Here is a 144,179-nt window from a genome sequence, read left to right as displayed (position 1 = left end):
TAGATCATTTTAATGAGAGAAATTAATATGGCATATGTGTAGCTTGGGATTGGCTTGAACAGCTGGTCTAGGTAACAGACAATGAAGAACCACAGCAACAGACTTCTGAATTTCATCTCCCCTCTTTGCCTACCCCAACTTCTATGTCTGATTCTCCATGAATTATGGCTGTTGATATCTCTAGTCTGGGACAGGCATGGCACAAAAAATGGCTCTTTTTTTTTGACAAAATACACAGTCCTTCCAGCTGCAGAACTGCTGTTCTTGTGGGAAATCTGAATGTGAAAAGATGGATAGGTTCTGCTATAAAATCTCAGGGCTAGAAACTCTTCATACTCTGGAAACAGAGACTAACTGTCTGTAAGATTGCCATGCCCATCTTCACTTTGAACTGGCAAGTTTTCAATCCATACCAGAATAACATATTTTTATAGGTACCAATATGAATTATAGCCTTCTGCATTCTTTGAGAATGATGACATATAAAAATGTCGGCTTAGAATGAACTGTAAAATAAACCAGTCATGTTTCTTGGATCCTCTCCAGGTGTCCGAGGTGCACATTCCTCTGCCCTGTCTGGAAACTCAGTTATTCAAATAAACAATGTTTCAAAATTGATGGTGGGCTTTTTGAAAAATATTTTTGTGAATGTTCTCTGAATTTATGCAAGTCAGTTATTAATTTTATTAATCTCACTGGTTTCACTACTTCTCCAAACTGCAAGTGCATACTCATGACAAGCACATACCCCTCATGTATTTCTTGTCACATGTGAAATGTGCCCTGCCTGGCCCTTGAAAGCTGCAGTCCTGCTTCTAGTTGACTCCCAACTGCAATGCTGTGCAGAGGGCTGCTGTGGCTATGGGTCCCTGTGCTAAAAGGAGATGGCCTCTAGGACAAGTAGTGTGGTATAGCTATACTGTTTTTTAGTAAACTATGCAAAGTGCCAACAGCTGATTTATTGATTGATTGATTGACTGATTGATTTTTAAATTTTGAGAGGTTTAATAGTACCTTTGAGACCTGTAGTATCAACATAACTCACAGTACTAGCCCTGAAAGTAAACAGATTTTTCATTCTGCTAAAGGCATCTGAGTTCCAAAGGGATTGAAGTACTAATAACTCCCTTTAAAAATCCTGAAGTTCTGTGATAGTATTTTATCTAGACTTATTTTTTGGTTGCTGAATTTAGCCATGGTTTAGGATGTTAAGAATAAGATCTGTTCATTTAGGAGCTGTGCAACATGAGATCTGCAGCACTCTTATCATTCCACGCAAGTACTCTTCTATGCTGCCTCTTGCATCTGCACTACTCAGGATCTCTGCTCTTACACTAGACTTGTATTTCTCTGCACTATGGCATTGTGGTAAAGTCATCAGCAACTCATTCTAATTTTTCCTGAACAGACTGACCAATTGAGTCTTATCTCACTATGACTTTTACAATTATTACCTATTTTGCATATCTGTTTCAAACTGTAAACCTGACAGGCAGGTCACTACCACAGTTTGACTGCTGGGCAGGAGGAGATTCTGCCTACCAGATTCACAAATAGGAGTGGGAGGCAGCCAGGCAGTTGCCACGTTTCACATCTGGCTTATTAACACCAGCTTCAGCTGTTGAGGCTTGAATTTGATAGTTAAGGAAACAGCTGTACACCTGTGCTACAGTTGTACAGGACCGGCAAGAAGATAAATAAGGAGTTACACCCCCAAATTGCTGGTGTCTGTCTGAAGGCATCTCTATTCCAAATCTGCCCCTACTTGAGCAAAGCAAGGTCTGAGAGAGCTGTCTTTGAGTTGCAGGATTGTATTTAGTTGTTGCTTTCCAGATTGCCTGAGTGACTCTCAATTATGTAAATACATAGAATCATAGAAATGCTTGGTTGGAAAAGACCGTTGAGATCATCGAATCCAACCAAACCTGTCCACTACTAAATCACATCCCTGAGCACTTCATCTATCTGTCTTTTAAATACCTCTAGGGACAGTGACTCAACCACTTCCCAGGGCAGCCTCTGCCAGTACCTGCTAACACTTTCCGCGAGAAGTTTTTCCTGTTGTCTAATCTGAACCTCCCCTGGTGCAACTTGAGGCTATTTCATTTTATCCTATTGCCTGTCACTTGGGAGAAGAGACCAACAACCACCTCTCTACAACCTCATTTTAGGTAGTTGTAGAGAGTTATAATGTCTGCCCTCAGGCTCCTTTTCTCTAGGCTAAACAACCACAGTTCCCTCAGCTGCTCCTCATAAGACTCATTCTCCAGCCCCTTCTCCAGCTCCCTTCACCTCATCTGGACATGCTCCAGGCCCTCAATGTCTTTCTTGTAGTGAGGGGCCCAAAACTGAACACTGTATTTGAGTTGAGGCCTCGCCAATGCCGAGTACAGGGACAGAATCACTTCCCTGGTCCTGCTGGTCACGCTGCTTCTGATACTGGCCAAGATGCCATTGGCCTTCTTGGCCACCTGGACATGCTGCTGGCTCATATTCAGCCAGCTGTCAACCAGCATCCCCAGGTTCTTCTCTGCCAGGCAGAGTCAGGCAGCTTTCCAGCCACTCTTCCCCAAGACTGTAGCACTGCATGGGGTTGTTGTGTCCCAAGTGCAGGACTTTGCACTTGGCCTTGTTAAACCTCATCCCATTGGCCTCAGCCTATTGGTGTAGCCTGTTCAGATCCCTTTGTAGAGCCTTCCTACACCCAACACTTCCTCCCAGCTCAGTGTCATCCACAAACTTACTAAGGGTTCATTCAATGCCATCATCCAAGTCATTGATAAAGATATTGAACAGGGCTGGACCCAGCACTAAACCCTGAGGAACACCACTTGTGACTGGCGTCCAGCTGGAGTTAACCCCATTTACGACAACTCTTTGGGCCCAGCCATCCAGCAATTTTCTTACCCAGCAGAAAGTGTGCTTGTCCAGGCCAGTGGCACCATAATTCTAGAAAGCACAAAAACAGGGTTGGTGCTTTCATCCTAAAGATATTGATAGGAGTTAGACACCTTGTCTATGCATACGCCTTTTAAAGAGAATGAATAAACACCAGAATTTCTGCATCCTCATTGTGGTTGGTCGTTTTCCTGGCCACCATGGGTTTTACAGCTTTGTCTGTGCTTGTCTGCCTGCTGTCTTTATGGATAGTGGTTGTGACCTGGGGAATTTTGTCAATGACATTATTCAAATCAGTGTTCTCTTGTATGTGAAAAGATAACTGACATGTTGGGAGATCTCAGTGTGATCTGGAATCCCAAGGAAGTTATTTGTAAGGGCTGCAGCACACACAGCAGGAACAAACTCTTAGGCAGAGGCTCTAAAACTGTTTTTAGAAACTATTAAAATTTAAACTTCTTCAGTCAGTTTTTATCAAGTGGTATTTCAAGAGGGTTATCTTTGTAGTTGCAATGTGTGTTGCTGAGATTAGCAGCAATCTTTATTTCCCGTATTCTGTATGATGTACTGGTACAATCTTCATAAAGTCTGTGTCACTGTAGGAACATCAAGTACTTAGAAATTATTTGAACACCATGATTAACCGAAGTATTTAATGGTAATCTATGCATTTGTTAGATTTACAAGTAAGGCAGCACAGTATAAGTTATTAATCTGGGGAGATAAAAATCAAAGTTTACCTTCCCTACTTACAAAAACATATTTTCCTTAGGAGAATGCAACTCTGTTGGTAAGAGGCACATCAGGTACTAAACCCACTTGTGAAGACAGTTCCTATTCCCCAGGTTCAGCTGGTAGACATTATTAATTTCGACTAGTTGCTCAAGTCTTCATTTTCTGATTCTTTAGTTTGCTCAAATCCTTTCTGCAAGACCTTAAATTTCAAGATAAAAGTACGTCAGCATAATCCTCTTCCTTTTTCTGTTTTTTTCACTGAGTCTGTCTGCAGCCCTTCAACAATGTAGTGACAAGAGCTGATTAGAGGGGGCAACTCTCCGCAAGCAGGTATGTTTACTCACAGCTCTTGTTTACTGGAGGAATTTAGCTCAAGGTATGAGGCAGTTTTCCCCATTTGCAAAGGAGATACTCTTGGGGTTCAAGTTCACAGTCTGGCTAACCTGTTTTAACACACTTTTTGTGTCGTTTGAAAATCAGTTGTCTAATGCAAATTAGACAAATGCTCTTGGCAGCTAATGGCAAGATTCTACTACCCTTTAGTTTAGGGAGACATAATTATTGAATCCTTAAAGTTTAGATAATGTTTTGATGTTGTAAGATACTCAAGACACTTCTACCTGTTATTTCAGGAGGGGGCATAATTATTAAATCATTAGAGCTTAAGGAAATAATATTGTGATATTTTAAGGGAAAGGTTATAGTTGCCCATGGAAAAAAGAAAATATGAAACGAAACCATAGCATATATGTGTGTCTGAATTTGAATGGAAAATCTAATTTAATTTCAGTTACCAACCACACTACCTTCTTGGTGCTAATTGTGTTTTGTCTGTATATAAACCTTATGGTTGCATATGCCATGGATACACAATTCTGAATACAGCACAGTCTGTTCAGAAAGTTTCTACTTTCGAGATGTTTGTTGTGTTCAAGTCATAGGAGAAAACTCAGTCCCTGCAATGACCAGTGAAATTACTATTACTATTATTACCATTATTATTATTAATGTTATTAGTGTTGTTAGTGTTGTTATTATCATCATCATCATCACCACCATCACACAGTAATTGAGTGAGGACTTTTGTTTCAACCAACAATTTCCATCAGTTCAATTCCTGAACACTTCACAGAAAAGTTTGTATCACAGCTCTGTCTGTAAACCTAGAAAACTGAAGCAAAACGCAGGGGAAGTGAATTGTGCAATGCCATTAAACTGGCAATTAACATGAGGATTCATATGAAAAATAACTTCATTGGATGAGTGTGATTGTTTTGAGTGCTGTTCTGAGGTACAAAGCTATTCAAGGTAGTGCTGAATAGCTGTGAATATCAGCTGTCATCCAATGTCTAGATAGCATGGTAATACACCCTATTGTCTCCTTTGTCTAGTAGCTCCTGAACCTTACAGTAGTGAAATTACAGAAAGGTATTTTAAAATGATGTTTATCAGTAAATTTGAGAGAATCAGCAAAAGACATCTGAAAAACACCTAGGGATTAAACTGCCTCTTCAGTTCAAGTCAAAGCACTACATAGTGCAACAAATGTTTGGGACTGTGAAAGCAGTGATATATGGCAGTTACTTTCCCTCTGAGAAGGACATTACTGTTTCACTGCCTCTGAAAACCGAGGGCAAATCATCCTGATTGCTCCTGGGGACATCGAACCCTACTTTCTGCCCACCCATCTGTGGGTAGAGGGAAGTGTATCGACAGACCCTACTTAACTGTGTGGGTTAGGACCAAGACTTATCTTAAAACCAAAACCTTCTCACTGTCTGTAGTGTAAACAGGGCAGCCACGCAGCTCCTGCCTTTCCTAGTGTCACGGTTTAGCCTCCTCCCATAGCCCAGCTGGCAGCTAAATGCGCATAGATATAGTCCCAACTCTCCATACAAAGAGAAAGGGCAAAAGGAAATGAGAGAGAGACTTGTCAGTTGGAAACTAAAACTAAAACGACTTTAATGAAACAATAATAATATCAATAAGGGGAAAAATAATATTATTAATAAAATAATAAAATATGTACAAATACACAAAATTGACCCCTCTGCTGATGACTAGACATCACCACAAACACTGCAGGGCAGATGTGGGAAAAGGTCCCAGGCAGGACTCAGTGGCAGGTGGGAACTAGTTTCATTAACTGGATTCAAGAATGCATGGATTGGGATCAGGGGTAGAAGAATGGATGAGGTCCTCTCTGGACACCGAGCATTGTAGAAGAAGGCTTGACCCTTGTGATCCCTGAGCTTTATACCGAATATGATGTATATGGAATGGAATACTCTGTTGGTCAGCTTTGAGTCATGTGTACTGTCTGCTCCTCTCTGCAGGTGGAACCATTTTTTGCCCTTCTGACTGATAGTGTTCCACCAACTCTAAAGTGACCTTGGTTTCTATAGGAATAGTATAACCAGTACCCCATTACTTTGGTGATAAATATAAATATTAAGTATTATCACTTCTAGAGACAGACATTATCTGAAAAAAATATTGTTAACTTTCAGAAGATGAAGTTATTTAGAAGAAGCTTAGCTGAAGAGTTATAGGATTGGTTCTTCTTTACCTCAAGCCAGAACAGCTCTCTTTACCCTACAGCCATTTCAAGGCAGTAGTGAAGACACAATTCCAAGAGTGATGTCCCTATACTTAGTTACTGCCTTATGCTTCACAAACAGGGAACAGGTATGCAATGTGTGTGTCTCAGCAGGAGTAGCAGTGTGTATCAGGGTTGGAATGTCTGGCTGGCCAGGGTGGCATTTTTGGCTCTTCCTCCTAATTGTTCATCTTTGCTCAACCTTGCTGCCTGCCCAGGTTCTCCCAGCCTGCGAGGGCCCTGTTAGTTCAGGAGTTACTTATCACAAAAATAACTGATGAGGTCTGTGAGAACATGAGAGTAGAATTTTTTTAATCATAAAACTATGCTTTCTAACCAAGGTTCAAGGTTCTTAATTAAGGAGTCTGTTTTTCAGGTGTGCCCCCTCCACATTATATTTAGATAATTCTTTAACAGGACAGAAAGAAGAATAGGTTTTCTATTTCTTCAAATTAAAATGTAAACTTTCATTTCTAATGTAGGTTTTTTAGTAGTCTTCCATGAACATTCACGCTTACTCTGATACTCACTGTCACTTCTGTGTGTTTGCATCTTCATGGTAAAGGTGATATGGCTCCATGGAAATGGATGGTACTTAACAACAGAGGGGACAGTCTCCCTTCAGCTCTTCCTCTTAGACCAATAATCTACAGTCATTTAAATGACAACGAGTCCATGCTTTTTAGCTGATCAAATGTGTGACATGGATGATGCTTCTGTGGAACTGGTGAAATAAGACTAGATAAAGCTCATCTGTTTGTAGTATCAGATAAGTAGAGGTGAGGAACAGTTTATATTCTGTTTTATATACCTTTATTAGAAATAAATATTGCACATACAGGAAATAGATATAAAACACATTGAACAAATTATTTGCTTCGTTATACTTATTATGTCATTAATGTGCTTTCTGGGACAAAGCTTTAGCTAGATCTCCTGTCCATCTTTATTTTAGTAAGTGAAAACCTGCAACCACCAATAATTACATCCCAAACATTTGCATTTGAAACACAGTCTTCATAAAACTGATGGATGCAACTAAAAACGGTCACTGGAGGCCATTTGCCTGCCATTAGTATGGAGATGGTAGCATTTTCAGGATGAAAAACTTTTACTGTGTAATGGTAACAGGCACATATTCTAGTCTTTATGCTGTACATTTATGATTGCTTTTCTTATTAACCTAGGTTTACACACAAAGGTTGTACAAAGGGAAAATGTCCTAATGCTCAGTGCAGTGGGCAGCTTGTTCACTCACAGCAGTGACTCAGTGACAAAAATGTAACATGCTATTTTTGAAACAAAGAAGTAGCAGAAGTAGCTGCAGGATGTTAATATTGAATAGGTAGATCATCAAATCCTTCCTAATAGGCACAGAATCCTTCCCAGTGAGAGGAGGCTTCAGGAAGATATAAGTGCAAACAGTCTCACTGAAGCTTAATCATTCAACAGGTCAAAGAAGATTAAAGCAGATGCTGAATATAAAAAGGAAAATAATCTCCCTTCCTCTGTGTAACTTCTGCTCCTTTTTTTTTTGCCAGAGGCACCTGCTCTGCTGCTTTCCACGGCTAATAAAATTAGCTAAATCAATTGAAAAAGACCACTGCTATTTTTTCAAATATATGTATTTCATAAAAGTAAAACTGTATGTGAGTGACATGCTGAGAATGAATTTCTGAGTACATATTTATCTGGAGGCTCAAATTTAAAAATTCCTTTATAAAACCTTGTTTGCAAATATGAATGAAGGGGTTCAGCAGAAAAGCAGGTAGATAAGAAGGAGAACAGATAATAAATAACATTTTCAAAGAAAAATGAGTGAAGCTCAGTGAATTAACCGTTTGTAGCGAGGAGTCTGTGATACAGTGGTGTTGCCTTTCCTTCAGTACAAGTACCTTTTTTCTCATTTTGTTCTTTGGACTGTATGCAGAAATTTGTTGTTATATATCTCTTCCAACACCAAAGCTGATTGAAATTGCCTATTTGAATTACCTATTACCTATTACCTCGCTGATTGAACTACCTGTTTATTATGAAAGACTGACCCAAGGCTCAGGAATATTTTTCTAAGAAAGTCAGTCTTTCCCTGGCTGGGAAGTCTGCACCAATTCCAGGTTACAAAACCCAGAGAGCATTTGTACATTCAAAATACCAAACATTTAGCACTTGTACAGTGTTTCTAAACTGGAGACCTATAAAGAAAGCTTTAGATGGGAGATTGATATGATTTTCCTTATTCATAGCACTGAAAGTAAAGGAAAATGAAGGAATAAATTGAACCACTACAACAGGGATTTCAGCCATGGAACACTGGGAAATGCTTTGAAATACACAACTCTGAATGCCGATCCCATGCATTTTTCTACAAAAAAATTTTTAGACATATCTATAGACATATACAACCCCCCTTAAATATAGAAAACGTAGATTGATTATTAATTGTATTATGTGGTTTTATTATGTAAATATATTAATTATTATATCAAAATTATATCTCTGCAGAAGCAAGAGACATGGGGCTAAAACTAAATGCTGTATTCAGTAGTAGGTGAAAGCAATAGAGTGACTAGTGAATTACTTCTGTTCTCTTTGAGAAGAAACCCTGAGAAAGAGAGAAAACATACTTTTGCAAACATCTGCCTCTTGAGAACTTACAGGCCAATATATTCAAAGGTAGTTCATCTAAAATTATCACTTCTGCTTTATCCACCAAAGTACTGGGTTAAAAAAGAAAATACACCAAATTAAACTGCTATGTGATAAGGGAAACAGACTCAAGATTTATCTCTGAGGTCTATTCCAGTTTTTGGATATCAGGACCTGCCAAGTGCTATTTAAGTCAGCAGATAGTTTTTAGCTGCTCAAAGAAAAGCCTTTCTTGTTCAACCTTTCTCCTGCACCTCTGGTTGGGCGGCCCATCACCTATTAGGAACAGCCATTTCTGAGCTTCCTCAGAAATGCTGGTTTTACACAGCACGAGGTAAATGAAACTGAGTGTCGCTTGTGGTTTAAAAAATATGGAACCCTGCTGGGAAACTTGTTAGTGAGCGCAAGAGCACCTCGCGTGATGATACCAAATCAAGGTGTGATGAGACTGATGCAGTCGCAGGGTCTGGATCACCTCCCCTCCTCCACTGCAGGAAAAGAAGGAATTGACCTGGTAACTGCAGTAGCCATCACGCTAACCACAGAAAAAGTACATACGGTGCCTTCAGCGCTATGGGGGCTGTTGGGCTGCAACTTATGCACATTGTTATTAGGTTGATCATCTGCTACAAAGTTATGAATTTTTGTTCTTCCTGAAATAATAGATGTCCTACAAAGGACAAATCATGATCATGATTCAGACAAGCTCCTCCTGTCCATATTCCTGAAGGGAGAAAAATAGCCCAGTTAGTACCTTTTCGATCTTGTGTACCCCTACCGGGAACAACAGAAAGGAATGATAAGGGTTTTGGTTCAACAGGAATGCCTAATACTGCTCTTGCCATAGATATAGCTAAAGACAAACCAATTGAAATGGTCACAATAGAAGCCATGAACGGAGAAAAAATTACTTTGAGAATGGTAGTTGATATCAGGACTAATGTGACTATCATACCACAGGAAAAATGGCCATGATCTTGGCCTCTTTTAATGCTGTCAGGTGGGGTTGTGGGTATAGGAGGTAACCAAAAGACATGTATGTGTCAACATCACGTTACCATCACTCTTTCTGATGGCAGTAGCCCTAGAGTCAAGCCATATGTAATGACAACCCTAATTGCATTGTTGGGGCGAGATGTACTTTCACAGATTGGGATTAGATTGGTCTCTAAGGATATTTACTAGTGGCCGTTGCAGGACAGCCAACCTATAGATTACAATGACTATCTGAAACTCCAGTTTGGGTTGAGCAATGGCAGCTGTCTGAAGAAAAGCTGTCCAAAATTCATGAATTGGTACAAGAACAATTACAAGTAAAACATATTGTACCATCTAGTAGTCCTTGGAATACCCATATATACACCATCCCCAAGAAAAGTGGAAAATGGCATCTGATACATGATTTACATGCAATTAACACTGTAATGAAGGTCATGGGAGCATTACAACCTGGTCTGCCCAGTCCAGCAATGATTCCTGAAGACTAAGACCTAATCGTAGTTGATTTGAAAGACTCCTTTTTCACCGTACTGTTACACCCAGAAGATTGTGAGAAATTTGCATTTACCGTACCCTGTGTAAATCGAGCAGAACCTGCAAAACAGTATCACTGGGTAGTGTTACCACAGGGCATGAAAAATTCACCAACTATTTGTCAAACGTATGTTGCTTGGGCTTTGCAACCAATTCGTATCAGTCTCAACCAATGTGTGATTTATCATTTCATGGATGACATTTTGGTAGCAGTAAAGTGTATGGAGTCGCAGGCAGTAGTTATGCTATAAACAGAAATGTTACAAAAATGTGGATTAATAATTGCTCCAGAAAAAATCCAAATTTCAACTCCTTGGAAATACTTAGGCTGGAAGCTAAGTAGACAAGAAGTATCCTCTTTAAAGCTTCAACTGACCACACAGCTCTCTAGCTTAGTAAAAGTACAAAAGTTTGTAGGGGATGTACAATGGGTCCAATCTATATGTGAAATCACTAACAAGGACCTATTGCCTCTAATGCCTTTGTTACAATAACGAGAAATCTTATTAGTGAAAGGAACACTGTCTGCAGAACAACAGGAAGCTGTTGACAAAATAGTTTCAAAGATTGTTCACACACACTCCTCTCGTTAGAATCCAGAGTTAACAATGTTATGTTTTGTGATCCATCCAAATTCTGACCCATATGCACTGATAAGCCAGTAGAATCAGAATAAGCCTGATCCTTTATGCATTTTGGAAAGTAAGGTTAAAGAATACTGTCACCATGTCATTAGAAGCCATTACATAAATTGTTGCAAAAAGCAAGACTAGAATAGTAGAGATAAGTAGATGAAAACCCGCTATAATTTATCTACCGATAACAAAGAATCTATTAGATTGGGCCATACAAAATAGCCTAGCATTTCAAGCAGCGTTAGCCGACTATCCAAGTATTACATAACTACATTATCCAGAACAAAAAATGTTCGTGTTTTGCTGACAAAACAGTATAATTGGACACTCTTTATGCTCTATGTCACCAGTAAATGAGCCTATCATATTTAGTGATGCGAGCAAACAGAGGCATAGAGCTGGATATGTTTGGCAACAAGAGAAGGAGTCGCAATCTTTTACAATCCCTGGAGATAGAGAGGATTCCCTACAGACCCTTGAATTATGAGCAGTGTTAGCAGTTTTTCAAAAATAGTCAACTAAACCAGTAAACATTATCAGCAATTCCTTGTATGTAGTAGGCATAGTACAGAGACTGGAACATGCTATATTGAAAAAGTTACAAACCAACGATTGTGGCAACTGTTACATCAGTTATTATCTTTATTAAATAGCAGAACGCATGAATATTTCATCATGCACATCCGTAGTCACTCTGGCTTACCCGGCTACCTTTCGGAAGGTAATGCTCGGGTTACTGCCATTTGGGTTGGACTGCCAGTCCAACCAGGACGCAACTACAAGCACAAGCCTCACGTGCATTATTCCATTAATCAGCAAAAGTACTAGCCTGTTAGTTTAATCTTACTCATACAGAAGTGCAAGATATAGTCCTATCTTGTCCTGATTGCCAAGGGCAAGCTGTAGGCTTAGACCTAGGAGTTAATCCTCGTGAGATGTTCCCATTAAAATTATGGCAAATGGATGTAACACATATAACTGAATTTGGCAGATTAAAATATGTGCATGTAACTATTGATGCATTCTCCTGTATGGTATGGGCAGCTCCTCTAGCAGGAGAAACAGCAAAACACATTATACACCATTTACATGGTTGTTTTGCAGTCCTCGGTGTACCTGTAAAAATCAAAATGGACAATGGACCTGCATATGTATCCAAAATGCTTAGATAATTTTTACAAATTTGGAGTATAAAACATGAGACAGGGATACCTCACTCCCCCCAGACAAGCAATAATTGAACATGTGCATCACACACTCAAATCACTGCTACACAAACAGAAAAATGGGGAGGAAGGGCTGTCACCACAGGCGGTTGTACAAAAGGCCGTATATGTTATGATTTTTTTGCGAATTGTGGGGGAAAATCAGGACCCTCTGGTGGTAATTCATGGTAAAGCTATGGACTCACATTTGACTCGCAAAAGTACAGGTATAAAAGTACAATACAAAGACCTGGCCACAGGAACTTGGAAGGGGCCTGCAGAGGTACAAATGACGGGGAGATGATATACATGTTTACTTACAGAGACTGGATCACGATGTATCCCAGCGAGACTTGTCCGACCATGGAGAGAAAGAAAAGAAGATACACCATCACAATCACCACTATGCTTGTGTTTTAACAGATTTCGAACCTGTATGGGCTCCAGCGAAATGGATCCAACCAGCATTATTGTCACCTTGACAGGATCCTGTCTGCTAGTCAGCTTGGTTTCACCCATCCCGAAATTCCTCCAGCTTGGCATGGTCAAAATGTTTGGGTTACACTTATGCATGAGTTAAATCAATTGAGCTTTTGTGCTTCGCTTGCACAACCATATTTACCTTTTCACACATGTTTAATAGAAGCACCTTTAAATGACAGCGAAGCTCATTTGATCACTTAAGAGAGAAAAGGAAAACAAAGAATACTGGTGTGTTAACAGCATGGAGGACTGTGTACAGAGTAGGAATATAGAGCAAAAAATTTATTGAAGCTCCAAGTTCAGGAGCTGAAGGGTTAGAAATATTTGGCTTAGTAGCTGCTAGGGCATGTTTCTTTTTTAGAGATGATTACAAGCAGCATGGGTAAGTCCTATTCAAAATACATCTGTATGGCCCACGAACAGAGTGTGGTTTAACTGAACTTTCTGGTGTCGGTTACCAGAAGAAGATCCTGAATATGATTGGACCACTTATCATTTTATGCACCCTAACCAAAAGCCCCTTAAACTTCCAAGTGGAATTTTCCTCATATATGGTGATAGGGCGTGGGCTGGAATTCCAGCTAATGCAGTAGGAGGACCTTGTACTTTCAGGTGGTTATCAGCAATTTTGCCCGCTCACAAGATGATAATGAATCACACACAGCTCCATCACACTCATCAAAAAAAGAGCTATAGCTAAATTAGATAACACCTATGATGATAACATAGCTTTAATGAACAAAGCAGAACACATTGCTCTGAGTCTCTTTTTACCCTGGGTATCTGCTTCTAGTGGACATGCAAAGATTAATCACTTAGCATGTTGGGTTGCAAAGAATGCCAATTTAACCTCTAAGGTAATATCACTGATGGCAGAAGATTTGAGTGCTGTAAGGCATGTGTCGCTACAAAATCGTGCTGCTATTGATTTTTTTCTCCTTGTCCATGGACACGGATGTGAAGATTTTGACGGGATATGCTGTGTGGATCTCAAAGACAACTCAGAATCCATACATGCCACCTTACAACTACTTAATGAACAAACCTGGAAAATTAGGCAAAGCATTGGTTTCTTTTGGTTTGGAAAATCTGTTAGGGCAATGGGGTATCATGGGGTGATTGTGGCATCTTGTGAAATTAAGATTTTTAATCATTGTCATTATACTTGTTGGCTGTTTGTTCTTATCATGTTTATTAAGTTTTTTAGAGAATGTGATGCAAAAGATGATTCACGGTGCTTTTCTTGTGCAACAAAAAGAAGGGGGACTTGTGGAGACCTTCTTGGTTGAGAATGCCTTGGAAAGAGGAAATTATGAAAGGTTCCTCCACTCATGAGCTGCAGAAGGTGGAAGGTTTGAGCAAGTTTGCGGTTTGTTGCTACAAGAGAAGGATTGCACAAGAAGCACCCACCTGGCAAAAAAAGGCTTGCCCGAGACGTACTGTCTTGTGATAAATATCACATACGCTCTTGCTTGACAGAGATAATAATAGCTCAAACTTCTGTAATTACTAACCAACCAGAAAAAAGAAAGGATGTTGCCTTATCGGTTAGTAACACTCAACCACAGATTATTGTGCTGTTTAAAACTAACCCACATGGGATAACCCATGTATCCTAGTGTGTGGACAGATTGTGCGAGAAGATGTAAACCAATCACATGATACCTAGTGTCTCATGCTCTACTCAGAATGGCATATAAGAAAAACACAAATCAATAAAGTTGGCTTTGCCTGATCATATTGATGAAAGACTCTGCCCTGCTCTTTGAGGCTGGCACACCACCTTCTAAAATATTCATAATGGATTATAAGTAACACACTATGCCTAAGAGCGAACATTTAATCTACATTGACAAAGACAGTGACTAGCAGTAGTGGAGACCTGTCTAACAGGGAATTTGTCCTTCCTCATCTTCTTGAAGCTGGTTTGAACAGTCACAACCCAAAAAACTACCCTGATACTCTAAGATCAGGCTGTTCAGGGAATGTTGGTTGAAAGCTGGAGCTCCTTAATGTTCTTATGTGGTCTGATCCTGTGAGAAACTCCATTCAGCCAAGAGCAGGCAGGATTGCTACAGTTGTGGGAGCCTGGCTTGCAGCATAGTTGCTTGCAGAGTGTCTGCCTTCCTACTACCCGCTATGCAGCTCATGAGACCATGCTACAAGCCCCACCCAGGGCATGAGGAAAACTTGTTTTCTGTGGGGAACTAACTGTCTCAATTCAGTTACAAACGGGAAATGCAGCATCGACTTTATCTAGCAAAAGGCAGAAAAATGTAACAGAAATACATACAAAAGAAATCGACACTGATACAAAGCCTAAGCATCAGTTTACATGACTCCAAGCTGAGGTGACACAGCTAAAGTGATACTTTGTTTATAAACCAATGCAACAGCGTCCAAACAATTTTGGTTGCCTGAAAATCCCTTTTCCATCAAGTGATGCATTACATGTGTTATGGGAGAGCTTTATATTCAAGACTTATGGAAGATTCTGGAATGATAATCTTAGACCTAGGACTCTGATAACTTTAAAGAAGGTGCAGGGAAAAAAAAGCCATTAAACTTCCCCTTTCTTTTTCTTCTTCTTCTTCTTTTTTTTTTTTTTTAATATGCGTATATACATCCAAAAACTTAGCTCAGAGCTGGAGCACATAGATCTTTCAGAAATATCTGACTAACAAAGTAAGAGTATGTTCACAACACATCTGCAGGGATAACAGTATGCAAAAGCCATTCAGATCAAAAGAATAACTCGATGCTACTTAACAGATTAGAGTTGCAGACAAAACACTCTAAAATCACATTCAAATTGAAAAAATGTAAATGGAGGTAGAAGAGAAGGCACAAACCTTGAAAAATATCATGCCAAAAATCCTCAGGGGTACAGTGGGCAGTAGATTAGCTATAAATGGTGATATTCTTAACCCTTTGTGAAAATTGCTTGTGGCACAACATACAGATACTGAGAAAAACCAGACAGGTTTCAACTGATCTGCAGGTAGAGGAAAATACTATCGAGGGATACAGCTGTTTTCACCACTTACCAGGTCTGGCAATACAGTATGTTTGACTGCCCAAACCAATATTTTTAGAAAATAGGAATGAAGAAAGGACCAATCTGCAAGTCCAAACCATCTTCAGTATTATGTAGTTAGCTAAATGGGTTCTTAAACTCTGTGGTGTTTTTATTTGAAGTAAAATTGGATGGGTTTTTCTGGAGGTAAAAATGCAAATGCCATCTGTGGTTTGACTGCTTATGTATGGCTTTATCTGTAATAGAGTCTGATGACTTCTGTTTTAATTTAGGCTGCAGCATGTTTTTGACTTTCAGTGAGTCTCAGATGCTTGTCATGGAAGCACAGATGTACAATCACTGATTGTGCAATCAGTGATCAGAGAGTTCACCTTCTGAACTTTACAGAGGCTTTCTCCTGGGTTTTCTCCTGGGGTGCCTGGGCAAAGAGGATTAACTTATATCTTCGTTCCAGGGATGCATCATTTCCAGGGACCATGAAAGTGTCTAGAAGTACTGTGCTCATTAATTTGACCCTTGGGATGTCCTGCGTTGGAGAGTAGGTTCTGTGGTAGGAAGCCTCTGTTGAGCATCAAGGAAAGCTATGGAGTATCTACAAGACCCAAATCCATTGGTTTCACTATTATATGTAGGTGTAAATAAGAGTGGTAGGCTGTTTCCCACCAAACGAAATAATGGATCCTGGATCTCAAAAGAGCTGCATATGGTGGGAATTGCATTGTTCAGGCTCCTTACATCAGAACAGGGAAATATACCAGAGAACTATCCTGCTTCAAGAACTGTGTTCTATGGGTGGACTACTGCTTGATTACTTTTGCAAACAAAGGGGCATTTGTTCAGAATGAATACAGTAAAAAGGAAAAAACTGAGTGTAAGAGTACTGAAATAAAGCAATACAAACATTCCCAAACTGGGAATTCTTATTTAACAGGAACCAACTCTAAGTGTAGGTGTGGATGTTCGTATCTCTACTTCAGTCCAGTATCCAGTTATGGATTTGGGCAGGATTTTTCTCTGCAGGTAAGGCTGACAGAGATATTTAAAGGGGGGTGCAGTTTGGGGACTGATAAGGTCATGGAACTATGTGTTTCTTTTAAAGGAAAGGACTGGACATTGACTGCAGTATGCTCCCTAGCTGTGGTAGGTTTTATTTTAAAGGACTAGAATATTTGGCGATACTTAGTAACCACTGACATACAGAAACTTTGATTATTCAAGTTATGTTTATAAAATCAATGAAAATTTATAGAATGTATAAAACCATGTATATGCACTATCACAGGAACACGCATACCATCTCTGTATAGCACTTCCAAAATGTAGTTTGAGTAGAAAACTAGCTACTGCTCTGCTGTGAAATCAGGAGGCATCCATGTGTTTCAATAATAATTGACTGAATCAGTCATTGACCTCTTTAACTAGTGATCTGGTGCTCCCTATGATGAATTCTTTTTGGTTAAGCATAGCTGTTATTCTTGTAGACCTGTTCTTGATTTGGTTTTCATACTTCATAGACAGCTGCAGATGCAACCATAGCTATTTTCATTTCCTCTTTCCTTTAATTTGCTGTGGCAATTTGGTCATTTAAAGCCTAAAAGACCAGCAGTAGAAACAGTCCAAGTATTCCACAGGGTTCAGCTTAATATCTCTTTCTGTTCTGTTTCTCAGTGGTGTTTTATGGTTGTTGATTCCCTTTACTGGTCTCCTATGGATTATTGGTCACTATTCTTTCTTATTTTGCCTGAATTTTTCAGAGCCAGGAATCCTAATATGGCCTGACACAATGTAAATAGTTTCATGTGAAAAAAGACTGTTTAATTTGATTTTTCTCTTGCTGTCATATCTGCAAAGCACAGTTAACCAGGCAATAGACCCCAGTTAGGAAAAATTCTTCCATCAGATTGGGAGAACTAAAGGCCCAGCACAGTCAGTAGAAGTGTGCTGATTTGTTGTTTGTCAGACAGGTATTTTTCTGGCACTGCTAAGCTCTACAAGTTGGTTGGATGGTTGGGCTCAGGGTGGTAGTTAACAAGTCATACTTTAATGGGAGGTTTGTGAGAAGCAGAGCACCCCAGGGGTCTATCCTTGGCCCTGTCCTGCTTTACATCCTTATCGGTAACCCGGAGGAAGTGACAATGCATACTCATAAGATGAGGAAATGACACCAAACTGAGGGAGCCAGTCAAGTGCTCAAAGGCAGGGCTGCCATCCAGAGGGACTTGGACAGGCTAGAGGAACAGGCTGACAGTAAACTCACGAAATTCAGTAAGGATAACTGCAAAGTCCTGCTCCTTGGAAGGAAAAAAGGCTAGCAGCAGTGCAGGATGGGGATGGACTGGTGAGGGAGCCATGGCAGATAGTGAGAGGCACACTAGCCCAGTGTGACCTGTCAGAACAAAAGCCACTGGCATCCTGGGCCATCAAACAACTGAAGCAAGTTCAGTACAAGGCTGTTGAGATGGTCAGAGACTGGAACACTTGGCCTGTGAGAAGAGGACGGGGAATGGGGTCTTGTTTAGCCTGGAGAAGAGACAACTTTAAGCAACCTAGCAGCAGGTACCTAGTATATGTGGGGAGGTCATTGAGAAGCTCATCACAACAGTGCATGGTGGGAGGAGAAGATACAACAGGCACGAAGTGAAACAAGAAAGATTCAGCATGCATACAAGGAAAAACTACTATTCTTCATATGGACAGTCAAATACTGACACAGACACAGTTGTACAATTCCCATTGTTGGGGTTTTTCAAGACCTGACTGTATGAAGCCCTGAGCAATCTGGGCTGACCTCATGGATCAACTTAATTTGAGCACGCTGTGGAATCTGTGAAGATCCTTCTAACCTGAATATTCTTGTGGTCGTCTGGAGAGCTGATGTCTGTCACAAAGTAATTTGCAATCTAAATTGAGACCAAAAAGGAGCACAGGGGAACATAAGAGACAAAACCACCCCTGTAAAGTACTCCTAATCTGGTGGGTAACAGTAGTTTCGGCATTCAGTGGTTTTACTGTTTTAAAAATTCAGACTAAATGTGAAGTGAGAGGAATGTCAAAAATTGTGGTAACTGTGACTGTGACACATAAAGATTATGCATAGCCTTTTCTTCACAAAACCCTTTCAAACTAGTCCTCCCTGAAGGAAGGTTGACTAGAAACACTGATGTCTCCAACATATTTGAATATAGGGATGACTTCCTATCTGGAAGAAATCAATGAGAAAAATGAGTCACAGCTATTTTCTTGGGGGCTTGCTGCTTCAAGTTTTTAATGAGAAAAAAAACCAAATTGGAAGATATATATTTTGCAGTTCATCTTTTACCTGAATTTTCTTTTTTTTTTTTAACACAGACCAAGCTGGGCTGCTTAGCATAATGATTAGAAATCTGCACTACTGTGTCTGGGTTTTCTAGTCCTATGGACTCTGATTTAAATGGTCTATTTAAAATTATGCTTCCTAGATTACAAATGACTACAGACAGCCTACAAAGTGAATCTGACTGCTTTAAGCCCTTTAGATAATGTTTTAAAGATCAAAAAAGGAAACTTATCTATTTGTATATGTAGTATTCATGTACACAAAATATTGACCCATCTCTTTAGTGAGAAAGGTTTTGTCCATTTAGGAGGATTAAAAATTACACTTTTTCTTTCTGTTACAACTCTCTTGGTCAACATTTCCCTTTAAAATTGCAATGTGCAGTATTTCACATTCTTATTATATCATTGCTTGTCATCTGCCTATCTCCAAACATATTTTGCACTTCCTCAAGCAGAAAGTGCAAAAGATATGCTCAAATTTGTTAGAAGAAAATGTACATGTATCTTTCACTTGTGTGAAATGTATTCACTGTCGTAAAGATCAATTGATATGTTTAATTCATACTGCAAGTTTTTAATCTTCTCATTTGACCTTTTTTATATACTGTCAATAACACTGATGCTTGAATAATGAATTTTATCTGTTCTAAGCACTGATTTATTGTCTTCACAGTAGGTTTTGAGAAGTGTCATGTCATTCAAGTGGTCCTAAAAGTGGATGATGCAGTGTTACGGAGCAAAATGGTAAATACTGCCTTTAGCAAATGTTGGAGCAAATACTTTGCAAGATTTATGAAGTATTTCTCTCCTTCATGTAAAGAGAATTCTTCACCTTTTTCTAAGGACTCAACACATTTTTATGAATCCTCAGTTTCTTTTCTCATAGTTTTTCATCTACTCACTGGAGTCCAAGGTGTCCTAAAGTTTTGATGTGTTCATGTCAATGCCTTATTGTAAACTCTGTATTCAAATAAAGTTGAAAAGATTAAAGAAAGCCTGTGAGATTCTGTTAGGTTTATGTGGCAAGGTTTTAGTCTGAAGGGAGGCTGCAGGAATGGCCTCTGTGAAAAGAGATCAGGAGCTGTCCCCGTATCAGACAGAGTGAGTTTCAGGTAGCTTCAACATGGACCCACTGTTGCCCAAAGCTGTGCCCATTGGCTGGAGGGCTGCCTCTGCAAAAGGTGTTCGAGAAAGCATAAGATATGTTGTGCAGCAGCTTTAAGAGAAGAGTGAGAAAATGCAAGACACATGGCACAAAAAAGATTTTAAAAATTAAATCAACTTTTATAACTGTAAATATGTGTATTTATGATCATAGCTATGTTTACACATAAAGACACACAAATAGTTTGTATTGTTTATTTTTTTGAAGTCATGTGATAGTCTCAGATTGAAAATACTTTATCAAAAATTTGTCCATTAAGAAATATGCTCTGTTTATAAATAACTTTTAAAAGAACATTTAAAAAAACATTTAAGCTACTTTAAAGTTTAGATAAGAATTAAGGATCTTTAAGACAAAACATTTTTTTAATTACAAATATGTACGGACTTTACAAGACACGCTTATATTCTACTATTATTTTTGGTGTTCTGTGACAAAAGTTTATTCCCACCCTTTTTCAAACTGAAATTGTTCTGTACGAAATACAAACTGGGATTTTTATCCTTTTTAAGGACAACTTAGACTTCAGTCTGGACATGATTTTTGGGTCCCAATGAGATTTTAAGAATAAAGCAAATCGCAGAAAATGGGTTGACTAGCTTTGGAAGCATTTGTGTAATGATAATAGCACTGATATTAATACATGCAGTCTTACTGGACTACTATCTTATCTGTATTATGGCAAAAAACTGTGATTGATAGGAATTCTGATTTTTAATGTAAACCAGCAGGTGACAGCTGGCACTATTAGTTGTAAGGTTTAAAATGATTAAAAAAAAAACCCTCTAAAAATGCTTGTACACACTCTCTGGTTTGTTTTTTTTTCCTTTGGAATGCCTGAGCAGCTTTACAACATTGGTGGTAGGTGTAACTTGGTCTTGTGGCACAGTGAGGTAAATGTAATGCTTCTGTCCCCTGGAGCAGCACAGAGCAAGGCAGCGCACAGTCCTGGGCTCTGTGGGCAGGCACCTTGCTGGCTACACTGAGGGAAAAGAATCAGTGCTCCTGCTGGCATTACAGACACAGTAAAGCGGTCAAGATTTTACAGCCCTTCTGTATCTAAACCATCCATCAAATTTTTCAGTGTAGGTGCAAAACATTTTCCGTCCAAGTTCTAGTGGACAACCAGCTGGATGCTAAAGAGCAGCATGAGGTTTCTTGTTGCTACAGACATCTTGTTTGCAAGGTTAAAAAGCATAGCTGGGATATATCAAATTAAAAACGTTTATATAGTATCATCAAAGGACACCCCCTTAATCTCTTGTAGTTGCTTAAAATTAATGCTGTTTGATTTCCTCGCACCCTTTCATTCCTAATAGACTGAGACAGTGGCAGAAGTGAAAGGCTGACAATTTTGTATAAAATCAGACTGGATTTAGTGAAGCCAGGATTTCAACCTCAGACCATCTGACAAGGATGAAAATATCTGTTAATTAAAACATTGTTTTTAAAGCATATTAAAAACTGCTTTTCCTTTGCCCTAGATAATGGCAGCTGTATGGAAACAAATAGCTGTTTACAGTTACCCATTTTATCTCCCTCAGAAATTCACTGTCTTAGAAAACCCAGGGACTACTAGCGTAAACCTTAATCAGTTGAAATCACTTTTTGATCATGTTTGAAAGTATGACTGCTCTTATTCAGAGCAAGCCACAGTGAGTGTCACACCCAAGAAATATCAGCCAGTATGACACATGCCCTCTGCTGAAGAAGATGATGAGCCAATGAATCGCACTGCACAAGGTGAGATAGCATTACGGCTGTCTCCAAAATCAAGCGATAAAGACACTGGAATTACTGAAATATAAGCAAGGGTAAGATTTGGTCTCCAGAATGTTCATCTGTGGTCAGAATGGAAGAAAAAGAACAAAAAGTCCTCCTAGTCTCCTAGTTTTTGTTGAGCTTCCGAGGCGCAGATGGTTTGAGAGCTGCCTTTTTATTTCTATATTGATATATACTGTATTGAGACACAGAAACCATGAAAAGCAATGATGCCACTCTTGCAGTACACTGTGAATAAGAGGGTACTCCAAGTAAAATGAAAGGAAGTAACTGTGGCGAAAAGTTTATCTCTTAGTAACAAACGTAGTTTTAATTACATTCAAGTGTAGATGGAAAAGTAAAATGTTAAGCAATTTCAAAGCAAATTTTGTATCTAAAGATGAATTTCCAGGGAAAATAAACAGAAAAAAGAAATAAAAGGTCTATGCAGTTAAATAACTATAATAAGAGTGGAATTTAACACAGTAATCACAGTCAGCTTTAGAAGGTCAGGACACTTTCCTTCATTGTCTCCAGACAGAATATAATCCAGCTAATGTGGGGAAAAAAAATAGCAGTCTGTGAAATTCCAATAATTTTTTGATATCCCTGTAGGGCTATAATCTCCTTAGAGCAGTGAAGATCTTCTGAACATTTTATATATAACATTAGAGTCTAATATGTACTGAATCAATGTGGATTTCTTAGGGGGGGCAGATTTCTGTTTTCAAGAATATTCCTTATGTATTTAAGAATAACTTTTATATCGTGCTGGAGAATAATGGTAGGAGAGTTTATAGGCATGAAGTGCTTGTCTAATCAAATGGCACAAATCATTTGAACTAGACTGTTAAAGCTGACAATTAACATTTTAAAGGAAGCAAAAAATAAAGCCTGTTTACAATAGCTTTGAGTTAATATATTCATTAAGACCTAATAACATCCCAAAACTTATGAAGCATTTTATAGACCTCCTAGAAGCGTGGTTAAGTCAAGGATTCTCTGGGGAACACTTCACTGTACTTTTGGGTTTAGCATCAATACTTTCTTTTAGAAGAGTTAATATCAGTTGTTCTGTTTGTAGATTCTGTGTGATTCAGGCTTTTCTTCAAACTGATTTAATACTTGGACAGAATTTCCCTCCAAAGCACACCTTCAAAGTGAATTACATTATATCATATACTCATAATTTATTATTTTAGATTTAAGAGAAATAATCTGTGAGCTCATAATCTCATGGCCATCCTCAGTACCAGGTCAATTAAGCCTCATTTGTGCTGATGATTCCTTTCTGCTGGCACCACATTCCCTTTCTCCATACTCTGATACATGACTGGGCTGCATCTGTGCACTTGAAAAATGGTCTTGAAAAATGGTTGTGAAAATTCTGTTGAAGAGAATACCTGCAGCTCTCTACGAAGTTGAGATAACATCTCTTCCACAGATAGCTCCTCTAGGGAAAAAACACAAAGAAAGATATCAGGTTTGAGAACAATAGACATGAAATGTTAACGATCTGCTGTTTATTAATGTGAGAAATGAGTAATTTGATATTCTTCCCTGACAGACAAGTTTATTTTTGGATGTGGGCACTCCACAACACACCTTAGACTGGTGTAGATACTACTTCTGCTTGTGTGACCTGGATCACTAAACCTGTAGAAGTTCTGTAATGTTGTTGTCAGGAGAAAGACAACAGAATTTGCTTTTCAGTGTTGACTTTTTATTTCACTAGAATTTTGCTTATTAGTGTTTAGCATTTATGCCCAACTCCAAAACTGAATGCAATGCCTACACCACTGTGAAGCCTAAGTAAATGATAAGCAAGAAATAGTTCTCCCTATTGTGCTACACAAGACTGTGTAAGCAATACCAGATATCGGACTGGCAAAAGATTGGGTATCTCTTTACTGCCTTGTGGAGTGTGAAGTACCTCTCCACTCCTACAGCAAGCAGCAGTGCTTTGGTGTAATCCTCAGAGAATCCAGCACAGGGGCACTCCACTTGAAATGCACCACAGACTATAAGGCAAAGGACCACATAAACCAAATCTCCAACTTCAACAGCTTGATTTTGCAATGCATAAATTTCTAATAGCATTCTTAAAGAAACAAAGCAGAACAAACACCAGGCCAATCCCCTCCTTATTCCCCCAATGACTCTTCCTCTATAGTACTAAGGAAAGGGAAAGGGCAGACAAGATGGGTAACACCTTGAAAAGACTCATTCTCATCTGGTAAAATCTGGAAAAAAATCATTCCCAGTTTTAATGTCTAAACTAGCCCATCATTTTTCTTAACATACTGCTGAGGGAACTAGAAAAAAAGAATTTTAAAGATCTGCAGAGATTTGTAGTCTTGGATTTATCTTAACTATCTTTAGAAACCTGTGAAGAGATTAATCTGACCAATATAGATGTTTACAACTGAATGAGTCATTTACATTCTCCTGCGGCTCAATAGAGAAAAATGTACAAGGTTCAGTTCATGCCATCCCAAGGTAGAAAGCACTAGTTGTTAGATAACATATTTTCTTGTCCTAAATTAGCCTGTTTCTCCCCAATGATTATAAGGATATTGATGTAAAAATTTGCTTCATACTCATCATACTAGGTGAACTTTGCACCCTATGATTTTACTGGATTTTGTAATCAGTGTCAGAAGATTAAAAGCAAACCTTCAGTAGATTTTCAGACTGTGAATAAAACAATGGAAATAGCCCTCTGCTCAAGAGGCTAAAAAGGGTATTTGCACTCAGCAAATTTACATGTGCTACGACAAGTACACTAGCAAATTAAGTGCATGCTTCAGTACCAGTCGTCATCACTCTCACCAAACGTAGAGGAAACTTGGAAGACTAACTTTGAGCAGACAGCAAATACTCAGTATGCTGAAGGGGAGCCACAACCCACAGGTTGTCTGCCTGATCTTTTTGGTGTGTAAGAAGTTTGCAGCAGACATAGCCTACGACTCTGTGTGGAGGAAGCACATTGTAAATGCTTTTAATCTGGAGTTGTGCTAAGCATGCTGCTAACAAGCACTGATGCTATGATGGATATTGAGCAGGAACCTGGTGATGTTCAAAATGCTCCTGTGAATGTGACTGGTCAAGCACTTTTTTAGTTCAGTGGTTGTCTTGGGTGTGGTTGCTGAAGCCAAGTTTGACCATGCATCGCTACCTGCCCTGAGTCTCTCCTGTAGCACTCCTGTCTTATAGTAGACATTTATATCTCATTTGGAAATAAAATTTGGGAACTATGCAATTTGTCTATGTTGGTCAGAGAGTAACTTAATGACTGTGACTTTGTGCCATACAGAAGTAGCATATGCTGAGAGGAGATAACAAGTCTCCTTGCTGTGTGTGTAATGGCAGCAATGTGGATTATTATGGATAGTAAATGCTTCTTACTGCATTTCTCGTTTAACTGAAAGTTTACAATATAGGAGACAGATTAGCACAAAGTAATTTTGGAAGTTCCTGGCATATAAATGTGAGAAGAGAGATCCAAAATATTAGAGGGAGAAAAGATCTATAAATATTAGAGAGACTTTGATAAAAAAAAGGAGTAGGGGAAAGCAATGTGATAAATTCATACTAGTTGGAAATAATACAGTAGGTAGATGTGTTAATATTGAATTGACTCTAACTCTTACTGCTAATAGCAGCAAAAGTAGTTTGTAGAGACATGTATTCTTCATTTTCCTCTGTTAGCTTTAGATCCATTAATTAGGCCAGGATGTAGCAGATGCCAAACAAGAAAGCATCTAAACATAAGGTCACTATAAGGTTTGTTCTACCGCATTTAGAGCAGCATTATTCCCCATGTCAGAAATACCTGCAGGCTTTGAGTACCTCGCTATAAACTCCCCCTGCCAGGCTCATGGGAGTGCCCCTTCAGCACCTTCTGAGCTCTGCTCTGACCACACGCATAAGCAAGCTGGCCGGACTTGGTGGTCACAGCAAAGGGCTGTCTCTGGGGTCTCCAGTTCTCTGGAAGCCTACAGTGACCACATCTAATAGAGTTATGAGAACTTTCCAGACCCTTCAGTCAAGCTACTCAAGAAACAATCTGCTTGCCTCAGGATTAGATATGCCTGTTTCAAGGATAAGAGGTGCCCCGACTTAGTTTTAGCAGGGTTTTTTTGAAGGAATTTGCTTTGCTTCACAGTTTATGCTAAGAACCATGATCTCGTGTTATAAGTTACTTTCCAGAATATTTTATAAAATATATTTTCCTGTTTTATTTTGCATATGTTACCCTGAACAAGAAAAACGCAGTGCAAGTCTGCCATCTTTCTTGAGGATTATTCCCTTTCCCCTATGATTTAAGAATGTCCTGAGATTTCTGCCTGCTTTTGAAATAAAACCTTCATAGAATCATAGAATCATGGAATCATAGAATAGTTAGGGTTGGAAAGGACCTTAAAGATCATCTAGTTCCAACCCCTCCCTTCAGTGTATAATTATTTCCATAACTAGAAAAATTCTGTAACTGATCTATTCTGTTTGTGATTACAGCTTTATCAATGCTAAAGAAAGGAGAAACATTAATCTACTTATGCCAAAATTATTTCTCCATTGCAAATCCTTGTTTGCTGTTTTCTACAGGTCTTGTGACAATTTTCCAGACAAAGCATTTCTTATTTTTTCTAGCATTAATTCTGCAAGTTTCTCAGGAGATTTAGTAAAAATAATGTACGGTAAATGTAACTAAATCAAAAAGTAGATTGTAAACTCATTCCAAGAGATACCAAACCTGCCAAATGTAGAAATATAAAGGTGGCAAAACTAAGTAGAAAAGAAAAAAAACATCAGTGTTGCCTCACCACTATCACCATAAAAAATTTCTTCCTTATTGTCCAGTCTAAAACTACCCTCTTTCAATTTAAAATTGTTGCCACTTGTCCTGTCACTACAGGCCCTAGTGAAAAGTCTGTCCCCATCTTTCATATAAGCTCCTTTTAAGCATGGAAAGGCCACAATAAGGTCTCCCTGAAGCCTTCTCTTCTCCAGCCCGAAATATCCCAATTCTGCCAGACTTTCCTGTTCCAACAGCTCTATGCCTTTCTTGTAAAAAACTCCCATTATGGATTTCTTGTCACATATAGTCATTTTTTGTTCCATTTTCTTCTCATAACTGAGTTAATCTTAAAAGCTTTTATTCATTTGGTGTTTTGTTTCTTTTTTTTTTCCTCAGTGACTCTCCTTTTCCATCTTCAGACATTTTCACATTTTGTGGCAGCTAATGTCACCTACCTTTTCTGGCAGGTGGAAGCAGTGCATCAGAACCCATTTTGCAATCTCTGTCATTATTTGTGCCTATCAAGAAAATAGATTGGACATTCATTGCTGGAAGATAGTTCTTTCCTTCTGCTGTTGCTACAATCCATAAGCAAAACTGCATATCACGTGTGTCTTTCTGTCTCTCCTAATGCCTTTTAAAGCCACTGGCCAATTTTAATGAGCTTGCCAAAAGAATAATCAAAAGGGTTTAATGCATGCAAGATGAGTTTAGTGAAAATGAATGGCTGGATGGAGAAGAGAGTTCACATTAGGAGCCCCTTATGAGGGAGAGCAAGAAGAAGGAGGTTTTAAACAGGACAGGAATTGTTCCAGTACTGCTAGAAAAATTTATTTTATTTTTAAAGCATTTATGAGTTCTTAAAGGTCTCCATGATGATCACCGGCCAGGTTTGACACAGATTAGTTATCTGGAGCAGTGTGCCCTATTTTATTGTTTGTATGAGGAAAGCTGAAATAGGCAGAAGTGATGTAGACCAAATTCCTTCCTTCCACTAAAAAATATAATATATGATGAAGTATTTAATAAATATGTGTTTTCAAATTGTCAGTTTGAGTATCATTTATATACTTGGACAGTGCATTTTCACCCATCCATTATTGCCTCTAAGTGTGTGATTGAGTGGTTCTCTGGGAATAGCATGTGGATTAATGTCAGTAACAACATGTTCTGCATCTTTCTTTAGACTGGAAGCACATGATCTCTGTGGAACATAGCTAAACTAGATAGACTATTATGTTGGTTTAAAGCTTTGCATTCTAGGTTAGCCATGATTTTGTTAGCCTCCCTGCAAAATAAATTTTTGTTATCTGTACATTTTTTCTAGTACTGAAAAATACCACTCAATATCCATTCTTAGTCCTCCTTTCAAATATTAAATGCTTTATTTAATCATACTCATAATCAAAGCAGACTTGAAAATAATAAAAAATGCTTTTATACTAAATGACTGTTATTTTTCTTAGACACTTTTGCATCGAGGTAAATTTATGTAAATTTAATTTGAAGCACTCAAATGCCAGCATAACTGCCTTTCCAAATTCAGATATTTTTGTTAACAACAAAGAAGCAATTCACCAAATTCTTGTGAAAACTTGCATGCAAAGTTTTCCATGTGAGAGCTAGGTGAAGAACTGTCTAAAGATTCTTCAAAAAGGCAGGATATGCAGTTAGGAAGAATTCAGTGTAGAAATGTCCATCTTTCATATACTAAAAATTCCTTTTTCTGCCTTTTTTAAACTCCACAAATACTGAAATTTAAAGGTACAGTCATGATGATGAAGCCGTCAATGTGTGTTTTTCTGTTGACTGGAAAATGGTCAGGATTTTCCCTCTATTTTTGCTCTAGCTTTTATAATCTTAGTTTTATTAGTTCTGTTGGCTACTGGAAGTGCTTAGCTGGTTTGTGAAGTAATGTCTGTCTTTTTCTCCAAATACACTCTAGAGTAGAGTTTTGAGGAGAGAAAACTGGAAGGGAAAGACAGAGGAAGGGGAAATAAGCCCCCAGCTCAGGCTAGATTTTCTGCTGTTTTGAGTAGATCTTTGTTTTGGTAATGCCAAAAAAGAAGTTAATTTCACAGTGGTGAGGCTGAAGGCATTCATGAGAAACAAATGTTTATTAGTCTGATGGTCTTGCCTGAGACAGTGTACTTGCATGGCTGTAGAAGGTTCATCATATCCAACTAAAGAAAAGCAGGTAACAAATAGTGGTCACAAATTTGGTAACAAAACGACCCCATCAGAAAACAAGAATAGTACTAGTTGCACTGCTGAGTACCTGCAGGCATCAGGCCAGTGAAATCACTGAGGAGCATAGGATTTGAGAAAATCCATTTTTTTCAAGCCTAACTTCAATTTATTTTGGTGACTTACTTCAAAAATCTTTTAAAATAAACTTATTAAATGTGATTGTAGAAGAGGTGAATTTTCTTATCCAGATTGCCATGAAGTGGAAAGTAAATAATCTTATGGTATTTCCTACATACTCTTGACCTGAAAAGGCAATATGGAGGAAAGAATGAACAGAATTACTGAATGTCTTTGTTTGGGAGTTGTCCTGATAGACATTGCTTGTAGAAGAATTCCCTGAACTAGTAGTTCCCTGTAGCCTGACTTGGAGAGCCTTCATATTTGGTTTTGCCCCAGAGTAGACAAACCAAAGGTTTTGAAAGTTGCTGCCCCATGGCTGGATTTTGGAAAAACTAGAGGAAATTCAAATCTTTGTATTTTCTTCTGGACTTATTTTATTCAATTGTTTGTGTGCTGACTGTATATGTTACAAAAGAAACGCTAAAGTGGAACAGGTAGAAAAAACTATTCAAGTGACCAGAACTATAATGTTTACTGTCACTGTTCACAAGCTAAAAAATAATCACAGCCTGTTTTCTTAGACTGCACACTCTCTACAGAGTTTATAACTAAAAATATTTTTGCCATGTACTTTCTACAGTTATTACGTCTTATAAGTAAAGGCAGCAGGCAAACAGCTATCTGCTTTTGTCTGCCTCTGCCTTTCTTTGTCCAGTCTTCTCAGTCTTATTCCTTTCTTTCCTTTCCCTCTGTATGTCTCTTTTTTTTTTTTTCCTCTTTGCTGCCTCAGCGCTGGGGCAGGACCCAATGAGCTGAGATTGTTATGTTCAGTTGGAGTCACTCTGCTTAGCGTGAGCAGATTCTATGAAGATGTCATCTTCCTATGGTCTGACAAGACTCCTTGAGGCACTTATTAAGCGAGATTTTTCAAAAGCTTTCAACACAGTGCCATTTGGGGCAATTTCCATACAAGCAGTGTTCTTGTAGCTCAAGGTGATTCTGTTCTGAAAAATACGAAGTCTTTCCACTAAGATGTGTCAGTACAAGAAGGCCTCTGCAAAAAAAACCAGGGTAAACACAAACCGCCTAACCTTGTTCTCTGAAGTGGTTGAATGCTTTTCTTTGACAATTTCTCTCAAAATCAATAAGCTAAAGGCTTAAAGTTAGCATAGATTAAACCAAACCCAAACCCACCCACCAGATCCAATATTAAAAGTTTATCTGAAACTTGAAAAAATGGAGTCTTGGAGAGGACAAGGGTTGAGTGTCGCTACCTGCTGCTGCAGTAACTTCTTAAAGGATGATTTTAAACTCTCTGGGAACAACCTCCCACTGGGAGCAAAGGGAAAAGGCAGAAGGTATCTTCCTTTGCTTGTTGTAGAGGGAATTCACTCATTTTTCTCCAAGGATTCCTACTGATGCCTTTCTGTTGGCTGCTATGGGGCAAGGTAGGTGGGCCCCAAACTTGATCTTATTTTGCTGAATTTTGTGATTCGGCAAAGTGGCTTAATCCTGCCAACTAAGTGTAGCCATCAAAGTTGTTGGAAACATTTTTCAATGGAAGCATGTTTGTCAATGTCTATTGTTCGAATTTTTGGTGAAAAATGTACTTAGGCCAGAGTAGATTAAATATTCTTCTAAAATATTATTCATTCTGGAAGTATTCTTGTTAGCCAAACATTACCTGTCTTTTGAAAGTCTGTTGCTTTCTAACTACTAACAATTTGACTTTACATGAAAAGGGGAATGATTGTGTTGGTGAAACTCTAAACTTGTAAGGTTAAACTCGTAAGGTTAGGACAAATTTGGTACTCTAGAAGATAAAAAAATCCAAATTTGAACCAGGGAAGCTATTACCCTATGTTATTTCATATTGTGTCTTTTACATATGTTTAAGTTGGCATCGCAAAAGTCAAATAGGTATCTAGTGGACATGAAGCCTGGATTTCATGGTGGAGATGGTAGCAGTTGTATGTTCAGAATTTCATTGCAGCAGCATTGATTGAAAAGGAAATATTTCTTTCCTACTGAGTATAAAATGAAGAAAGAGAAAAGAAAAGCTTTCTTAAAAATAAGAATGGGAATGGTTTAATGCCAATAAAGTCAGGGGAGATGATCATAGGAAGAAGGATATGTCCACACATAGTATTTTAAAAGCAAAAATATGTGCGTCATCTGTTGTAGAAGGGGAATTATGGAGCCAGCTATTTAACAGTGAATAATTTACATTGGGGGCATTTTCCAATTACTTTTTATTATTTGATAGAATTTTGAAGGCCCCAAATTTGAATTCTCTCCAAGAAGATACATTATAATTTGGCAGCTGTATTTCCTATATATGGTGGTTGTACTTCATAGATGTATCAGTGTCAGAATTTAATGTACAATCCTTTCTTATATACTTGTTTTTTGACTTCTTAGTTGCACTGAAAAGGTCATAAGCCTAACCACTTTACCACTTTGGAGTTTTGCTCTCACCACATACCAAAAGATCTTAGGATGATAATGTACTTGAAAGATGTACGAAGTCTTACCAAAATGTGGGTTTGGTAAGATCATGTACAATTCATTTACCTTCTGGGAAATAAGGAGAAAACTAAAAAGGCAAATGGCATATTTTGGTTTTTTACAATTGTAATTAATTGTTGCTTACATGTTTCAAAAGAAAGTAGCAATGCAAGTGCTAATTATCAATCATATCTTGGTTGAGTATACGTTCTTTTTGAGGAAATATTTTTTTAAGATTGGTGGCTGAGGCATTACTTAGCTGCTACTACTGCTGTGGTTCAGCGTCTGAGATAGTTCTCATGCATATTAACTGATAATTCTGTCACAAAGTTACAACACCAAAAGTATATGCAATTTATACCAGTAAATTCCTGTTGGTCTAGAGTTGAACAGCTCACATAATCTCTTTTCTTCTGCATAGTAAAGAACTATATTCGGACTAAAAAAGTGACTGATTTCCTGAAAATGCAGGTGGTGGCAAATACTAAGGATAGATGTTTCCACAGAGTGTGATATTAGACGTGCTTTTATTTTCTATCCTTCTTATTGATCTGGGGTCATAGAAAAATAATGCACTATTTACAAAGGCGTGTCTTGTAGGGCCCTACTAGAAGGTCTAATTGGACCAAGTCTTGCAACCTCTAGTGGATAGCTTTTGGTAGATGCATAATTAGCCAGTGATATTAACACAAAGAGAAAGCTTTAGGAAGGGGAATGACAAGAAAGCTTGCAGAAAGGCCAGACACACAATCTGGTAAAGGAGAGAATAAGTAGAGAGAAGAAAGAAGGGACTTTTGTGACTGCTTATAGACCTCTTAACGATTCCTGATTTCTGTCTGGAAGTACAGTACTATATGTGTTTTCCGTGTCTTAGAGAGGGTGAGCTTGTTTAGCGTATTTGCCTCATGGCAGTACAGCAATACTTAAGCAGTTTGTAAAACACTGTGTTAGAATTAATCAGAATGTACCATATGCAGAAAGCTCCTGTTAACAATGGCATTTCCCTTTTTCCTCTGTGCAGGGCTGGTTCAGACAATTTTGCTGGCATGATTTATTTAATCATGCCCTGTTATGCACAAAACAAGACCTACAGGGAAATAAAAGAAGAGTTGAGGGATTTAAAAATCCTCTACCTCCCTGGACACATAATTATGAAGAAAATTTTTTTAGTGGACTGTAGTCTCAAAATCCATTTAGTGCATTGCTACAAGGAAATGTGAGGCAATCACACAGGGAAAGAAGTACCTCTGTGGTAGAGGTCAAAAATGTGGAACCTGGATCCCTTCTCAGAAACACCCTCTCTCGAGGAGACATTATTAATTTGGAAATGTTAAAGCCTAATTTATCCTTCCAAGTGACAAAATCTGCAAAAGAACAATATCCGTGAACACAGTCTGCAAAATAATTTTCTGCAGAAATGGTGTCTGTAGGAAGCTCACATTATATAGATAAGATTACTATTTCACCTGATTATAACTAACCTGTTACCTTAGGTACGAAGAAATGGTTGAATTACAAGAGTTTGCATTAAATATGAATCGTATTTCTTTATTATTTTTTCCTTAATATGCAGTTGCTTGCTGTAACATACTAACCCTTAAGGATAAACTATCAAATATAGAGTAGGAATTACAGAGAGAATGAGTGACCAGGAAAACCAGCAGTCTGAACGGAGGGCTAACAATTCAAGGCAAATCACAGGCACACAGTGCTAGTGTCAGCTGAAGCACAGCACGGGTCTTCAGATTAATCACAAATGTGGGTCTTCAGATTAATCACAATTCCAAGGGACTGTAGGCTTTTTGAGCCAAACTGCCAGTGGGTAATTGCACAGTAAAGGCATATCAGTGCTGAGTTACTAAGGAGCTTCCATGGCAACATCCGTGAATGAGAACCTTCACCTAAACCTGGCATGCCTGTATTAAGCACTTCCAGGGTCGGCGGGACTGATCTTGCCTGCGGGGCTGGGCTAAACAGCAGGGATGACCATAAACTCTGAAGATCCCTGGTTACTTTGTTGCCATAGACACCAACAGAATGGAAAATCTAATTATAAAACTGCTTTTTTCCCCCCCAAGACACTTATGGAAACTCAGGAACACATCTTTTTCCAGCAGCCTTGAGCTCATTATGTATTTATTTCCAGAGGCAACGAAGGTACAATGGCAGAGGCCTCTGTTGAATTCTGTCTAATTTCAAATGGTTCATTCTTGTATTATCCAGACTATACACAAAATTTAGTGTCATCCCTCCCGTAGGGTAGATCTCTCTTCTTTCATCCTATTTGGTTCCTAAAAGCAGGACTTGTACTTTCGGTATTTCTAATAATGGAGGAAAACTTAATGACAAAAGGTGTCCTGCATTGTTCTGAAAAACAGATAACACCCCATTATGATATTTTGCACTCAGGAAACCTGTCTATAAAACCCAGACCCTCATTTCCTTTGAACCAGGATTCATCTCTGTGATCATCTAAGATGATTTCTGAAAATTGCCTTTGAGATGAAATGTGTATGTTGTGATTTCTGAGGCAATATTGTGTGGGTCACTGCCATGCGGCATTAGAAGGATGCAGATTTAGCAAAGCTCAATAAATATTTTAATCCTGTTACACTCATCTGTCTATTCCAGAATAGTAGGACATTACTTATCTTGAAGATTTTTTTTGTAACTTTTAGCCTCTTCCATATTGATTTTAACATCATAATTAATAAACTTATCTTGCTACGGGGCCAATAATTAGGTCTGAATTTATGGCTTAATGCTAACACAATAAATTTATTCTGAATAGTTTTTGAGACTTTCCTGACTCTTCATCAATTTAAGAGCTGGATGAAGCATTCTACAAGCATCCTGTGGCTATAAACCGCACAACAACCCATAAACACTTGGTAAAATTCCAGGTAAATATCACTCAAAATCTACAGTCGACCTTCAGATTTGAATGACTTGAAATAAGACACCCATTCACACTTAAAAATGTAGGGAGATTATTTTATTGTTTATGTTGAAACACGTTTTTATTACTAGAATTTGCAGGTCAAATTGCTATTAACTATTTAAATGTGAGTGTTCTGGATGAAACCGAATATACTACTTGTGTGACCCAGTAAAGGCATGCTTGCTTGGCCAGCATGTAGAAGTTTAAGACAGTTATTATATCTGTTTTGGAAGAAGGAGGTGAGCCTTGGTTTTCTACATGTCTAGCAAGAGTTTTGGCTACTAGACTAGAGAGCAACCTGTCTTTCTGTGAATGTTTCTTTATCTACAATGGACTGGCTGCAAAAGGAAAGGCTGAAGTCTAAAGATGTGTTGTTTCTGTTACCCTAACCACCAACCTATATGCTACCCTCAGCTGCTGGATGTGCCTCTCGCTCTCCCTGTATATAGAATAATAGAATCACTAGGTTGGAATAGACCTCTTAGATCATCGAGTCCAACCATTCTTATCTGCCTCTAAACTATGTCCCTGAGCACCTTGTCTAACTGTCTTTTAAATACCTCCAGGGATGGTGACTAAACCACATCCCTGGGCAGATTGTTCCAGTGCCTGATGACTCTTTCCGTAAAAAATTTTTCCTGATATCCAATCTGAACCTCCCCTGGTGCAGCTTGAAGCTGTTCCCCCTTGTCCTGTCACCTGACATTTGGGAGAAGAGGCCAGTGCCCTCCTCTCCAGAACCTCCTTTCAGGTAGTTGTAGAGAGCAATAACGTCTCCCCTCAGCCTCCTCTTCTCCAGGCTAAACAACCCCAGTTCCCTCAGCCACTCCTCATAAGACTTGTTCTCCAGCCCCTTCACCAGCTTTGTTGATCTTCTCTGGACAAGTTCCAGAGCCTCAACATCCTTCTTGTAGTGAGAGGCCCAAATATGCATGCATACATACATCCATCTTCCATCTTTGGAAGTAATTTAATAAGTGCGATTGAAATAAAGTAATTTAATAAGTGCGATTGAAATAGACAGTTTGTACACAAATCATGCTCAAGAATGGGTTGTTTGCAGAAATAGAGCTTTTCTGGCTTGAGGAAAACCTGCTATACAAGGCAGTGTCTTTGTCAGACGATCACAGGACACTCTCAGGGGATTTTTCTGTTGTGCAAAAGTGCTTAGAGCCATTGGATGGCACACCTATAAGAAGTGTTTACATTCTGATTATCTGTAAGTAAATTTTAGAAGTATCATTTGTTTTAGTTACAACGCAAATTTTCCTAGAAATTGCATATCTGCATAAGAAGTTGATTGCTGGATTCAGGCCCTCTAAGGGAAATAATTTTTAGAGAGTTTCAGTCTGTAGGAAACAAAAGAACCAAAGGGTTGCATGTTGTCAGGAATGTTACAGGCAGGATGCATGTCTTGTGTTTTCTAAATCTAATTAGTTATTTGTTTGTGTCGTATGAAATAAGCACTTCTATGCATGTTTAATGCTTTGTCCTTTAATAGTCTGTGTGGATAAAAATAGGCTTGTTCCTTCTTTACAGGCAGTTGTATAAAATGCCTGACTGGCCAACTCTCCCTACTGCTAGAAAGCAGCAGTTTCTGCCGCTTTGCATGACAGAACAAGTAAGAAGTCACAGGCAGTAAAGACACAATGGTGCCTTCACTTAAAGTATGATATTGAAATAATGGAAATAAAACCATTGGACACAAAAATACTTTCTATTCTTGATGTATCCAAAGAAGTCTGCAAAGCTAAAAAAAAAAGTCTTCAGTGCTTAGAGCAATTAGCAACCTAAAGCAATCAGTAATCTTCTTTTACCAGAATTGAAAAGTACTTTGGAAAATTAGCTGGTACGGGATTTTAATTTATTCAGATAAAAAGAACCTGCCTTGGTGCCATTCACTTTATGAATACGCTGATAATTTGCAATAATAGGCAGTAATATTAACAGTAAAAGTGGTGAAATCAGAGAAAAGGTGAAGACAACTCGGTCACGTGGAATATACTTCAGTGTAATGTCTAAGCCTTTGATGATTTTCTTTGTTCCCTTGCCAAAGTCTTAATTTACGCTGGATATTTCTTTTTGGTGCTACTTGCTCTCACTAATGACACCTACCCAACACTTCCTCCTTCTGTAGGTTTTATTCAGCTTGGTTTGCTTTTGCAGTTTTCTGTGTTGTACTTCTAGGGATAATTTTCTTTTCCTTCTCCTCCTCCTTGTCTTTTAGAAATAATTTTTTTACCCCAGTATTTCCACTCCATGAGCAGTATTACTGAATTTAGTGGCACTACACACAACAAGCTATGTCAATAAAACTGGACTTTGGTATTTTATGTGAGCCACTTAATACCACTCTAAGTGAAGCATGAGTTTTCCAATCTGGTACCCAGCTTGGTGGTAAGCAGTTGAAAAATCTGATCTCAGATACATTTTCTTCTTGCATCATATGTTTAAGCAAATGTCCCAAAAGGTTCACTTCCATATGCTGCAAAACATTGGCACAAGTTTTCGAATTCGTTTTCACATTTAGTACTATACAGTTCAGTAAAACCAAAAAAATACAGTGTAAAATGCTCAATCATCCTCTTTGTGACATTTTATGCATCATCTGAAATGCCTTTTTGTCTTTATACGCTAACAAATGTTGCTATTTCACACGCAGAAGCAAATGGCTGCAAAAGGCTTAATTTGCTTTTCTGTCACTTGATGCTGCTGAGTAAGTATCATAGAATCATAGAATCACACACACAGACACACACAGCATCACTAAGTTGGAAAAGAGCCACAGGATCATTGAGTCCAACCATTCTTATCAATCACTAAACCAAGCCCCTCAGCATCTTATCCACTCATCCTTCAAACACCTCCAGGGATGGTGACTCAACCACATCCCTGGGCAACCTGCTTCAGTGCCCAATGACACTTTCTCTAAAACATTTTTTCCTGATGTCAAGCCTGAACCTCCCCTGACAGAGCTTGAGGCCATTCCTTCTTGTCCTGTCACCTGCCACTTGGGAGAAGAGGCCAGCACCCTCCTCTCCACAACCTTGTTTCAGGTAGTTGTAAAGAGCAATGAGGTCTCCCCTCAGCTTCCTCTTCTCCAGACTAAACAACCCCAGCTCTCTCAGCCGTTCCTCATAACACTCGTTCTCCAGTCCCTTCACCAGCTTTATTGCTCTTCTCTGAACTCGCTCCAGAGCCTCAACATCCTTCTTGTGGTGAGGGGCCCAGAACTGAACACAGGATTCGAGGAGCGGTCTCACCAATGCCGAGTACAGAGGGAGAATAACCTCCCTGGACCTGCTGGTCACGCCGTTTCTGATACAAGCCAAGATGCCATTGGCCTTCTTGGCCACCTGGGCACACTGCTGGCTCATGTTCAGTCGGCTGTCAACCAACACACCCAGGTCCCTCTCCTCCAGGCAGCTTTCTAGACAGACTTCTCCTAGTCTGTAGCACTGCACAGGGTTGTTGTGCCCCAAGTGCAGGACCCAGTGTTTGGCCTTGTTAAACCTCATGCCATTGGACTCAGCCCAGCGGTCCAGCCTGTTCAGATCCCTTTGGAGACCCTCCCTACCCTCCAGCAGATCGACACTTCCACTCAGCTTAGTGTCGTCCGCAAACTTGCTAAGGGTGCACTCGATGCCTTCATCCAGGTCATTGATAAAGACATTGAACAGGGCTGGACCCAGCACTGAGCCCTGGGGTTTTGGTTAGAAGGGACCTTGAAGATCACCTAGTTCTACCTCCCCACTAGGTCAGGCTGTTGAAAGCCCCCTGCATCCTGGTCTTGAACACTTGCAGGGATGGGGCATCCACGACTTCTCTGGGCAACCTGTCCCAGCGCCTCACTGTCCACACAGGAAAAAGAGTCTTCCTAATATCTAATCTAAATCTGCCCTCTTTCAGCTTACCTCTTGTCCTATCACTGCACTCCCTGGAAAAAAAAAAAAAAAAGAAATACGGGCACACGATAGTGTCAGGGAGGGGACACGGGGAGCGGCGGCTGCGCCTGCTGGCACCGTGTCGGGGCACCCGCCCCCTCTGCTGTTTCTTCGGAAAACAGCGCTGGGAGCGGGTACCGGCTGCCCCCTCCCGTGGGTGCCCGTCTCCGACTCGTCCAGGGCTCCGGTTTTTCTGGGTGTGCTCTGCTAAATAGGCTGTCTGTGCCGTTCGACACATTTTGAGCTTCTTCCAGACCCTTGTGTTTGAGTAACTGCTTTCGAGTTCTTAACCCTTTGTTCTGCGTCCCTCAGAAAAATCCAAATAACCTCAAATAATTCATGTTTGTTTTTCAGGTTAACAGGTTCATATATATCTAAATGATCCCCCTTTCCCATCACTCCTGTTCCTGCCCTGAGAAAAGCTTTGTCCTCCTTGATACTCTTCACTCTCAGCATCCCTATTTACAGTTTGCTCCTACAGCTCAAGTAGGTTCTCTGTGGTATTGACTGAGCAACTAACAGGACTCTGTTAGCCTGGGAAAAGGAAAAAGGAAATGGGTAAGGGAGCTTTACCTTCCCCTCTCTATCCTGGAGTCAGCAGCTTAGTCAGCTGATGCAGGCTTTTTCTCCCTTTTCTGAGAATTAAATTCACCCCTCTTTCATCACAACACTATTGTGCTTAAGCAATTAATTATGTATGAATGAAGATGCCAAAATCAGGAGGCACAGGAGTGCAGAGAGGGGAGATTTAGGTCTTGTTTATGTAAAATTCACTTTTCTCTAGCTCCAGCTATACCATTGGTTTTCAGTCTCATTCTTACTTCTGCCAGGCATCAGAAAAAGCAAAAAAACCAATTCCAAGTCTGAAGCAAAGATGATTAGGATTTAGGTATCATTGGCATATAATCAACACAGTTCTTACCTCCTGAAAGTGAATCATCTTCCTTTTCTTGTCAAAAATGTAAAGAGAAAGTTCTGCAGGAGCTTGAGCTCTTTGGGGAGAAGTCCCACATAATCCACTGGGATCATCCCCAAAAGAAATGACCAGGCTAATTTTAAAGTGACTTTTATTTATTCCCATAAAACTCACCAATGGCATTAACAGCATCTCGTGCCTCAGAGCCAAAGCTGGGTGAATGTGAAGTTTGTGCTCACTGATCCCCATATCCTCCCTGGACCAGACTGCCAGCTACCAGCAGAACTGTGCTTCCACATGCCGGGATGTCAACTCACTGTGAAAGATGGTTAAGTATACAATGCCCCACAGAAGAACAGATTGTAAATAATAATTAGAGGGATTTTGTTTTGCTTTTTAGTTTTTTAAAAAACAGATCTGTGTTAGATAATCTGGTCTGTAGACCAGATATCTGTTTCTGTTCTATAGATGTCTAAGAAATAGTACAATTCTGTCATTTAAAGAGAGGCACTAAAAGTTGTTCTTCAGCCCATGTTTAGCTGCGCTCAGCATGCTTGCATCTCCTCTGGAGTTACAGTTGCAGCCTACTCCAGAAAAATGGGAAAATATAAAACTTCTTGCTGGGGCCTTGAAACGAAATGCAAGGAAGATGGTGAAGTAGTGACCTGCTTTGACAACCTTGACCCTGATACAAGGCACTGGTTTGTGTACCACAGTTGGCTGGGGAGAGGCAGGGTGACAGCAGAGCAGAGCAAATAGTCTCTTGTTATGACCTGCCCAACTCCTTCATCACAGTTACCCACCACCTTGCCACCAGTTATCTCCTGTTTGACACCCCTCCCTTTTTTTAAGTCCTGGGGTCAGAAACCTTTCAACACCTATCCAGTGCCTTGCTGCAGTTAGCAGTTTGAGATTGGCTGGTCTTGCCCTACCATCCCAAGGACATTCCTGTGCAACATGGGTTTGTCTCAAGACAGGCCACAGAGACTGTACTGATGCTCAGGGTTTCATTGGGGTGGTTTCTGAAGGCTACAGTGAAGATCTGTATTAGCAACATACTTTAAAAGGTAACATAAATTACTGCCATCTGTAAGTTCAAAAAAAGCACAAGTCCTGTGCTGAAAATTTTGACTGCTATGACCAAAATAGCTGTACAAAAACTGTTGAGGAAGCAGTATTACATGTACGTTCTTTCCTCTCTTTTTCTCCTTCTGCTCCCTTGCTGGTCTCCCAAGAGGATAACATACACCACTGCCTGAGACCTGTGTTCATACAGAGAGCTAATGATTCTGGATGCACAGAGGCAGGAGAACTGTTTCCCTGGCAACTAGAGCCACCAGATAGCATTTCCAGCATCTCCTACCCTTACCCAGGTTCGCTATTATTGTAGCCTTTGGTCAATAAGGTAGTAAAACCAGGTGTGGACTAAAAAAAGACCATCTCAATGGCCTGCTCTACTTAACTCATCTGGTTTCCTTCCCGACCTCCATAATAAGAAGAGAGCTCTGAAAATGGTCCCATATAAAAATAATAAGTATAACAATTAATGATTGAACTTCAAGCCTATCCTGCATATCTAACTTAAACCTAGAAAGTGTCATGGTCTTCTGGGAAACAATGTCAGCAACTAAGCAACTTCCACTCAAAACCTGCATGCACTGGAGAGATGGAGCTGTGTCTCTGCTGTGATATGGTGAGCAGGTGCTGCACAGAATCGTGCCAGTGATTCAATGTGGTTCATTCTTACACCTGAGTCAGGGCTGAATTAATGTCGTGGCACATTGTTAAGTTTTTGAAGCCATGTGCTGATGGAGGCAGCTCTTTACTTTAGCTCTTGGTAACAAAAAACTACAATGCTGAAGCCCTTCCCACCTGCTGTTTTTACATATCTCACTTCCCCCATGTTCTTTATTCATTCAAAGAATTTCAACAGAATTAGAAGAGAAAACACTTTGCCTCTCCTCTCCTCTCCTCTCCTCTCCTCTCCTCTCCTCTCCTCTCCTCTCCTCTCCTCTCCTCTCCTCTCCTCTCCTCTCCTCTCCTCTCCTCTCCTCTCCTCTCCTCTCCTCTCCTCTCCTCTCCTCTCCTCTCCTCTCCTCTCCTCTCCTCTCCTCTCCTCTCCTCTCCTCTCCTCTCCTCTCCTCTCCTCTCCTCTCCTCTCCTCTCCTCTCCTCTCCTCTCCTCTCCTCTCCTCTCCTCTCCTCTCCTCTCCTCTCCTCTCCTCTCCTCTCCTCTCCTCTCCTCTCCTCTCCTCTCCTCTCCTCTCCTCTCCTCTCCTCAATTAATTAATTAATTCCAAAATGTGGAGATGTCCAAGGAAAATGTTAGCAAGAAGTTTAAAACTGCCAAGGAAAAAAATACGTGAGAAGAAGTAGCAGTTGCAATTCCATTTGTGCATTTGCAAAAGTCCATGGATTGCAGAGGATAAAAGCAGGTTGGAGGATACATTTTTTTTGGTTAGGATCTCCTTTTATCTTCCAAGAAATTAATATTGTTCCAGATTTGTGTTCCATCCTTTAATGTGTTTGTGTTGAGGTTTTTTTTTTGTCATGTGTTAGCTGTTTTGCAATTTTTTACATCTTCATTAAAGGTAAAACTTTCAGACAGCTCTATACAAATGATAGTGAGCAGATGCTGATGTTTTGGAGAAAGCAGTGACTGGAGTCAGAGCCATCACCATCTTTGCACCAGTCTCTGCCTCTAAGAAAGGAGATATGTACCTTTTAAACCTTCTTCATGACTTTTGACTCTACAGCTCACATAATTTCTCAACTTGATAACAGGTTTAGAAAAAAAAGTAATTTAGAAATAGGAACTGCAGCCTCATCACAGACACTTAGTGAGAGTAGCACAAGCTAAAGTTTCAACGTTAGAAAAGAATGAAGGAAACCCGTAACCTGTTTCCCAGCCTTCTAAGCTTCACCAAATGCCCAGAGAGGCATGACTGTTTGCTATTGCCAGCAGAGACCTGCTTTACTCCTGCGCGCTTTGAGATGCAGCCAGCCCACCTCTTCCAAGGGAGTGGGAGCAACTCAGGGACTCACCTGACCTCTCTAATTTGCCATTTAGAGGGACTTCCGATGGAGATTTCAAGGTCTGTTTGCAAATTAAGGGATATTCTGGACACAGATTGCTGCATTCCCAACCCCCACTTGATGGAGTATATTAGGGATAAGTTCTGAGGGGTGTAATTTCTGAACACAACATCTCTCCATCCCTGGATGCAGCTGAAGCCTGGGAAAGCAGAGCTCTAACACTGCCACGGGGAATTGACTTTTGACATGGTGTGGAACAGCTTGAATAATCTAAGGACAGCAATTGGGGTGCCTCTGTCTGCTTTGGTAGCCAGCTTCTGACTTTTCTCTATGTTGCAGGCATAAAGGAACAGGGGTGCAGCCACCCAGTGAGAAGTGTTTTGGATGCATGATTGAGAATCTGAGCCATGAAACAGCTGATGAGCCAGGCAAGGCATTTAAACTGAAAATTCCTGTTTTGATTTAGGACCTACTATTCTGTAAAAGCATGTGAGATTTAATGGATCATTGTCTGAGGCCTGGGAGAGCAAGGCGAGTGAGGAAAGGCGACTTAGAAAAGTGTATTAAAAATAAACATTCATTCAATGCAGAACTTATTTTTTGCTTTTCTTTTAATTTATCTGGCTCTTGGTGTTTAGACAGGAGTCATGTGAGCTTCTGAGCTGCAGGGACAGAGACAGAGGAGAACGTGTGCACCAGTGCTGAGTGCTGCTGGAGACCTGGCAGAGCAAGAGGGAGGCAGAGGGAGCCTGAGAGGGAAAAGGCAAAGTGGTCGGAGCTGGAACAGCAGCAACCGCTGCTACCACGTCGCAGCTCAAGCCTGGGAATCAGCTGCACTGCCAACAACCCTCTCTGAAGGTGCAGGTGCCTCGTGTTCAAAAGTCCTAGAAGGTCGGTGGTACTTCCAGGAGCCAAGTGGAACTGTTCTATTTTTTTCTTTTGCTGCGAAGAACATCTGTTTGAAGACTCTGCTTCTTTCCCTGGACTGAAAGAGGTATTTTATGTCATTTATGTTTCTGTTCTTTGAAAGCAGGTATGGGATTGGGAAAAAAATAACCCAGGGCAGGACGTCAAAGTAGATGTGTAAAAGGGTGGTGGGTTTCTCTCCCTTCCTCCCTTTATAGCAGAGCTTAGGCAGCAAGGAGTCCTTGTTATTAGGATACTATTTGACTTAGAATATGGAGGATGGGAGAGACAGAGTTAAAAGTGTGGGGGTGGATCTGAGCTGTTTCCCATCTGATTTGTTTCTCTGTGCAGTCTCTGAAAGTGGAGGAAAACTTTCCTTTTGCATCTGGAGGAGCAGCACTTACCCATTAGACAGCAAGATGTGAAACTTGTAATTATTTAACATGAATGTAGTTTGCTCAGATCTCTGCTTGGCAAATTACGGTTCCCATTACAGCAGAGCTCCCCTTAGCATGTAAAAATTTCAGAGGTCTTAAAGTCTGGCTGTTACAGCACTTGTGTTTCCTTCCCTCTCGTCCCTCTTTCCAGTCTATTCGCCTCCTGCTGTTTGTACTCTCTATCTTCTTCCTGCCCGTGGGGGCTGTGCCCCTATGGATGCCCCCGTACAGATTTTCCGGGAGGAGCCGGACTCCACCTGCTCCCCAGGGCCTTGTCGTCCCCCCAGCACCAGCAGCAACTGGCTCCTAGGCTGGGCAGACTATGACAGCAATGCCACTGGGGCCTTCGAGGACACTCAGCACAACCATACCAGCATCTCCCCGGCAATCCCCATCATCATCACTGCAGTCTACTCAGTGGTCTTCGTTGTCGGCTTGGTGGGAAACTCTCTGGTCATGTTTGTCATCATAAGGTAAGAGACTTTGGGGTACCTGTTGGAAGGTATGACCATCCCTGAATTTGGTAGTGGAGGGAGGGGGAAGCTCCCATGTATGCTTACATGAGGAGCTGGAAGGAAGTAACTGGAATAATCCAAACCTTTTCAGTCCCAGTGGTTTGCCTGGATGCGTATTTAGAGACAGAAAGGAGAAGCTGTTCAAAAGTGATAAATCCAGCAGCCTAGGGGAAAGCTGCTTTGTGTCCCAGAGCCTACGTTCGTTGAGTGCCCTCTAGGGATGTGAGGCTGCTCGCATCCGGGGAAGGTTCAAGTGGAAGAAAGAAACTTCTGCAAGGCAGCTTTTTTCCCTTTTGAGGGGTCCCCGAAGGAGGGTTTATGTGTATAGTCATGTGGACGCTGATATGTTGCTGCCTCTTCACCCAGAGGCTTATTTAACAAGCTGGGGAAAAAAAGAAAAAAAAAAATTGTGGAAATGCTTAATGTGAAAATAGAGATGTTGTTTTTCTGTCTAGTGGTGTTTAACCCCAGTTTTTGGTGTTGGATTAAAGAAAGCAAAGCAGATGCTGAAATACCTTTCCTATTGTTTTTCAAGAAACAAGAGAAAGCTGTGTGTGCAATATTTAGTTCTTCATATTAAACCATTTAGTGAAATGCACCAATGCACTTGTATATTGGTGTGTATTTTAGCTTGCACTATGCTTTCTCTCTTTCTGTTAACTTCATTTGCAATTTACAAAAATGTTTGGACAGTGCAGAAAAACAGAGCAATAATGAGCAATCAAGGCAAATGAAATTACGCAACTTTCCTACAAAGAATTATGAAGAAAAAATGTGTGGAGTTCATTGTTTAAATGAAATCAGCTTGTACACAGGAAGAAAAATGGAGGTATTGGAAGGGATCTCGTTAGTAAAGCATGCATGATAAAGGTCAAGCAATTGCAGGGTGGTGAAATAACTCTAAGACTTGATATAAGGGGATGTTAACTAGAAGCAGTGCAGTTGCTGATGAGGTAATTTATGAAAGATGAGTAATAATGAGGTGAATACCCTTGAATAATGGAAAGAAATCCCCTTTAATAGCCAGTCTGATAAATAAAGATGCCTGTGGTCAGTTTGGAGAGACCAATTTTTACAACTTTATGATGCTGTAATTTTTATACACTTGCATGCCCTTTTGGCCATTATTCAGAGTAGAGATTTAATTTGTTTTTGTATTTCTCTTGCAAGAAAGGAGATTCCATGCATCCATTCTGTGTCACACATCCAGCTGCAAAAGCAGGTGTTTTCTAAGCCATCAGGCACTAATAATGATAACTGATTAACTGGCTGGGGCAGTGTAAATAAATTCAAGCTTATCTAGAGCCCTAAAAGTTAGTATGTATGGGTTATACTGGTGCACATGTACTTCCTTCTTTTTTTTTTTTTGGTCACATCCTGTTACCCTGCTAAAATTATTTTTGTGAAGGTGTAGCTAGTTGTGATTTGCTCTCCTACTAATTCCCATATAAGCCTTTTGCTTCAGTTTTAATCTTGATCTATCTCCTAATTACATGATTGAAAAATAAATAAGTATGACGAAACACCTGTTGTTTTTTTCTTCTTTTTATTTCAGTATCTCCCTCTCGTAGGTTTTCTATGTCACAAATGCTTTAACCACTGCTAGAATCATTAGCTGAAGTTCGTATATACACAAACCTAAAGTTTCAAACATTTCTTATGATTTTGAAAGATTCCAAATGTTTGCACAAGAGGTGTATTTTCTTCATTTTTGTCAACCTCCCATCTCCCTCTCTCCCTCACATCCAATCTGTATGACTGCATGTAAAGATGGATTTTTATGACCCATTGAAAAACATAGCCTGCAGTGATGACCTTTTGTGTGGAAAACCAAGGTCTGTGGGAAGCTTGTGAGAGAAGGTGGCAAGGGAGAGAGTGATCATGTGTCCCCTGGCCATCCCACATCACCTCTTCTCCAGCTGCCACAGTTCTAAAGGTGGATGGTGATAGACTGTGGCTTTTCTTTACTCTCCAGCTGAGCATAGGGTTTGTGTGAGTCCCATCCTTGCTGTTTCTCATCTCTCTGAATTCCAGATCTGCTCTCCTCTTCCAAACCCCCTCTGGACTGACAGGCAAGGCAGACGGAGCTCCTCCTCCCTTTGCTCTTTTAAACAACATCTAATATTTTTAGAATAGTTCAGTTGGAAGGGACCTACAGTGATCATCTAGTCCAACTGCCTTATGACATTGAGTCACCTTTTGGGCAACACAAACAAGATCCCTCATGTTCTGAAACTTTTGGTGCCAGTGCTATGGTAGGTTCAGGAGACTCCAAATAGGTTTGATATGTCTCAGAAACAAGCTTAATGCAGCCATAAAATGTGGTGTGGGCAGGCCTTGGCCAGTTCCTTGTTTTAGTACAACAAGGGTGGATTTTCTACTTATGTACAAGGGCTGCTAAAGAAGCTTCTGGAGACCAGTGAGTCAGCATCTCATCAGCCTGTGCATAGAGTGATGGGTGTCCAAAATGTCCTACAGGTGCGGTGGGATGCCTGCTCAGAGTTACCTCAGAAGGGAAAATAACAGGAGAAAGGCACTTCAATCACACGTACAAGCTCCTGAAAGAAAAGTAGTTGAGATCTGTTTTGAAAGCTGAGTGGGAATGGTACTTTTGTATGGTGGTGGCAGCATGTCCTGTTAAACCACGTCTCAGGAGACCTGGGGTTTTCTCTTGGATTTAATACCAAACCTCAACATTTTGTCCTGTCTCAACAAGGTCACTTCATGGCCCTGTGACTTGGTTTCCTCACAGGTAAAATGGACATGCTGGTACTCACTGTCTTTAAACACATAGTTACTGTTATAAGTTAAAGCCCAACCACTAAAAATCATAACAGAGCAGGACCAGGGCTATTGTAAGCACCCCAGACTCTTCAGGTACATTGAGAATGGTTATTTGTAATGTGCAGAAAGAGCTCTGTGTTGAGTATGCAGTGCAACCTGCACTCTTTGCATGCCTGATGCAGCTGGCTCTCACAGTGTGGGTGGTTTGCAGGAACTCTCCCCGTGTTCGAATCAGCTGTGAGGCATGTGTATCAGCTCCAGAGGGTCTGCTGTCAGTCCAACACCTGGCTAGGTGAGCTGAGAGTGCCTCACTCGTGCTGAGCTATGGTACATGGGATGGAACGCTCTCCTCTGGCTGCTGCTTTTCCTGGGGAGGAAGTAAGAGAGAAAGAGGGCATCACATTACCTCTTGCACTGGTGGGAAATGTAGATAACTCTGTGGGAAGCACAGTCCTCACCCTATGGAGGGTGGGATGAGGCAGGAAATGGGTTTGTAGAAACGAGGTGAAATTATCTGACCTCACCTGAGTAAAGTTACGTAGCCATATGTGTCTTTGCATGATCTGAATCTGTCTCAATCCACATTTCTTTTGAGATTAGCTTTACCTCTGAAGTTTTAGAAGATATTTCTGGAGGTGAACTATTTGGCTGAAGTTGATAAATAAAAGTATTTATGCTTGAGAGCAAAAAAATCTTTTTCCTCTCTTCCTCCTCCCTCCTGACTTTATTTCTCTAAAATTTAGTGCTGGCTTTGAAGAAAATGGTGCTTTCTTTTGACAGAAGGGGAGGGGAAGAAAAGAAAACCCTCCTGACTAAAGTTACAGCTTTTACTATAGATTTGCCCTTACCAAATCTGTAAACATTCTCTGGTAAAAACTCTGGAAGATGCTGTCGGGATTCACTTTTTCTGTGTGTGCTTTACCCTCCTTATTCCAGAAGTCATTTACTGAAGGCAGCTGCTATCATCAGGATCCTAAAGAGCCAATCCTGTATTTCTTTTAAAATTATCTTTCAAGCTTCCAGTGAACTGAATAATTTTCTGCATTCAAAAACAGTTTTAACAAGAGGCTGTGTGACAGATATGTAGATTGATTCCTAAGGGAAAGGCGAAAGCTTGTATTCTTCTTCTTAGTCTAATGTTAGAGAAAAATGATATGCAACCTGTTATATCTTATGCTACATCTTATGTAGCAGGAAGAGTTTATTTAGGAAATGCCATATAAAATAAATTATTTTTCAGGGTCTTTTAAAATATCTCCATCATTCATTCAACAAGAATGAAAATATTTTAAAAAACTATACAAAAATGAAATTGATTCAATATATTTCTTTAAAACAATAATAGCTTTTGATAACATCAAAATATGACTGATAATTTGCTTTAAATTATTGTTCTAATTTTATTAAATTATCTCTGGAAATAAAATTATTCTGAAATGAAAAAATGAAGAGTCAACTTAACTGAATTACCTGTTCCCTATTACTTGCAGTTGGTATAATTTCATTCTTTTATGAAATCAAAGGTTTGGCTGCTAAAAGTCGAGGCTGAACTGTACTATACTTTGTGAAGTTTATAGCTTTTAACCCTTTTTTACGCAATCAAGCATTTGACACCTTATTATTATCAATTCAAAGGTATCCAGTGGATCGATAGTAACACATCACAGGACGTCAAAAAGCATCTGACCTTCCCTCACTGAATGAAGTACTTTTTATAGATTCTGCAGGACTTGTCCAACCCTGGCATAATTTTCATCATAACTTTGAAGACTGATCATTACCAAGAGATTTTACAGCTGGCACAAACCCCAGAGTAACAGGAAACATGGAAAAGGACAAGCTTATAAAACAGTATCAGTAGTTTGATAAGCACAGCACATTGCCACATCATTTGCATGTTCCTAATACTTTTAATAACCTGCTAAACAATAGCTAAGAGGGACATAGTTTATAAGCTGACAAGAAACTCAACATGAGTTCCAAATGATGCTATGATACTGAGGAAAAGATGATACTGAAAAAGCGGAGAGAACAGAGGAGAGGCTTGGAAGGAATATTTACTACAGACACTATTGGAGAGAGGCTGTAGCTTATAAGGAGTAATTTGTTTGGCTTGTGGAAAGTAATTTGGTATTCATCCAGATACTTCCGCTGGGCTAGCAGCCAGGTAGTCATTTGTTTCAGAGAAAGGCGTAACTGGAGTCAAAGTCTGGAAGCAAGACAAATTACAGGGAGCCCTTTTGCACTGGCAGAAAGGGGAAGCTTAAAAGAACTTTCCAGTTTGGCTGCTGGCAAGGCAGAAAGCTTGAGATACCTTGTCTGTCCTCAGCCAGGAGAGTGATGGGGTGGCTCATGCTCCTGGACAGTATGTGGGGAAGGAGAGCAGGGGAGGGCAGGCTGGCTAAAGTCTTCTGGTGAAGGGGACAGAGCAAGGGAAGAGCAGGGACCCTTAATTTCATTTTTCCTGGGAGAGGATTTAGAATTTGCTGAAAAGGTGTTGTGGCAGGAAAGGGTCGTTGGGCATGGGAACAGGCTGCCCAGGGCGGTGGTTGAATCCCCTTCCCTGGAGGTGTTTAAGGCACGGGTGGACAAGGTGCTGAGGGGCATGGTTTAGTATTTGATAGGAATGGTTGGACTCGATGATCCGGTGGGTCTTTTCCAACCTAGTGATTCTATGATTCTATGATTCTGTGGAATTCTTACCTTGGTGATTTGGATGGCCTGGGTTGCACTAAGAGCAGTGGAGGAAAGCCTTCCTGTCTCGCCTACTCTCATTGCCTATTAAAACTGTGATTACGTTATCCTTCAGTTTAAATTGTCTAAAACAGATGAGTTCCCAATGGGAATTTTGGTTTCAGTTGTATATTGCTTTCTAAAGCAAAAGCATCCAGAAAACCTTTGATAAACTCTACTTCTAGGAAGTTTACTTCATGTTTCTGTTTTGGTCTTCCCATCTGTAAAAATCAGATAACTCTTGCACAAGGTGGACTCTGTCCTTTTCTCCTCAAAGAAGAATTTGTGCTTTATCTATTGTTATTCTATTTTTGTGGAGTTTGAGAGTCATGAGGAAAAGGCAATCTGAATGTCATTTTGTCCATAGACAGGCATGAGTGCACAAACTGAATTAGTTGTGGGTAAGGGGTGTGCACAGATGGAACAAGCATATTGGAAGAGGAGGGTCTGACCATCCTGGCATTCTGCAAAATGTAAAAAGTATATACATAAATAAAGAAGAAGTAAAGATGCACAACATTTTCATGGTCCTATTGGGAATTTTACATGCTAGCTTGTATATTATCTTTGAAATATTTATTTCTCCTGAAGCCAGAGGGTTCAGCTCTCATTAGATTCACCTTCTAATCCCTAGGGAAATGAAAATTAATTCTAGAGAGTTTACCGTTTTCAATTCTGAGACATTATTTACAATGAAACCTCTTTCTTATCTGTATGAGAGACTAACACAATTTTCTTTACTGCACAAGTTTCCAAGAAATATGCAGAACCTATCCGTTTTCTCCATTACTCATACCAATCCACATACGCAGCATATAGAGCTTTGCCTGGCTGCTCGTCTGTTCCAAAAGTCAGTGTCATTCATCAGCGCATTATGAGTCGATATCTAGGGTTCCCAACTTAGCTACACTGCACCTGGATTTTATATTGGCTGACTATGTAGCTAAATCCACTTCCCACTGCATGGCTGGTAGCCTAGGCACTGCGGATACCCTAGGGTGAATGGGAAAGATCTCCTTTTGTAATAACAGATGCGAACCTGCATGGTGGGACTATTTCAGACAAGCTTTACAATGTTCATTTAGTGTTCACACTCAGAAAATATTTTTACCGTACCGCTGGCTGAGGGATAATATTGGAACTTATTGTGTGACATGTCTTTCAGAATGATTGGTGTGTTAAAGTGTGCAGGAGAAGAATATTTTCACCACGGAAGCAAACAGCTGCGTCGTTCAGTTGACTGTGTATGAAGTTTCCTACATTTCACTTGAATAATCTCCTTTGGGATTGAGTGTGTTCATCTGGTCTGTGCTGTGTACTTCTCTGAGGCATGTGAGGAAAACATACAGGTGGACAGAGTCCAGAGAAAGCCCGCACAGATGCCTCATAAGAGGGACAGATGACTTTCACCTGAACTGAGTCACTATTGATATATACATTTATTGCCTTACCACATAACATAATTGTTATAGAGTGAGATCCTTTGCCTCTCATTCAAATTTATTACAGGAGTGTTGACCAGAGATTCAGGTCTCCACACATCCAAGTGTGTAGTTTTCCTATAAAAAACTCATGGCAATGGCAGTGGCAAAATGAAGACTATGTGCCTTGTTTTGAGAACAGGAGTGGTACTCACACCCCAAAATCCCTGCATGAGAGATTTCTGATGTTTCTACTTATTTCTCTCCTGCAGAAATATATAGGGGAAGGGAATGCCCAACAACATTTGGTTGTTTGCAACCAGCTTCTGCATACATAGATACCTATGGACACCAGAGGCTCTCCAAAGAATAAGAAGGAAAGTAAGACCCTGAAAAATCTTCTGCTAGAGCTCCTGTCCCTGTCTCCTTGAGCAGTGAGATTTGTTCTCTTTTCTAGGTAATCTCTGTCTTATTCATTTCCCTCTCCCACAATCACATAGCAAGCACTTTGCTAAGGGATCTCATGTTCTTCATGAAACAGAAGTCCTTCCAAGAGATAAGAACAGTGGGAAAGCTAGATGCTACCAGAGACAGAGACTCAGCACTTGCCAGTGCAACGTACCTGTGGCAAAGTAAGAAGGTTTAGGATGGGCTGTGTAATACCTTAGGAACTCCCCGTAACATTATTGGAAAATATCTGCAGCTGCATACAGTTTCTTTAAACACAGAGTCTGCTGCTTGACAGGGTCTAGATTCACCTAACTTAGCAACGGCGCTAAAATATCAAGTACATAGTCTAAGGTAATTATCTAGGCATACCATAATACTAGGCATACCGTTTTTGGATAAAGTACCAATTTTGTAATGTATTCTCACTATTTCAGTTTAAGTTACAATAAATCACAGCACCTTGAAATTTCTCTGAGTGATCCTACCAAAATCATGGAAGCAAAAATTTTGCAGTATGTTTTTTTTTTAAGTTTAAGTATATTTCTTCAAAAAAGACTCACGCTCACATAAAAATATTAAAAGCCCTTATCATATAAGGAGGAAAAATAATTCTTTTTTGTTAAGTAGTTTGTATTTTTCTTTGTTTTGACCGGGATATGAGTAGATTAGAACTTCAGTTCAGAAGCTGCTTCTTTACCTCCAGAAAGAAAGCTTCCACATCTAATCTAAATTTTCCAGATCTCGTTCAGGCTCAGTTTATGGCTAGTTCAAAGCAGTAAAAGTAGTGGTAAATTGTAAAGATTTTGATGATACCTTCTGACATTCAGGTAGATTATGCTCCCTGAGAATAAAAGACAAGATCATGCTTTTCTTCTTTAAGCTGCTTAAAAATAGGTACCTACAGATGCTCATTAATAAAGAGTATTCCACTTTAGGATACTATTTTGTAGGCAACATTTAGAATTTCTTGTAGATTCTTAACAATTTTGATGTTAAAGACAGGCGATTTCAAATGTGTGTACAGCAATATTTGCCTTTGTTTAAAGGGTTTTGTGTGGATCTGTCTACTGCTACATTTTGACTGGCATTCAAAATGTGATAACAACATATAACCTGATATGAACATAGAAACTGCAGCTTATTGATTTCTGTGGTCTTTTGTTTCATATTGGCATAAGCCTTTTATATTGAATTATGAAGAAAAAGATAGCTGAACCATCCTTTTGATGTGTTATGTGTTTAGAATAGATCTCCCTGGGTTCTTTTTTGTTTCTGTCTTTATTTTTATATTTATTTTTATTCCCCACCCTGTTCTGGCACAGCATAGTATTGAATGTGCCTTGATTATAGCCTTGAGATTTAGAGCTTTCCTGACTAAACTTTTCAGCTACTTGATCTCCAACTACTTTATTCAGAGGAACCTAGTGGAACAGAGCCTGCATCCTGCTGATAGGTGTTTTTGCAATTTGCTTTTAGATGTGCTTTAGCTTTCATTTTGATTCACTGACTCAGGTGTCTGCCAAAAATATGTGCTTGTTACATCTCGTTGTATTTCATGCTCTTGTACTTTCACTCTGCTATGGAAGAATGTTGTTGTAGTATATTTGTTAGTCTTGCTCCCCTTCCCATCCCTCATTTCATACCACAGAGAACAATTCAGCATATTACAGTTACATGAAAAAAATTTGACCAGAGACTCCTTCTCAGCTTTCGTTAGCTTTACTAAGGTTACAGTGTACTTTAGAGTCACACTCCTCTCCTCTGCTTGAGATAATAACTTTAAGGGGCTCTACTAGCAGATTTAGTAATTTTCATTTTTCCTCTGGAAGCACACAAACTCCTTAATGGCATACTGCCTTCTGCTGATGCTGTAATTGCATGGATAAACTCAGGCAGAAAGAGCGATTTCTTCCTATTTACTGCCTTAAAAAATTGTACAAATTAAATTCTACTCCAGAAGGAAAAGTAAAGCAACGGTGAGGATACTGAGAAATAGGGGAAATTTTCTAAGGGTCAGTCTGAAGTCAGTCTCAAAGAACTTTCCACCTTTGGAAAGTGAACTGAGCAGAAATTGTGATAATTTTGTAAATAATTATAACTTGGTCCTTAAATATTCTCATCATGTATCCATCAAAAAACCCCCCATTCAAATAAAACTTTTATTTTTCATCTTGACTGCTCAGAATTCATAGAAACATAGGATCATAGAATGCTTTGGGTTGGAAAGGATGTTAAAGATCATCTAGTTCCAGTACCCCTGACACAGGGAGGGACAACTACCACTAGACCAGGCTGCTCAAGGCCATATCCATCCTTGCTTTGAACGCTTCCAGGGAGGGGGCATTCATAACTTCCCTGGGCAGCCTGTTCTGGTGTCTCACCATCCTCATGGTGAAGGATTTCTTACTAATGTCTAGCCTAAATCTTCCCCTCTGCAATTTATAGCCATTCCCCCTCCACCTATCACTTCATGCCCTTGTAAAAAGTCCCTCCCGAGCTTTCTTGTAGACCCCCTTCAGGTACTGGAAGGTTGCTATAAGATCTCAGAGCCTTCTCTTCTCCAGACTTAACAACCCCAACTCTCTCAGCTTGTCCTCACAGGGAACGTGCTCTAGCCCTCTGATCATCTTTGTAGCCCTCCTCAGGACCTGTTCCAACTGTTCCATATCCTTCTTATGTTGAGGGTTCCAGAACTGGACACAATACTCCAGATGAGGTCTCAAGAGAGGAATAGAGGGGCAGAATGAACTCCCTCGACCTGCTGGCCACGCTTCTTTTGATGCAGCCCAGGATATGGTTGGCCTTCTGGGATGCCAGTGAACATTGCCGGCCCATGTTGATCTTCTCATCAATCAGCACCCCCAAGTTCTCCTCTAGAGGCATGCTCTCAATCACTTTATCCCCCCTTGCACTTGGCCTTGTTGAACATCATGAGGTGCTCACAGGTCTACTTCTCCAGCTTGTCCAGGTCCCCCCAGATGACATCCCATCCTTCCAGTGTGGCAACGGCACCACTCAGCCTGGTGTCACCTGCAAACTTGCTGAGGGTGCACTCTATATTACTCCATTTCGGCCTTCTCCTCATCTGTTGATATGAGGTCGCTGTTTTCACTCATCCATTGGGGGATGCTTTCTTTTACCTTCCTTTTCTGTGATGTACCTGTAGAAGCCCTTCTTGTTAGTCTTCACTTCCCTTGCCAAGTTCAGCTGCAACCATGCCTTGGCCTTCCTGACCCCATCCCTACTCAACCAGGTAGCGTCCCTATACTCTTCCCAGGTTCCCTCTCCCTGCTTGCACTGCCTATGCAGTTGCTTTTTGTTCTTCAGTTTAACCAGCAGGTCTCAACAAATTCACACTGGTCTCTTCCCTTCCCTGTCTGATTTCCAATATCTGGAGACTGCACGCTCTTGCACTTTATGGAAAGCATCCTTAAATATTTGCCAGTTACGTTCTTCTCCCTAGTCCCTGAGGGCCATATCACAGCGAGTCCTACTGAGTAACTCATGTGTGAGTCAAGACTCTATCAGGGTCCACTTCAAAGTATCTGACAGTTTGTTGGTTAGCTGGACTTCTATTAAACATGAAAGCCTATGTCTTCAGAGTCATGTAGGCAGTTAATACTTTTTAGATGTTTAATTAAAAACTTTGAAAGGAATTCAGGTGATTGACTCCAGATTTTCAAAGACATTTCTAAATTCTAAATTAATGTATAATTTAATCTATACTGTCTAAAAACTTTAAAGATCATCATCTCATTTACACTGATACCAATGCTTTCAAATGAAAGTATTCTAGCTCTTTACAGTACTAATATGAGATCAATGAGTTTTAAGGTTTTATCAGTAAACTTGCTCGGTCTTAACATTGCTGAGGTTAACCAGTGCACCCTTCATCCCTGAGTTAGGTATGCATGATCCCTCTGCAGTGCCTGGGAGAACTGGTTGCCTGAATGTAATAAAGTATTGGAGCAGTATTTATTGGTCTCTCACTTTCTTGTTCAAAATATGGCAGAGAAAGGGCTCAGATGCCTGTTCTGGCTCAAACTGAGTGGTGCAAGGAAGCATCCATGGTCTGTTAGCTGGAGTGGGTTTGGGGAGGACCAACTAGTCATGGGACTGCCAGGCTGGTGAGCTATGGAGAATCAGCAGATGCACTTCAGGTAAGGTTATCAAAGCTGGAATACTTATGTGCATATATGCCCCCAAAATGAGCCAAAACTTTCACCGAGTTTTATGGAAGGAATTGCACACTGTGGGTTTTTCTTTTCCCTATTATATTTGCATTCCCTTACACAACTTTGATTTGTTTATGCTGGAAATTGTCTAAGTGCTGATGCTGGGATTGACCTTTTATTTCCCACTACCTGTGAATGAAAAGACATTCTTCCTATTGTATCAGTACTAGTGAGGAAAATTAATTTTCTTATACATGCATATGTTGTGTAGTCAAAAAATCAAAATCGTTCACTTTATATGTATGACATGAGCAATATGTATACAGAATAAATGTTTTATGTCGCAGCTTCAAAACTTTGAATTTTGTAGTTGCCCAAAACACTGGTTCAATTTTACAGAGGGTCTTTCCTATTCTGTCACTGGAAAGTTAGGATGAGAAGGGAAAGGGGTACAGGAAAAATATGGTATATATGTTCATGGTGTCACACATGAAAAGGAAGTGAATTAAGGTTGCCTGGAAAGGGAAATTCCAGACATAATTACTTTCAGAAATTTGATTTCTCAAGGCTAACAAAACCCTCTTTGTTATTCTTCACTACTTTTCTGGTTTTTCTTTAAGGGAAAAAGGCCAAACATTCTATATGTGAAAGGAAACTTTCCCTAGCCAAAACTTTGGGGAAGTTTTTAAAGATCTACAGAAGTAATGATGCAGAACTATTAGTTACCTCACCTCTGCTTACCATAGGCCACTGCATTTAATTTAAATAGTTCTGTATTGAGCCTAGTACCTTGTATTTGACTGAAGCACATCCTTTGCAAAGCACCAGACATTGATTTGTAGACGTCAAAAGATGGAAAAATTACTCCTTTCTTGTGTAATTTTTTCCCAATAGTAATCACCTTAGCTGTTAGGAGAAATCCATCATTGTATCTAAGCTGAGTTTGTCTGGCTTTGACTTCTATGTATTTGTCCTTGTTATGCTTTTTTTTTGCAGTCTGAAAGAGCTCTTCAGTACCTGCTATTTTCTCCCCGTGATGGTCTTCAGAAACTGTAATCAAGTCACCTCTTGGTATTCTTTTTGATAAACTAAATGTGGTGAAGTCTTTTATTTACCCAAAGTAAGAATTTTCTCCAGTCCTTTCACTTATTTTTTTGGCACTTTTTATGCATCCTTTCCAAATTTTCAGTCTTTTTTTTTGCAATATGAGCAAGGTAACAATTCCAAATATCATCAGTGATATCCCTAGGAGTAAAATCACATTCCTACCACTCCTTTTCAGACATCTGATGGAAATTAGCCCATTTTAGCACAGATTTGCACAGCTTTTTTTTCAGTCTTACAGCCAAGATGCACTTGGAGCTGCTTTCCTAGTCTGTTAATGTGTCTTATATTAGTTTCTCCTAGCTATATACCCTCATACTTATGTTTGAACAGTGCATTACAGGTTATAATGTGACGTACAGGACAGACTGCCTCCTGTGCTGGAGAGTCTGTTGGGGAGATTGATCTGAGAGAAGGCAGGAGCTGAGCTCTGACTGGCATGTCATTACTCTGCTTTTGATCTTGGAGAAGCTTAGAACAGGCAGAGGGAGCCTGGACCATGAGGGACACACCATAAGTATAAAGGTTTTGCTGCTGCTTCCTTTTGCCTGTCTTTGCTCAGAGGTTTCCAATACCTCCCTGGCCACGGCTTTGTGAGCCTGGACATGGTGTCTAGGTGAGAAGAGTTTACTTTCATTTCACTTGCAGTTCTCTTTTCTATGCTTTAAACCAGCATTTGGTTTCAGTTTCTCACTAATTTGTAATTAGAATATATTAGAAAGATTTATGCTACTGTTAACAATTTGTGTTGGTCATAAAATGACATCTCTGCCCATATTTTAATTTATAACTAATTTTAATATTGGGCACATTTTGTCAACACCACTCAAAATGATTTTAAAATTATTTTTTATTTTACACAACAAAGTTTTAAAGGCAAATAGACACATTGTCCTACATGTTAATTAGCTGAACTGATCAAATCTTTTATTTCCACTGGGAATTACTAATGACATGCAGCAAAATCTTGCTAGGTGTATTTCTAAGTATGCTATATGTGCATATTTTAGTTTGAGCACACATTTAAAATCTGGAGCTGAAACAATTTTGAGAAGAAAATCTGTTATTGAATCTGATAATAAATTAATAGCAATAAGGAAGGTAACTAGTTGGGGGAAGCATTTAAGAAAGAATAGTTAAGTATATCCTTGTGTTAACAGACTGGCCTTCAACTTTTGTGTCAATAGCAGAGCTGGAAGCAGCCCTTCACATTTTGAGGCATAGGTGGTCCTCCTAAACTGTTATTGGGGCAGAACAAAGCAAGGTGCCATCTAAAAAAACTAGATCCTCTACTTTCGTGTAGGCTGAGGTTCTTGCCAGCTGGTTAAAACAAGTGGTTTATTTTGTTGAAGTTAAAGGATACAGAAAAAAAGTATTGCTCTGATAATTTTTTCTCCACTGTAGTATCCTGCTGAAACAATGGTCATCTTTTACATTAGAAGGCACAAAAGGGAGTACTGGGAAAAGCTGATGATAAGAAAGCAGGAGAAACTAGAAATGAAGGAGCAAAGAAGGGAAATGACTAAAACTTGTATAAGTTGGCATTGTTGTACTGAGTTAAAGAAAGAGATACTATCACATAAGAGGCAACTTGCCCTGACAAATATTAGTAGTAAAATGGGTTCTTACAGCAGAATGGGATAACTTTTTCTTCCACAAAACAAACCCCTAAAGCCTACAGTCACTGACATCTGTACAAAAAGGAAACACAAAACATTTTGATCACTTGCAAATGTAACAATGGTATTTTCTTGTAGAAGGATTTGAGAATACAGAATTGAAATCAACATTTGGATGATAAGATTTAACATGTTCGTATTCCTGGTTTTGCCTCTGGTGAATTGTTCCAATTGCTAGCGCTAAATGCTGATGCTGAGAGACTGAGTCATATGTGTTTACTGCTGTCCCAAGTTCGTGTTCACTTCTGTCAAAAATCAGAAATAAACCTAACTATGGCAAAGCTTGACTGGTAAACTGTTACATATCTGAATGTGCAGTATCTTATTTTGAAATAATAAAGCTTTACTTTTTTTGTTCTTCAGGTACACAAAGATGAAGACAGCAACCAACATCTACATTTTCAACCTGGCTATGGCAGATGCGCTGGTTACCACGACTATGCCCTTCCAAAGCACTGAATACCTGATGAACTCTTGGCCCTTTGGTGATGTGCTGTGTAAAATAGTTATTTCAATTGACTATTATAACATGTTTACCAGCATATTCACACTGACCATGATGAGTGTTGATCGATACATTGCTGTGTGTCACCCTGTGAAGGCTCTGGACTTCCGTACACCTCTCAAGGCAAAAATAATCAACATCTGTATCTGGCTACTGTCCTCATCTGTTGGTATATCTGCAATAGTTCTTGGAGGTACTAAAGACAGGGAAGGTAAGTGTGAGCATTCAAAATTCAGTCCTCTTGCTTCTTAAATGACATAAAATCTAGGTTTGAATATTAATCAAACTGGATTGATTCCTTCTTCAAAAAGTACATCTAAATTTCTGACATTTATAAACATATTGTGAAACATTACAGTATGACATATAAATCACTTAAGCTCAGATGCCCGTGCCAACTAAAAGAACAAAATGCACTTGGAAGCATTGTTTGTGCTAGAATAAGTCCATCAAAAACTGCCAGCAGAGAGCAGGGGAAAATAATCAAGGATTTTATAAGGTTTAAAGATGGAGGAGGATGTATACGGAAACTTGGAAAAGCTGAGAATAAGGATTGGCAGAGGAATTTGGAACAGAGACGACGGCAGAGAAGCAACTACAAGAACATGAAGTAAATGAGAACTGAACGCAGACCACCTGTAGGCTCTGTTTTAAATTTATAATCCATGGAAGACTGCAGATTTAGCCCCTGTAACTGGTAACTCATTACCAAAACTGTCCTGCTACTGGGTTCATCTTATTTTGAAACCCTTCTTGAGAGGGAGAGGGAAGAAGCATTCTCATACACACGTACCTAATAACCACAGGCTTGAATGTGGTGCAGGGGCACCTCAGTGTCTTCAAAAGGCTTGAGGCCTCTAATGATGTCTTTGGTTTGGGGCCATCTTGTTAATGGGTGGCTGGATAAAATACAAGACGTGCATATTTATTTGGTAGTTTTGTTTGAGATGTAAATTATCTTTTGAAAAATGATTAAAAATTTTATAAATTAAAAACCTTTTCTATTAGAAAGATATTACTCCTCTCAAGCGAAATAGTAAACTTTGCATAAGCACACTGTTTTATCCTGCACAGACAATAAATGGTGTATGTTAAAGGGTTTGGCATAGAGGAGTGCAAACAAAACATTTCATTAACAGATGCTTAAGGACTGATTGATTTTTCTGAAGATGCATAGATTTTATTCTTGCTGTTGGTCTGATGGGTAGGTGACAGGAGAGTCCTCTGGAAATTCTTCTGCCTTTTGAGGGATCAGGTGTCAAGGTCTGCCGTGCTGTAACTCTTATCTCCAGTGAAGCTTTGATGGGCTTTATCAACCCTGAATAGCTCAGGAAATATTAACTTCCAGGCATCTTCCTTTGAGAAAAACTCACTACTTACGAAATTTTTAAAGCTATGGGCTTTGTCAGGTGTTTTGTTGGTGTGCGCTTAGCTAGTAGAATATTCCTGTCATTCACTGTAAGGATCACAACTACATCAATGAGCTGCTTTGAGGCCCACAGTGAGTAAATGCCTTTTCCGTGCTACATAGCAGGCAACATTTTTTTACTTCGCAGAGATTAGTAATGCACAGCTCAGCTGGGCCAAATAACAGTGGAAATTATTGGCAAATGATTGTCAACCCCTACTGTTCAGTCTTGCTTGTCTGATCTAAGGCCCCTCTTTTGAGCATTTGCTGCTAATTATTTTGTCTGATGTGTTCATGAGTTGCACTGATGAAAGTTGAAGAGGAAAAGCAAGGATACTCCCTTTGCATGACAGCTGAAGCTCAGGACTGAAACTTTATGCTATTTTGATCATACCAGTTGTTTTTTTATATGCTACAGGGCCTCTGTTGGATTTAGATTGAAACAATAACTGAACATCAAATAGAAATTGATAGTATTTGAAGTTCCCATCCCATACTCAGTTAGGTCCTTCTGTTCTCACATTACAGGATTGTCCTTCTGGATACATTTTCCTTGCAGAATGAATTTTACATTTGTGTAAATATTCCCTTTCTGGCCTTAATGGAGCCTTTCTTGCTGAAGGATTGTTCATTTAAAAAATAAATATATTAGAGGCATTGTTAGTATTCCCAGTAGTTGTATGAAGGCTCCATCAGGGTACAGAGCAGTAGGGATGACTGAAGGTGACATAATTAATAACGTGTCTAGCACAAATATATTTCCTATGTCAAGATTACAATTTATCTTACATGGTAGCATATAAAATGAGTTTTTAAAATATATTTACACTGACATACCATCTAGCATGCAGTATTTTCTCTTAAATATGTCAAAGTATTTAGAATATTTGGCTTTCAGGTTGGAAAAGGTCGGTATGAAATCTTAAGTACTCTGTAACACTACTTAATTCTGCATCTTTTCAGTCAATAAGAATAAAATATAAATTAGATTGTTTTCTTCCAAAGTTCTTTAAATTATTATGGTATTGTGCATTATAACAAGGGTCTTTGTTGCTTGTTTGCCAGCTGTAAACTTGGAAGATGTAACTGGTTCCCCACAATTCATGGCGTTATATATATCAATCGAAACACAGGAATATTAATGAATTTAAAATAAGAATTTCCATAGAAAGTAAAATGTAATGAGATGCAGGACAATCATTAAATTTGTATTTGATAATTTGGAATTCTAAAATAACTTTGTCAACAACAAATTATATGCACATGTAGCAAGCATGATCTAATTATTTTGATAAATATATTAAATTGTTTCAGTAGATCTGAAGAGAGTTTCCTTTGGGAGGGGATTTCAGTGAGTAGCTGGACATGGTCTGGAGGGGTCATCCCTGATCAGAATTTGCTTTTATCAAGAACTGCATATCTCGATGTGGCTTTATTAGTTTAGAGATTATAGCTGCATCTTGATTTGTTGCTGCTGCTAGACCGTGATCTACTATGAATAACAGTAACAGTCAATGCAAAAACTTATTTGGAGATGAATGTTGACATTTCTAGAATAAAATTAAATAAAAACAACTACACTTAATGAAAACCTGGATCACAAAGGATTTAGGAAAGTTGGCTGAGGCTCAAGACTCTCTTAAGTCACTCCTGTGTGGACAGCTTAGCATCCTCCATAAGGCTCAAGAGATATGTCTTTTCTCTTTTCAGCTTTCACATTTATCTGTTAGTTATTTTATTTAAAATAAAGCCTCAAATTATTTAGCTTTGATTTCAACTTTTTTTATTTGAATGTTTTAGTATTCAATATCACCCAGTAACAGCTTTCTGATATCTAACTACAGAAATGTCTGTATGATGCCATAATGATAACTCCCTCCCTTAGGTTTTTTTCAAAACAAATTCTCCGCTATGTCATCTTAATTTCTGAAGCATTTCAATAGCATGGAAATACGGTTTGATGGAATATTTCTGACTAGCTCTGCTTTAGACAGATATGAAAAAGAGATGTGCAAGAGTATATTGAATCATTCCACCCTGAGATCTGATTGAATAAAAGTCAATGCATAATAATTTGTAGAGGAATGACAAATTCAGTAGGGAAAATGAAAAAAATTCCAAGAGTGATGCAGTGTTCAAGAGATAAAATCTAAGCTACAATTCAGACTGAAAAATACCCTGACTTCCTTTCAGTAGAGTTTAACTACTGACAGAAGTTGTAAATTTACTCCTTCTCTTGCCTTGTCATTTGTCTTGTTTCTTGGTTTTCCATATGGTTTATTTGCTGGAAGTCTCCAATGAGGTCAGCAAATGACACCTCAAATATTTCATTCCTTAGCAGACTCCAGTTAGATGGAATATTTCTAGGACATAAAATCAAGTAACAGCCTGTGACTCTGAATCCTGGCATAGGTAATCAGAAAGGAAGTGGGCTGATGTCAGTGGCCCAGATCCTGCAGTTTCTGTGTAGGCTGAATTTTCAATGACATGATCTGCCAAAAAAAAAAAACAAAAAACCAACCAGCTTCCATTTGAATCCACACACACATGTTTTATTTGTCTCTATTTAACTTAAAAGAAGATATTGCCAGGAAGTAATTTTTTCTGAACACAAGCACTTATGTGTATTCCATTTGCACTGAAGGAAAAGATTATTACACAATTATAATGTATTGGCAAAATCTTCCTATTATCAAAACCTCATTCGGCTCCCACCATTCATGATACCAAAAGTCTGTCTCTGATCACAGACAAAAACATATATGGTTTGATAATCTCTGTGAGATTTGTACTCCATTGAACAGCGTACTCATTCTGCCTTTAAATCTCAGTGAGACTCAAATGGAAACATCTTTAGAAATTTTCATTTCTGTGCCCTGAATTTTTAGATCCTCCCATGGGAAACAGATTTCATACAATGTTATGTATTTTAAAAAGCCCATATCTCTCTAAGTAATTTCTAGAGACAGCTGCATAAAACCAATGGTAATTGAAAGGTTTACTTGGAGTGGTTAAAGATAACTCCATTTATTATTATCACATTATCTGATAATGACTTTTCCTAGCTTATGCTATGATAATTACATTGTTTAGAATATCTAATAATAAAGCAATTTTCTTTTTCTTGCTTCTTTCATTCCTAGACACTGCTAGCACTGAATGCTCCTTGCAATTTCCAGACAGAGATTACGTGTGGTGGGACATCTTCATGAAAATCTGTGTCTTTGTCTTTGCATTTGTTATTCCAGTTCTCATTATAGTTGTTTGCTATACTCTAATGATCCTGCGCCTTAAAAGTGTGAGGCTTCTCTCAGGGTCTCGAGAAAAAGATCGAAATCTGCGCCGCATCACTAGGTTGGTTCTTGTGGTTGTGGCAGTTTTTATAATCTGTTGGACTCCTATTCACATTTTTGTGTTGGTTGAAGCACTAGGAGATGTGTCCCACAGCACTGCTGCTATATCCAGCTATTACTTCTGTATTGCTTTGGGTTATACCAACAGCAGCCTCAATCCAATCCTTTACGCTTTTTTGGATGAAAACTTCAAGAGGTGTTTCAAGGACTTCTGCTTCCCCTTTAAGACAAGGATGGACAGGCAGAGCACCAGCAGAGTCAGAAACACTGTACAAGATGCGGCTTATATGAGGGAAGCAGATGGGACAAACAAACCTGTATGACTAGTCGTGGAAATGTCATCTTACTGTCCTCAAGAGAGGGAAGAGTCCAATGACCTGGGACTGACGCAGATCACTACTGCAGTTTGAACTAGAATCACCCAGACAGACATTTCTGGAATATTTAAGAAATCCTAGTAGTTTGAACTAAAGAAAGTTCGTTGGTGATGAACAAGAACCTTGAAAAAATAAGCTCAAATGAAAGGATCTGGCTGAAGTCAGGTTTTGGCATTGTGTTTGCTGTATTTGAGCAGGTACTAATACACACTCTGGGGGAGGCAGGAGACAGTGTTCTAACAGCTGATTCTGAATAAGGAAAGCTCTGGCTTTTCTCTTTACCGTACGTAAAGTTACATTAGGCAACACTTGGTCTCAACACTGAGTTATGTCAGAAACTTGCACCAACAGTGATTGCTTCTGAACTATGTAGTTTGACAACTTGATTTGTTATACTCCTTTACAGTGAAGGGTGTTGTTTAGATTTCTGCAGAACAATTCCAGAGCTATAATCAATATCATACTTGACTACTATATCTGTAATATTTGTCTGTGCTGTGGAAATATAATTTAAGCATGATCCGCCTACATGCCAAAGTGATTTTATTGTGTCCGTGCATGGTAAAGAATTTTAGCATTTAAAAATACTGGAAGTTAAGCAGAACCATTAGTATATTTTTAGCGTGTGTTTAATCATCTATGTGTAATGTTTTCTATGTGTGAATTTCCAAGATGATTGTATATTTATTGATTGTGAATGATAGAGTATACATTTTCAGAGTGTATTTTGAAGAAAATGCTAGAAAACTTCAAATACTTCACTTGTGACAAAACTGATGAAAACCTGTGTCATATTCATTACATGGAGGGGAGTAATCACGTTCCATTTCAGTAAAGGGACAAATGGACATGCTTAAAAACAGTGCTGTACTTGTTTTTCTGGATAATTTGTAAGCAGACTAAAATAAATATTTGGCAAATTAGAAACTAGTGAATTAGCACATAGTTTAACTGGATTTATGCAAAGGATGTTAAGATTGAATAGGCTGGATATTTTAGTGGCACTTGACTGGAAAAATTCCCATTTTATTGATGATGACACATTTTCTCTATAAGGATGTTGAGGTGCTGGAGTGTGTCCAGAGAAGGGCAATGAAGATGGTGAAAGGGGCTGGAGAACAAACCTTATGAGAGGTGGCGGAGGGTACTGGGGTTGTTTAGCCTAGAGAAAAGGAGGCTGAGAAAAGACCTTATCTATCTACAACTACCTGAAAGGATGTTGTAGTGAGGTGGGTGATCTCGTAAATGACAGGCGATAAGATGAGAGAAAACGGCCTCAAGTTGCACCAGGTGAGATTCAGATTAGGCATCAGGAAAAATTTCTTCACCAAAAGGGTTATCAGGCATTGTAATATGCTGCCCAGGGAGGTTGTTGAGTCACCATCTCTGGAGGTAGATGAAGTACTCGGGGATATGGTTTAATAGTGGACAGGTATGGTTGGGCTTGATGATCTCAAAGGTCTTTTCCAACCAATCAATTCTATGGTTCTATGATTCTATGCTTTTCTTTGATAAAGTCCTATGATTTCAGTACATTTCTCTGTTTTCCTGTGAAGGTGAGCATTGCAAGGCACAGCTACACCTCATTGGCTTGCTGAAGGTAAGTTTATGGTAAAATTGAACTTTCAGTCTGTAATCTTTTGTCTTCCTAATGGTTATATATTTCTACCCCACTTCTGCTGTTGTTGGTTTGGAGGAATGCTCTTATTATCTTCACTGGGGACAGATCTGGTTAGCAGACAACTTCCTGGTAACTTTATACAAAATCATTAACAACTTTGATGCCTTTGTTGCACAGCAATTTTTTTTCAGAAATATGCTCCAGTTTGGTCCTACTGGACCAAAAAGCCCTTTAGGCACACCATAATAAATAATGAGTTTTGCTCCTATAGCTGTCACTACAGTTACTGTGGAAACACTGCAAAGATTTAGCTCTCTGCATAACTTCAGCATCCTTTATTGTTAATATAGTCAAATACATCAAATAATTTCGATATTAGGTTGATGAATGCAGTGCTCCAACATTTATCTTGCAATACCAAGCCAAATCTGGACAGTCAGAGGCATTCACAGCCTGTCACTGGTGCTGCTGTTTGGAGTAGAGCTGTGAAATTCAGGCAGTGGAGTCTGGTACTATAGAAATGGCTGCTCTAACATTATTATCTTTGTTAATGAAAATATATATGAAATCTCAGACTTCTGCAGTGTAGGGGTACCAGATTAACTAGAGTGTGAAGGGCTGTTTCAGTCTCATCTCTCTCTCCTCTGTAATTTTATCTTTAACATTTACATACTCTACAGCTGCTGCTAGACAACACCTGTATTTAATTTTGAGTACTTTTTAATGCAGAACGCAAAAAAAGAATTAGGTGTAAAATTTAACTAGACACCTTATTCAAATCTCCCTCTTCCTGGGGACTTACCACTGTCTACATGTCTGTGCATTAGAATTGCTCCACAAGGAATAATAGTGGTTTCATTTGTCTTTGAAGCTGGGGAAAAACTCCAATGAAACCCATGTGTGTCAGATGTTCTTCAGTTTTCTTAATGTTAGATGTCTTCTACACATCAAAAGTGTCTTTGTTCAAGCAAGAAAACTATTGCCTAGGTTTGACATTACCCTCTAAAAACCAAGTTGTCCACAAAGTGTTTCTTTTGTCTTCAGCCACAGTTCTGCAGTGCTTTATTTCTTACTGTCCAAGACAACATTATACCAGTTTTTCTTTTTTGTTTAATGAAAGTCATGGTTTCCTCCTAACCACATGAAAACAAATAAACTCTGTAAGAGAGATAACTTACGTAATTAATTTTATGGCAGAGGCAGTCTAGAAACAGAGAGAAAATACAATTAGTGTAATGCAAAAGCAGCACATCTCACCTATGGTCCTGAGAATATGAGGTTGTGGAAATACAGAAAACTGTCCAGTGCTTCATTGCTAGTACATTCAGAATGTATTAAACTGAAGAGGAAATCAATATTCAGTATAAATAAAATATTAAAAGAAGATTATACATCATTACTCAAATGTAAAAAATATCAGATATGTTCTACTGCTTGTGAATAGGGAGAACTAAATCTTCGTGTAGCTTCACCTAGTTTGAGGAGATTAATGATGAGAAATGCTATCTTGTTTTGGATTAGGCTTAAATATTTTTTGTTTAACATCTGATGGTGGCTAACAAGCTGTCACTTTAACTGTTTTAGATTGAACAAACAGACATGGAATTTTTAGAGTAGCATTCTGTGTTTTTTCTGTGCTGATATCAGACAAGGCCAAAAGACCAAGTTTCACACATTGCGAGAACAGTCAGATTTTGTATTGTTTCCAGCTAAGAGAAAATCTTGTGATCTGAAAAAAAAGAAAAAAGGAAAAGTAAGATACATTTAATCTTTCCTTACTATACTCTTTTTTTGAAAGATTGCAGAGAAGTTTTTTTTTTTTTTCTTGTCTCTCCCTCCAACCCATGATACCTGTGGCACATTGTCAAGAAAGGACAAATTAATGTGGATTATTGATTTCAAAGTGCTGCTTTGAAGGCTGATTAAGGTTGCTCCCTGATAAGTTCTGGTTACTAACTACGCACACTAATAAAAGAATAACAAGCTCAATGCACACCAAAATGACCACCATTTCTGTGTCCTACCTCCTCAGAGAAATGTGATGTATTTTAAATTCGGTTTGGTTTTTTTTTTTTTGTTCTTGAATAGAAAGAGCTCTAAAGTGAAAGCTCAAGGCTGTGTGATAATAAGATGGCACAGCACAAGTAGCAAGCTATTTGAAACGTATGAAATAGTGAGACAACCAGGTGACAGAGATAGAGATTCTGAGAAACTCCAAGCTAAGTGAATGAGCAATATCTCAACATGCCAAGAAATTTGGAGGAAAGGTTAGAGGGAAAATTTTGTCCAGTGAAATACAAAAGGAAAACTCTGACTGATATGAGCCAGCACTTCTTTTGAAGCTGGTAAATGACAGTCAGAATGATTGTAATGGCAATTTTTAAAAATCAGTCAATCAGTCAATTCCTAATCAAACATAATCTTTTTAATTTTGGCCATTTTTTTCCCAGTGGGGTATTTTCTTCAAAAAAATATGAATCCAGCAAAACAATTTTGGTTTGTGATAACACATCTAATCTGTCAAATAAATTCATTGTTCCTGGCTAATATCCATGTGCTTTATTTTTGACTGTGTCTTGCAGGTATGTATTAAAATATAGCAAGTACATCTATTGCCAGAGTGATAGATTGAAAGGTGAAATATTTCAGCTGGCTGAATTGAAGTATTTTGGCTTGTTTTGTTTCTTGAAAAATACTGGAAGTTTGCCTTCTTTTCTTGATTCAGAATAATCTTTTAATTACATCTATCTGTCAGGAAAAGGACTCAGCTGCCTTGTGTGTGACAGCAGCCACCAAGAACATGGTGGGAATATGATGAGACCTCCCTGAGTAGGTTGGCAACTGTCTAGCATAAATACAAGGCAACGGTGGCCATATGATGCTGCCCAAAAAACAGAGCCTACTGCAGCAGTCACAATTTTGTCAACCAAATAAATGTGCAGGTTAAGTCTTTGCACCATGTAAATATTTCAGTTTTAGTTTCCTTTAGCTGAATTCAGGTCACTATGGAAGGGAGATAGCAGGGTCATGCTGAAAATGGATATCTGAAAATGGATGAAAATTGACATTGAGAGGGGATGAAGATGACCTGTCACCACAGTAGAAAAATGAAGACATGCTTTGAAATTGAAAACAAGTTGAAAACTCGTAAGTAAAAGTACTTTTACAGCACGTATCACCAGCAAATGAAATCAAAGGCTGTGGCTCAATCATCACCCAAAAGATTTATGTAATCAAATCAGAGAGTTAGGAGAATGAAAACCCTTCCAGTGTTTAATTACCATTTCAGGCATTAAACCAAAACAAACCTAACAGGTATCCTAACACAAGGGAAATTAATGCCCAACTTTGTTCCAAGACCCTGTTCAGCACAGCAGGGCATGTTAATATTGCTCTGGGAAGGATACTTGGGAATTTTAAGGTTGACTTACAGTGTCTAATGGGAATAGAAACAAATTACAAGAAATAACTTTTCCTTAGGACTGAGAAGCTACAATTTTAAAATGGAGTCTAAAATGAGAGCTACTGCTTGTGAAAGGAGTAGCTGATGATATACTTTGCTGAATGTTCAAAGGAATTCCGTATAGTGACAGGCTAATCTAGGAAACTGAAAAAAGAAAAGATGGATATTTTCATAAAGTAGATTCTGGAGAATAACAGCAACCCAGCAATGTTTGACCAGCCAGCTAATTTTAACAGCTAATAAGATTTCCCTTTCACGTCTATATTCTGCGGTACATTTTGATCTATATACAACTTTTAAAAACCTTCTCACCATAATGTCAATGCTCTATTATGTGTGAAAACATCTATTTATGAAAAATAAAAGATATGAAAACCATGATTTCCCCTTCAGTATCAACAGCTCTTTGTGTATGTGACATGGGTGTAATTGACAAAATAATCTTGTTCTCAAAAGGTACTTTTTGTCCACATCTTCAAAATCAATACAAATTGTCACAAATTATTCATGCGAATGATCATAACATAACTGCGAAAATAAAGTTTCCTCACTCCTTCTGCATTCTTACCACATGCAAATGGCAAGGTGTGTTGCGAAACATTACTTGATACCATATTTGATGAAATTATCTCAAGAGGTGAAGCTTTTATATTGTGATTGCAAGTACAGTGCTAAGTCTGAATCTTTCTCAGCAAGCATGTACTTAAGGCTACCTCAAGGAGGTAAAAGATCGAGATTTTTTTTGTCTGTATGATTTATGGTGTTTTCTGCTCTAATTTGAAATTCTAAGGACCTTATTCACTTTGCCTTCTAAATGGCGATTCGATGTGTTTGAGCATGCCCTTGGTGTAGATCAGAACTGTGAGCCAACTGAAAAATAAAATTTAGCACCAGTTTCAGTCTCTTGTATTCATGTTAACATTTGATCACTGAGTTTCCTTGCTTTGTTAGACAGGAAGCACATATTTTCTTCTGAGGGAAGGGTAAAATTCTGAGCCAATATACAGAAGTTTTGGTAATTCAGAGGCATACTCGTGTCTTTCCTCATAGATGATTTGCTGTGGTAGCAATATTGTTTTGTAACTGTTCAGAAAACAACATGCTTTAGCTTCTTCTTCAGATATCTGAATAGCTGTCTGATGGACTGTGTGTGGCTCAGGAGTAGCTGTTGCAAAAAGTACTGATGTGCGAGGTGTTAGTGATATCTGACTGTGAATTTTGATAACTTAACCGAAAAACATTTTGACACACTGTTTGGCTAACGCAATACAGGTGATGTGCAAGAGCTGAGAACTTCTTGCTGGAGGGAAGTGGTTGATCCACCATGGCATGAGGTTTAACAAGGCCAAATGCTGAGTCCTGCACTTGGCGCACAACAACCCTATTTAGCTGGGGTTGTTTAGCCTGGAGAAGAGGAGGCTGAGGGGAGACCTCATTGCTCTCTATAACTACCTGAAAGGAGGTTGTAAAGAGGAGGGTGCTGGCCTCTTCTCCCAAGTGATGGGGGACAGGACAAGAGTGAATGGCCTCAAGCTCTGCCAGGGGAGATTTAGGCTGGACATTAGGAAAAAATTTTTCACAGAAAGGGTCATTGGGCACTGGAACAGGCTGCCCAGGGAGGTGTTTAAGGCACGGGTGGACGAGGTGCTAAGGGGCATGGTTTAGTGATTGATAGGAATGGTTGGACTCGATGATCCGGTGGGTCTCTTCCAACCTCTTCTAGGGTCTCTTCCAGGATAAGTCCTGGCCTGTGCTTGCTTACCTGTCACAAGCTGTGTGCAAGGACTCTTCAGCTTTAGGGTACACCACTTATGGAAGGTAATAATGGAAGTAACCGTCCCGTTCAGTATGCTTTCCTGCCAATGCTAATTTTAACTTGACAACAAGTGCAAGCTCTCTCATCCAGCTCCCAAGGTTGCTTATACTAACAGCAACATCCATATGGGTTTAGGGAGTTTCAGAAGGGAAATACACGTCTCCTTCGTAAGTAACCAAGTCCTGGAGCAGAATGATGCTGCTTCCCTGCTAAAAGGAATATTAGAAATATCTGCTGCCTTGTACTACACTGCAAAGTCCACCAAATCCTGTAACCTCTGGGAGCTGTTAATGTTTATTAATTATTTAGTGGTGTGAAAACTTGGTAGTGGGGTGGTGGTCGCACTGTATGAGAAAATTGTATTCACAGTGACAGAAGATTCTTAGGGAAAGAGTATATAAGCATATAAAAGAAATTGGGTATGTGAGTATGTGTACCTATGTGTGGAAGTACAAGATCACTTTTTGTTTTGAATAAAAAACTGTGTCTACTTTACTTGGATTATATCAAAGAAATAGCTGAGTATCATCTGTTTCTCCTCAGAATGGACATACTGCATAAGGCTCCAGAATTAAACGTGGATTTAATGTTGGTCTGGCTTAGAAATGAAGACTGCAGGAAAATGCAGATTTCACAAAGCATGAGGGTTGAGAAGTCTTATGTTTTTGTGGATTCCTCTCTGTAACTTCAAAAATACTTTTCTTCCTAATGTTTGTTATAAATATTTGATTTTAGATGCTTCTTCATTCACTGCAACACAATTACCTGATCTTCTGTCTGTTAAGTAGGACATTGATTTGGTAGTGGGAAGGCACAGAACCCTGATCTCACAGTTTTAGAAAGTTACAATAATGCATAAGTAAGTAGCTCTGGGTAAAAGTTATTTCTAGCATCATCACTGTGGAGCTGAAGCCCCAGGGAAACAAAAAAATGCCAAGTGAAGTTGCATCCTTTTGACTTTTACAGGTTGGCAGTATGCACAGAGATGGAGCTCCTGGGTGACTTTTGTGTGCAAAACCAGCAGTTAGAAGAGCTTGTGCTTGGTTTCCATATCCTTTCTAAGGCAAACTTCTGGTAAATAGGATGATTTTGTCTTAAAATAGTCAAGTGCTACAAAATACTGTTTTGCAAAAGGCTGATCCTGGAATATTAAGTTTTAAGATGACGTGTATGTATGGTGGGGAGGCTCTTAATGGTCATCAGCACACAGTAGGACTGAATGAAATATTTTATCCATGACTGAGCTAACATTTCAGTACCATAATGTATGTTTGCCATTCTGAGGTAATTTCTAATCTGCAAAAAGGAAAAAAGGGGTATAAATAGTGGAGAAAAACTGTTAGCAAAGGAAAATTTTCAATGTGGTCTTGAAGACTAATGGTAGATAAATGTTATTTATATTTCAGTTTTAAAGATTTTAACAGAAGAAGGCTTTTATATTTTGATCTGAAATGAGAATTGTTTAATTTACATTTTCTCTTATGGCATAACCAAAGAAAAATAACAACATTTCTATTCCAAACAAACTCACAATTTAGGAAAATTATATTTGAAAGTATTTATTTTTCTGAAAAAAATGAAAGAATTGTACGTATTTACTGAAAGATGGAAGTTTGAATTTCTTCCTATCTTTTCAACCTATCTCTCTTCAAATCACCTGAAATATGTTCTAAAAGACTTGAAAACACAATTTAGAGGGCCTCAGTGTATGAAGGAAAAGTAGGAAAGATGGGTACTGAAGTGCAAGGGAAAATAGGGAGTTTGGAAACCTCAGTGATACTGAAGAATTTCTTAGTAGAAGCCATTATGTCTTGGAAGAAGATATGTCTTCGAAGAAGACTACTTATTGCGGCTGATGTGTTTTATTCCAGACTATCTCCTGTCAAAAGCTAATGGCTTGCTGTCTCCAAGAGAGCCATGATGATTCTTAAAATATTTTGCTGTACAAGAAGGTTTTCAAAAAGCAACAGCAGGAAGCAATCATGAAGGCAGTCTGATGATAGTCCTGGGGCTAAATTCTGCTCTTTAGTTATTGCTTAATATGAGCAAGAAACCTTTTGACTCCATTTATTTACTACTTTGATAAATTTGAAATACAGGATTGCAATTCTACATATGTTGGACAATAGTTTGATCTGTGAAGTTGTAATGTACTTGGCAAAACTGCTGTTAATTAGCCTGGGAAATGGCAGGACACATTTCAGGGATAAAAATTTCCCCTCTGCCCTCCCTTTCTTCTTCCAAAAATGGTCTTGTTCAAAAATGTCTTTATTCAGCTCAAACCTAGCATACTGTCCTCTGTAGCTGGTAAGCTGCTATTTTTTTTCCTCAGTTTGGGGATGTTTTTAAGCCTAGTTTGTGTCACAGTGCAAGGAGCGTATGGGGCAGCATAGGGAAAAAGCACAGGACATTTGATGCTCAACAATGGGTCACAGCACCAGTTAAGGAAGGAAATGCTGCTGATGTTGCCACAGGTAGCACAACTTCAACACAGGGATTAGGTTTACCTAGTGTATCATGCTCTTCTCTTCTTGCCACTCCTGCTTCCACTCCTGTTTTCTTCTTGACTGAAAAAAAGAATGTAGAAATTTTATAGGTAGGCATAAAGCTGTTATTTGTACATCTATTTCTTTTCTTTGTTTTTTTTTTTTTTTTTTTTAAAGGCTGAGGTACATAAAGAGGTATTGCTGAAAGTGTCTTCCATCACAATAAATGCAGCTTGATTCTTGCATCTTCTTTCCCAAACAGCTTTGATTCCTATGCTCCTCCTCACTGAGAATGAATTTCTCTTTTCATCTTTTTTGTAGTTTCCTCCCCAAACAAGTAAAATATGGCAATACTTATGAAAAAAATGCATTGAAAAAAAAACTTTTTCACAAATTTATTCTCTAATTTCTCTCATTTTGTAATGACAGATTAAGAAGTGCTGCTTCTTAAGAGATTCTTAGCTCTTTCTGGAGCCAGACAAAGCACTGATATTGATGGGGGTATGCCCTGGGTTTCCGTGGCAAGGTAGAGGGGGTAGGGGGGCTACAGGGGTGGCTTCTGTGAGAAACTGCTGGAAACTTCCTCTATGTCCACTAGAGCAAATGTCAACTCACTCTGAAACAGACATGCTGCCGGTGAAGGCTGAGCCAGCCAGAAATAGTGGTAGCACCTAAGTGACAACGTACTCAAGAAAGGGGAAAAAGTAGCCCTGCACAACAGCAACTGCAACTAGAGAGAGGAGTGAGAATATGTGAGAGAAACAACTGTGCAGACACCAAAATCAGTAAAAAGAGGAGGAGGAGGTGCACCAGGTGATGGAGCAGAGATTCTTCTGCAGCCTGTGGTGAAGATCATGGTGGGGCAGGCTGAGCCCCTGCAGTCCATGGAGGTCCACGGTGGAGGAGCATGAACTGTGGACCCATGGAGAGAGGAATCCATGCTGGAACAGATTTGCTAGCAAGACTTATGACCCTGTGGAGGACCCACACTGGAGCAGGTTGTGAAGAACACAGGAAGGACTCATGTTGGAGAAGTTTGTGGAGGACTCAACTCAGCAGCCTGCTGGGGCTGGTGTGCCCGAACATCATCCACCTGCAAACTGCATGGTTGGGGGAACAAGAAATGGGGAGTGGCAGCAAGTTCCTGCCAGACGAAGGAAACCTGCTCCCCTCACCCAGACAGCAAAGCCCCAGATCCCCCTGGCGAACAAATATCAGGTTCTGCAGGTGGAATCTAACCCTGAGTATGATGATGGTTCCCACAGCCTAGAATCCTTCCCTAGGCTGCACCATCCTCAGAAAAAGATAAAAACATCCTCCATCAAGAAGAAGAGGAGGGTGATTGTTGTAGGGGACTCTCTCCTAAAAGGAACAGAGGGACCCATTTGCAGACCGGACCTGCTCCACAGAGAGGTCTGCTGCTTCCCGGGGGCATCAGTGAAGGAGGTAGCTAGAAAACTTCCTTCCCTGGTCCACGAGACGGACTACTATCCTCTGATAGTAGTCCAAACTGGTAACTATGGTTTAGCAAACGAAAAGGCCAAAACCATCAAGAATGACTTCAGGGCCATTGGGAAAGTGATGGAGGGCTCTGGGGCACAAGTAGTATTCTGCTCCATCCCATGGCTAAATAGAGAGGAGCGGGAAGCCAGGAAGAAGAATTCGATTAATGCCTGGCTCCGAGCCTGGTGTGAGGAGAGGGGCTTTGGCTTCTTTGATCATGGGATGGCTCACGCACCCCCAGGCTTTCTTGATAAGGACGGGACATGTGGGTCTCCTAGGGTAACTAAAGCCCTTGCGAGAAACCTAGCTAAGCTCATAAATCGAGCTTTAAACTAGATGTGAAGGGGGAGGGGGTTGAGCCCAGGCTAGACAGGAACAAGCCTGGACGTGGGGCACTGGTGATTGGGAGAGGGTGTGCTGGTGAGGACCACCAGTACCTCACCACACAGAAAGTGGGGGAGAACACACCTCGGGGTGCTAAGGGAGATACAGGCACTCGGGAGCTAGCTACTCCAGTTACCAGGCAATTGGGAATGAACTCTGTTCCCTCTAAGAGAGCTGAAGGCTCTGCAGCTCAGCTGAAGTGCATTTACACCAATGCATGCAGCATGGGGAATAAGAAGGAAGAGCTGGAAGCTGTCATAGGGCAAGGAGCCTATGATGTCGTTGCCATCACAGAAACGTGGTGGGACGACTCATATAATTGGAGTGTAGCTATGGTGGGGTACAAGCTCTTCAGGCGGGATAGGAAGGGTAGGAGAGGAGGCGGGGTAGCCCTCTTTGTAAGGGAGGACTTAGACACCGTTGAGATGGATTGTGGCGATCAGAAGGTTGAGTGCCTGTGGGTCAAAATCAGAGGAGCCCAGAAGAAGGTAGATTTTGTGATGGGAGTCTGTTACAGACCACCCAGCCAAGGAGAAGCAGCTGATGAGCTCTTCTATAAACAGCTGGGGTTAATCTCTAGATCAATGCCTCTCGTTCTTGTGGGAGACTTCAATCTGCCTGATATCTGCTGGGAGTACAATAGAGCAGAAAGGAAGCAGTCTAGGAGGTTCCTGGAGTGCATGGAAGACAACTTCCTTGCACAGTTGGTGAATGAACCAACAAGGGAGGGTGCCCTCCTGGACCTGCTGTTTGAGAACAGAGAAGGCCTTGTGGGGGATGTGGCAGTAGGTGGACGCCTAGGACTAAGCGACCATGAGATTATAAAATTTTCTGTTCTAGGTGAAGTGAAGAGGGTGGTTAGTAGGGCAGTAGCATTAAATTTCCAGAGGGCAGACTTTGATCTCTTCAGAAGGCTGGTTGGCGAAGTCTCATGGGAGACAGTACTCAAGGGCAAGGGAGCCCAGGAGGGCTGGGAGCTCTTCAAAAAGGAAATCCTAGCAGCTCAGGAGAAAGCCATCCCCATGTTCTGGAAAAAAAGCCAGCAGTGGAGAAAGCCAGCTTGGTTGAATAGAGAGATCTTGAGGGATATCAAGAGGAAGAGAAAAGTTTATGGGCTCTGGAAGAGGGGACAGGCCTCCTGGGAGGACTACAGGAGGGAAGTGGGATTGTGTAGGGGAAAAATCAGAAGGGCTAAGGCTCAGCTAGAAATCAGATTGGCAAAGTCTGTGAAAGATAACAAAAAATCTTTCTGCAAATATATAAATAGTAAAAGGAGGACTAGGGAGACCATACAGTCCCTATTGGATGCAGAAGGAACAATAGTGACAGGGGATGAGGAAAAGGCTGAGGTACTTAATGCCTTCTTTGCCTCAGTCTTTAATTGTAAAGAAAGTTGTTCCATCTGTGTACAAACCCAGGAGCTAGAGGAGCATAATGAGGCTCCTGTGATCCAAGAGGAGGTGGTCAGGGCCTTGCTAGCCCGACTAGACACTCACAAGTCTATGGGGCCGGATGGGATTCATCCAAGGGTATTGAAGGAGCTGGCAGATGTGCTGGCCAAACCCCTTTCCATCATCTTCCAACAGTCCTGAAAGATTGGGGAAGTCCCACTGGACTGGAGGCTGCCTGATGTTGTGCCCATCTACAAGAAGGGCCGCAGGGAGGACCCAGGAAACTACAGGCCTGTCAGTCTGACCTCAGTGCCAGGGAAAGTCATGGAGCAGGTGATCTTGAGTGCTATCATGAAGCACATGCAAGAGAACCGGGTGGTCAGGCCCAGTCAACATGGGTTCATGAAAGGCAGGTCTTGCCAAACTAACCTGATCGCCTTCTATGACAAAGTGAGTCGGCTGCTGGATGAGGGAAAGGCTGTGGATGTGGTCTTCCTGGACTTCAGTAAAGCCTTTGACAGAGTTTCTCACAGCATTCTGCTTGAGAAACTGTCAGCCTCTGGCCTGGACAGGCGCACACTCTCCTGGGTGGAAAACCGGTTGGATGGCCGGGCCCAGAGAGTGGTGGGAAATGGTGTGAAATCCAGCTGGAGGCCAGTGACAAGTGGGGTTCCCCAGGGCTCAGGGCTGGGTCCAGCCCTGTTCAATGTCTTCATCAATGACCTGGATGAAGGCATCGAGTGCACCCTTAGCAAGTTTGCAGACGACACTAAGCTGGGTGGAAGTGTCGATCTGCTGGAGGGTAGGCAGGGTCTCCAAAGGGATCTGAACAGGCTGGACCGCTGGGCTGAGTCCAGTGGCATGAGGTTTAACAAGGCCAAATGCCGGGTCCTGCACTTGGGGCACAACAACCCTGTGCAGTGCTACAGACTAGGAGAAGTCTGTCTAGAAAGCTGCCTGGAGGAGAGGGACCTGGGGGTGTTGGTTGACAGCCGACTGAACATGAGCCAGCAGTGTGCCCAGGTGGCCAAGAACTCCAATGGCATCTTGGCTTGTATCAGAAACGGCGTGACCAGCAGGTCCAGGGAGGTTATTCTCCCTCTGTACTTGGCACTGGTGAGACCGCTCCTTGAGTACTGCGTTCAGTTCTGGGCCCCTCACTACAAGAAGGATGTTGAGGCTCTGGAGCGAGTCCAGAGAAGAGCAACAAAGCTGGTGAGGGGGCTGGAGAACAGGCCTTATGAGGAGTGGCTGAGAGAGCTGGGGTTGTTTAGCCTGGAGAAGAGGAGGCTGAGGGGAGACCTCATTGCTCTCTACAACAACCTGAAAGGAGGTTGTAGAGAGGAGGGTGCTGGCCTCTTCTCCCAAGTGACAGGGGACAGGACAAGAGGGAATGGCCTCAAGCTCCACCAGGGGAGGTTTAGGCTGGACATTAGGAAAAAATTTTTCACAGAAAGGGTCATTGGGCACTGGAACAGGCTGCCCAGGGAGGTGGTTGATTCACCTTCCCTGTAGGTGTTTAAGGGACGGAAGGATGAGGTGCTAAGGGGCATGGTTTAGTGTTTGATAGGAATGGTTGGACTCGCTCATCCGGTGGGTCTCTTCCACCCTGGTTATTCTATGATTCTATGACCCTCTCCTGCGGGTGTGACCCCACACTGGAGCAGGTGAAGAGAGAGAGGAGTCTTCCTCCTGAGGAGGAAGAGGGGGCAGAAACAATACATTATGAACAGACTGCAAACTTCATTCCCTGTCCCCCTGTACCACTCCAGGAGAGGAGGTAGTGAAAATTGGAAGCAAAGAAAAGCCCAGGAAGAAGAAAAGGGTGGTGGAAAGGTGTTTTAAGGTTTATTTTTTATTTCTCATTACCCTACTTTGATTTGAATGGTAAGAAATTAAACTGATTTCCTTGAGCCAAGTCTGTTTTGCTCATGACGGTAATTGGTGAGTGATCTCTCCCTGTCCTTACCTCAACCCATGAGCCTTTCATTATGTTTTCTCCCCTGTCTGGCTGAAGAAAGGAGTCATAGAGTAGCTTTGGTGGATCAATCCACCACAAAGCATTTGGCTGTTTGCCAGCTATGGAACTGCATGGCTGGCAAAGATGCTATGGGAATCATTGGGTTGGGCCACAACATTCACACACCTTATCTGTTACTGCCTGTGCACTAAAAACTATTTGCTAAACACATATTTTCAGAATAAAATGCAAAATGTGTTCTATTTTAGCTCCACTAGCTACTTTTATGAACCTTAATGGTCTGGAATAAACTCAAGCAGTACTAGAGTCATATTTTTAAAGTGATTTCTTGGGGAAAGAGTTCTTCATGAGATGTACATTGTAGAATAATCTTTTTTAAAACTATCTTGCTGACTTGCAATACATAATCTCCAAATTCCCCACCTGGTATGCGTCTGAAATATGAGAGTCTCTCCATTTTTTGATCCTACCCTTCTGTAATTATCTGGCATCCCCTCTCTCTCATCTCAGAACAGGCATGTCTTGTCCTGTTCCTTGTTACAGCCCTGCCAGGAATAAAAGAAGAGTTGTATAGATCTGAAGAGGTCTTAGATTGCCTTCATCTGGATTGTTATTTTACAAATAACAAATTGCACATATTCCTAACATGTCCCATACTCTCAGCATGAAGACTCTTTATAGCTCTTTTCCTCAGTAAGATACTCTTGCTGTAATTATATATGTTAGAAAAATAATATCTAAAATCATGCCTCAAAATATTTATCAGTGATGTAAAAAGTCAATGAGAAATCTGGAGGTTAAATGCAAGTTTGATATGTAGTCATCCCATTAAATCTAGGTTCAGATGTGCTGCTTTTTTCCCTCTGTCAAGTTATTTGTCACTGCCTCTCTGGTAGAAGTACACTGACCTTGCTAGAACAAGAGTCCAATTTGACATGGTGAATCCTACAAACTTTTGTGGCTTTTCATTAAGTCTTTTCCAGTTGAGCATTCTTTGTTGTGCTCATTGGAGACTGAAACACTTTTGTAGCAAGTATAAGGTGAATTCCTTCAGTAGATATGCAAAAACGGGTAGATAAGGAAGGACTTCCACTGTGAGTCATATCCAGAAATACAAGATAAACTGGATGCTTTAGACCTTCCTGAAAACTCCTGTAATACCTTCCCCCTTGTCAGCTAGTGTTGTCTTTTCTTTATCTCTCAACAGATACCTGTTTCTGTTTGTTTCTACGCCACGTGGATCAGCTGCATGCAGTGAAAACAAGCCTTACATTAAGCATGCTTGAATGCTACACTTGTTTTTTTAGGTCTGATAAAGGTTGTCTTCCTGATTTTCAATTTTCTGGTTGACAACTTGCCAGAAATATTCTTCAGTGAACACTTTTTGCTAATTGTGACAACTGACAGAAAGGGTTCCTGCCTATGCTTTCATTTTCATAAACAGTGAACAAGGCTCCCATCAATTGATACATTGATGCACTAGGATGCAACCACGAGAGCTGTACTTATCACTAGGAATCATTGTTTGGTCAAAACTGAAATACTTTGTAGATGTATTTGCTCTGATAAAACTTTTCCAGGGGAGAATTCTCAGGGAGAAATGTAATTTTTAGTCAAAACGTACACAACAGCATCCAGAAGGACTCAGTACAGGTACTGCATGCTCATTGGGGATGCAGAACACCGAGTTTAGGAGGGCTGAAAAGAGATTCCTCAGGGGCTGTGGTGAGGATCTCCCATGTCCTAGGTAGTGGCTTCATCCATGGACTAAATGCAATATTTTGGCAGTCACTTTCCAGTTGCGCAGACCTCTCCTCTGGAGACATGTGGGGCCCAGGAATAGCTCATGCCATGGGAGAGATGACTTGCATAGGGGGCTTCAAAAAAGCTACATTATCACAAGGGACTGTAAGAACAGGGCACTCAGCCTTTTAGCTGACCTCCTTGGAAAGTTGGTCCTGCCTAGGCCATGTCAGGCCTGCTGTGTTAGACCCAGCTACTCAAGATCACGTCTGATGTGGAGCAGGAGAGAGGTCCTGTCACTGCTCTGCAAAGAACTGTGATACAGCTATGCTCGAGGAGGAGCACAAGACAGCTGCATGAGTGTCTTGCCAAGCGTAGGAGGCTTGTCAGATCTGTGTTTGAGGATTTTTCTCTCTCTCTCCCTGAACATTTTCAAGTGGTCTCAGTTTTGTTGCTACAAAATTGAATTCTTATTTTTTAGACAGCCTGAGCATCTGCTTTCAGTTGAAAAGAGAGTTATCCTCTTTTTACGGTTCTTTATTTCCTCCCTCTCTTTTTGTTAGTAAGAGCTCATGTAGGCAATGCTTTGATTGATCTGAGATTTCATCATGTAAGAATTAATGTTTTGGTGTATCATATGCCAAAGCACAGAGTGTTTGCCATAAGTGAATGCGCAGATGCTAGCTCCGTCCCACACTATATTGTTAATTTGTTTCCAACAATTGAAGCTAAATAATACCCATGGGAAACCTGTATTGGTTAAAACCGGCTGTAAATTCCAAATTTCCTTTCAACAGAAGCTATTCATATATTAGTGGCACTTAGAAAAAAAAAAAAAAGCTGGTAATGTTTTGTTCCTTACAAAGCTTGTAGTTTAGCTCTTCAATTAACATTTCCAGGAGTGGAAAGATCATCCTGCAGATATCCTGAACAAGTACTTGGCAAATTAGAGCTTGCTCCCAGACACTGTCACAGATACATGTTAGAAGATCAAGGAAATCAGATGAGCAAAATTTGCAAGGTAGTTTCAAGCAAGGTTAATTTGGAAATGCTAAGGCACCTGTGTTCCCTGAGGCATTGGGTGCCAGTATGTTTTAAAAATAATACTGGAGATGTATCGGCATTTTCAGATGCCTTTACAAAGATGGTGTATAGGATTTAAGAAATTTCACAGCTGTAATCTGTAACGGTACCACCTCTTGTTGGCTGAAGAAATGGTGGTCTTGCTATGGGTCTGAGTATGACGAGTAGTTTGGACCAAGAGCCCCTAACTGCGGTATGTGTTTGCAGACAGAAACGGTTTGAAGCACAAATCAAGACCTAGTATAAGAGACATGTGGCGACCATAGGGAAACCATGTTTCTATACATGAAAATCTTCCATGACTTAGGTACTGCAGTGATGGGGTAGGGATAAATGCGTTCCTTGAAAATACTTCTGATAATTTAGCATCTGACTTTTTAAGTAACCCAGTTAGCACAAGAAGTGAGTGTGAGGATAAATCTAGCATATGACATGATAAAAAATGTTGAGTGATGTGTTTGTGTAACTTTAATTCTGCCCAGAAAACTTACGAAACATGAATTCCCTTTGTAGGAAAAGTTTTGGTTCAAAAACATAACATTCTCTCCTGTAATTAATGCTTGGGACTGAAATGGTGCTTAAAAAATAACATAGCAGCAATTTATGCAATTTGGTAATTGTTTGAGATAAACAAATATAATTTTATTCCTTTTAAGAAATTACTGAAATAAAATGAAAATGTATTTAGCATGCAAGCTAATTATCTTGATCTTTGTTTAAAATGCAGTAAGGTACAAATTTTGTCATGGGCTCCTTCTGGTGTTTGTTGTCCCAAATACTGATGAGTTATTTAGTTTGCCATACTTCTTATTTTTAAAGAGCTTCAAAACTGCATAATTTTATTCAATTTTTTGGCTTCTTTGAAAGAGTTTCTGCCATATGTTGTGCGTGCATGCAACAGCTCATATGGGCTATATATGCAACTTTTGACCTTTCCAAGGACTGAGGTGACTGTAGATGTGTTTTGGGTAACCCTGAAGTCTTCTGTAGGCAAGCCATGACTGTTCACTCTTTACTTTTATATCGTATCACATGTTTGGTTTATCCTTCATCTGATATGTGAGGATTTTGAGATAAAAATCAGAAAGTAGCCATTTAAAATTGTTAACAGTATTCTAGAGAACTCTTCCTTAAGTCTGAGGGCTTTACAACATATCTTCTACTCCTTACCTCACCAATGCAAGTGTGGAGATAAATATATGGATAAGCTGATGAAAATTATGTCATTTAGACATATTGTAGAGAATTGAACATTGTAGAGACATTTATATTTGCAGCTGAACACCTAATTTTCATTAAAATATGTAGAGTCTGTAGACTCTACTGAACTTTGACATAAGAATACAGGAATTAATGCTTTTTAAAAATGGGAAATGCACTGTTTCAAAGCAGTTTCCAAGTATCTTATACAGAAGCTACTATTTTTGCCTTTTTTTTATTGATTATTTGATTTTAAATAATATCCTGACTTGGGAACCAAAGGATTGTCAAACAATGATTGGCAAAGTCTTGGGAGAACTTGTCAACTAAGCTGAGCAAAGACAATAGCTGCTAAGAAACACCTTGAACACAAACCTATGGTTTAGTAGCAGAACACAGATATTCAGAACTAGGATGATATTTCATTTTTTTTCTGTACCAACCTCTACCATTACGAGTCTCCAGTCATGAAGCTGAAGCTAAAGTAATATAAGACTTATTAAAAAGACCAATTCCAAACCACTTCAAACCCACTTGCCTATTTTTGTGCTGCTTTTTGTGGATTTCAGAGGTTTATTAGAGGCATATTAAAAGTGCCCTCCAGAAGATGATATTTAATGATAAAATAAATCCTTGTTTTTTTCAATTCACCACCCAGATTTTACATTTATTGATAACTTATCCAGAGCTCTAGGAAAAAAGCTATCTTGGTAATTTTTTTCCCAGTCTTTCAAACGGTATTTTATGCTGAATTATATATATATATCAGGACTGTAATGACATTGACTCATTTCTTTATCCAGCTCCTGTGTCAGAACTTTTTTTTCAGTTTTATCTATTATTATAATTTTTTTCTCCTGACAAACATTCTTTACTCAAATGTTTACTTATACTATGGTGCAGGAAGCTTTTTGCTAAAGTTTGGTGCTGTTGACTACAACCTTCCCTGTCTGTTCACTATTCCTACCTTTGGCACTCTTCCTTCCCTGATCTGCATCATCAATATTCTTAGAATACTAGTTTGAGGGAGGGAACAGGGAAGGAAAAGTTTCTGTTAACCTTTTTATGCTTTTTAGTTATAAAATTCCTGTTCTTCACAAGGACTAATGTAAAACTTCACCAAAGCCAAAATGAGGCAAAGGAAGTGGAATACGAGCAAACAATATAATTAACCTAAAAGAATATTACAGAATACAAAGTCACAGTTGTATCTCCAGGGATTTTTTATTTTGGAGCAGTAGAGCTTGTCATTGATGGTGTTTGTGATATTGTTTGTGGATTTTTATGCAGGATTGAAAAGTCACTTCTATTTCTATGTATTATTTGTCTGTTATTTAAAAGTCCTGGACTGAAAAAACCAACCCTCAGATTGGTGACAACACTGCCAACCTAATTCAGGCTCTAAAGTCTTTGCTTAAGATCTGAGAAGTCTGCTGACTTTTTTTCCAATAAAATATCGAATCTAATTGAATTTATTATCTCCTAAGATTAATTTAATTTTAATCCCTGTTCTCTAAGGTAGTTCATCTTAGATTGCTCTAATTCAGTACTGTAACTTGTTCATTTGACTTTATGTGGCATTTATCTTGACTGTGAGTGACGAATATTAATTTGATAATGTAAATTAAAAATGCAAATGTCAACACTTATAGCTGTGGTTTGTTTTGAGAGCAGAAAACAGCCACAGTACTTTTTATGGGGGGTGGGTTGTTTTTCTGTTTACCTTGCATTCCAGGCTTATCTTCTTGCTTTTGTTAAAAAGTGAATTTTTGCTCTTACTTTTGAATTGAACACTGTAGAATTCTAAAAGTAATTTATTTGGATTCTGTTTTTCTTCTGGAAGAATATCCTAACCAGGTAAATGTACTGCATTCCTGCTGAAAATAGTTATATCTGTGCAAACACAAAGGTAAGAGACTATGCAGATCAATGTCACACTCTGGGGACCAAGATGCTTCATGGTTAAAATGTATACATCAGAGTGTGGTAAATTAGCCAGCACTCAAATCTTCACCCACCTGACCACATAATTGTGGTCCTCAACTGGATTTGGCTCAGCTTGCTTGAGTAAATATTTGGGTTTGTCTCACTAATGATCATTATGTGGATATAATTTTACAGTAAAATTTAATCTTTTATCAAAGATGAGACAGAAAGAAATCAAGATGGTTTTATTCTGGTTATAAACAGAGCTAAAAAACAGAGGAGCGTTAGTTGTAAATTGAACTCATCAATATGGAAATGTATCAGTGACATGGAGTGGCACAGAACTGACTATGCTCCCAGTTTTCAGAATAAAGCCTGTGATTTAAATTCATTTGCCAGCGGTTGCCTGAGAATGGACTTTCGGAAAATGCTTAATCCGGCAAGGAAAGCTTTAAAATAACTCTCCCATATTTAACAAGGCGTTGGAGTGAGAGATAGGGATGATATGTTCACCATAATTTGCTTTAGTGGAGACAGGAATGTATCCACGAAGGCTACCTTTAGTTTGCTTGAGCTCACTGGCTCAGGTTTCCTAAGAGGCAACTCTCACTCATCCACAAGAGGAATGTATCTTCCTCCTTTGCCTGCAAGAGAAATATAAAGATTCTAACCTCATAAGGCTAGATTTAGCCTTGACTGGCTTTTGTCCACAGGCTGAAGGTGAGGGGCAGAGTTGCCCTCTCTAGAGTGAGCAATGTACTGTACAGATGCAAGGCTATCTGCGACTCACGCTCAAAGAGGAAAGGGACTAACAGCAATCTGTTAGAGCCAGGAGTCTCACTGGAGGACTTCTCATGTCTTAAGTAGTTATGCAGGTTGCCTAGGCAATTTTCAAGTATTATACATGTAAGAATAGCCGGCGCTTTGATGAAACAAGACATTTAGCTTTAAATTATCTGGTTCCTTTTATTAATAGTGAGAAACCTGGGGTGACAAAACACGCATTTGTTAAGGTCTCAGTAAAAGTTCTTTGAAAAAAAATGAACATGAGGAGAAAAAACCTGAACATACATTTTCCAGCCAAGTGGCTTAGCAATATGTTTTTGTGGGTTTTGTAATGAAGATCTCTCAAGAGGAGGGCATAGCAAGGCAAGGAATTCTTCTTGTCTTAAGTATAAGGTAGATCCAAGAACCAGTTAATTCTGCAAGCTTCCAGCTGGTTCAAATATTGTGGTTAAACTTGTAGGGCCAATACATGTTTCTGCATGTGTGTCAAGTGAGGGACATGATTAAAAGGCCTGTAATAGAAGCGTTAATTTTTTGATCCCTCTCAGACTAGCAGTGATGATATTGATGTTACTGTGATTGGACTGAAGTACTTCTTCACACATAGTAGAGTACAATACAATCCGGGAAATTTGAATTTCACAAAAATTAGAAATTGGTTTACCAAAACCAAGCATATCTGAATGCTGTAAATTTTGCTGGGAGGAAATATCAGTAGGTTTTTCAATTTACCAACTGCATATGTATCTTTTCTGCTATAATAGAAAAAGAAAAATTAATGCAACAGTATGGATATAAATAAGCTCATGCTTTGCTTGCAGTAAAAAATGTGAAATTTGCCGAACTTTTGAAATTTTATTCATACATAATTCAAATAGGAAGAGACTTTACATAAGAAAAAAACTTGTTCAGATTTTTTTCCAATCTCATGTACCAAAATTAGACAATTATATATGCGAATATTTCCTACATCTAAGTAGACATTATTAATGATATCTAGACTAGAATGTGTGAGCCAGGGTAGTCCAGAGAAATGAGTAGTCCAGGGAATATTCGTAGGCAGAAGTTCTACAAAATAAAATCGTTGAATAAATTTGTTTTTCTCACTTTAGAGAAAAAACACTGAGAAATGTAGAAGTCATGATTTGTGAGAAATCACTTCAAAGAGAAAATAAAGAATTGTATGAGAACTTCATTACTGTAAGGGACTTTTATAAACTGCATGGGATGTCTTGGGAGGACATGGATTCTTCGTCACTGGACTTCTTTAGGAACAGACTTTTGATAAGAGTGACCTACTTGCTCCTGTCTCAAAAGAAAGTCAAATAAAGTCCCTTGCAGCTTTTTATCAATGATTTCTACACATAAACCTGCTTTTTAATACATTGTGAAACATTACAGTTTTTAAACTTGTTAACTGCATATTGAGTTTACTGAAAAACTTGGAGTGCTTTTAGCTGCCAAAAATGTATGTACAATAGAGTTGTATTGAAATCCATGAGCAAATGACTTAATGAATTCTATTTAAAAATATGAAGTACTATTTATTATGATTATTCTGAATGGGAAATAGATTAAGCAGTGTGAAACTAGAATAAATTATGAATTTGCAATGTTTGGCAGTGATGCTGTCTGCTCTGTTCACTACCTGTTCTTGACTCTTGAAGTAAGTTTGACTGATGGTGAATTTATTTACATGCTGACTTTGAAAATTTCTTCTCCACTGCCATTTGAGAGACTCATTTGTAAGTATGCTTGCTGTTCATTTGAACCTTTGGACACAGAGCAACAGTATATTTTGTTTTACTTACAAGTCAGTCTGATTCAGATTTTACGTAAATTGCCATAAATAAGCATTTTAACTGTACACTAATGTTAGAGAAATAAAAACCAGTCTTCCTTAAAGAGGCCAATTGTATAGCTTTGTATATTGACTGGGTCTATTAAGGTAATCTTATCAAAAGGACAATGTAAATAAAAGGAAATTCTCTAGGGAAAGAAGTTAATTTGTTTTTTCCAATTAATTGCAAGAAAAAATGTGTAGCTGATATTAAAGTCAAAGAGTCACTGTTCAGAAAACATAATTACATAGAGCAAATTCAGATGAAGCACCAGTTTAGAGCATCTCATAACAGAAATGGTTGTGTCCCACCTGATTTTAACAACTAATGCACAACTACATATTTTCCAGGACTACTGTTTTCATGAACCTGAATCTTCTGTTTCTAGCTTTGTTATCCTGTGGAAAAGAAAGATCATAAGTTGAATATCCCTTATGATTTTTGTTATTAATTTTCTAGGAATTTGCCATGCATCAAAAATTCTAGATCTGACTTGAGATTTTTCATACATTATTAAAATTCTTTCTGGGTTAATACAGGCAAGTCCAGAGAATAAACTAGAAGATGACACTAAGAGAGTAACTTTTAAAGTTGACTGCTTAGATTACAGTCAACATCTTCAGGGTTTTTTTTTTCTTAGAACTAATACAGCCTTAATTTTGTTTTGCTTAATTTACCTTGAAAATTAATTATGCCATACCATATTGATATCGCTTTAATTTTTAATGAAACTGTCCACTCAGAGACTTGATTCTGTTTAATTAATGTATTTATGTTTGTAGCTAATTTATCTGATTCAAATTAAATTTCCTAAGTATCAATATGCAGTCTAGATCTCTTTTAAAACTGCCTGTGGAAAGTCTGCAGAAACTGCTAAATATAATATATATACACTTATTCTCTAGATGTCTTATGTCTAATATCTGCTGTGATATTTGCAAGTTGCAGTTCATTCTCTTTCATTCTTTTCCCTAGTATGAAGAAAACTAGCTTTGACAGGAATGTGAATTACCACTGTTTTATATTATTATGTAGTCTACAAAAGCCTTCTGCATAGTCCTTGACCTCCTTTGTGGTTGCAATGACTTGTAGGAAAATCAACATGCATTTGTTTCTAGAGTCTGTTAGTCTCCCAGAGTTCTGTGTACTTTTTTTTTTGCTGCCTTTATTCTTAGTTCCTGTAGACACTTTTTTCCTACTGTTTACTGTTTTACTTTGAACCATGCAAAGCAACATGCTCTCAGAACTCCACCTTTATTTTGCCCCCTTTATTGATGTCAGCTCCTGGTCCTTACATAGGCCTCATAAGTCAAAAATACCCTCTGCATAAACATGTCCCTAATTAAGATCAGTGTGGTGCCATCAACTTCCAGCTGAGTTATTTCTATTTACATCCATATTGATGTAAAGAGAACCCATCCTCCCTGGAACAACTGTGTCAAAATTGTCATTCAATCATGACTTCATCTTTGTTTATATTTCTAAATAACTGATAAATCTCAGTGCTTACAAGTGAGCTTATCCTAAATATTACCAGTTTTATTTCTGCCATGATCCCTAGAAGTCTTGTTTTAGTCTCCAGAAGTCTTCACTATTTTCAGTTCATTTTGGCATTTCTCTACAACTTGGCATTCAGCTCTCTCTGTCTACCCTGGATGGAGAGATCCAGGGCTGACTGCCCTGCTGACCTGGGCAGTGATGTTACCTACAGATTTGCGCTCAGCACTCCAAGGTGAAGGAAGGGGCTAGAGGAAGTGGATCTTTCAATTGCTCTCTGTCTCATTTCCCATCCTGTAAACTGGGAATATGAGGCTCAGTGATACTTCTTTAGCACTGCAGACTGAGTTAGTAAAATGTTTTATTATTTGTGACGTTCACTTTTCAACTTGTTAGTATGGATATTTAAAAAATAAAAATGTGGTAACTCAGCAAAATAAGTTTTTCATGAGGGAAACCATGATCTGTTGTTAGCATGCTAAAAGATTATGCCATATACTTTAAGCTATAATGTTAAGCTAGAGCCTAAAGGGGCTAAAAAAAGCTGTCTGCTGTAGTAAACCTATTAATTTCTCAGGTAACTTACATTTTTGCTAATGCTAGATTGGGCATGGCTATAAATTGCTTGATTAACTTAGAATTAAGTTTGAGATATTTATATACTAAAGCACATGGAGTTTGTTGCAAAATGCCAGTTAGTTTAGATAAATAATATTTATGGAAAAGGATTTTCCTCATTGATACTCATTCCTTTTTGAGCTATAAAATTGCTATCAAACATGATTTCAGATTTTTAATAACGAAGTTGTGAATCAAATTGCTTTTTGTTATGAAATGTAGGCCTTTGTTTACCTTTCCTTGCTATTTTTCTAATCTAAACTCTGCTTCTAAGCTTCTCCAGCAGCCAGTGGAGTAGGTCTTCAAGGGAGCAATCTATCCTTTCCTGAAACCAGTGGGATAAATAATCATCTCAAGCATGTGTTTTTGAAAGCAATGTGTCTTTTATATGATTAAAAATAAATGAGCTGAATCTCACTCACTATTTCTAACATATGAAGAAAAACCCTAAACCCTCCCACAGAAACATCCCCAACCAAACCCAAGATGAAGCATTTTGTTTAGGTAGTCTCAAATGTAAACAAAAACTGAGTGGAAATATTTTAAAGGCCTTAAATAGCATAGATGGTTTAATAAATGTTAATGATTTTGATAGAGTTTTCAGGGTCAGAGGATTTCTTTCAATAGGAGGCAAGAAATTCTTTCACATCTGGTTCTAGAGTTAGCTATGCCTGCATGCATTAGCAAACAGCATGGCATAGTATGAGCAGATTGATAGAGTAAAACAGCTGGTACTGGGAACTCAATGTTCATGACACACGTCTTTCAGCGGCATTTCCCTTTGTTTCGCCCAGGAGTGCTCTGTGCCTTTTAGCAGCTGGAACGTAGGGTAAATTTGTTTCTGGACCCATCTGGCAGAGTGGCTGACAGATGCATCTTCACAAGCCTGAGAGCTCTGTAATGACCCAGTGAGGTGAAGCAGAGGTGTGAGAACAGTGATACTAGCTCAGAAAGCCCACTCCTTTTAGGAGCTGAATTGCAGTGTAGTCTTATATGCAAAGCTTTCCTTACTGAGGTCTAGACAGCCTCTGTTTAGTTCTGGACACATCCCATGGTGTTGGTTATATGGGGAGCCTAAGACAACGTAGATATGTGCTTCAGTTAAACCTATTGGCTCTAGAAGTACGGATTGTTTTAGTCCATAAATTGTTGGTGAAAAGGCCTAAACCAGGAAATACCACAGGTCTGAGCAGCAGAGAAGGGTTGTGCCAGGCCTTTGGAAATCCTTCTGAAGATGCAAACACCATCAGAACACATCAAAACCTGTCTTTTTTTCTACATCTAAATCTCCAAAGTCAGCCAAAATGAAGTGCAGTTTAACAGAACTTCTTTTTCAAGAGTTAGGTCCATCTCACATTTTGACGGCAAAGGCAAGTCAGAAAATTATTATTTTTAAGAAACAAAAGGCTGGTGGATATTATTCTGGGATATAAAGCCCCATCCAATGAGTAGCAGAGAATGGATTCTGAAAAGCTATCAGATTTTTATTTTGAGAAAAGAGATTTGTTTTGATCTGCAGTTTGAAGTGAGAGGTTGAGGTAACTGTTAGATCCCATTTCTAACTCCAATAGTTAGCTCTGCTGTGCAATCTTGTTATCACCGAATCGGTGTTCACTGTTGACTGAATTCAAAGGGAGTTTCTCATGGCACAAGAAGCACTCCCAATCCGTCTGTTCCTCAGTTTCTCCATCTGCAGAACTGAAATAAAAACTCTTAGAGATTCTGGGGTTTGTTGTTTTAAAATATAGGAATGCTCTGAAATTGGCAACTTTCCTTCCTTCTTTGCTATGAATTTCTCAAATGCAGGACATGACATAAAATAATTCAGCAAATAAAGCCACCATGTTTTGAGAAAATTTGGAAAAAGCTTTGCTCCACATAAGAAGCAAGATGTCTGCATTTTTGCAATTCAGCCATCTGTCATTTGTCTTGGCTATCAAATTCTCAAAGATCTTGTTGATGTTCAGTTGATTTGTTGATTTCTCATGTCTCTCCATATTGTGTTATGACTATGGCAGGATTTGGGAGTGTGGGCTTCTTTTTGTAAAAAATTACTTCTGCTGATTTTTAGCAGTGTCCTTGCATTAATTAAATTTAATTCAATTTAATCCAGTTTCTACCTTAATTTGCCATAATTATTTGCTTCTTTTTAATTTTCATTATCAAAGAGATTTGTATTTGCAAGATTTTCTCTTTTCATCTTTCCTAGCCTTCCTCTTGCTGAGTATATTTTTTGAAGTTTTTTAATTGATTTATGCATTATAGCTCAATTTATATGATTGGATTTTAAGTTTCTGTAATAGTAAAATCATAATTTCCTCAGGAAATGCTTTAGCAACTGACTGAAAAATATATAATAGAGTTTATTTCAAAACACTCTAACATTAATGAGAGACTTCACATAGGTTTTTAGATTCCTTGTTGATCACACTTTTGAAGTGCACCTTTATTTTCGAAGCAAATCTCTGGTATAAAAATGTAAATATAGCAGCTATTTGGGCCTGCATTTATAGTCATATATGCACATTCTTCCAATATAATCTAAAATGCTCTATCATCAGTTGCAGAACTAGGCTTGATCCTTTCCCCCGTTGAAAATGGCTGTAAAACAGAAGTGCAGTCGTGTAGTGGAAGGACAAGATGGTAAAACAAGAAATGTTCCAGTGACTTTAAAAACAAACAGCACACAAGGCACCCAAGACCCTGTTGAACTGGAGCAACACAGAGCTCTTTCCTCTACATTACAGGAGAAACTATTGCAGGGCGACTTCATCAAGTGGAGAGAATGCAGGGATTGTGGAAGGGTTTCTGGATGAGTGTAGGCATACCACATACGCAAAATGGAGCAGAGGCATAAAAGAGCAATGTATCAAAACTATTAAAAGGCTTGCCAAAGACAGGAGCAAGCTAGTTAAGCAGGAACATGGCAAAAAACTTGATACAGGTAATTGGAAACTACTGTGAGTCTATATACAGATTCATGCCTTTTTATTGTCTTCACTCTGATTTTCCTTAGTATTAAGACAGTAACATTTCACTAAGAACTGCAGCTACTGTAATACTGGGTATGTATTAACATTAGTTGTTTGCAGTATAGTATGATTTCTTCTTGCTCAGTTGTTAAGTTGTCAAAAGACCATAGCCTATATATGATTTGTTGAAAACTGTGGATCTGCAATAAGAAATAGGAATCTCTTCACTGCTTTGTTTCTAAGGGAAACTTATCTTGAAAGTCCAAATGTAAAATCATTCTGTTTTTCTCTCCTGGGAAGCCTTTTTGAAAAGTGAAATGCATTTCTGCTTAAAGCTCTATGAAAGTCATTACTTGCTTCTGTGGGCTTTGAGCAGGGCAACTCAGACTCAGATGTTTTCAGGAGTTACATTCAGTCATGAAAACCCAGCTAGCAATGGCCCTGCAGAATCACCTCCAGGACAGACTGAGTGCCGTGCTGAGGAGGCTGCTGCTGACTGTTATCTAGGGTTGGGGACATTCTAGGTTTTTCTCCCATTCCCTGAAAACATGTGAATGGATTAGTGTATTGTCAGTGTTATGCAAACCCACTGAAAACATAAGAGATTTCAGAAAGGGGAGTATACCAATCTGCTTAACCCTTTATTTGAGAATATTGTAAGGATGAAAATATGTCAGCCAGCTGGCCAGGGTACAGTACACTGAGTAATCATGGAGGGGCAGTTAATATTTGTCCAGCTTGCTCTACATACCTTTTCAGTTAGATTCTTATCAGCACTCTCACAAAGACAATCAATCTTGTCTAGCTTGGTGAGTTTGAATCAGAGACTTCTTTTAAATCCCTCTTAACAGCTAGTAAGATTCCTAGACTTGTATATGTGCAAACAAGTGAATTTTATTAAGATTAATTTATTATAACAGCTTGTGAATAAATAAGGGTTCAGTGGTGGCTGGGGATAAGATACTCTGTGTAGATATATTGAAGATCAAGCACCCAAGCACAGATAGGAATGATATGCAGGTAAGAAATGTGTAGTTAAGGTCAAAGTAGAGAGATACACTAGTACTTAGCTTCGTGTTACTACATATATATTTGGAAAGCATAACACAAAGGTCTTACTCCAGGTGACATTCTAGTGGGGGCAGGGGAGATGAGGTCCAACCCACTGTCTGATCCCAAAGGTTTGAATGACATTTTCCTCTCACAACTTTTCCCTTTGTTTACACTTTTATAATAACTTGTACCTTTAGGGTAGGGCTTTAGGTGGAGCTTGAATGACTGAAGTCATTATGTCAAACCATGATGTCTGGTGAAGTAAGGAGTTGTTCTGGGAGCTGTTTGCCTCAGAGTGGGGGAGGTGGTGGGTAGCCTTGAATGTGAAGGTGTTTTACTAATATAATGATATAATGAGTACAGGTCAGCTGGAGAGCAGGATTGTGAGAGCAGCAGCTGTAATTCATCTTCTTGGAAAATAATTGGACTGTTGTATCAGGATTCTTGCTGATTCTTGCTGATAGCAGGGGCTGGCTATGCCTGTCCCCAGGTATGTGATCCCTCACCTCACAGGGTAGGAGGTGATTGTGCATGTTCTGTCTCCACTGACTTTGCTTTTAAAGAAAAAAATGCCTCCTTGTACTCACCCTATGGCAGGGGGGTGGCGTGGGTGGGTCAGGGGTGGGGGCAGGGAAGCAGCATTCAGTTCCATTTTTTCTTTGTTCCTGCACTAATCTTTATTCCTGCGTTTATCTTTATTCCCACTCCATAGAGTTTTGAAAAGTTACCAGAAGGCTTTCAACAGCAAGTGCTAATCTTAGCATAGGAAGCATTTGTAAACATGGAAGGTACTTTGCAGAAGTACCACATGACCATTAAATGCAGTTTTCTTCAGATTCAGAGTTTTTCTTACAAAAAAAGACAAAGAAAGAGATTTCTGCTGAATGTGCTTGAAGTCTTTTTTCTAGCTGAGGTATTAAGGAATTAGTTGTGCTAATTATGATGTTTAAGACCATCTGGGCTCCATGTAAAACAGGATGATTGGCAGCTAATGAAAGGGGGAAGACAGTAAGAAAAGAGTCTACAGTCTAAGAATAATGAAGGACTGAAATGAGCAATGTATGACAGTAATAAAAAGAACAATTTTCCTCTGCTAACACAGTCACAAAAGAGTATCTTCAGATCTGGCATAAAAGCCAAATTATTCCAGCTGCATTCTGAACTTGGCCTCCTATATTTTCTTGAAAAATATAAGAATAGATGTGATAGCAATGAGAAAGATTCCAGGCAAGAAGAAAGTAGTTGCTTGTACATTAATGAACAGACAAAATTATAATAAATAATTAAAAACATAAGCCTCTTGAATTTGTGATTGGATTTTGAATATTGGCTAGATGGACTATGAACAGTAAGAGAAAGAGAAAAAAAATCATATTTTAAATACTTAGTAACATGTATAAGGAAAATTCAGTATGCTTTTGTGATAAGCTTCTAAAACCAGACACAATTGTTTCACTCATGTTAACAGATTGGACCTCAAATAAATGAATTTTAGAAGTTGATGCTTTGCAGAATGCGATGATGGAAACAAAGGAGAGGAATTAAAATGTGAAATCTGACTTCTGCCGTTCATAGATGACATTGTGGGGTTGAATTCCTCAAAATGAGTTGATGGGAGAGCTGCAGAGGCTGTATCTGCTTTAAGAACATGGGCTTGTGCAGGCACCAACATAAGCATGTTCTACGTGCAGTGATGCGAATGAACGTAGCAGGTCCCTAGGAACATGTCCCAGCTTCTTTGAGCAGTAAAGGCATTAATAGGTTGGCTAAAGCTTTATGTACTAATGTATGTCTCTTACATTTTCACAAAAAAAAACCCCAAAACTTGCTTTATAGGCATATTTTTATTTTTTATCTGTTTCACACTATAATACCATCCTGAATGAAAGATAATACTCACATTAGGGTATTCTTGATAGTCTGCAAGCAACCACAACTGACTTTCTGTCTTTCTTAGAGAGGCTGTGAGGAGCAGATGATCAGGGTCACATCAGTTCCAGAAGATTGCTGAAAAGAGGAGAAGGGGCTGAAAGGCAGTGGAAGCCCAGAATTATCTTTGCAGCTCAGTGTTGATTCCACAGGTTTTGTCTCTGCCGCTTCTGTACTTCCAGTTGGAGCTGTTCAGGCCAACCCACACACTGCTGGGCACAATTAAATATATATGTCAGGCATCACAAATAGACAGGATTTATCATACTATGTGAGGAACAGATTTGTGTACTTTTTTCAAGTGACCAATGTACTGGAGGCATAATAAGCCCGTAGTCTGGTGTAAATAAATAAAGTGTCTCTTGCAGAGTAGTTCAGAAGAGGGCTAATTTTACATCAGCAAGTCTTGCAAGCTCTGATAAACTAGATCCTGGCATGTAGGGTTTCACAGATCAGGAGTGAAAGAATGAATTTCTGATGTGTTTCATAAAAATCATTACTGTCCAAGTTTTCAGTCTAAGGCCAGCCTCAAAATGCAGTTGGGTCTCTGATGAGCAAATGATGAGGTTGGAAATTGCAGGACTTTATCATGTTGAGAAGCAAGGCCTAGTTATATCAATCACAAAATCACACAGAAACACAGAATCACTAGGTTGGAAAAGACCTCCAGGATCATTGAGTCCAACCATTCCTATCAACCACTAAACCATGTCCCTGAGCACCTCATCCACCTGTCTCTTAAACACCTCCAGGGATGGTGGCTTAACCACCTCCCTGGGCAGCCTGTGTCAGTGCCCAACAACCCTTTCTGTGAAATTTTTTTTCTGATATCCAGCCTGGACCTCCCCTGGTGGAGCTTGAGGCCATTGCCCCTTGTCCCCTGTCAGCTGGTAGAAGAGGCCAGCTCCCTCCTCTCTACAACCTCCTTTCAGGTAGTTGTAGAGAGCAATAAGGTCTTGCCTCAGCGTCCTCAAGGTTAAACAACCCCAGCTCTCTCAGCCGCTCCTCATAAGACTTGTTCTCCAGCCCCTTCACCAGCTTGGTTGCTCTTCTCTGGACTCGCTCCACAGCCTCAACATTCTTCTTATAGTGAGGGGCCCAGAAATGAACACAGTATTCGAGGAGCAGTCTCACCAGTGCCGAGTACAGAGGGAGAATAACCTCCCTGGACCTGCTGGTCACACCGTTTCTGATACAAGCCAAGATGCCATTGGCCTTCTTGGCCACCTGGGCACACTGCTGGCTCATGTTCAGTCGCTGTCAACCAACACCCCCAGGTCCCTCTCCTCTGGGCAGCTTTTTAGCCAGTCTTCTCCTAGTCTGTAGCACTGCACAGGGTTGTTGTGCCCCAAGTGTAGGACCTGGCATTTGGCCTTGTTAAACCTCATGACACTGGCCTCAATCCAGTGGTTGAGTCTGTTCAGATCCCTTTGCAGAGCCTCCCTACCTTACAGCAGATCGACACTTCCACACAGCTTAGTGTCGTCCGCAAATTTGCTAAGGGTGCACTCGATGCCTTCATCCAGGTCATTGATAAAGACATTGAACAGGGCTGGACCCAGCACTGAGCCCTGGGGAACCCCACTTGTCACTGGCCTCCAGCTGGAGTTAACTCCATTTACCACCACTCTCTGGGCCCAGCCATCCAACCAGTTTTCCACCCAGGAGGGTGTGCACGCATCCAGGCCAGAGGCTGACAGTTTCCTAAGCAGGATGCTGTGAGAAACTGTGTCAAAGGCTTTACTGAAGTCCAAGAAGACTACATCCACATCCTTTCCCTCATCCAGTAGGCGGGACACTTTGTCATAGAAAGCCCTTAAATCAATGCCCTTAATGCCATCTTGGTGAAATCATGTTGTGAAAAGAAATATATGCTCCCTTATTCCATAAATCATATTGAATATAACAAAATAAACAGTCCAGAGAGGAGTTTTCTATAAATTCCCTGCTTTTGGAGTGAGATTTTTAAAGGAGGTTCTTAAACTCAGAAGGAACCATCGCTGTGAGATAAATGAATGGTTTAGGACCAGTCCCAAAAAATCTACTGTGTTTAGTTGTCTGAAGTGAACTGTTTAAACTGAACCAGAAACATTAAGCTCTTGGACCTTATTTATAGAACAAAACTGGAAGAATCTTGCCATGTAGCAGAAAAATGTCCCCAAGAACAAGTCCTGCCTGCAGCAAACTGATCTGCAGCAAGACGACACGGAGGATGAGAAGCTACTTCCTTTCATGGATTATTTATTCAATAACATGAATTAAAAAAAGTTAGAAATTAACTGAGTGAATTTTAGAAACGACATTTAAGAAAATGCTTATGTATGTATTTCTGTAATGAAAAACTATATAGCATTCACTTGGAAGGGTAAAATTTGCACAGTACATTGTCCTAGCAGTTTAAAGAGATGTAGTCGATACAGTATTCAAATAAATGCTTTAAATGAGACAAAAATATCTTTCTCACACATGTTCTATATTTTTCTTTTGGCAAAGAAATTCTTAACATTGCTTACCTTCTGTTTCCAGTGATTTAAAGAGGCTCTCTCAGAAATACTTTTTGCCGTGGATTATAATTGTCCTGATATTTCTGCAATCCAACAGCTAGCAGAACTCAATTTGAAGACTACAGCTCATTTAAAAGTTAAAGGTATCATGTTTCAAAGTAAGAACAGGAGAACAGGACAATCTTGCCAAAGGCAGTTGTGTTGTACCCATAAAACATCTTACGCTCTTTGAGGGCAAACACTGTGTCAGTTTTAGGGGTTTTTTTTTGTGATGATCATGCACCACATAATAAATTGTTGCAGTCTGATTGGAAAGTGGCTAAAACAAGAGTCACTCTGAGTAAACCTTGACTCAATGGGTGCAATGGTAGAAAATTATACTGATGTCCTGTCTTGTCATTTTTCTTGTTGTCCTTTAAGATGATGATGTTAATAAAGTGGGAAGGATCTGATGTTTTTTCTATACTGGTAACCTGATTTTATTTTCTTTCATTAGATCTCCATTCATGTGCTCATCTCATCCACAAAATAAGTAGGATCTCATATTTTTAGAATCTGAGGTATTACAAATGTACTGAAACCAAAACAGTGAATCTGCCTTGGCCTTTGGCAAAGTAAAATATTTTATTTCTCCCTTATTATTCAAGTGCTTTTCAAAACGGTGCAGGACTTTTCAAAAGGTTCCTGAAGATACCAGAAAGAGAAAAGAATTGAGTGAATTTCAGACTCTACATTTCTAAAATATAAAGTGCTCATAAGGAGAAGAGACACAATGGAGAAGGAAAGCGAAACAAAACAGAAGCAAAAGGAGGTGAAATGGTTGCCCTAAAAGCTGTGGGAAAAAAATAGCAAACCAAAACTAAAGCTTTTAAATAGCATTGTCATGAAAAGAAGTAATTTTCATGAGCAAAATAGGGATGTCTTGGTATGTTGTACAAATATAAAATTAAATGCCACTAAAGTGAAAAAAACTCAACCTAGCAAAACAACTGAAATAACATACGATGACCTTAAGATGCCTTTTTGTTGAAATATAAAAACATATTTCAAAGTGAATCACAGAAGGAAAAGACTTGGAAGAGAATTCTTAATTTTCTGCATGGGAAATGATTAAAGGATTTCTTCTGATAGTGAAGAGGGTACTCAATGGATCATAAAATTATCAGTGGAAAATTATTAAAAAAATCTAAAAGTTTATGTTTCATATCAGTTGAAAATCTTTTGTTTCTTCCTGCTTTTTATTCTGTTACTACCGAGAAATTATTAATTTTCTTGCATTCCAGTGTAAAGAGTGTTGTACATATCAAATTAAATTTGAATGAAAAAGACTCATCTGTAGAAATGTCTTTAATGTTTAGCTGTTTAGGAACAGTACTTTTTTGAACTGAGCACCTTATCTGCTAATAACTGGGATAGCATTAAATGACATGAAACTGATATGGCTTTCCATCTCAACATCTACAGTTTCCTGTGCCTGGAAGACATCGGAGGCCAACATGTTCTATCAAAGGTTCATCTTCTACAACTGTAGAAAAAAAGTTTTCCAAAAGATCTTGGAAGAATTACCGCTAGAGGCAGAGAAACCTTATGCTTTAGACTATCTTCCATTAATTCTCACTCATTTTTTTTTTTTTTTTTAGAAAACACTTCAACTCCTACTGTGATTTAAACCTGGCTGACTTGTTTCCCATTCAGTTCATCTTCCTTGCTCTCCTTCTCCTATCTTTCTCTCAAGCCTTTTTGACTTCCACTGGTTTCTGTCTTATGAGGCAGATGGTTTACTCGACATTTATAGCAAGGTCTACTCTTCCAAGAGGAATACCTCCTTCTTGACATCATCTTTCTCTCTTCTCTTCAGAACCACCATGTCTTAAGGGTATTTGGTAATTCTTTGTCTTCTAACTACTGCTCTCTATGTTTTGGGAAAGGAAGAGTTGCTTCTGATATGGGTGGTTAAAGATTGCCATTATCTAATCCCTTTCCATGTTGTAAACTCAGATCCTTAGCCCAGAAAGTCATTCACTGCAATGAAAACTTTTCATTCTTGTCTAAAACCTGCTGGGTAGGGAGGGAATGAATATAAGCATATTGGAGATCTGTTGAACAAACAAATCCTTTTACATTTGTTCAAATGTGAAGAGAACTTCCATGCCCATCTGTCATGGGTAGTCATTTTTAGGTGCAAATTCTTCTGATTTGGAATAGTACTTCAATTTTTTAAAAGCTTAAGATGTTCTTTGCTACATTTTTATTGCAAGGGCAGATGAGAAAGCCTGCAGCCAACACACATAATATAGATGACAGATTTACTTAATATTGCTGATTCCATTCAGCAATATCAGGATCACTGTTTATTAACCTTGCTCTCCACATGCTGAGATGGCACAGTCCAATATCCCATTCATTTTAAACAAAGTGTGTTAAACCCGTAATTTGCTGAAGAGTGGAGAGGTGCTGTTTGTCAGAGAAAAGGTAATTTTTTGTGACAATTGTTTATGATACTATCACTTAACAGGAGCTGAGAAATAATTATTTAAAACTACATTATTGGACCACATACACCTTTAGCATAATTTTGGTATAGCAGTGGAAGTATACCTGAAACACATTTGGCTATAATGTTCAATATTTCAATATAACTGCAGAAAAAAAAGACTAGTCTTACACAATTTTATAATAAATACATTTAAAGAAATATTTTGCTTAGTTTCTATGTAGTCTTTTAAATTAGATTATTAAGTTAGGAGCCTAGATTGTTTATAATGTTTACTGTCTGTAACAGTCTCCCTCTCAAGCTAAGAACAGAGAAAACAAACAAGCTTTTCTGCTCAAGATATTTACTTCAAGACAAAAGAATGACCAGGGCACAATAGTGTAAAAATAAGTTTAGTCTGACCTATTCATGTAAAAAAAGACACACTATTAAAAAGAAATAGGAAAAAAAAAAATCAACTAGCAAATACAAAAATAATTATGGCATTATTTTGGTCAGAAGATAATGTGAAAATAAAAATATGCGGTAAACACAAAGTGGCAATGAATACTCAATATTAAGTTTCACAGAAGAAAATTTACAGTTGGTTGGAAGTTCATATAGGTGGTATTGGTTAGAATCAGTAATACAGCATTATAGTATTTTATGCCTGAATCTGTGGGAGGTATTATGGACTTAATTTGCATTGAAACTCAGTTGGAGATGGATGTGTAATGTTCATGGTCTCTTTTTTGAAACACGTTTTTTCACTCCTGGTAACAAAGTGGTGGATTTTTCTTTTTTTCATCTTGTGTAAACTGGTGCTCAGGAAAAGAAGCACCTGTAATTATATTAGCATTTAGAAAGAGATTGTCAACAGGGACTTCTAGGGACTGTGGTAAATTATCCCAGCTATGGAAGCATCAAGTGATTCCTATCACTGTGCAAAACACGGCAATCCTAAATGACTGGAATTTCTAAAGATTCTGCTCTATTTTCTCCTTTAAGCTCTGTTCAGGAAATAGTTTAAAATTAGGCAAAATAGAACTTACAGAAAGGATAGTACATGAAATTCAATCAGGTAGATGTTCTTTAAGTGAGAATGAGATATTTTGTTATTATTAATATTAAGATGAGCAACTTCCATAGTTAATGTGAAAAAGTCTTTTCCAAGGGCAAAAAAAGGAGTACTGACACACAGGCTGAGGAGGGAATACTGAGATAAGCCTAGTCTCTAGGCTTAACAGACACATCTGTTAAGCCAATTGCAAGCTAGTACCCTGAAATAAAAAGCTAACATAATGATACGATCTCTCTGTGGTACTTGTATGGGCACATTTGGCTAATGAAGTAGCTGAGCTGAACTCTTACTAACAAGAACCTGCCTTGAGTTTCTGTGCTTGTGGGGGGTCTCCATTCCCAGTAGTGACTGCTGGCTGTGGGTAAGAAGCTTTACCATCCTGCCTGCCAGAAAGGTATCTGCTGTGCTGGTCTTACTTTCCCTCCTGGCAAAATTACCCATGTAATGATACATCTGTAGCTTGTGTTGCCAAAGTGGAAAGAAAGGAATTTTATTATTAATATATTATTTCTTATTACTGTATTGTATTTCTTATTACTGTTATGTGCATCTATTTACAATGAGGGACTTTGAAATATCAGCTGGAATGGCTGAATCAGTTGCTTCCAATTAGAAACTTATTTTTTACTGAATACATAATCCTTTGCAAAAGACCCAACCCTTTCCCTTGTTCTTCCCTTACTCTCTCTGCGAGCAAGCAACAGATAAATGGAAATGCTGCAGTGAGAAGAGAGGGCAGCAAAACATCCGGGCTGTATTTATGCAGGAGAATAATGATGACGGCAGAAGTCAGAGAACAGAAAACCCCACCCCAGAACATTGCTGCCTGACTCTGTTGTGCAGTTTAAAAGAGAAAAAAGACCCAAGGGCTCAATTTTGCAGTGGTACCTTATTCAATAATAGCAAGAGATGACTCCAACAGTTTTACTAATAGACTCCAGCAGTTTCCAGCCTCAAAAGACAAATAGACTGTAAGGATGGATTTACCTGGAGAGAAGAGAACAGCTAAAATAAAGGCCTTTAGCCTCCTCTGCCAGTTAACAGGAGTGGCTGTGCCTTGCTGCTAGCCCAAACTGCCCTTTCTCTTGCAGTCAGGTAAAAGCAGCATCTTCCTCTGAGAAGGGAGGTGGGATTTTGTAAAAGGAGAGAGCTACTGTCAGCTTAGTAGGCTAAAATAATTATTAAGTAGGTTAAAATAATTATTAAGCTTTTGTCTTCTGAACCCATCAATTTCTACAAAGTAAAAATGAAGTGGAAAAGGCACCATCACAAAGACAAGTTTGTCATTAAACCAGGGAATTGCTAGCAGTATTGTCAAAAACTGAATTCAGTCTGCAGTGAACTGTGAATTCCAGTTGTAATAATTTCAGTTGAATTATAGTTTCAACTCAAACTTAGTAATGAATTTATTTAGAAAATTGACAGAAAAGGGGGATTTTAATCCTTAGCAAGCTGACTTACCTGATGATTCCAGTGATTTTTACTTTTTTTATTAATTTACTTTTTATTTTCCCTCTGCTTGAGGGTAGGAGGGCTCTATAAAGGAATCTGAACAGGCTGGATCAATTGGTTAAGGGCAACGCACTGAAGTTTAACAAGACCAAGTGCAGAGTCCTGCACTTGAGACAAAACAGGCCCATGCAGCTCCACAGGCTGGGGGAAGAGTGGCTGGAGAGCTGCCTGCAGAGAAGGACCTGAGGTGTTGGTTGACACCCAGCTGAACATCAGCCAGCAGTGTGCCCAGGTGGCCAAAAAGGCCAATGGCATCTTGGCTTGTATCAGAAACAGTGTGGCCAGCAGGACCAGAGGAGTGATTGTGCTCCTGTACTCAGCACTGGCGAGGCCTCGCCTCAAATACTGTGTTCATTTCTGGGTCCCTCACTGCAAGAAAGACATTGAGGTCCTGGACCGTGTGCATAGAAGAGCAATGAAGCTGGTGAAGGGGCTGGAGAACAAGTCATATGAAGAGCAGCTGAGGGAACTGGGGCTGTTTAGCCCAGAGAAGAGGAGGCTGAGAGGAGACCTTATCATTGTCTACAACTACCTGAAAGGAGATTGTAGAGAGGTGGCTATTGCTCTCTTCTCCTAAGAGACAGGCAATAGGAGAGGAAATGACCTCAAGTTGCACTGGGGGAGGTTCAGATTAGACATCAGGAAAAATTTATTCAATGAAAGGGTTAATAGCTTTAGAACAGGCTTTGCAGGGAGGTGGCTGAGTCATCATCCCTGGTGGTATTTAAAAGAGGGATAGATGAAGTGCTCAGCGACATGGTTTAGTAGTGGACAGTTGGACTTGATTTCAAAGGTCTTTTTCAAGTGAGTGATTCTATGATCTTCTGTTTGGATAGACACCACCATTTAAAAAAAATGTGTTTATACTTAGGTTATCTTAAAAGAAAAAAAGCAGACTTTGGCAGTGCTAGGTTGGTGGTTGGACTCAATGACTTTAAAGTTCTTTTCCAGCCTCAATGATTCTATGATTCTCTACTGTTGATAGTATTTGTTCTTAGATACTTTTCCTCTCTTATCAGCTGAAATGGCTTAATTACGGCAGTGTGAATTTTCTATAATTTCTAGTCATTGTGAATATACATTGCTGGTGAATTTTTTTTCCTAGATATATTTTTGTACCTAGACACATTAAAAAAATATTAGGAGAAAACTGAAACTCTCTGTCACCAGAGGGTCTGAATATCCTCAGTAATATTGCAAAGTTAGTTTGAAAGAGATCTTTTCAGCTGCGAACGTAGGGTGGAAAGACCTAAAACCAGCTCTGTGCTTATGTGCCTGGTAGATTGAGTGAAACAAAGAAATCAATGGAGTTAGCCTGAGATGTGAATTTTATCAGTGCATTACAGACTCTTAATGTAAATACAGTGGAATATTGTATATCTTGGGCAAGCTATGCCCCCAAAGCATGGAAAAGATGAAGTGCACCTTGAAAAGCTCAACAGGAAAGCATGTGGGAGTACTGAGAGGGTTCAAGAAAAACGGTGTGCAACAGAGGGAAGGGATTGCAGATGGGTAAAACTGTCATTACACCTTCCTTCAGCCAGCAGTGCCTCTTCCCCGAGTCCCTCCTGTCTCATGACATAAGCAGCTATTGCTTAAAACCAGTAATTTCACATGTAGCAGGAGTTTCTAGGCATGGGAAAAGGAGCAGTATTCTTGCCCAAGAAATGGGAGTAGTGTCTTCTCTGCCAAAATATAAAGAGTGCTGGAATAAAGTTATGGCACATACAAAAGGAAGACATACATGTGTTACCATTGGCCAACACTTTTGACAGATGCTTTAGCTGCAGCCCAGAATATGTGAAAGATTGTATAGAAAGATGGGTTTCTGAGACATTTTTGCACTGAGGTGAGATTCAAAAACTGAGAAAATAAATAAAATTAGACAAAACTTGTTGGATTGTTATAAAGATGGGAACTTAAAACTCTGTCAGCACTGACCCAGTAAATACTGTGTGCTCAGGTTTATCCATTATAAATTATGAGTGCTTGTCTTAATGACTGTCAAATACCTGTACAGCAGATAAAGTATGGCTGAATTTTGTATGGAGAGATTATGGTGTCTTTATATAGATCAATAAGAATGATATTCTGCAAGGAGATAAAATGATTTCAATGGCATTTAATTTGAAGAGCAGGTAAAAATTGTATTTTCCTCCGTGCTAGTAGAGCTGGTTTATATCATGATGCTTTAAAACAATAATGTAATTGAAATACGGGTAAAATGGAAGTCCACTTTAATTTAAATTAAAACAATATTTGACATTTAATTAATCTGAATATTAGTATTCTTTGTAGGAAGTAAGCATAAAAGTTGGTGCTTGTGTCAATTCAACTACCTTCTTTCAAATTCACAGATTAGATTACATCTCTCGATAGTCTACCTTAAGTTAAGACAGAATAAATGGGAGACTTTTACTCCTGGTCTTTTGTCTAATCTTAGAGCTTGTTAATAGTTTCTGGGTTTTTTTAGTAATCTTACCTAATAGTTCACCAAATATCCTGCTAGCATGCTGGTAGGCATAAAATTAGCTCCAGTTCTATCCAGTTGCTTACAAAAAATCAAACAAAAGCCTTTTCTGCATGTTCTGTGAAGGTGATGAATTTGTTGTAAACAACTTATTACTTTCAAGAGATAACTGGAAATAACTGTTTCTTTGTCCAGCCTGGTGTGGCTTGGGCTACATTGTTGTAGCTGATGAAGAGCCTTTTCCTTCTGCCAAGGGCAATGTCCTGAGCACAGAGGCGTTTCTGGGCATAGACAGAGGCATTCGATTTTGACCACCATGTGCCTGAAGTTACCTGCTGCTGAATCCTGCAGGGATTTTTAGGACTGCAATTCTGCGCAGCAGCGCTTGAAGTGAGATTTAAAGGTGATAGTTATAACACGGTATTTGTGCAATGGCAGCCAGTGAGCACCTCATAGATTGAAATGGCACAGGCTGAAAAGAAGGCTGAGGGGAGACCTTATTGCTCTCTACAACTACCTGAAAAGAGGTTGTAGAGAGGAGGGAGCTGGCCTCTTCTCCTAAGTGACAGGGGACAGGACAAGAGGGAATGGCCTCAAGCTGCGCCAGGGGAGGTTCAGGCTTGACATCAGATAAAATTTTTCACAGAAAGGGTCATTGGCAACTGGCAGAGGCTGCCCAGGGAGGTGTTTGGGTCACCTTCCCTGGAGGTGTTTAAAAGACAGGTGTAAGAGGTGCTGAGGGGCATGGTTTAGTGATGGATAGGAATGGTTTGACTCAATGATCCTGTGGGTCTTTTCCAACCTAGTGATTCTGTGATTCAGTGATTGGCTTTGAGATATGAAAGACTGCAAACAGAGGTGATTACAGAAGAAGAAACAGCTGTTCAGCACAGGTCATACTTCACACAAGATGTTATCATTTTCAAAGAATGAACAGTGTGTGGGAAAACACCGTTTTAAAGAAAACATCCTATCAGAGGGACATTTTGTCTAACTTTCAAAGAACAAAATTACTTAGATGAAACTTCAATTTAGCTTAAATAAGAAATATTCCACTTTTTGTAATAACTACCTCTTGTATCAAAAAGGGTGGAGAACAAGTCTTATGAAGAGCAGCTAGGGGAACAGGGGTTGTTTAGCCTAGAGAAGAGGAGTCTGAGGGGAGACCTTATCACTGTCTACAACTACCTGAAAGGAGATTATAGAGAGGTGGCTGTTGGTCTCTTCTCCCAAGTGGCAGGTGATAGGAAGAGAGGAAATTACTTCAAGTTTCACTGGAAGGAGGTCCGAATTAGACATCAGGAAAAATTTCTTCAATTAAAAGGTTAGTGGCATTGGAACAGGCTGCCTGGGGAGTTGGTTGAGTCACCATGCCTGGAGGTATTTAAAAGTGGGGTAGATGAAGTGCTCAGGGACATGGTTTAGTAGTGGACAGGTGCAGTTGGGCTTGACGATCTCAAAGACCTTTTCCAATCAGGCATGAACTTCTGTGATTCTTCTGCGCTGCAATCTTGAAAAGTCTTTTTTTCTTCTTTACAATTTCATTTTACTGCCTTTAGCTAATCATTGCATTAAGTTAGTTAATGGCCAACTTAGTAATGATTTATCCTTAACTTAAAACTGTATGGGTGAGTCCCATTGCTTTAAACCAAAACAAACCCAAAAGCTTTGTCAGGAGCACCTTTTGGTCTCCAGATTGAGAGGCTTGCTCCAGGTGCTCACTGTTCCAGGTGCAAAGTTCTCATGTAATCTGCACGAATGCAGGTGCTCAATTGTAGTCACTGAGCTTCACCTTATGACAGGAGAAAATATCTCAAAGGCTTTTCATGTGCCTGACCACCCTCCGTGCAGGGAAAAGATCTCTTTGAAACAGATAAATGCTTGTTCCAAATCACTGTAAACATACAGCTCTGCAGTATGTTAAATATAGTGAGGTACAATGAAATTCTGGGGACTCAGCTTGCTATTGTTCTCTTTAAGAGGTTAGAAAAGATACATGTTTTGGAACAAAAATAAAAGAAGAAATCAAAATTGTTCATTGTGATTAATTAAATCTGTGAGCAGAGACAAGACCCTTCAGAAGCCAAATTGCCCTTCATAGGCCAAATTCTGCAAGCCACCAGCTGAAATGGGAAATATCATGGAATGATGAAGGTTTTCCTGAGAATTCTTAGGCAAAACACTTACTTGTTGAATACTGTGGGCTGTGCTGAAACTTGTCAAGATTTTATGATATGCCATAAACTGAATATACAGTAATGGATAGCTTTGTTATTTTAGTCACAGAAAATCTGCTGTTCATTGTCACAAACTTGCAAAAACTGCTGAAGCTGTAGAAAAGTTTCTTTAATGTTGGCTAGCTGACTAAAACTTGTAAGTCATCAGTGAGTCATTTGAGTCTGAATTTTCACTTCAGGTGACCCATAGAAGCACTGAAAAACATTTATTTTGAACTCTAAGTATATATAAGTTGTTTTGGGTTTTTTTTTATGTCATCCATGGTTTTCCACAGGAATGTAGCAAGTTCACTAAGTAATAAACTGTCACTTCCAATGTCTCATATTACTGCCAAACACTACTTGTGTGGAGAAGGCTTCATAATGATACATTTTTCCCTACTAAAGAAGCTGAGTTTATTTCACATGCACCCCCCCCCCCCCCATTTCTTCCCAATGCATATTGGTAGTTCATACTTGAAAACATAACAGTGAGTAGGAAAGACAGCTGTCTGTAAATTCTAACAAATTTGGTCTGTGATAATATTTAGTGGTCTCAACAAAACAAATGATTTCTATTGGGATTAGAGCAAAATTTTTATTGAAGTGCTAGCATAGAAAAATTTCAGATGTAGGGATTTGAAACACTGAATCTTTCCAACACCTAACATTGGGATGCTTGATTGGAACTGTAGAATACCAGGATGACTCTCACCTAAATCTCTCTTGAAGATCCCTCTTCTTGCTATGGGACTGATGAACTGCTGTGGCAAAATGCACTTCCTGGTCACTCTAATGTCAGGTTCATAGCACATGCATTATATACATGAATATACGTTATATACTTATATATACATTATCTACATAAATCCTCACTGCTTTCCACAGCAGACAGCCTGAGATAAACCTCATAGATTTCCTTGGTGGTGAACAGATGGGGAATGAAACTGACAGGACATAATTCTGAAGGTGTGGCACTGTCAGTCTGACACTTTGAAAAAGGGGTAAAATTAACACACCCTTGAAGCTGTACTGCGCTGCCTGCATGAACTTCAGTTGTGGACACGAAGCTCAGGTGTGGTTTTGTGGTTTAAAACCAGCTGGCAACTAAGGACTACAGAGCCACTTGCTCACTCTCCCCTCAGGCATGATGAGGAGGAAGAGAATTGGAAGTGTAAAAGTGGGAAAATTCATAGGTTGAGACAAGAACAGTCTAAAATTGAAGTAAAATATAATAATGATGATGATGATTATGACGATGGAAAAGAACATAACAAAGAGAGAGAAATATAACCTAAGAAAGACAACTGATGTGAGTGAAAACAATTTCTCACCACCAACCAAGTAATGGCCAGCCATCTCTAACAACGTGTTATCTGACCTTTGACCCCCTCCACCTGTCATGTAAGGGTTGTCTGCCACTTGTCTTCTTGTCCTTTCATCAGGGAAATGGCTTGACAAGGTAGATCATATATCTCATGGACACTTTGGAGATGATTGGTTTGGATGGAGATGATTGATTTGGATCTCTGCTTATCTGGGTCTTCCAGACTCTTTATGCTACTGCAGAGTAAGCAGGCTTGCTGATGAGGTCCTCTTGAATTTCCTATTTACACATCAAAGTGCAAAGCTGCCATGAATTTTTCTTAAAAAAAACCCCTAACTTGAGATATTGCCTGACATAGGAGTTCCTATTTCCCACAGATTTTTATGTTCCTTGGACTCCCAGTTTTCTGAGTAGTCCCAGACTACCTTTTGAGTAGTCCCAGGACCACCTAAAGGTTTGAATCTTCAGTCTTTGTTTTGTATCCATAAATTGAAGGGATGTAATAACAAAATGATTCAACACTTGTTTTTCCTTAAGGTCTGGATCCCAGAGGCATGTCTAAATGAGTCATTTGGTTCTCTAAAAAGTAATGATCTTATTTCAAGAGTAAGAATTTTGACACCTTTCTCCAGTGAAATGCTGCTTTACAGTGTAAAACCTTCACACAATATGTGAGATCTGATTTTAATACGTCTCTGTCTCAGGAGATGTAAATGTACAGCATCAGGGTCAGTGCTATAACCAGTGAGCTATACACTAGTCTGGGAGATTAGGTTGGTGTCAGTCCCTGCCAGCGAGGTAATCTTGTTTTCCTAGAATACTTAAAGCCCAGCAAGAGGACAGACAGCATTTCACAAGCTGTTTATCAGAAGTTTCACCTACAAGGGAAAATGAACATCCCTGTTTCTCTTCCAGTGACACCATTAGGACTTTTCTGTTTCCAGTGAGGATAGGCTCCATATGGAGAAGCTGTAAGAAACTAAAGTTACTTTAAGTCAATGGCTATTCTTTTTGGCACAAGGAAGGATGGTTAGGATTCCAAGCTGTGAAAAACATTGGATAGGAGGAAAGGTGTAGTTGAAATTTTACAAGCAACGTGGGGGATTGGAAGATGCCTCTCCTGCTGATGGGAAGAGGGGAATACTTTAACCACCAGATTCTGAAAAATAAGAGTTGTATAGCTAATGTTAATGTTTCCCTCCCATCTGCTCTATCTTGTTTGATCTGACTATGAATATGTAGGGAACCCCAGTGTATAAGTGGATTTCCTGTAGGATGAGATATGTAAAGGTCAATTGCAGCAATGTCGAGTGTAAAGTCCCTTAGAGATTTAACTTAAGGCCTGTTCAAATTCAATGTAAAGAATGTTGACATCAACAGGATTTGAACAAAAGATTTAAGAGTACCTCTTCAAATTTGTAAGTGTGGTGGATTAAGTGAATAGTCCTATTAAGGAGAATTTATCACTGTATCAGGTTATTCATGTATGGGAAGGACACAGGGTTGATTCCTCCACTTTAAATATTGTGGTAGCATTGAGACATATATATTGACTTACTTCTTGCTTTGCATGACTTTCATAACCCATGCTTATGAAAATACGTTAGCTAAGCTAAAGAAATATGAACATTATTTTATTATCTGACAGATAAGCCTGCAAAATCTTGAGTCGGAAACATTAAACTCACTCATCGTTCAATGAAGTTAGTTCAATTTTCCTGTCAAACTGAAACAATTATTTTCCTTGGAGAGTCAAATATCCTTCCCCCCTTGCACCTCAAGTTTCAGTTTAAAAACAAAAAAAAGACAATATGCTGTACTTTTTCTGTGATTTCTGGGAAAATTCATTAATGTTAATTAAGTTGTAATTTTAACTCATGGCCCTCTTACAATGTTACTGAAATAACAATAGGCAATATCAAAAACATTCTATGAATATTTATTCTATGAAATTGTGCATAGAAACTGTTTATTTTGCTCTTCATATCTTGCCTACATGCCACATTTAGTTGAAAATAATTTAAATGTAAATTGCTTCAATCTCTGTTTTCTCCAAGTCTTTTTGCAAACAAAATTATACAATGCTTCACAATACCACTAGAGAGACTTTCAGGACAATTTTAATAATGATTTTAACCTTATGTTCTGGTTTATAAACAGCTTTTTTAATCTCTCAAAATGCAAAAGATGTGTATATATATATATATATATGTAAATGTCACATTTAGAAACAGATTGTGCACATTGGCTGGGCCAGGCACATATGCAACACTTATCTATTGGCTTGAATCAAAGATCTTACTGAAATTACTCATGTGCTCATGACTGGGTAAGTGTTTAGGGGATTGGGACCTGGAAAGGGAAGGATTCTCTTTTTTTCCAAATCTAAATTTGCAATGCTTGCTTAGTTTTATAGTTCTAAAAGTTTCCTTTCTTTTTTTTTAATGGAGTAGGACAGAGAGAGTGGTAAGAAAAACAATGTGATATGGAGAATTCAGACGAAGATAAATTACTTATTGTTTTTTCCACTTTGAAAATGTTTTTTCCATTTTTGCCACTTAGGAAAAAAAAAGAAAAAAGTTCTGGTCAAGTCCTCCAAACTTCCCTATATAGGATTAAATTAATGCCATTTGAAGAATTACAGAATGAATCTTCCAGTTTACTCTGTCTTCCTATACACAACCATTAGAAAACTTTGAGTTGCAAGATTTCTGAAAAAGTGGCAGTTCAGCGTGTGTTAAGTATCTTTAAATTTTAAACAAGTAAAATAAAATGATTAGTAGAGTTTCCTTTTTCTGCATCTTCACTTTCTTTTAGATGGCTAAATTTTGAGGCAGAGGCATCTATCCCCAGTTCAGGGAGCTACTAGAGTTGAAATTATCCCCAAACATCTTTGCTTACGAACAAGAATAAATTCCAAATGCTATGCTAGTGTGAGAGAACAAGATACAAAACTAGAGTAAAGGAATGATGTGACTTCTCTGTTGGCAGATTACAGAAATTCAACAAAATAAAACAAATTAAAGTCATTGATAAGCATATTGTACTAACCATTCTCATCTGAAGGGGACCGAGTTTGTTGATGGACTTTTCTTCAGGGTGACTTTGTCTTGAAGGGCTGATGATCAGCTGACATCCTTTCTGCAGGGGATTCTTTCTCCCCCAAGGTGAAATTGTCTCAGTAATAGGGCCTGCCATTTTATGTAATTTCAATTTTTTTTTTTTGTGACTGTGAAATATGTACATGTGGATGAAATCTATAATTCCCTCAATTTCTGTAGACATGTTGATGGTTTCCATAGCAACTTGCCTATAGTTTGGAAGGAGGCACACAGCCTGCAAGAAGGAGAAGACAGAAAGGTGTTGGGGCTCATTAGCATGAAGGTGGCTGCAATGCTAGCTGGAATCTCAGCGTGTCTCTCTAAAAAACTATATGCATACTTTCTTTTTCTTTTTTTACTGTCAGAGTCATCTCTGTTACCCGAAACACTGTGCATGAAATCCTGCTAGCTCTTCTTAGTCTTTTTCTTTCAGTCTGCAATGCATGAACACTTCTCATCCCTCTTCATTGTTGCTCAGGTTCAAGAGCTGCCACTCCACCAGCACTAAGGCCTGTGGTGTCCTGATGCTCCTTCCGCTCCTCTTCCTCCATCCAGCAGGGTATCTGAATGATTTAAGCAACTACTGACACCAATGCATCAATATTTGGGAGTTTGTCTGTGCTTAATCGTATTTGTCACCTTTGTCAAAAAAGTCAAGTAAAACAGGGGGTGGATGAACAGCAAGGGGGAGGTGCAAGGTGCTCTGGAGTACAAACACAGAGGGCAAGGTTTGAGAAGTCCTACAAGTGTATGGAACTGAGACAGCAGAAAATGTTTGCCAGAGAACAACATGGTTTTAATTCTGTTGTTCAACTTTGTCTATACTAGTTAGTCACTAAAAGAATACACGTGTTAAAGGTAGGAATTAAGAAAAAAAATCCCTTAAAGAAAAGGAGACAACGTTGTTAGGAGTAACTAGATAACTTACTTTTCCACTGTAGTCTCCACTCTTGTTTAGGAAAAAGAATCAATTCTGAACAGTGACTGCTTGGCATTTCTGATATACAAATATTTTGTCTCTGTATAAGTTTTGGTTATGAGGGCTTTTGGTTTTTTTCCTTCTGCTCAGACTATCTGGGTTTTGATGCTGCCCATTCTGGGTTCAGAATTCATGGACTTTGTTTCTAGATTTTAAGTGGAAACTACCGAAGCATTACTGAAGCTTTCAAAACCAGCAGATTTTCTAACTGGGAAAACCAAACTAGAAAGAAAAACAAACAGAGGTTACCCAGGAGGTAACCTTGAGAAGGACCAAGTTTCTTTTTCTCATTAAGAAGCAGTTGTTGATCATCATGAGGTTACAAGTGATCTCGTACTTTCAAAAAAATAAAGGAAATAAGAGCCTTGGAATGTTAGTTTTTTTATCTTGCAGAAAAGGATCTGCACAACACAATGAAATATTTGAAAATACTCTTCTAAGTTGAGAGAGAGTGACTGTGACTTCGTTTGCCTTGTTTGTAAGACTGATGTGTCAAAGTGGTCAAAAACTCTCGAGACAAATCTTTAAGACTAGTTATTTTAAAAGGGATTGAATGGAAATTGAAGTGAAATTGAGTCCATAACTTTCACAATAACAAGTTTAATAAATTTTGGGAGGGCAAACAAACAATGAGCAGTGCTATTCCTGGCCTGTGTACAATGGCATTATTATCCACAAAAAATTCACTAAATAATGTAGTGTAGCGTATACTCTTAGTGAGGTAAGAAGCTGCACTTAGAGACTAATAATTGTATCTCAGTCCCAAAAGTCATAATTGTTGCTGGCTGTGATACAAGGAGAAGTTTGACACCAGCTGTGGTCTCTGCAGGGCAGCAAATAGAATTGTAGGATATGTGTAATAATGGCTAAGAGTATGGTTTGAATTTGTTATATCAAAGTCCTTTAAAAATGCTGCTGTCCTCTTTAAACTGTCATGAACTTGCATTGTTAAGGAATTGAGAAAATGGCATTCCTTATTAACTCTCAGTATTGAAATCGTCTGTTTAACAAATTAGTTCTCAAAAGCTGAAACTGATATACCTGTGTGAGAGATTATTTTACACTTTTGCTATTTGAGAAATTGCAAATACAGGGATCTGTTTTATCAAGATTTAAAAAAAAAATAAATAGTTGCTGAGAAACACTCTTGATCATTTTTCAACAAACATTGTTCCTATTTCTTGATCTTGCAGTTACTCATTTTCATCCATAGTGAGACACCTTTTGAATTGGGTTGTTGAAGTCAGTTCATGACTATTTCAGGTCAAGCCAAATATCAGTTGCATTTCAAAGCAAATAATATTTCTTTTTCTTTTCAGCTTTTGGTCTTGTGAACTTTAAGCAGTGTAGTTTTGATTCACAGCTCAGCAAGTTAGAAGTCTGCATGTAAACCACAAACGTGCTGGTAGTCTAGGAGAAATCTAACTTGGGGCAACACATCTCCATAAATTCCAGATTACTGTCTCTGTCAGAAATTTTTCAGAGGTGTAATTCATTCTTTTAGCCTCACATTTGAAGAAACGTTGCTTTGTTGATCTGTTTTGTTCCATATTGAAATGAAACCTTCACTGATATGAGACACACAGAGCTTTTCCCAGAAAGGATGTTTCTTCATTAATACAATCAAGATAGCTAAAGACCCTCTTGAATTGTCAATATCCATGCTACATTAAAAAGTCTTATTTCCATATCTTGATCATATTGGTACCCATTCCCTTTCTGTTCCTGTAAAAACCAGGAGAAAAATATTACAACTTTCTAAACTTTGGGCCATCTGGTAGAGGTGCTCACAAATGATGCTGCAAGAAAACCTAGTATTTTTGTCACTGCATTCATTCAGCTCCCTTTCTCTCAGAAGGGCAAGGATCTATAATGTGAAGGTATGGCTCACGTTAAGGTCAGCTTGACAAGCCTCTGACCCATTGCTTCTGTGCCTGATTTAATATAGGACCAAGTCTTCATCTTTGCTTAGTGACTGAAAGCCTAAGACAGCTTTCTGCCTTTCAGCTGCACCTGACAATGTGATGGGTTCTTAATTACAGTGAAGTATCTGTCAATCTAGCTTATACAAACTGACATTAACTTAAACATTACAGTGTTATTAAGACAAAGCAGTTGAATCGATCTGGTCCTGATGAGGTTTCTGTTTGTTGTCTTGTCAGTTTGCTGAAATGGTTATGCTTCCAGTCATCCAGTCTGGGATGGATGCTGTTCGCATTTTTTTTTTAATTGGCAAGGTTTAAAAAGGGAGAATTAATTCCCTCCTCTCCCCTATAATTCTTTTGCAGCTGTGATCTCACCCAGATGCTACCAGCTGTTACTGGTCAAAGGGGATTCTGTGTTATTGCGTGAGGAAGGAAAGTTTCAGACAAAATTCTGTGCAGAACTACATGAAAACTTAGACTATCACTTCCATTTTTGATTTTGTTTTGATGTACATCTATTTTCATCACCTACTTTTTAAGGAGTCTGTGCCTGCTTTTTAGGGTGAAGTTCTTGTGGTTAGAAATTAGTTGAAGAGGTAAAATTCTGCCCATTGAGGACAGTGATGAAACTTCTGGTAAGTTGCAGAGATAACTTGTTTATAAATTTTTTACTTTAGTGACTCTTCACGTATTCTGCATAACAAATGACAACATAAGACTTTGTTTTTTCTACATTTTCCTCACCACTGTATTGATATGTTCAGATGTCGAGAAACCAGTGAAAAAACGAGGCCATAGATGGGAATAACTCATATGGCTCAACAAAATCTTTTAGGAAACTGATGAAGTGCTCAAGCTGGCTGAGAGAGTCTCACAGAATACTTGCCAAAGTGTGACTGGAGAGAGCAGTAGCACCTTTCTTCTGGGGCTTGGGTGAAAATTCTCAGTGTGTGTTTCTTTTTGCACTGAAGTGCAAATCACACTCTTACCAAATTCCAGAAATAGAGCTTTGTTTCCAGACACCACCCCTGACAATTATTGCCACTAGACGAAAAGCTCCCTTTGATGCCTTTGTTTTTGTTTGCTGACATTCATTACCTGACAGAGAACAGGTTGCTAATTTGTTTTCAAGCATACTTTTTGATTACTGTGTTAGAAAGTCTATCAAAATGGAGTGTTCCCTTTAAGGAAGCACAGCAAATCATATACCTGGGATCTAAATACCTGAGAGTATTTGTGTGTGGAAGTGGGAGGAAGAGTAGCACCAGTGTGATTGAAAACTCCCAAATGACATTCAGATATATTCCTTCTGGGCACCAAGGCTGCAGCAGTCTGTAGGCAGCATACCAGCTCTGTAAGCTCTAGCAAGCCCTGATGCTTGTTGCAGTTCTGCTGCGCCATCCCTGTGCCTGAGCAGAGCATCCTCTGCTGCTGCATGAGGGATCCTGCTTTCTTCTGGCCATGGGACAGTACTGCCAGCAGCCCCAGGCTGCTTGCAGGGCCCCGCTTCTGTGTTTAATCAGGTCTCTCCTATCCTCCGTGTTGCTGGGCTCCATCTCTCAGAGCTGCTTGTTATTGCTTTGGCAGCACAATAGCTGCTCAGCAATGTTATTTTTAGTACACTGGTAAAGAATGGGGTTCTCTGTGGGTTGTAGACATTCATTACAATGCTGCACTGTGGGCTACTTCATTTTTTGTCTTGGTAATTCTTCTGTAATTAATGAGGTAAGACTATCTGAGATTGCACGTCACACAATTTCAATTCCCATTCGAACTGATTATTAGAGAGATGAAGAAGCACCCTATATGTGTACACACAAAGATTTCCTGTGCTGATGCTGTTATTTCTGCATTACTATATCTCTGGTTTAGAACTCAATCCAACAACAGAAATAAGTATCCCCTTTTGGATGAATGACTCCTTAAGGAAACTGATTTTTTAACTTTTGCGCAGGATTTGATCCTGCATGAAAAAGCATCATCGAAAACAAATACCTCTATTTTACAGGAAGAAGTAGCCCTCTAGCTTACAGCAGTGACAATGAGCAGGACTTTGGAGGATGATCAGGTCTGTGGAAGGAAAAGAGACATCAGAATAAATCTGAAGTGTGGAACAACAGAGAACATGCAATAGAAGGTATCAGTCCATGAGAGATCATAGATTATTGTATGTGAAATTCAGTTGCCAAAAAGTTATAAATCAATGTAATAGACATAAAAACTTGATTTTTGAACTACTGGCAAAACTCCCACCAGTAAATGTCATTTCCATTTCAAATAAAGGCATTATTTTGCAGGTCCATTTTGTGTCTTTGGATCATCTCCTCTCTTTCATTGAGATAGTGTGCTATTACAGGACTATTGATTGAACTGCTAGCCTAATTCATAGGCCTGCACAGATGTGGAATGATATACTTGGGTGAAACTAAATATATCCTCTGTCCTACAAAACATTAGGAACTATTAAAACTTCAATGGTATTTAGTTTTCACAAGGCATCATTAGTTTTTCCCTACAGAAAAAATGTTTCTCGCACCCAGCTGCTTGGAAAAAATGCTGTCTCTTGGAAACTTCAATGAGAAAATAGTTCCTATTGAAGGTGAACATCCTGACACGAATGGTGAGTAATCTACTTGTAACAGCCATAACGTGACCTGAAAAGCCTTTCCAACAGTGCAAAGACTATTTTTCCTACTTAGGGTTTTTGAACACCAGATGACTCTTTGGCTTTGAATTCAGGAAAGTACATTCAAAGACTTTTTCATCTTCAGCTCATCTAAAGCAGGTTGCCAGAATCCCATCAGATCATTGTTTCATTCAGGCAGAATTCCCACATGACGAGCTAGTTGATGTAAGATGGCAAAAGCAAGCTCAAGATTCAAACATATCTCGATCAAAGGAAGTTAGCAGTCCTATTTATTGATTTATTCTCACTTTGCCAATCCTTCATAGTAGCTATAATTTTACAACATATGCTACATTAGATTTTTTTATGTGCATATCTCCACTCCTACCTCACTGATTTTTGAGTAAGTGTCTCTCAGAATGGGGGTAATAAAAATCACCTGTTAGATAATGTTATCAGAAGTATTCTGTGTTTATGTTATAACTCCAGTTTAGCATATTTTAAAGTGATCTCTGTAGGAGCAAAAAAAAATCAAAATATCATTTGACTAGGAATTCCCTGGGAAATAGAAAGGTATGCAAGATTAACTTTCAGATGGTAATGTGTTTTCAGGTGTTCTGATAGGTACCACAGCAGTATATCCTGAAAGAGCTTTTGAGCTGATGTTGCTTTGGAGAAAAAAACCAATAAGGTATGTAAGTATGCAACACCAATACTTGCTCCACTTTTATGGCAACTCATATATATTGGAGTTATTTTATTTTGGACACAGCTGCTTTGCTAAGTTGTCATAGATACTTACTATTGCTGTGAATAGAGTAAAGCATACTGTTGTATTGTAAGGTAAAGTCACGATCTTGCAATGCTCACAAAATATTTGTGTGATACCCAGCATAAGCTGACAAGTGACAACGCTGCAGGGAATTTACTGAAGTTAAGTATTTTCCAAAGCGCATGTTGCCTTTGATTATAACCTGACTTCTGAAAAGGCCTGGCTTCTGTTCCTATGCTCATGAGACACCTACAAAGTGGAGCAAATACTCACAGCGATCACTCTTGCACATCCTTTCCCACAGAGAAATTAATTTCTCTTTACTACGCTTCTTTGTGTATTCTTTAGTGCTTCAGCCTTGTTGCTCAGACCCATTGTTGGCTGTCATTTTTCTGTTAATGACAATGTATTGGCAATCAAATCCATAACATGTCACATACTATGTGGCTCTTTTCTTTCTGTTTTCATGTAGATCAATAATAAGGAAAAATAAAATTGCTTTTAAAAAGTGTTTGGCAGAGGAAGTTAGAAATACTTTGTTAAAATGACTTACTAGTAAGCTCAGATTTGTTAATGGGTTTCTTCACTAAGACATGCCAGCTGAAGTAAGAGCAAGGGACCTCTTGGTTTCACATTAAGCTCTGGTGAGACTGGGAAAGATCCAATTGTACCCCAGGTAATCATTAATTCTGTGGTAGATAAACATGGTCCTAGGTGGAGGGGACACTTAAACAGGCTTTTTAGAAGCACATCCTGACTGCAGACCATTTCTATTTTAAATTGGTACCAAGTTTGGATTAGCCAGACTTTGTACAGATAACCGAATGAGACTGGAAAGAGGATCCAGTTGCACATCTGTTCCCTTGCATGTGGAGTTTTAAAACAAAGCATTTATTCACTTAAAAGTAAAAAGCAAACCTTAAAAGATAAAACCACGTACCTCTATTTTGGGTTTTGTCCATGCTTTTTGCCTATGCTCATCACCCTTCCTCAGCAAAATCTGGCCTATTGCTCCTCATTCCTCTGAAGACCTGATATTTTTCTCCTGATCTTAAGCTTAGTGCTGGAAAGAGCAATCAACTCTGGCCGTGGTGAAGTAGCTGCATCTGGATAAATGTTGCCAAGATTTGCAGTTCTGATTTCAAAGCTGTTTTTTTTTTTTTTGTCCACTTGACATTTAATTTTAAGGGATGAAATTTACTGAACAGGGCTGATGTACTTTATAGGACAAAGGAGCTATAGGAAGTCTTAACAAACTTACTTCAGTTAAAATATTACCATTATGTAAGAAATTTAGTGATTTCTTGACTATTTTTTTCCTCAGTTGAAAGCTTTTATGAGCTGTGTAGAACATTATTGATGACACAAGTCATTTTCTGAATCATGGAGGTTTTTTTTTTTTGTTTTAGACCACTCCATATACTTATTGCTAGTTATAAAAAGTTCACATAAACATTTCCTGTAGGTTTATCCCCTAGTATAACATATAGCAGTGCTCTAGAAAAATCCTCACTTTGGAAAACCTACTAACTTGTTATGAAACAAAGGAATAAACCATCTTGGGTGAAGCAATATTTAAAATAAGAGAGAAAACCAGGAAAAGCTTAAAAATTCTAGAACTCTACTTCTAGCATTTGTAATTACACAGTGCATAAAATTCTCAGACATTGGCAATTAATTCTAATTTTTGTATGCAGAGTTCTAAAGATATAAAAGATTAATTCGTATCTGTAGTTTTCTAATTAGCATATTACAGCTACAGTTTTGCATATATAACAAGCAATACACACACATAAGCTGACAATTAGATATTTTGTTTATAAACAATGGTAACTGCAGTGTATTAGTAACATATTTTCTAGCAAATTTTGTGTTATAAAGTGAATAAAAAGGGAGTGCAGTCTGCAATTTGACTTTGGAACAATTTAATTAACTGTAACAGGAGCAGTGTTGAAAGCACAGTTATCAAACACATTCATTGTAATACAGTTGCTGGGAAAGCGGTTGGAAATTTTATGTAAGTTTTAGATGATTTTCATTAGTTTAGTACATTATTTAAGTTGGCAGAGTCCTTATACAAATTAGTGTTATAATGTTTATTGTTTAGCCACATTTTTCGTTCGTAGGTTTCTTTTTTCTCTGCAATTTTGTAAAAAAAAAGAAATAATATGGTTAAGTCCATAATTTCCTCATCTAATGTTATAAATTGCTTCATTTAGTAATGATTTTTAAGGACAAGGAAGGTGAGTGTTGGTAGCACATATTTATGCTTGCAGTAAATTTTATAGAAACATGTCTCATTTTATTAGGCAAGTTGATCCTACCAATCCTTAATTGTTCATTGCTAAAGGTAATACATACATTTTCAGCCACATATATTTCTAAGTAGAGCTTCTGGTAATTTTTTCATTGTATGTTAAAAAGGCTTATGACTCTTGTCCAAGAATTGTTGTGTCCGTTCAACTGAGTGTAGCATCCTCAGCATGAGAACATCTGAGGATCATTCTCACCCCACTCCAGTTTTCTTCAGCAGACTTTTGGTCATATTCTCCCTTAAAAGTTTGTTGTAAGATGGTTTCCCAAGTACAAAGGCACTTCAACAGTTAAGAAAGCAGTTCTTCATTTATGCCACATTCTCTTTTCTATCCTTGAAGAATTAGCATTTCTGCTTCCTTGCTTTGCTTTTCTGCATGGCCCTTGACATGTGCTTCTTAGCAGGTAGAAAATAATTCCTAAAAGCTTTCACAGCACATCATAAATGACTAATTTCCATTGCAGAATCAGTGGGAGGCATTGTTGTGCAGGTAGTGTTTGAGTCTCCTAAAAGTAGGCAAGGGAGGAACAGAAGAACAGCTGACACTACTGTAAAGAATCATACATCATTCTATTTGTCTTTTAAGTGTTATGGTAAGCTAGAACAGGTATTCACCCTTACTGTGAATATCCTTAACCACTTCCTTTTAATCAGTTGGTGAAAGGATGAATAGCATTGCCTCCACTGGCAGCTCTAACGGGTGAGTGGGATGGGGCCCTGTTGGCATGCAGCAGATACGGTTATGTGGTCATGTGTTATAGCTCATTAGAGAGCTGATTCTGTTCTTCTCTTCTGTAATCTTTCTTCTTAATTTTCAGGCCATAGTTTAGAAAGAAATCTAGATTCATGCACAGCTTTGGAGATTATTAGTCTTTGGAATTCCTTTTTTTGCTTTGCTTTTCCTATCCTCATGATCCTTTAGAACTTCTTCCTTTATTCACATATTACTTAGAGAGACTAGGTATAATTTTATCCATGACCAAACACTTTAAGACAGAATGGCCAGTTCAGCAGAACCGTATCGGGTCCCCTGTGTGTTCTCATAGTACAAACAATACAAATAATTTTAAAAGTTTTCTGTTTCTGCCTTTTCAGATTTAATCCTGACAAGTAGCAATGTAAGCCACCTGCCCGTACACATGGAAAAATAACGTCCTTGGAAACAGTTACACATCAGCATATCAAGCAATGTACTATGAGACTTGTTGAAAACAGACTACTTGGCAAAACAGACTGCTGGTTTGATCCAGAATGATAATTCTGCTGTAGTGAAATTGTTCTGGAAATTCAGTATTTTACAGTGGTATTTTTTTGTTTTATTTTGCCTTCTTTTTCCCCCCCGGTTGAATACTTCTAGCTGTAGTAACATGTCTAAATGGTAGCAGTTCTTCGAAAGATGAAAAATTTGACTATACAGTATAACCACTGAGTTATAACACTAAATGCCATGTCATTTCTTACCTGCTCATAGAGGAATGGAAATTGATCATGTCAGACTTAAAGAGCCTTGAATAAGAGGCCAGTAATCAATACAGCAAAAATTCAAGGGATGATAGCTAGCAATGGGAGGGCCTATTGGAGAGATTTCTGCATTATATTATGGCCTGGCCTGGTTTATTTAACTGTGTTCTAACTTGTTAATACCAGGATTAATTTCATTGGGTAACATTTCTTAATGCCTTTTTCATTTTAATAGAGTTTAAGTAAGAATCAACAGCATGCTTCATCACATTAAACTTGTCAATGGGATTGATGTTTATTCTGATCTTTTTGAGAACTGCAGGTTTTTTTTGAGAAGACTTGATTTTATTGTTACCATACATTGCCTGTGTGAACAAGTATATCAGATAAGTACCAAAGCCTCAGAAGGAGGGAAAGAGTACTTTTATATTCAACTCTTTTCCATTTAATTCTGCAGTGTAAATTAGTAGATTTTTTTGTTCAAATTGGTCAAAGTATCCCCCAAAGATGATATCTAGCTGCCTACTCCCATTGTATGAAATATTCACATTTTGTTGTCCAAAGTTCCCAACATATGTTGCAGTACAAGAGTTAAAAAATTATCTCTCACACTAGCTCTTGCTGGTACTTGGGTAGCTTTAGTTCATCACAGAGAACAAAAATCATACTGTAGGGCTGATCAAATATAAAGACAAAAGCCTCTATAGGTACCTAATATAAAGCACATGAAAGTTTTTTATAGTATACTGCTGCTATGTCACTATGCCAACCAGAAATTATCCCTGTTATTTCTTTAGCTGAAGATCTATTTTATAACAGACTCAGTGACTGAAGCGTAAAAGCCCATGTGATTTTTTTCAGATTCAGTTTTAAGGTGAATTTAATGGAGAATTGAAATGTAGGCCTTGGAAAATACATGTCTTTTCAGAGGCATGGATGGGAGCAGGGTCCTCTCGGGCTTTCAGGAAACCAGTGTCCCCAGGAAAGTAAGACAGTGTCTGCCTCTTTTAGATTATAAGTTCTCTTGTGCAGCTTTTTATTTTCTGTGGGTAGCTAAATATCTACTGCAACAGCCCACACTGATTAGCATTTCAGCCATACCACAGCATCTGCAGTAAATAACAACGACTGGGCAGCAGTTCAACTATGCCAGCATTTCTACTGATTTGTCTTACCCTCAGTATGCAAGGATCCAACACAGAAGTAACAGACCTCAGAGTGAGACCTAAGGAGTGCTTACTAATCATGTGCCAGGTAGACTAGCCTAGACTTTTGCCCTTAGGAGAGGGATCTGCTACCACACATGCATGTTGTAGGATTTCCATCCAGTAAGAAACATAAATATACTCTACAGTATTTAGGGAACTGTAGGAGCATCTAAGCCTGTAATAATTTATAAAGAAAGACTACATTGTTGGCTATTTGAATGTTAAAATTATACTAACTATATCCAAGTCCACTGTACTAGTTACAGCTTCCCAGAATCCTGTCAGTTATTTAAATGACTAGACTCCTTGCTCCTTATAGGAAGCATATAGATTTTTTTCCTAATAGACATATTAAAAAAAAGATTTTGGACATATTTTTTTAAAAAAATTCTTGTTTTCCATTTGGATTTGAGTGCTTTGGTTAGAATCTCTCACCTTACTGATCTGTCTAGTACTGGAACTGCAAATTTAGATTCGGGAGCAAAAAGATGTTTTAATCTAGATTTAATAAACTACTTCTACGATCTCAGCAGACCTTGTTTAACAGTGCAAACAATACCTGTTGAAAGTACTGAACTCCAAAATTTGTAAATGTGTATATATGTATGCCATTTAATATATAGTTTACCATAAAAATCCCAATATTTTCTTGTTTCCCCTGGCTAATTTGTATCTTTTTTTTTTGGCATATCCTACAACACAACGTCTGAACTAACTCTTAGGAGCATTGTTGTAGACTTCAACTCCAGTTTAGGAAAACAGCAATGACTTGCCAGTGAGGAACCAGTATCATCTAGGGGCTGAAAGCTGAAAGCAGGGGAAGTGTCCAAAACACTAAGCAGAGTCTGGGGATAATAGAAAACAGGCAGAGGAAAAAAGGAAATAACAGACAAAAAAATCCAGCTACTGAAAATAGTGGAAAGCACAGTGCAGAGACACCCAAGTCCTTGCCCAGAGACAGCTTGGACTCCACAAGGGCTGCTGTGTGGAAGAGTGGGGAGGAAAGGTGGCTTCTGCCTGCTGAACCAACCTTTGCTTTTATCAGTGACAGCTCCCCAATCCTCCCCCATAACAGTCCCTCTAAGGGGCTGATTGACTGGGAGTGGGGATGTGCAAGAGGAGACGGGTCCTCAGTTGCATCCAGACATCACGTCTCTTGGTATTTAAGAGTACTATACATCTGAATAGGAAGCTTATAAAGAAATAGAATAACACTGCACAGATTTAAGACCGCACCTTTAGAAAATTCTGACTTAAATTCTGTTTTCTATATCTAGATATAATATATATTTATTAAAGCTATGTTAATATCCTACTTCTGTTTATCATGCATTGGAGTAAAATTTGAGGACAAGACATCTTATATAAAGAATGCACTCTCCACGTCGCACGTGACAGCAGAAACTCATTTCCCAACTGCATTCACTGAATAGATTGTCTTTGAACACCCTCTAGTGGTACAAAGGTTTTGTAAGTGGAAAAACATTTAGCAATGAGCTGATAGTTTGTGATTTTTCTCCACGTTTCCTAAAAATGGTTAGGTGAGAAGATGAGGAAAACAGAAAATATCTAAAACTTATGCATTTTTTTTTTTTTTCATTTTGTAGTGCAGGAGAAGAAGTTGGTTTTCTTTCACTGGAGACACAGATGCATCAGGTAACCTTCAATTGCAATCATGTTTTACATTGATGAAGCAGCACAAGCATAAAGCTTTCTCCAGTGCAATGGAACTACTTTGAAACAGAAAGGGGTCAGGAAAGTTGAGGGGTCTGGGGATGACTCTAACTGGAATGGACTGCTCTTCGAGGTCTTTACTTGTAGTGGTGAGCAATCAAATGTCACATGGGGTTAGTTGAGGAACCATTTCTTTGGCACAACTGGGCTGCTCCTGTAAGCAGCTGCATACCAGAATGCACAAAAGAATTACAGTTTGCCCTTTTTAACTTTTTAAATGAAAACTTGCCTACATTGCATGTTGAGGAATTTTTAGATCAAAATGGGCACGGATATTTAGACGTGCACAACCCTGCTTTTGCACCTGAATAAAGCCAGCCTTGCAAAAGAAGCAGTTACTGTAGAGGACACGCTGTCTTTAAGGTTTCTCTTTCTATCATTAGAAAGTTGCTCTGTCTCATACTCCTTTCGTTTCTCACGGGAAGCTTTCCTTGGCAGTCCTTGACATGTTCCTTTGTAGACCAGAGTGCTCACAGAGCCATTTCTCATGGGAAAGCATAATAATGTATGTAAATAATGATTGTTTACTGCTAAAGGAGAATAGATGAATCAGCTTGTAACACCATGGCTTGCCTCTGCTAAGAGAGGTATAAATGTGTTGTGAACTCTGAATAAAACGGCTTCACTAGATCATATTGGTCATGTGATGTCCATATCCTCTGCAGTTGCACATGTGAACATACAGGGAGTTTGCCAGCTGGATGTTGTGTTATCGATATTAGACAACAGCATCATTATTGGAGCAGGTGTTGTTCTGTTAAATTCAAGTCTATGAACTAGTATGCTGTCTGCACTGGGTGAATATCAGATACTTTTTGCTTAACTAGCAATAAGTCATTGTTTCACCCTGGCCCAGCCTGAATCAGCAGCTAAACACTAGTAGTTGTGATGATCCCAGTTCCCTCCCCCACCAGGGAAAGGGAAATGAGAGGAAAAGACTTGTGTGTTGGTGACTAAAATTAAAACAGCTTTAATGGAACAACTATAATAATAAAGAAAATACTTTTAATAAGAAAATAATAAAACATATACAAATATATGAAATTGCAGTGTCTCCTCATAAGAGAGATACTCCAGTCCCTTGAAAACTTTCATGGCCCTCTGCTGGACTCTCTCCAATAGTTCCTCATCTTTCATGAGCTGGTGTCCCTCACTAAGGAAGAGTAGAGATGGGAAGATAACCTCCTTTCACCTGCTGGCCACACTTTTCTTGATGTTCCCCAGGATACCACCGGCCTTTTTGGCACCAGGGCTCATGGTTAGTTCGTTGTCTACAGGACTTCCAGGTCCTTCTCCACAGAACTGCTTTCCAGCTGTTCAACTGCTAACCTGTACTGGTGCATGTGATTGTTCCTCCTGAGGTGCAGGACTCTACACTTACCATTGCTGAAGTTCATTAGGTTCCTCTCTGCCCAGCTCTCCAGCCTGTGCAGGTCTCAATGAATGGCAGCAAAGCCTTCTGGTGTATCAGCCACTCCTCTCAGTTTTGTATCATCTGCAAACTTGCTGAGGGTTCATCCAGGTCATCAATGATTATATTGAACAATGCTAGGCGTAGTACCAGCCTGTGGGGAACACTGCTAGCTATAGGCTGCCAACTAGACTATATAAGCAACATATATGCTCTAAGCATTTGTACTCATTCTGTCATCAACTATTTAGAAGTAGGAAATAGAGGGTAAATCCTGGATTTCCTACTGACACTCACAGTAAGAATTTCTTGAACCTTCATTGTGAAGTTTTATGATGGTATGGAGATGTATGCATGCCAGCACCTCAGTTAAGTAAGAAAAGTGCTTTTGAAGTAAATATTCTGATCATTCCCCCTACCATCTTTTGGCCCATTCTGCAGAACAGCCTACCAGTGTGCCAGCTGAAGTCCTTTTGGATGAAATGAAAGCAGCACATGCAATGTAGGAGCACAGCTAATGTGTTGGAATTGCTAATGCATCTGTTCAGTCAGACACCAGCTAGTCCAGAGCAGATATTCCTGAAATACACACAGCATTGACTCTAGGCTCTTAACACCAGTTATAAAAACAGATCTGTTCTTATTGCACTTGGTGTCAATATAGACAAAGCCCAGGATCTCTTTTCCTGGACCCAAGTACAAGGATCACTTTAGCCTGACGTTACAGGGTTCTCTTCTCATGCTGTGTACCACCTCTTACTTCTTCCTGATTCCTGCCAATGCTGCTCCTGACTTCAGGGCAACTTTATTCTGTGGAACAAACAATCAGAAAGATGCTCATAAGCCACTGAAATACAACTGATGGAGGTGTAGAACCTATTAGGAAAGTGCTGAAGAAGTGAGGTATATGGACTGAGGGCTGTTTTTGCCACTCAGTGTTGTAGTGCAGCTAGAACATGAAAAATAAGATGGGATGGTATAATCTTTTCATAACACCAGCTTTCAGGACTTAAAGTGTTGCAAACACCCACATGCAGAAAAAACTCTTGCCTGAGCTGAGTGAGAAACTCACCTAAATCCTTTGGTATCAGAGGAATCTGCTGAGGACAGCCAGAAAGAGCATAGTGATAAATGGCAGTCAGCAGCAGCTGCAGGCTCAGGGACAGGAGGCTCAGGAATGGCCAAGCAATTGTGCTTCTGCTGGGAAAGTATGTGGGGTGGTTTTTAAAACAATTTATGGAGAAGTCATGGGCTTGAATGAATATCTGATTTTCAGTGACCAGACTTCCCAGAATGTGCCTTAGCCACTGAGGGACACATCCACTCAGGGTTTGTAGCTGAAGAGATCCTAGACATGGTGTTATTCTCCAGGTCCCTGTAGCTTGCTTTATATAGAGTACAGTGAGATGCAGCGCACCTATGTCAGAAGCCAAGGTACTGAGGAGAGCTGGTTTTGACAAGCCGGAGGTCTGGCTCTGTTTAATCACATTTTTTTATTTTTGGGGGGGGCAGGGGAGGAAGGTTAAATACTCACAGAAGAAATGACACTGTCCTCTCCTGCCTTGGCTTCTGAGGCCTTACTGCAGTCACAACAGCTCTAGCTGAAGAATATACAATATCAAGTCATGAATCTCAAGACTATTAAGGTATGTACCTCACAGAAGAAAAGAAAGCTTATACTACTGATTAAAACATCTGTATGCAAAGTAATCTGTTGCATCTCCTCTAACACCTGTGAGGCTGGATCTCATTGAACCCTAGACACTGCTGCTTGCCTTTACCAGTCCATGCTGCCATGTTTGGATAAAAAAGATGCAAAGGAGCTTATGGATGTCATATATTTTCACATGCTGATCACACATGTTCAATCATGTTACTCGCATTGCACATGTCTTCCTTTGTTCATTATGCTTTGCTATGTGTACTGCTGTATTAATTTTACAACTGCCTTGTACTTTTCATAGTTTAAAGTGGGTTGTATTTTCCCGATGGTCAGCTGATTAGTTTTATGGTCTGTACTGGTTAGCTTCTTTTCTCAGTTTCCACATGGGCTGAGTGTTAGAGAGTGAGTGATAATACTTTGACTATCTCTATGTTACTGATCATAGGGCATAATACAAATAAATCTGTAGAGAAAAATAGCTGAGGATTTCTTGTACTTACTACTCACGCTGCTTTTGCAATTTCTTCACTCCGGACTGATACTTGTCTGGTCCTGAGTCCCTTTGCAGTGCCTTAGTTGTGTTCTAGGCATGTTTCTTCTTTTGTCGGAGGCAAAAGTGGTAAGTAAGTAACACTGGAAGGCTGTCTTAAAAAGGTCCTCTTGAAGCAAACTAAATGTTAATGTAGGTGTATTGCTTGTGAGCTGGTCTTTCGTGGAGTGCCATGTGCTTTGATTTACAAAACTGATTTGCAGTTCTGATATTTTACTGAAGAATTTTTGTATCACTTTATTTATTCCCTTATATTCACACAGGCAATGGACAGCAGTACCTTTAAAAAAAAAATTGATTTAATCATTCATTAAACTAACCAGTACTTAAAAGACCAACACAGTCAGGAGGAGCTACTTATTAGCAGCTGAAGACCTTAAAGAAGCACTTCTCATATTTCCCCCTATGGACAACAGGAATTGAGTATGGCAAAAAGAAAGGGATGAGATACTGAATATGAGGAAAGACTTACTTTAAAATATTTTCCTATTTCCTAAGAAATGGAACATTTTAAAGAAATCTCTTTACATTGATCTGGATTAGAAAGATTTTTGTTTGTTTAAATATCCAACCAGATTATATTGTTCAGGAACAGTTGAAATTTTAGCATTCAAATCTAAGTAAAAACGAAATACAGATCGGACTGTTCTTATAACCTACTGTTAATATCGCCCAAGCATCTCAGGGATGCACTTGATGTATAGGTACAGGGTAGGTTTTGCAGAAGTACAGTAAAGCTACTGAAGTGTCAATAACCTTTCCTGGGTAAATAGAAGCCCTGACAGCTGATGAGACAAATGTGACTGCATAGCACCTTGATCAAAATGTCCAGGTGATCGTTATCAGAAGCAATGCTCAAATCTGTGTCACTCTAAGGTGACTGACAGCAAACTGTATGGCACTGTCATTTTTAAATCTTCAGGGAAGGATCAGCAACCAACACAGTGAACATGAAAATGTCTTTTCTGAGAATAATATTGTTTACTTTTAGAACCGTACGCAGTCTTTACATAAGTAATGTTGTTGTGGACATGATGGCTTAAGGACACAAGAGAGTGTGGTGTGTGTATACAGATTAGCAGCCTAAACAAAGACAGATTTTGCTACTTGGCCCGTACAGAGTAACATCTTTCTCCATGGCAAGTGATTGACAACAGAGAAGAGTCATTACATTTTATAAATCCGGCTGAAACAGCAGGCAGCTGGTGGGAAAAGATAATTCCCTTTTGTATCAGGTAGAAACATGAAGTGAGGGACACTGGCTCCTGCAGCGTGCTTTTGTATGTGGTGTGGAAAAGGCTACTCAACACCTTTTGGTTTTGCTTTTTCAAAAGTCAGCTTCTGTGACTGGTGGAAGTCAATCATACACTCTACAATGAAGCAGAATTAGACACCATTGTCCCCAAAGGAATTCTTTCATTCCCAGAACGGCCAAACTGGATGCTGAAATTAGCACTGACTGTCTCGGAGAATATTAGTGGCTTGTGAGGAGAAATTATTTAGCCATCAACCCAGTTATACGGCATTATAATATACTACGGTTTGTATAATCACAAAAATCTGCCTCTAAAATTTTTATTTGGTGTTTGTTTTGAAGGATTTAGCAAAAGAAACTTTCCACATGCCTATAGCAGAACTTCAAACTGCAGTAGTGGGAAATGACACAGTGCAAGAGCTCTCTGGAGGCACCTGCAAACTTGAGCATGTGCTGCATGAGTCCTTGTGCACCTCCTGAAACCCATTATCCCTTCCTGTATAAGTGGAAATGCAATTCCTTAGCCACATTTCGCTATGCCTCTGTATTCAGTGGAGGGGAAATTATGTAACAAAATCTGTGTGACACGGATTTGGTGACTGCTGCAGGGAAGAACAGGGAAGACCACTAGGATGAGAAATTTTAAGAGTTTTCCACAGTTTTTCAGTTTTTTCCTAGGAAAAAGCTCCTCATACAGTGTTTGGACATGTGAATTTTAGTGAAACTTGCATTTTAAACACCTCCCCCCCCCCTCCGTAAAATTAAACTAATCTTCTAATCTTTTAGGGATTTTTTTTATTTCCTTTGTCCTCCTTCAAAGAAATACAACTAAATCTCACCAGCAAGCAGAGTACTAGTGTGTGAGAGACTGTTAAAAGTAACCTAACTGCCACATATATTATTTATGATTTGTATGGAAGAAGTCAGAATGTTCCCCACATTTCAGCATGTTTCAAAACCTTAAAAGCTAACTTGTTCTGAAAATACCTTGCAATTCCATTTTCTAGGACCAAACCCAAAAAAACTTGTATGTGCAAGAAGGAGTTTGTCCATAAACATATGACAAATAAAAAAGTAAACACCACTTCTGATGCAAACGAAAGCTGCAGATTTTACAAACTACAGCTACCAAATACACTGTTAAGGAATTTTCCATGGCAAGTGGCTCCAAACCCACATTTGTGTATTTTATCCACTAATGAGGACTTACCCTTTCTTCCTTAAAGCTATATTGGCGTCTCTCTTGCCCATAATGATGGATTTTGACTACTTTATCTTAGTCCTTGTAAAATGAAATGAGTCCAATACCTTGGTTTATTCTTTGTCCTTTGGAGCTGTGCCTTTTTTAGTATTGTTAAGTTTGGGCAAGCAGGTCCTGTGGATATGAAAGAGGCTAAGGAATGATTAAGCAAGACACTCAATAATATACCTTTATTGTGCTTTATGAATCACCAGTAATAGAGACAATCATGTGGCCAGCGTTCACAAATTGATACCTTTAAAAAGATAGAAGGGACCTGCTGCAGCTCTAAAAGCTGCATACCTAGGACAGAAAGCAGTTTAAAGAGAAGTAATTGAAAAAAAACCAAAAACAACCAAGCAACCAAACACCACAAAACAGGGCAAGGAATAGAGAGCAGCGTTGAGGAAATGAGCGTAGGAAAGCTGAGAAAGATCCACTTGTCCCCAGTTTGTGTTTCAGGTAGTGAGACAATCTAAAGTCCTGTGGGCTGTCACAAGGAGTCTGGAAAGAAAGCACTCTCTGGGGTGGAGTCACCCAGGAAGAGCAGATGGCTGTGAGAGGGACACAGAAGTGGACAGAAGGTTGGCTTTATGAGGTGCTTCTGCAGTCTATCAGTTTGCGAAAGCTCCTACGGAAGCTGTCATCCAGAAAGGCATAGAGGAAAGGGTTGAAGCAGCTGTTGGCATAACTCAAGCTAGTGATGAAGTAGGAAATCCCAATGATGAATGGAGTTTGTGGGATGTCTGTGGTCAGGGCCACCACTGTGCTAAGGTGATAGGGTGTCCAGCAGAACAGACACACAGCCAGGATGACAACCACCATCAGTGTCACCTTTTTTTTGGCTTTGTCCAGGGCTTTTGCATTGCTATGGAGGTGCACACGTCTCAATCTGCACAGCATGGTTGTGTAGAGAATGCAGATGGTAGACACTGGAATGGCAAAGCCTAAAATAAGGGTGTAAATCCGACTGCCTTTCCACCACACGCTCTCAGGGTCAGGGAACACAAAGACGCACTGGGAGCGCCCCTGCTCCTTGTGTATCTTAGCAAAGACAGTGAAAGGCAGAATGATGACTGTAACTAAAGACCAGACGCACAGGCTCACAATCTTGGCTGCTCGGTACGTGCGGTAGGACATCTTCCTGGACTTGGTGGTGGCCACCACAACCAGGTAGCGGTCAATGCTCATAATGGTGAGGAAGTAGATGCTGGAGAAGGTGTTATACTGATCTATGGAGATTATGAGCTTGCACATGAACTCTCCAAAGGGCCACTGCAGGAGCAAGTAGTCAGCAATGTTGATGGGTAGCACCAAGGTGAAGAGCTCATCAGCAATGGCCAGGTTGAGGATGAAGATATTGGTGACCGTTTTCATCTTCGGGGCTTTGAGGATTACATAGATGACAGCAGTGTTGCCTGTCAGCCCCACAGCACAAATGACTGAGTAGACGATAGGCACTGTGACATAGAAGCTGGAGCTCAGCAGGGGTGCAGTTATATTCAGCCCCTCACCCCCTGTCCTGGCACAGCCCATGGGCCCACTTGCACATGAAGAATTGGGCTCAGGGAGGGAAGAATCCTCCATGGCCACAGGAGGGTGCGGCCAGGCCCACTGGTGATGGGAATGGCTTCAAAGTGGTGGGAAAAAAAGGTGAGACCCCTGCTCTTCTCAAGCGTGTCTCCCCTGGCGCATCTGAAGATCTCCCATGTGTCCCCTGTTGCTGCCCTGCTGGGACCAAGGGGAGATCACAGAGGGCTCAGAAGGTGGCCGAGGGTTCCACATCTTCCTGTAGTCGGTAAGGTCCCCCAATGGCTGCCTCTTCCTTTCTCTCACACCGATGGGCACAGTGTGAGGTCAGCATGCAGCGCTGAAATCCCCAGAAGTGACCACCCCAAGGTGACAGCTCCTACATGGGAACCCAGAGGTCCCACCCGTCTGCTGCTCCCCGACACCCCTCCCCGGCACCCGGACTCCTGTCCTGGGTAGATCCCCAAAGAGCAAAACATCCCATTTTCCCGGCTGGGCCGAGCGCTTCGGAAGGGGTGGAAGGATGCACTGACCTCTGGCAGCCCAGCGGCGGTGATGGGGCTCTCGAGGGGTGCAGAGGCAGGGAGGGGGTGCGGGTCCCGGGTCCGTGCAGGCGGGGGATGCCGGTGCCGCTTCTTTGCTCGCTCCTGATGGCTAAACGCATGCCCGTGCCGGTCTAGGTAGCAACGTACAGGTGACACGAACCGCAGGGAGGATCTTTTAAAAGTCGGGAGCTGGAACCACTGCAAAGGGATTTGTGCAATTACCTGAAGTCACATCTCCTCCCGACGCCGGCGAGGTATCGCAGCGCAGCCAAGGGGAAAGAAATCCCGGCTCTAGGTGGCATCTGCTTGTCCTGCTGGGGCTGAGAGCTCACCAGCCGCTCACCGCCTCGGGGGTGGCCGCGGTGCAGGGGTGGGCAGCGCCTCGCTGCCAGGTGATGCTCTTCTTGCCACGAAAGGGCGTTTTGCACGGGGTGAGGGTATGGAACTGAAGCAGGACGCAGGCACGAGAATTCCTCTTTCTCCACCCGACGCTTTCACACTGCGATGTTGGACTCGAATATAACCCCGGGGAGGCAATCTCTTTTAAACGATGACTCAGAGTTCCTGTTTCTCCTGTTAGATTTTTTGTTTGTTTGTTTGTTTGTTTGTGTGTTTGTTTGTTTTTTTCCAAAGCCGACATGGAGTAAAATAAATCTCACTTCGGTTTTATTTATTTCATTTCTTAAACGAGATTGAATTCTATGAGTTTTATTACATTTGATAAAGTTTTGCACCCCATATGAAAAGTGGTAACATCTTCTGTGGTGTTATCAGCAATACTGACCAAACGTCCCAATACTAATAATGTATCCTTTTAGCAAATAGTTTGGCAAAACGGTTTAATATCTCTGAGCTGACACCACAGAATGAAAGATAAACACGGCGCTCTGGCTCTGATTGTCCTGTATCCTGATGCATAATTACCTAGATTAACAGGATATCACAGATAACCAAGCAAATAAATTAATGAGTAAATAGGTATAATACAAAATAAATAAATAAATAGAGTAAAAAGTACAAGCAAAGAAAAGTAGCTTTTCTTCATTATGTTTATGCTTTCTAGTGTTTTGTCTTATTCTATTATATACTCCTAGATACAAGATGGAGCAAATAACACTTCACAATACAGAATACCCTGCACGGTCTGTTGTTCTTGAGTTCTATGGAAATATTTGAGAACAAAAGGTATTTACACACCTGTGTACTCCCATAAGATTGACATAAGTACTATCCTGCAGGCTTATAGTGTGGTTTTGATCCCTTATACTGTCACATGCCAAGGAATGAAAATATCACATTTGCTACGATGTTTATCAGAAGCTAGCATTTGAGTCAGGTTTTCTGATTCAAGAACTTATGCATAGTTATCCCCAAATTAAAATAACTTTGAAAACTTTCTCTAAGAATTACATTTTTAACTCCTGATGATCATCTTTTAATTTTGTCTTTTATTTTCAGTGATTCAGTGCAGATAGTACCATAAGTCCCCTCTTCCCTTTCTATCTGTAGGATTTTGAAGTACTTGAATGGCAGGGTTATTGAATATCTCCCGCCCCTGAAAAAAAAACCAAACCCATTATTTCTTTCTGTCTCATAGATATGATACAGAGGACTTAATTTCTGTTTCATATGAAGGTGAGACAGGAATGTGAAGAAAATAATAAATAATGCAGAGACTTTAGTTTCAGTGCAGATATATTTGAATCTTTATTGCTGAATGCTATACACCTAGAAATTCTGTACTTCTGCTTTTGTGTGCATATGTCCAGGTGACAGCACATATCTCGATATTTCAGCAGGTGCACAGAATATCTTCCTTGCAGCTGAAAGCAAAGAGAAATGAGAAACATAACCCAATAATCCCTCCAAGATGAGACTTTCAGAATTTGGAAATCTGGACTAAGCACCACAGTATCTCCTCAATAAGCCATTAAAACCTGTAGGCCAAATTCAGCTTTTGGTCAATGAAGTATGATCCCATTATAGCTGCTGGAGCTGTGCCTGCTGACAAACAGTTGTACCAGGCAGTCATTAGGCATGCTAACACCATATGCTCATGCCCTGAGAAGACAGTAATTTGTAATCATTATCTGTTCATACAGACTATATCTGGCTGTGTTCTCTTCTGAATACTTTAAGTAGTTCACGCTGTCCAAGTTAGGGAAAGAAGAAGTCAGATGTCTTTTTCTTTGAGTGGCATAAATCATGATTGCTTCATTGTTAATCTTCAGTATTGTTATCTAGTGACCTAGATGAGTAACAAAGGAATAAATGACTTCATGATTTGCCACTAAGAACTGAGATTTCTCTACATAGATCCAACAAGTTTTGTACCGTCAACATTCAGTTAACAGATATCTGAATTTTAGAATGTATACCTTCTTCCTGTGGGCCAAACCAATGAGTGAAAGAGATCCTTCTCACTCGTTAACTGAGTCAGTCTTGAAGAACTCCAGTCACCTTAAGTGGGGACAAAAAAGCCACATAGCTTCTTTTTCCAGGAATGCCTCATCTATTGATATAGAAGATTGCTCAGCAGTGGAGCTAGGGTGCAGCTCCTGAAGTAAGAAAACACACTCATTTTCTACTGTTGAGACTGCCTTATTTGCCAAGGCAATGTACAGATGTGGAGGAGTTAAAAAACATTGAAGTGAGAGAATACTTCTGTGACTTCTGCCATCTAGGCATAGATCTATTCACTAAGTGCTGTCATGGTTTAACATCAGCTGGCAACTTAGTACCATCCAGCTGCTTGTTTTCTTCCCCATACCCTTCAGTAGGATGGGGAAGAGAACAAAAAAAAGAGTAAAACTTGTGGGCTGAGATAAAGACAGCTTAATAGACCAGCAAAAGGCATAGAGAATAATAATGATAATAATAACAGAATATAGAAAACAAATTATGCACAATACAATTGCTCATCACCCGATGACCGATTCCCAGCCTGTCTCTGAGCAGCAAACCCTGAGCAATGAACCTCAAAGACAACAAAACCACATATAGATGGTTTGTGGCTGGATTTTTTTTTATTCAGCAACTGCTTTTCCTTCTTTTCCATTACCCTTGTTATACTCCACTCTTATTGTACTAATTAGCCTACTTTATTATTACTATTATTACCATTTCAAACCCTAGCATCTATACAGCTCAAATCTTTGTGTGTTTTCTGACCTTCATAGTTTGATGCCTGGTTCTGATGAAAAGACATGATGCATACATGTATGTTCTTGTTTATAGGGCTAGCAATTTGCTTTTCTTTTGTTTTAAAAAAGCTCACTGATACCAATTGTGTCTTGAGCCACTTTAGAGTTGATTTCTATAGCCTGCATGGTTCGCCTGCTGGTTACCTGGATGCCCTTCCAGCACACTGAAATCTAGCACTTATTTGTATGATTACAGTGCCAGAACCACACAAGCTCAAAAAATCTTTCTCAAATTTTTAACTTTGCCATGGCGAGACCTCATAGTCAAGCTAACTCTTTCTGTTTTCAAAATACAGTGAAAGTTCCTCTCTGAGGCTTAGAGACTCCGAACATTGTTGGGTGCTTTGAGGTTTCCCTCTTATATCTTCTGTCTACCATGACGCAACCCTAGCTGTACCTGAAGGAAACAGTAAAAATATTTTGCTTTGTCTTTTTGTCAGAGATGTCGTTGCACATAAGCTCATGCTGTAAATAGTTTCTCATCTGCTGCTGGTTTGGTTAGCTCACTATTAAAACTGTCAGTGATTTGATTATTGGACTGGATTAGTATGTAATTGTCATTTAAACTTTGTAATTCTCCTAAGAGTAATTTTATGACTGAGATGTGGAAGATATCTGTTAAAATTACACTGAAAAGGTTATAAGCATGTTAAAGAGGAGATATTCATCAGCAACTGCTAGAGTATAGCTCATTAACTGATAGTAAACCAGACCTCATTTTCAAAATACTGTTTAAATTTCTGTGGCATACAGTTTTTACTGAATTGTCTGATGTTATTCATAGCTGATGTCTTCATTTTAGGGTTTCACATACATCTTGATTTTTATTTTGTCTTTTATTCCACTGATGTCTATATAAACTGAGTGTAGATAAAGTACACAGAAAAACAAAGCCAGTATGCTGTATCAATTAAATCAGCGTGGCATGCTTTGAATTAATCTTTCTAAAAGCAATCTGTAAAGCTTAAGGTAAAAAACAAAAAAAAAATCTGGAATTGTTCACTTCGGGATGATGATGAAACATGGCAGTTGTAGTGCCCTTCTGTACATGGGCATTACAGATGCAAAGATTATTCTAAGGTAACAGGCCAAAAAAAGACATAAGAAAAGACATGAAAGAATCCTTCAGCTCAAACCCAGCCTTTCAAAATCAAGGCCTTGAAGAATAGAGTTAATATAACTTTCACAATATTTAGCCTTTATGGTTTTTTACATAAATGTCACAAATTTTCTGAAATGAGAAACAAAAGATGTTGGGAGTACAATGGAAAAATTCCATAGTAGTATATGAAGCTAAAGAAGATGAATAAAGTTCTGGTTCGTTAAAAGGAGACAAGTGTGTCAAATGCAAACGTTGAGCTGGAATTCTCACCAGCCTTAATCAAAATTGTAGAAAATCTGATAAAGATGTTGAGGAACAGTCCACTTGAATATCTCTTATCTGATAAAATGGATTAGATAACAGGATTTCTGTTAAAGTAATTTTAGATACTTAGCACTACTTCTAGTGAACTAGTACAAAGGTGTATCAGACACTAGTAGGATCTCTAACAGAGGGGGTGGAATTCAATGTGAAGATGACGGTTAATCTTCCAAAGGGTGTTTTTAAATATTTTAGAATGCTTAGTTTATTTCACACAATGCTAACTGATTTCAAGAATGAAGCAAGCACAAAACAAAATCTTTTTTCTCCGTTAGTCTATGGTACAAAACATCTGCTGGTGTAAAACTCCACTGTCACACAAGACATGAAGTTCCATATCAGCCAAGAAGTATAATTCATTAGCTGATCGTTAGCTACCAGGTTACTGCAGGTCCATACTACAGAGACAAGAAGCTGAGATACAGCTGCTGGAGAGATTGTAGCTTGGGACCATTTGTGGATGCATGTGGATGCGAGATCTACCAGCAAGCTTTTAGTCTGATTAGCTGGTGAACAAAAACTCATTCAGGCCATTTTCATTGCTTGCATTCATGTGAGTGCTGTTTGTGCGTCCTGCTTTTCACAGGCATGGCCAGCCACCAGCAGCATTGGGAGAACATAACCTGCTACGAGCAGCATGTAGGACCAGGGAACCACAGCAGCCTAATCTACCATGCTGGGATGGGAGAAATCTTCTGCAACAGTGTGTGAACAGCCTCCCCCCTCCATATCCCTGCAACCAGAAGCACTGTGGGACATGTGTCTTCCATTCCTGTGCTATTGTCTGCCCTTATCTCCCATATGCCCTCAAGACGCAGCACTATTCTGGATGCACTTTTTCCTGTGGTTTTGGGTTATTCCTGGCTCTGGAAAGCTGCAGCAATTTTGAGGTGAACCATACCTGCTGGAGGAACAAAGGTCTGTGCCTGAAGAGAGCACTTCAGGAATCCAGCTGCTGCAGAGAGGGCAGAGGGGGGTCATCAGGCAGGGATGAATTGTGCAAGGAACCCCAGATCTACCACAGCAAAGGCTGTACCTCATCTCTGGATCCCATTCTAGCTTGCGTAAGCCACACAGGACCTCAGAAACCTTTACAGTGACTATTGGTCTCAGCTGTGGCAGTTTGATATTAGAGGCATCATGAAGACCCACTTCTCTCCCCACTGCCCAACTATGAAAGTTGATTACAGGTGACTAGATTAATTCTTGTTTTCCTACTCTGTGTCCAAGGACACTAGAGACAAAAAAAATCCCAGGAGCCTAATTGTGCTATTTTGTCACAACCTGTAGTTTTCCACCCCAGGCAGCCGTGAGATTTACCAATGCTCTGTGCCCATTCAGAGTGGAGGAACACTTAGTCCTGGGTAGCTCGATGCATAGACAGTCATGGCCAACTAGAATAAGCTCATTCAGTAGATGCTGCTAATGACACCTTTTTATTTGAGACAAGCGCTCTATATATAAACACTTAAGGTCTTGCTCAGGGTTTGTTTGCCCCTTGTATTCCTAGTGTGTTCTCTATACACATGCTCAAAAGACAACTCTCTGCAGGAAACATTTCCTGAGCTGGCACTGGGATTTCTGATGAAGGTTTATCACACTCTTGCCATCAAAAAAGTAGAAGATCTTTGTGAAGATAAACAAAAATGCCTTGTCTGACCTTTGTCGAAGCTAGAAGTGGGTAACCAGCTTGTCTTCTCTCTCAGTCCATGCCTAGGATCATGCTTACTGAGAAGGATTAAGTAGTTTGTTTTGGGTTTTTTTTTTTCATAGAATCATAGTATCATGGAATGGTTTGGATTGGAAGAGACCTTTACAGGTCATGTATTCCAACCACCCTGCAGTGAGCAGGGACATCTTCAACTAGATCAGATTGCTTAGAGCCCTATCCAACCTGACCTTGAATGTTTCCAGGGATGGAGCATCTACCACCTCTCTGAGCAACCTGTTCCAGTGTTTTACTGTGGGAACATTCTACAGAGAACAAGGCCTGGATGCTGTGAGATTGTTTAATACTGAACAACTCTAACAAGGCCTTGAAACAGAGAGCCAAAAGATAAACAGGGGCCAGCTGGGAGGAATGCAGCAGCTAGTTCAGTGGGAACGAGTACCAGTTGAAAGAAAAACAGTTGGAGAGAACTATCAACATAGTAAATTTTAGTATAACTTGGTTTCTTAGCATGTGCAGTAGTTTAGCCAATAATGTTAGTAATAGCCTTATGGACAGCTACCTTTAACCAATAATACACTGTAGATACCCTCGTGGGCACCCAGTTATGTAACCGAAAAGGGTTTATAAAGAAACAGCTAAGCTCAATAAAGTGAACACTCGCTGATCATATTGATCTCTGCGTTTGATTCCGTGATGCTCCCGTCAACATTTTACCACAATTTTTGTTTGCTTGGTTGGTGGGTTTGGTTGTAAACAGAGACTGTATGGGCCACGTTGTGAATTGTCTGTCCTTAAGGCATCTGAAATGGCATGAAAAATAACTGCACCTATGTCTATTGCCTGTACAATCATGTAGTCCTGTTGGTGGTCTGAAGCTTTTACATGGTGACCCCAAAACCACTTACGAAACTGTGTATCAGTTTAGGACCTAATAACCTGTTTCTGGACCTACTAACCTTGTGCCTCTCAGCCCATCAGGATTTGAATGGATCCAACACTTCTACTCTAGGGGTTTCCTTCAACAGTTATGGGAACAGTAGTAGGAGATGTTGGGACACCTTTGCCTGGAGCAGCTGCTGAATGATGGATCTTTGCAATGGCAGCCACAGTGCAACTGCAGGGAGAACAGCTTCATCATTACCTCTTCTTCTTCATGCCTGCAGCCTGCTAGAGGTGAACTTATTCGCTGTCTGAGGAGATGCACATCTCTAATGTAGTCATGTCGTCCAGCCCTTACAATAGAGAAAGGGAGAAGGTGATTGTAATCTTTCATATTACTTTGGTGCTCTAACTACTGTTTTTCTGGAAATCTGGTTGCCTGCCTTTCTCTCTCCTACAAATGCCTATTTGCTCTGAGATCTCAGGATGTCTTAATAACCATGCGTATTTAACTCTTTCTGTTTGTCTACCAAATTCCTTCAGTGACACTACTGTGAAGGTCCCTCACATCTGTTTTGTGATATGGAATTTGAGAGTGAAAAGTCTCATATTTTTCCTTTAGAGACAGTTTCGGATACTTAACAGAAATAAAAAGGATTAAGACAGTAGCCATGGTGATGAGATGGTGTTATATGCAGCTACTTGGTCAGTGTCAAATGGAGCTTTCCACTGAGAAAGGCTATAAAAAGCTGTTTATTGTCACATTGCTCATAACTATTAAACCCACTAAGCTGAGTTTATATTTTAGCATACTTACCAGTAATATTTCTTAATCTGGCAACGTTTATTCCCAAATGCAATTAAGTCACTGGCCATTTAACACTTTTATCCAACTTTAACTTGGATACTTTCATGCTTCATATCTGCCTGATGACAGAAGCAATCAATTAAATAACTTTACTGTGATTTAAATGGGAGAAAGTAAAGGGAAATGCCTGTTCATGCTCCATGATGTACCTAACAGAGCAAATCTTGGAAATGAAATACCTATCTCTTAGCTAAACCCAACTCTTCATTAAAGAATGTTTAATGGATGGGATTCAAAAACACTAATGTAAAACCTGTTTTGACAGGAAATCCAAACTTTGCATCAACTTGAATTTTCTTTCCTTTGAAGAAATATTTTGAAAATGTTTTGAATCAAACCTTCTAACCAGGACAATCTAAGAACAGATTTTCTTTTTGAACTGATAGGCTGGGGACATAACTTCATGGCCACTAATTAGCTGCTTGGAGATGTTAGCAGCTTGGTGCTGCTCCGCAGCACTTTCCTCCCAGTTAATGTGGACATATCATCTTTTGCAGTGTCTGTTGTCCATCCTGCAGCAAGATGCTGAAATGCTAGGCTGGAGGGTTTGCCTCCAGGTATACCAACAGGGGAACAGTGACATGGTGCTCTTTTTTTTTTCCTAAACCTGGGACTTTCAGGTTTCATAGCTAAGTGTGCACATCTTAAGCAATCTGTTTGGAAATTTTGATCCTGATAACTTGTAATCTCAGATTACAGCATGATCATCAGTAGATCAAACTGTCTTGTGGAGTGGATAAAAATTTCTTAATGTCTCCTTTCCAAAGTCAGTCCACAGGGGTCAGGCACTGCTACATACACAGCACCTTGCACTTTTGTCATGAATGCACCCACAAAACAGATCAGTAAATTAAAATGAAGATTTGTTTCAACCAAAGTCACTTAGTGCTGTAACGAAGTAAACCACAAGTTCGGATGTCAGGCAGGAATATTGCTACAAAACCAACTTAAGAATTCCTAAGTTTTGCAAACAATCTTCTAGAAGGATGACCCAAAATGAGCACACTCACTCACTCACTCACAAGAGGAAATCCCTCACTCAAGGGTAACCAGAATATAGAATCATTCACCCATAGGGGCCAGGGCTCACTCATGGATATATCCAGAAGAATTAATCATTCACTGAAAGGAGGGTGAGGGCACTCAGCCCTGGGAAGTTTCCCTGGGTGGTCTGTTAAACCTAAGGGGAGAATTTCTGGTCACAGGCTCACTGAACCAATGAGAATCACTCAGAGGAGATCTCTGGTGGGACTCCATTTATACCATAGTTGAGTCTGATCTGTTGTCTGGGAGTCCACATCTTCTGGGACTCTCTGCCTGACCACAGTTCTTCACCTCCTCCCTCAAGCAGTGCAGGAGTTTCAACAATCAGGAAGCCCCAGTCTTTGTATCTTCAGCCAGACCAGTATTTTTCAGGTCCTTGGCAGGCCCTGGTCTTTGTCAGGTCCTTGTCAGGGTCATGCACATGCCACAACTCCCCTTCAGCTATGTAAGAGTTGAAATCCTTCATTCCAGTGGGACAGTGTCAAAGAAGAGCAGGACTCTCCATTTACCCTGTTTTGAAGCCTGTGCCCTGCTAGGTCAAGACAAAAGAAATTAATATTTGTAAAGGGAGATTATGTAAGAAAGACCTTCAAATGTGAAGAAACTTATAATTTCCTTTCTCATTTTTAAGTTAATGTGCATTCATTCTGGTTTTTTTTCTTCCCGTTTTTCCACTTCTTCTTTTTCTCCGTGCAGAACTTAAATTGAACATGTAGAACCACCTCATTTCTTGTTTCACAGGCTTAAGTCTTTATAAAATATCTTCCTGTATCATGTCTGTCTTGCCATGCAAAGAAAGAGAAAATACAACTGATTCTGACAGTAATATCAATCTTTACAAGAAAAGTGTACAAAAATGAATGAATCTACCCTGCTGGCCTTGTAAACTGTTGCAGCTTTACCTCGCTGAAAGAAAGATGATGTGGTCAGCTGCTTCAGGGGTTATGCATCAGAGACTCTGAGACAGAGCAATTTATACACCTCAGTGGCTGCATTTCAGAGAGCTTTGTTGTGAAACTCAGTGCCTTCCTTTGTGGTGATATTTTTTGTTCAGGTTCCACAGTCTCTGTTCTCCTACTTAGGCACTGAGAGAACCAGTCAGTTATCTCTTGGGGCCTTATTTAGGTAATGGGTAAATGAATAGGGTTTTTTTTGCTTTGATTTTTTGCATCTACTGTCTCCTATGAAGGAACTAATTTGACTTCATTAATTGAGCTTGTCCACAAATTTTGGAAACAGTTCTGATAATAGGTTTGTCACCTGTACATACCTTTAATGCTTGTTTCTTGTCTGATAGGTCTTCGAGTACACAAACGCATGTTCAGTGAAGGGGACTCTGGTAACTCTAAGGCAAAGAGAATACGTACTGATGTTTACTCTAAATGACACTTCAATGGACTGTCAAGTTTCCACAAACCATCTTGCTGCCAGGCATCATTCTTGCTGTTTGAAATTAAGAAGGAGGAAGAATAGAGACTGAGATTTTCTGTTGTAGTTGGTTATAGGCAGAAATTGCATCACCTACTAGATGATGAGTGTGACTACCGCCTTCAGTGTTCATCCCCCTGCAGATGGTTCAGAAG

General features: G+C 39.3%; 2 protein-coding genes across 2 annotated transcripts; one reads left to right on the top strand and one right to left on the bottom strand.

Annotated features, from left to right (window-relative positions):
* Window positions 1-43,187: 43,187 nt before the first annotated feature.
* OPRK1 (opioid receptor kappa 1) lies at window positions 43,188-106,219 on the top strand. The gene is made up of 5 exons (XM_069853105.1): window positions 43,188-43,464; window positions 43,965-44,286; window positions 59,038-59,390; window positions 63,731-65,550; window positions 106,196-106,219. The coding sequence occupies exons 2-4, from the start codon at window positions 44,027-44,029 to the stop codon at window positions 64,261-64,263; spliced, it is 1,146 nt and encodes a 381-aa protein (XP_069709206.1). The 5' UTR covers window positions 43,188-43,464; window positions 43,965-44,026; the 3' UTR covers window positions 64,264-65,550; window positions 106,196-106,219.
* A 25,713-nt stretch (window positions 106,220-131,932) lies between these two features.
* Window positions 131,933-133,051, bottom strand: NPBWR1 (neuropeptides B and W receptor 1). The gene has a single exon (XM_069853104.1). It carries the CDS (start codon window positions 133,017-133,019, stop codon window positions 132,024-132,026), a length of 996 nt encoding a protein of 331 aa, XP_069709205.1. The 5' UTR covers window positions 133,020-133,051; the 3' UTR covers window positions 131,933-132,023.
* Between the last annotated feature and the right edge of the window lie 11,128 nt (window positions 133,052-144,179).

Source organism: Phaenicophaeus curvirostris, chromosome 3 (genome assembly GCF_032191515.1).
Source record: "Phaenicophaeus curvirostris isolate KB17595 chromosome 3, BPBGC_Pcur_1.0, whole genome shotgun sequence".
NCBI classification, from domain to species: Eukaryota; Metazoa; Chordata; class Aves; order Cuculiformes; family Cuculidae; genus Phaenicophaeus; species Phaenicophaeus curvirostris.
Note: the sequence above shows the minus strand (reverse complement) of the source record. Positions and strands in the feature narration are given on the sequence as shown.

Bases quoted from the DNA above. Each gene is read 5' to 3' on its own strand.
- OPRK1 (XM_069853105.1), top strand. From the start codon at position 44,027: ATGGATGCCCCCGTACAGATTTTCCGGGAGGAGCCGGACTCCACCTGC. The intron at 44,287-59,037 runs GTAAGAGACTTT...TTTGTTCTTCAG, and splicing joins GTCATGTTTGTCATCATAAG to GTACACAAAGATGAAGACAG. The intron at 59,391-63,730 runs GTAAGTGTGAGC...TTTCATTCCTAG, and splicing joins AGGTACTAAAGACAGGGAAG to ACACTGCTAGCACTGAATGC.
- NPBWR1 (XM_069853104.1), bottom strand. From the start codon at position 133,019: ATGGAGGATTCTTCCCTCCCTGAGCCCAATTCTTCATGTGCAAGTGGG.